This window comes from Halichoeres trimaculatus, unplaced genomic scaffold, assembly GCF_033239565.1.
Source record: "Halichoeres trimaculatus isolate MK-OKI-2021-1 unplaced genomic scaffold, fHalTri1.1 fHalTri1_scaffold_19, whole genome shotgun sequence".
Lineage (NCBI taxonomy): Eukaryota > Metazoa > Chordata > Actinopteri > Labriformes > Labridae > Halichoeres > Halichoeres trimaculatus.
Window position 1 is genome coordinate 5514827 of NW_027437197.1, and position 144179 is coordinate 5659005.

Below are 144179 nucleotides of genomic sequence, written 5' to 3' on the forward strand. Positions count from 1 at the left end.
TGGTGAATGTTTTGATGTCAGTTCCTGCTGTGTCCTGAAGGGGGCAGCACCTTCTCATGATAGGCAGTGATGAGCCACAGCTCCATGTCCAGGTGACTTCCTCTCCTCTCTGCTCCAATAAAGTGCAGCAGGTTCTCATGTCTCATCCCAACCATGTTAAAAATCTCATACTCGGTCTGCCACGATTGTTTGTCCTGAATACAAACACACACACAAACACACACTTGAGTATTTTTGATGTTTCACACACAGATGCTCAGATTTCAGCTGATGTGGTGCATTCAAGGAGGCCCGGACAAACCTGAATGGGGAAGATTTTGACAGCAACGTATTGGTCGAGCAGCTGAGCCTTCCACACGCAGCCGAAGCGCCCCCTGGATTTGATCTCCAGTAACTGCAGTGGCTTCTGTCCCAGGATGGGGGAGGGAGGAAGGGGCCCAGGGTCCTGCAGAGAGTGACAGAGTGAGGCACAGAGAGGTTTTGGTGTTGTCAGTCACAGAGACGCTTAGTTTGGATCATGAGTGACACCTGCTGGCTAACATGGGTACACACAGCGAGCCACAGCTCATCTCAGTGTGAGGTCAGAGACAGCTGGACTCCAAGGAAACTGATGGTTTCATGCTGATGATGTGCTACTTCACAGAAAAACACACCTGACAGGTGCAAACATAGATGATGACATGTTTCCTGTTGGTCTGGTTAACCAGGTTCAGTCTGAATATTTATAAAACACGCAGCAACCTCCGGCTGTAAGAAATGAAACCAGTAGGCCTGTCACGATAACAAATTTTGCTAGATGATAATTGTCCAAAATATCATTGCCGAAAAAACGATATTATTGTCAATATTATTTTGATTTTTTTTTCATTTTTTCATTGATGTAATTATGATAAATGGGATAATAAAATGAGTACACCATATCAAAAGCAAGAAACGTTAATTTCTTAAGAGTATTTAACTGTAATTAAAAGGTCAGGATCTTTTAAATAAATTAAATTAAACAAAAAATATAATAAATTTAACAAACAAGAAAGAGAAAAAAATACAATGAAAATGAAATGGACTCTCTTTTAGAAAAAAATACATGTCAATGAAAATAATTAATACTAATCAAAAACAATAAAACATAGACCCTGTCGCTAAAGAAAAAACAAAACTCCCCCCAAAAAAATCAACAATAAAAACTATAGCCTAAATAGAAGGGAGTTTATACAGTTCCTGAATTGTTTGTAACATGTACTTTTTCCCAGTCAATCCGTACTGTCTGTCAAACTTACCGAGGACGTTTTAATTCATCGTTCCATTAATTGATTTATTGATTATCGTGACAGGCCTAGAAACCGGTATGAAAGAGCTAAAACCTGCAGTTCCTTGAATGTCCACTTGAGGCTGGCTCTGGAAGTAGTGGAAACGACATCCACAACCATTCTAAAAAGCTGAACTTTGACGAAAAGCTGACTCAGCCCATCAGATTTTCAGTTTTGCATAATCACAGGTGTAGTTGACTTAACTGACAGGTGTAGCTTTTAGTGAGGAGGCTGAACTGAAAGTTGAGTCAGCATTTTTTAAATGGCACCCGGGGATGATAGGCTTCAAAACTCTGCATCAGGAATCGATGGATGACATCAACATGCACTCACTGATCACACACCTGTCGATCAGCGCACACCAACATCAACAGCATTCACGTAAACAAGAAAACACAAACACACACACAAATGAATGAATGAACAAAGTCAAAAATGATGAAACTAAAGAGTCGGTGTGGACACAGGCGTCGAGCTGGAGGAGGACAAAGACATGAACTGAAACCTCAGAACATGAACTAAAGAGTGTGTGATCACAGAGAGCGTCTCTTACCTCGATCATGATGTGAAAGGCGTGCTGAGAGAGAAACAGCTCAGAGTCAGAGACCACACACACACACACATACACACACACCACCGTCTGACTGTTAGCATCAAACACCTGACTCTCAGAATCTGTCGGGCTGCAGGTTTATGTTTCTGAGATTTCATATGCTAACGTGTGTCTCACCTGTGTGGGCACCAGCACAGGTGGGTAGGCCAGTTTGTGGTGGCGGTACATCCAGAAGGACAGGAGCAGGATGGCGGTGAGGGCCATGATGGGGAGCAGAGAGTACAGCATCGTACTGAGCACCGGAGGCCTCCACGTCACTGGTTTGTTGGTCGCTTTTCAAACAGAGAGAAAACACCAGTTACAGAAACATCCTTCAGGAGCTGCTTCCTGTCTGTTCCAGCAGTCTGTGCCTTTAAGAAGAAAGCCCGGTAGGTAAACAGGTGATCTTACTTGGTATCTGTGGCAGGTTGCTGTCCGGCCGGTAGAAGAACTTTGTGTTACACAAACTTCCTTCACAGCAGCAGAAGAAGACTTCAGGAGCATCCTTCCTCTCCACACACTCATCCCTGTCAACAACAGTTGAAGAAGTCAGGTGCCTGATCCTAAAGTTACCTGTCCTTACACCAACGGGTGGCGGAACTGCAGTTACCTGTCATAACAGCTGACATCATCCAGCCAGCAGCCCTGTTTGACCACCTGGATCACACCTGACACATTCTTCCAGGTGGCAAAGCAGTGAAGTCTTTTGTCCTTCTCTCCTGAGCAGGTGACCACTTTGCTCAGGTTCCCCTGAATGTCCGACCCTGACGATGAGGAAGCTGATGAAGGGCTGTAGTTGTAGTGGATACACTCCTGAGTGTCTGCGCGTCCCAGGATCGCACCTGAGGGGACAATGAAGGACGTGTCAACAAAACAAAGATACAGTTGAGGGGCCCTGGGCACATGTAATAAACAGAAATAGGCCTGTCACGATAACCAATAAATCAATTAACCGAACGATAAATAAAAACGTCCTCGGTAAGTTTGCCAGCCTTGATAAACTGACACGTGCATGCATGTTTGTTTTCCTCCTCTCTTTCGACCAAAGAGGCTGAATGAGAAAATGGCTCACTACGTCTATCTTTCCTAACATCGGGGTGCATAGGTTCTATTGCGGATTTAGCGGATTTATAGCTGAGTGAGCATCTGTCAAAAATGTGATCTTTGGAGTGAAGACGGGGCTGCTCGCGTGTACACACAGAGAGAGCTGAAGCAAGCGTCCTGAGGGGTAAGGAGGAAACACACGCTAATATGAGTGATGGCACCAAAGATACGGTTCTTAAGCCGCCTGCCACAGTCCCAGCGTGGGAATATTTTGTTTTTTATCAGAATGAACAAAGTGTGAGCTCATGAACACCAACGAGCTGATATGTTGCATTTGTTTGAAAATAGTGGCGACGAAGAAGAAGAAGGGGAGGTGCAGCGGAGCTTTGTTCTTTGACAATCCGCTCTTACTGAGGCTTTTGGTCGGCAAAGTAAATAGAAATAAAAGCGCCAAATGGTGGCGCTCAAAGACAGATACATTGCCAAAGAAATGCAGCCCTTCAGTACGGTTGAAAGCCAGAAATGTTAAAAATATTTGACAGACAGTACGGATTGACTGGAAAAAAGTACATGTTACAAACAATTCAGGAACTGTATAAACTCCCTTTTATTTAGGCTATAGTTTTTATTGTTGTTGTTTTTTTTTTTTTGGAGTTTCATTTTTTCTTTAGAGACAGGGTCTATGTTGTATTGTTTTTGATTAGTATTAATTATTTTCATTGACATGTATTTTTTTCTAAAAGAGAGTCCATTTCATTTCATTGTATTTTTTTCTCTTTCTTGTTTGTTAAATTTATTATATTTTTTGTTTATTTTATTTAAAAGATCCTGACCTTTTAATTACAGTTAAATACTCTTAAGAAATTAAAGTTTCTTGCTTTTGATATGGTGTACTCACTTTATTATCCCATTTATCATAATTACATCAATGAAAAAATGGAAAAAAAACTCCAAACAATATTGACAAAAATATCGTTTATCTGCAATAATATTTTGGAAAATTATTGTCTAGCAAAATTTGTTATCATGACAGGCCTAAACAGAAACATTCACTTGAGGGGACAATCGAGGAAAGAATCCTGCGAGTGTGTGCTTGATACTATGCAATACAGTGCGATTCAGTACGCCAATCAATACACATGATACATTAGGAAATGATGCGATATGATGTGATGCAACTCAATTAAATGCAACATGATGAGAGCCAATGGTGTAATATAACTCATTGATGCATGTGCATACAATACGAAAAGATGGGATACGATGCAATCGGTCAATACGCAAAGACCAGGTGTCGGGACCAGAAAAGTTGGATTGATGCATCCCTAGATACGAAAATTGCAATACAATGTGAGGTGGTGCGATACAGAGTGATGCGATACATAATAAAATAATGATTTCATCATGACACGGAGTGAATCTTTTAGCTTTAACCTGAAGAGACATTAGGATTAAAGGGTTCTGCCTGTGTGCATACAATGGATGCTTTGCAGTGCAATACAATACCACTGGCTTCAGTATTCAAATCCCTCCCTCTGAAAACACCAACATTTTCAACAATTCAACTGATAATAATTCAAGATTAGATTAAAGACCAGGTCTATTAGTTGTAGATATGTAATTATTACTAGGGATGGGTACCTTTCACATTTGAAACGATATGGTACCGATGCTCGGTACCTGGCAATCGGTACCGGTACTAAACGATACAGAGTTTTGGTACTTTTTTGTGTTTATGTGGTAAAATATATCAATTTGTTTAATAATGAAATATAAAGAAAATTCAATTTAACAAATGTATTCTTCAATATATAACCTTGCAATGCTGTGTTCATGTCCAGCATGGAAAATCACCTATTCTTCCACTCCCTCACAGTCACAAGGATGCATTTATGTACCTAAACATGGTACCTTTTGGTTTTAAATGAATCCATACCCGGTACTTTTGACAGAATTCGGTCCGTACCTATAAAAGTACCTAATTCAGTACCCATCCTAATTATTATCATATGATATGATATTACCAGCGGCTTCAACCTCAACATTTTTGGTTGACAGATCACACAGATGATAGGTTGCATCTCCATATGCTTACTTTATGTGTTGGTAATGTGTTAGCTTTACATTAACAAGTAAATCAAAACAAAAGGCAGAAAAGCTTTTCTTTACTGTCAACTGAAGTAGAGCTTTGCCTATTTTTGAGATTATTAAACACCTGCCAAGATCCTGCTGCAGCACAACTGATGAAAGCAACCCCTCATTTTAAGAGATACTGTGTGCATTTATACAAAACACATCACACAGCAGGCCCAGGTTCAGTCAGTCAATCTGTCAGTGCAGGATCAGTCATTTCACAGTATGCAAAAGCAGCCAAAGAGCGTCCATTTTATAGTGAGGATATTTTTAAAGAGGACTTAGATTTGGACTGGACACATGCAAATCAAATACAACGGTGTATAAGTGGTGGTAATTTGCATGTGGAGTGTTTTGTGTGGGTTTTCAGCGTATGCAGTGTGTGCAGACTGTTTGGGGTGTTTGAAGTTTTCGTACAGTGCGTGCAGTCTGTTGACAGTGTGTTCAGTGTGTACAGTGTGTTCTGCATGTAATCTCACCTGAGCAGCATGAGATGAGGAACACACTGAAGGCCGCTTTGATGGCTGATCCCATGGTGGATCCAGAGTCAGAGTTCTTGATTTTCAGATTAATCCTGCACAGAGACAGTCGGGATTATCGTCCCTTTAAACCAGCTGAGCTTCATGCAGCATGGCCTGGTCCAAACAGCTGACCAGCCCCGGTGTGCACGGTTAAATCTGAATAACAGCAGCTGAATGATGAGCTCAGTGCAGTCCGTGTGTGTGTGTGAAAGCTGAGGCCCAGGCACGGATCTGCAGGAGCGGGGGGAAACAAGCTGAGAGCCCGGGTCTGAGCTCTTTTCTCCGGATCACAGACAGCTGCACAGCTTGGTTCCCATCGATGTCTTTAACGCTGGAAAACAGTGTCCTGCTCAGGCATCAAATAGACATTTGATCCATGAACCCGGATTATGTGTTTCAGAGCGGGATTAAACTGTCTCCATATTCAAACCTACCGCTTCTCCTCCAGCTCACATTAGGGGAAAGTTAAACCGAGTGTTCACACCATGATACCGTTTAATATAAACGCAAATCCGGTCTATGGCCCGGGTATGAGTCGTGTGCAGTCGATGCCGAGGAAGGTTGAAGCTTCAGCCTGGAATTGGCGACCGCAGCTCGGTCAACGAACAGCAGGCTGGCCGGGTTAGCCGTTAGCTTAGCTCGGAAGCTATGAGTCCTGCGGGTTTCCTGAGTGAAACCGCGTAGGCAAACCACAACCCGCAAACACAACCGCACAGATCCCCGCAGTGTAGGGGTGGGTCCGCCGTGTAAACTGTCCCGGAGTGATCACAAATAATCATCCGAGCTTCAAAGCTCCCCGCCGGGCTTCTCTCCGTCCTCTCTCCCACTCTCTCCCTGCTTAATCCAGTAGAGCCAAGATGGCTGCCACACTCAGATTATGTTTGGTTTGTGTTTTTTTCCACCTTCTTCCATAGACATCTGTCACCGTGCCGAAAATAAAGCGAGTGACAGTGGCAGTGACCAATGGCAGGTGCGGAGAGGGATCATGCTGAACACTTCCACCAATCAGATTCCGCGTTGTGATGTAGGACGCTGCAATGTTAAAGAAGCCCCGCCCCTTATCAGAGAGACTGGCGGGCCATCAGAGCGCAAAGAAATGGACCAGAGCTACACTGTAAAAAGGGATTCTAGGGTGAATTAGATATTAAACATTTTGAGGGAGTTATAATATATTCAGTATAGCCATTTTCATGATTTTGTGGCCAATATTTATGTGAATTTTAATCAAACTTGTTTTGAAAAAAACAAAAACTACCTTTTCGACCTACTTACACAAACAGCCTTGTGATTATAAATCTGAATAATTTTGAGTCAATTAAATTCATGATTCCTAAAACAAAAATATTAAATTTTGCAACGTTTTTGCTGTTGGCATGGCAAAACACATTGATAAAGCAGGTTTTTGTTTATTTGTTTGTTTGATTGATTGATTGGTTGTACAATCTTTGGTAGTTATGGGAGTTTTTTTTTTTTTTTTTTTTTTTTTAAATCTGCTAGCACATGCTCCAACCAAGCCATAAAGAAGCTCCGCTGCCAACCATGCTCTGTACTTCAACACTGATTTTGTGTTGCAGAGTGTTATCTCACTTTGCATTTCTGTGCTGCAAAAGCTCAGGCAGCATGATTAGAGGTCAGAGGTTACAGACGGATTGATCTGTTGCAGAATTGCATCAAAATTTGAACAGAAATACAAAAACCTTCTGTTTAATGCTGACCTGCAGGGTGCAACGTCTCATCGGCAGTAGAGAGACATGTTCAAATGTTGAACTTGACAGCAGAATAAAATGTGTTTACAGTTCTGCTCTTTGCACAGGCTTGATTTAAGGAGTGTGAAGGTGTTGGGTGCGCAGGAGTTTGATGCAGTGTTGTTAAAATAACTCCTGCTCCATCATGCTCTGGAAAAACTTGGGCGATAAAACTTGACATCATGAATTTAAAGGAATCTCTCTGATCGATGTGTGTGAATGAGTGTGTGTGTGTGAGTGTGTGAGCTGATCTGCAGCTGATCTCTGCAGACATGAAACCTCAGCCCTTAGGATAAGAGAGCGCATACTCCCCCATCACCCCCCATCCTCCATCCCATACCCATCAGCTGGTCACGCTACTCCAATGAGACCATCCCCCATCACACGCACACATTCATACACATGTACTCACACAGGATCACACATTCATACACACAGTACTATCTGTAAGATCCGTTTCTTTGTTTTTATAGTGCTGATTCACGTTTTTAATGATGACTTACTGTTTAGATTTATTTCAGAGGGCTTACAGAGAAAGAGAGAGATCACTGAAGATTTTGTTTATTTTTTGGTGCAGTTCAAAGTTTGTCCAGCAGATGGTGACAGTCAATCACACAGCTGAGATTTCTTTTTAGTGAAGGAATTCAGAGGCTGTTCTGCACAGGCTAGATAGGAGTCCATGAATGTGTCTCCGCTCATCCCTGGGAAGTCTCATCTGTCCTCAGTCCTTGGTCAAACAGGAAGTAGTTACTGACCAGTCATACTAGGGGGAGTATAAAAGCTCTGAATTCTTTTAAAAGGACAGAGGTTGGAGGAGAGAGGAGGAAATTCAGAGAGGATGTACCCATGAGCTGTTTTTATGAAAGGGGGAGTTCTGAATGTTATAGTCCTGTAGTTGACAATAAGCCACTGACCACATCAGAGTCATGTGATCAGTTGGATCCCCACTGTCCTTCCCTGGCAGCATCGGCCCCATACATGATACCTAACCCTTACCCTAACAACAACAACGTGGGGGCGCTGCATCAGCATTTCAACATAATTAATGTAATATTTGTTTGTGTGAGTTTGTGTGTGTTCTGTCCAGAGTTTCCGGAGCTTTCCTCCATCTTTAAGGTGTTGTTGCTAGGTGACTATGGTGCAGCTCTGTGTGCGTCTCCTCCCCGCTGACGGCTTCACTCTGCAGCCAACAGTAAAACAAACGCACCCTGAGGACCATGTAGACAGAGAGGGTTTCCTGGTCCCGGGTGTGGACCGCAGGGGCTCTTGGGTCAGCTTTCAGCGGGTCAGAGTGTCCTCTTTGTCTCACAGCGACAGCAGGAAGAAAGCTGACCTGCAGCCTGTCTCTGAGCTGGCAGCCCACGGGCACCATGTGGGGTTTTTATCCCTGCACGTCGACTCTCAGGCTGCTGTTAAAGATGAGGGCCGAGACTCACGCTGAGACCACACAAACGGACTCTTTACCCACCGCTTTCTGTGTGTCACATGACTCACTGACACTTTCACTTCCTGTTGCTTTGTTTGTTTTAGGCCTGAAACAGTCGACACAAAAGATCTGTCAGCGCTGCTAACCAGCTCAGACTGCACCAAAAACCCTTTACTCACCACGATCAGGATGATTATTTAACATATTCATTATAATTACTATTTCTTTGGTCTATTCTTCATTTAAAACAAGCAGCAGAGAAGAATCAGTGCAGCTGAAACGTCTGATTTTTTGTTACAGTCTGATTAAAGTTTTCCTAAAATGAGATAAAGTTTAAACACGATGAGTTGCTCTCTCAGACTCGAGGATCAGAGTCATCTGAAGGACTTGTTTTGTCTCAAGGCGTCTCGATGATGAGCTGCAGCCACTCATCACCTTATCGATGACCTTTGACCTTTGACTGTGTATCAGCCCTCAACATCATCCCCCTCATTAACTCAAAGTGATGAAGATCCAAGTCCGAGTGCACTTATAACGAGGTCATTGTGCTCTCAGCCAATCAGAGGCCGTGCTCCCAGCGGACAATAGAGACAAAGATCAAAGATTAGAGCTGTCAAAGAGGGAGAGGGCTCAACCAATGGGAGCGGCTGTAACTATTCTCTGCTCTGATTGGTCCACCTCTTCCTGAAGTCTGAGTCTACACAGGGATGTACACACTTACCCTTCTTCATCACTTCTTCCTCATTCCCCATTTTTCATCATCTCCATCCCTTCTTTTTGGGGTATAGGGATCTGAAACCTTTACGATCAAAGGAGCCATTTTGCCTTTTCTCGCCTGGATTAAAGTCATTAAGGAGCCACAAAATCTAGTTTACCTTCACAATAAAGACAATTCAGTGCATTAAATACTATTCAAAGTTAAAAAATATTAAATAATTATCCAAACAAGGAGCTTTTTTAATTTAAGAAATTGTGGAACGGATGCATAGAAAATTAATGGGCGGTGGCAGGTTTTATTACACGATGTGATCATGGGTGGATTAATGCACAGGTTCACCTAGGCTGCAGCCTAGGGGCCCCACGTGTGAAGGGGCCCTCTGATTGGTCCGACTATTTTTGGAAATTTAAACATGCTACCTATCCAATCAACAGATGCCCATGTGACCACACTTAACAATTTGTTTACTTGTGTTGGTGTTGTCACCATAGTTGCAAAGTCCATTTATTATAAGTGATTTTGAGCTTGTTTTTCTGTAAAATGCAAATCTTGTCAGTCACTGGCTGTGGGGTTTCTGACTTGATTTCTAAAGTGTGGTTGCTGAAAAATTATATCATTTAAAGTTTTTATATGGATTGTTTTGTTATTTATGCATAATGGGCATGTATATTCTTTTAATCAAAGTTTAAAAAGTAAGTTATTCAATGTTTTTATGTTGACTGTGGTCATGGCTGCCTGCAGCTCTCTCTTTTTTGTTCGTTTTATTGTTGATTTTTCGTCTCTTTTTGTCATCTTTGTATTTGGATTGGATCATTACATTGAATGGCTCGTTTGTTGGTCATAGACACCAAACTTTTTGTGTATTCAATGATATTTTTACTACTTTTTCTCCTGTGTTTGTCTGGAGATCCTACATGTAGCTGCATTGTTTACATATGAAATCAGCTACTTGCAGCCTGTAGCATGTCAATGCTAACTGGTGCAAGGCCAGATGTTTCCCCACAAGGTGAGTAGAAGGAGGTGAGGACGATGTGCTGGTTCTCAGGTGTGAGCTAAGAAGTGACTACATGGACCTGTCCTTCCATCCATCGTAATTGGGAACATAAGATCTATCTCCAATAAGATGGACGAGCTAGCTGTACTAACCCAGCAACAGAGGGAATACCAGAAGGCAGAGTAGCATCATGTAATTCACAGACATGGCTAACGGAGCTAACACCAGACACCAAGGCCACATTGGAAGAGCTTCACCTGCTGTGAGCAGACAGGATCCAGGAGACAGAGACTGAACAGACTGCTGAAGAAGCTCAGTCCTGGACCCTGTGGAGGTGGAGGCTGGCTGACTGGACAATGATGGACAAGCTGTCAGCATCTATTTTCTTATGGACCTTTTTGCAGTTTCTATAAACTTTCAAGACGGGGGGGATGACTACCTTAATCCTCCTCTAGATGTGATGCATATTTAGTTTAACAAAACTTTAAACCGTGATTTTATTCTTTGTAAAAATATTCTTTATTTCAATAATATTTTATTAAAGCTACAAGGAGCCACTACAAAGGAGTCAAAGTGCTGCAGGTTGAAAACTCCTGGTCTGGATTTTACCTTTTTTCACCTCTTTTCTCCTTATCACCATCAATTTATAACTTTGTCTTCATCTCATCCACTCCTCTACATCACTTCCTCTTCACCACGTCTTTATCACCTTCTGTTAATCTTCTCTTCTCCTCTCCTCTTTCTGATCACTTTTTCTCCATCGCTTCTTTCACCAACTGATGTTTCAGATCACACAGAGAGACGTGAACCTGTCTGTGTTTTATGGTCTGATCCATTTTATCTGTGGAGCAGCGTAACCTCTCCGACCCCCCACCCCGCGGCAAAGTGCGGCCTAAACACCAACAATGTTGTGCTCCACACAGTCCTCAGTTATCAGCTCTAAATGTTTTTATTCCTATAATCTGACCCTTTTATCAGATTAACACAGATTACCTCTCCTCTCTCACTTCTGCTTTAACATGCGACTCATTCTCAGTGCGACCCCCCCCACCACCACCACCACCAGGTTAATGGCATCATGGGAAAATAAACGGCTCAATCTTCTGCCTGTTTTTATGGATTATGGAGCTGAGGGTTTACAGGAAATCCCTCCAACACGCAGGTACACACTCACACACAGACGCACACACACACTCACAGGGATAATCTGCAGGTAAAACAACACATCAGGGGCATGACACACGAACAGAGAATAAAGATAAATCCTCCTGATCAGAGAGGATCAGAAACAGGTATAAAACATACATATACCATACAAGTGACATACATCAAGGTGTTTGTAGGTGGTTTTGCAGGTGTCTAACCAGTCAGTCAGTCTCTCAGTGATATTAATAAGGATGATTTTAATTAAAAAACTCTCAGATTAAAAAAAAAAAATGTTCAGAGCTAGTCTGTTTATACAGATAATGTTAACGAAAAAGTTGAGCTTGAAGCTCTTCTTTAATATACGATGTGTTTCAGGATGAGCAAACTATGTGTGTGTGTGTGGTGTATTTGATGTAGTGTTCAGTTTGTCCTGCAGGGGGAGCTCTTATCCTCTGTGTTTAAGCAGTGAGCAGCTCTTGCTCTTGGTGTTGTCTTTGGTGCAAGGAGCAGATTCTTCAAGATTTTTCAACATGTACCAACATCTGATGTCATTAGTGCAAAAAATTATATCATATTTGAACAATCGATCCATTTAGAAGATTGTTTGAATGATCTTAATACTAAAATTGTTAAACGTTTGATTGAGGTTTACACAGAAATCAGATTTACAAAAAAAAACAAACATTTTTTTATCAACATTAAATAACTAGAAAAGCACTCAGAGAGCGCAGACCCCCACCAAGCATATTGTGATTGTCACCAACACTGTAGTCCGACTTTAATGTTATACTCACTTTCAGCAGACTGTCTGCTACAATTTGGTGTTATGATAATTTTCTTCTCGACAGTGTTGAAAATTATGATGACTCAGTACAAATTTCATATTCCAGATCTTAGTATCCAGAATATTGCCAGGATCTGGATCGTACTTTTACATCTGTCAGAAATTATGTTGACCGTGTCTTGTATTGTTTTGCAAAGCAATCCGACCATTTATGGTGGAGTTATATACACATATGGTGAAAACGGCTCTATCTCACAATGATAAAGAATCTTTTAAAAAAAAATCCTGGATCCAAACGGTGATCTGGATCACCTCCAAAATTTAATCACTTCTTCCTTGTCCCATTTTAAACATTTCCTGAAAATTTCATCAAGATTGGTTTGTAACTTTTTGAGTTATGTTGTTTGAAAACAGACAAACTCTACCAAAAACATAACCTCCTTGGCGGTGGTAATTATCATTTTTCCATCCAATTGAAGGTAGTACCCCAGGCCTGTAGAGGGTGCTCATCGAAATAGCTTTCTCGCTTCTTTGCTAGATGCCAGAGCAACAGCCAGGCATACGACAGGAAGTCAGGCACAGCATCTACATAAAAACATTTGGGTGACTTTCAAAATAAATAACTGTACGGACAAACAGTTCGATTGAAAAGTTTGAGCCATGTCTTGTTTATTTACATGGAGGAGGCCAGTCACCAGGGGGAGCTCTAAAACTTTTGGTGTCAGTAATTCTTATGGCATTAACTTAAAGGTAAAATCCAGTCAGATCCAAAACTGATAAATATCGTAAACAGAATTAAAAATTGTCGAAGTCATCGTGCCGCGCAATGCCGGGCGCCCTCAGGTCCAAACATGTCTGAACAAGTCCCTACCTGACTGCAGCCTGAAGACAGTCCTCCTCAGTCCTCCCTCCCCCTCCTTCCCCCACCAAAGACCGTCACAGGCAGTGCATTGTGGGTATTCAGAGAGGGGACAGTGTTGGTCACAGCTGCGTGGACAGTGACGCTGCTGTCCGTCTGAAGAAGACCTCAGTGTGCCTGGACTCTTCATCGGAGACGAACAATCAGAGAAGAGGAGTCAGGGTGTGTGTTGGTTAGATTTGGTCGGGTGGTGAGGTCGTCAGGTGTGAATATTTGTCGAGTTAATTTGATTTTCTTTAATGATGTGGTTGAAAATGAAAAACACTCCTCCAGCAGCAGCAGCACGGTGAGGTTACATCAGATCAGTGTGTCTCTGTCAGAAGGAGCCTCATCACACACTCTAACCTGATGTTTGATTTCATGTTTTTATCTGATGGAAATCACTCATTGTGTTCATGGATCTGCAGCAGCAGCAGATTATCTCCCCGCACAAAGACCTGTACGTGTGTGTGTTTGTGTATGTGTGTGTTTTTGGTGTGGGTGAGGAGGCCTCGGGGCTCCTCAGTCAGCGGAGGAGGAGGAGGAGGAGCAGGAGGAGTAGAAACAAAAAGGCAGACGTTACATAAGCACTTATGTGCATGAATATTCCTGAAATACCTGCATTAGAGGAGCCTAATCTGCTTACACACACATTACAGGATGCACTCACTCTGCTGCTGTGACAGGTGCCTCTGCATCAGGACCAAGATTACAGAGCTCACATGCTGCACTCATCTTCATCACTAAGGGGGGGTGGGGTAATCCACATCTGAGATTTAAAAAGATACACCGAGCAGGAGTACTAAAAATCAGCACACATTACTTTACATAATGACATGATACGCTACACACGAGCAGGTTTATTTCTCTGTGTCCAGTCAGGTCTGTTCTGATAGAGCACAAACACACACACAAAGCTAATGATACTTTTAATAATGTAACTGTTATAATTGATGCTACTTTTATTGTGAAAAGTCTCCTGATAAACTTTTTAGTGATTGAATTAGTGAGTCTGATATCACTGCCCTGCCAGACCTGCTGCCCCCCCAACCTGACCCTTCCCGTACTGAGGTGGACTCAGGGCCCTCAGTGTGTGGAGCTAACACGGCTAACAGGGCGTCATTGATGGACTGAGCCTGAACGCAGCACATCTGGAGCCCAACAAGCAGCTCTGTGTGCTTTATGAAATCACACACACATTCAGGACTGTCCCCGATTCTCCTTTCAGTCCAAATCTCCTCCCCGGGGACGATGGTGATCAAATCTGTATCTGTTCACCGCTGAAAAACACATTTGTTTGTCTCCTCCTGAAGGCACAGGGCCACAACGAAGACGCTGTGTGAGCAGCAGGAGAGTGCGCAGCCATCGACTCTGTGTCCACACCCGCACAGAGAGCATCCACACACACACACACTCACACACACACAGAGGACATCCAGGCAACATCAGGAACAAAACAGTGTGAAGACTGAAAGTGTGTGTGTGTGGTTTCTGGTCATCATCCTCATCACTATCATCAGCATCCTCTTCATCCTCCTGTGATACCTGAGCTCAGTCTGCCGGCTGCAGCTCAAGCTCTCAGCATATTTTATTCCAGTTGTAAGAGGATTTTATTTTTACACTGATATCCGATTAAAAGGTAAAAAAAAAAAAAAAACAATCTGCTGCCAGCGTTCACCTGATGATGTCATCAGGGGGTCAGACACACTGAGGCATGATGGGAAAACCTGTTTATCTGATGGACGGATGAGATTTACTGACCATCAAACATGATTACAGATGTTAGAAAGGTATGATGCTCGGATAACGTTTCATTTCATAACTTTTATAACAACACAGCTGGCTGGGATCTGTCATGCTACCTGAGTGGTTTAAAAACCTGAAGTGAATTAAAATGCTCCGCATAAACACCTAAGTAAGATGATGTTCAGCCGCCTTTCTCCGCAGACATGAACGCCCCCTTTAGATGGCCCCTGGTGAGCAGGTCTGATGAATATTCAGACTAATAATTCGGATGTGAATGTCTGGCTGAGTTTATTAATGTGCACAGGAATAAAAATGAAGGAAATCTGCATCTGTGTTGTAGTCTGACTGATCCAGAGTCAGCAAAACAGCTTTAAACAGCTGAATGTGTCCAAGTGGAAGTTAGAGTAATGATTTTCTGACAGAAGTGCATCTTTTGATCATCCTTTCAACACCTGCCTTAGTGCTTGTGGAAAGCTTTATGTTTAATTTACTGTTTAAACAATGATGTTCTAATATCGTTAATGTGTTCGCCTGATTTTTTTCATTACATTTTAGCGTTTTTGGATGGATGTTTCCTCTTGCAGCAGCTCTCTCTTCTGTGTCCGTTTCTTGTATTTTTTTTTTTCGTCCCTTTTCCGTAATCTTTGTATTTAGGAGTGGATCATTACTTTGTATGGTTCATTTGTTGGTCATGGACACCAAACTGTTTGTGTCCTCAGTGATAATTTTAGTATTTTTTTCTCCTGTGTTTGTCTGGAGATCCTACATGTAACCATGGCTGCATTGTTTACATGTGAAATCAGCTGTTGGCAGCCTCTAGCATGTCAATGCTAACTGGTGCAAGGCCGGATGTTTCCCCACAAGGTGTGGAGAAGGAGGTGAGGACGACGTGCTGGTTCTCAGGTGTGAGCTAAGAAGTGACGACATCGATCTGTCCTTCCATCCATTGTTATTAGGAACGTAAGATCTATCTCCAAGCAACAGAGGGAACACCAGGAGGCAGAGAAGCGTCATGCTATTCACAGACATGGCTAACAGAGCTAACACCAGACACCAACGCCACATTGGAAGAGCTTCACCTGCTGTGAGCAGACAGGATCCAGGAGACAGAGACTGAACAGACTTCTGAAGAAGCTCAGTCCTGGACCCTGTGGAGGTGGAGGCTGGCTGACTGGACAATGATGGACAAACTGTCAGCATCTATTTTCTTATGGACCTTTTTGCACTTTCTATACACTTTTTAACTTTTGCTTTCTTGATTACTATTCTATCTAAACAGGGCCTCAGTCTAGTCTTGAAAGCAGGGGCGCAGCTACCAGGGTTACAAGGGCTGATACCAGCCACCCCTGAAATCTGGTTGGTCACCCTGCCTGCCTTTCTGGCAAAAAAAAAAACAAAAACATTCCTTCACACAATGTTTACAGTCTAAAAAAGTCAAACTGTAGTGTGCCACACGAAAAAAAAAATCCCCTGCTTGAGAGTTTGGGGATTATGACATTTCAGAGGCACTGCTGTGAGAGCAGCATAAGGAGCTACATGACCATCTCGTATAGTGAAAAGTGGAGAAACATCTTGTCCTGCAATCCGGGCAGCAGCAGCAGAGCATTAGTCCTGATATCACAATGAAGAGCACACTGCTCTGCTCTGTTTCAGTGAGAGTAATCTCAGTCTGATGTAATCTGTATTCAGACGCTGACTCTTCTGTCTGCAGCTTGTTTTAACAAACAGCATGAATGTGCTGTTCAGATCACTTTCTGACTGTTTGTGATGCTAAGCTAACGTGCAGAGTAACAGAAATGTAAATCAGAGTCAGTGGACTGAAACAGCTCTAATTGGGTATTTGAATGTTTGTTGGTGTGTCTGCACTTTCCCACTGTGCTCAGTTTCACTGTCCACCTGGAACAAACACACCCAGAATGTTAAATGTGAAGCATTCACTATCATCCAGTCTGTGAGCTATGTGCGTGTTTAAAACAAGTGTTCATTATATGATTTTGGTTCAATACATCCTGTTTCAGCAGACACACCTTTACCTGAGAGAGCTGCAGGTGGAATTAACTCAACACAAGCCTTAAGTGTTTTTGTTTGGGGTCAAGGGTTCGAGGGGTTGGAGTTTTGTTAGAGTTTTGATCAGTTATTCAGGTCAGGGGTAAGGGGTTAGGTTTGAGGGTTGAGGGGTTAGGGGCTAGGGTTTTACTCATTAGTTGGGGTTAGGGTCAAAGTGAAGGGTAAGGGTTTAAGGGTTGCGGTTACAGGGTTAGGATTTAGATAAGGGATGAAATATCATAATATGGTTGGATGGTTCAGGTTAGGATTAAGGTTTAGGGGTTATGACTTTACTGTTGAATTATTAGGGTGTGTGTTAAGGGTTTAGGGTTAAGAAAAGAATAGAATAAAATAAACTAGAAAATACTTGATCTATCCCCGAGGAGAAATTCAGGAGGAGTCACTGCAGTAATCAGGAAAACAAAAGTAAAAAAGTGTATAGAAAGTGCATAACACTCCATAAGACAATAGATGCTGACAGCTTGTCCATCATTGTCCAGTCAGCCAGCCTCCACCTCCACAGGGTCCAGGACTGAGCTTCTTCAGCAGTCTGTTCAGTCTCTGTCTCCTGGATCCTGTCTGCTCACAGCAGGTGAAGCTCTTCCAATGTGGCCTTGGTGTCTGCTGTTAGCTCTGTTAGCCATGTCTGTGAATAGCATGATGCTACTCACACGTCGTCCTCGCCTCCTTCTCCTCACCTTGTGGGGAAACATCCGGCCTTGCACCAGTTAGCATTGACATGCTACAGGCTGCTAACAGCTGATTTCACAAGTAAACAATGCAGCCATGGTTACATGTAGGATCTCCAGACAAACACAGGAGCAAAAATAGTAAAATAAAAAGTCAATTCAGTGTATAAAATTCAATAAAATTCAAATTCAATAAAAGGAGGGCTGGTGGTTAAGAGTTTCGGGTTTAGGGTTTGGATACAGGTTTAAGTTTTAGGAGTTATGGTTAGATGGTTAGGGATTATAAGCTTGGAAAAGGGGTTATGGCTAGGATTAAGGTTTAGGGTTTCACTGATGACTTATTAGATCCAATCAATCATGATCTGGACTCTCAGAGCGTGCGCAAACCTCAGTGTCCTCATGAAATCTTGGAGTTTGTGCTGAGTGAGGGGATCTGTCGGCAGTGCAGTGTGAAGTAAAGAGCATCATACACAGTTTCCTGCTGTATGAAGATGAATGGGTGGATGCTTGAATAAATAGATGGATGAACGGACGGGTAGATGGATGGAGGAGTGATAGTTCTGGCTCGTCAAACACTCGTTTCTTGTTGTGTTGGTGAGAAAGTCCTGCAGGGGACAGGCGTGTTGTTGTGTCCCTCAGTGGGACACTTCCTGTCTCTTCACAAACATCAACACAAACTCAAATCTAACGAGCGCTCGCCCTCTGATCACAAACAATGACGGCTGCTGTGTCAACGCTTCGACGCCATGGCAACCACTCAGACAGGAAGTTTGTTTTCTCAGGCCTTCAGGAATATTAATAACCACAAGACACTGCCAAGACCGTCTGGACCCTGTTCAAACCCAGAGGCAGCCTCCCGCAGAGAAATATGAAGCTGAGACTGAAGTCCAAGAAACTGCAGTTCCCAGAGCGTCCACTTGAGGCTGTCTCCTGCAGTGGGTCACTCCCCCATTGCGACCCATGCAGCAGAATTGAACAGCCTTTATAAAAACATAATTGAATTTATATTCAACTCACCTGTTTTTGGCAGATTAAGGTTTAAAGGGAGGTAGATTTAGGGGGCGTGACTTCTTTGACTGACTTCAGATGTCTGTATCTAAAAGTCCCAGCTTTAATCTCACTCTGCAGGTTTTAATTTGAAAAGGATGGAGGTGGGGCTTCCTGCTGAGGGAGGTGTTTTATTAGGAAAAGCAGTAATTACGTTAATTTAACGAGGTTTCCGCTCGTTAAGAGCAGCTCGCTCAGGTGCAACGCAGACGCTTTTACTCCAGAGAGGAAACACTCAAACCCACATTATAAGTACACTTAGACACACTTAGACACACACCGAGAGAGTCTCAACACACAGGTCCTCTAACGTGTGTTCAGCTTTAGAGAAACACATCAATAACTTCTTTAAAATAATGAAAGACAGACAGTGAAATGAGACAGGTCTGACAGAGAAGAAGAAGAAGAGTTGATGGTGTTTATGACGGCGTCAGACTGACAGAGAGTGGAGTGTAAAAGAGCCGACACATGTTGACATTTCAGTCCCATAATCCTGTGTTTTCATCTGTCCAGCTCGTAATCCTCATAAAAGCCCTCCTGAACGGGGGAGGGGTCGACGGGTGAGGGGGGGACGTCTTCTGGAGAGTAACACTATAAAAAGATCAGCTGTTCGTACAGGCTCAGGAAGATTCAGACACGGATAAAAGTCCTAATATCATCAATAATGACGTTTTCCTGTTACCTGCTGAGTGTCAAAGAGCAGAGATAGATTCCATGTTACTGAAGCTAGAATAGAAATAGAATAGAATAGAAAAATACTTTATTTGGGGAAATTCAGGAGTCACAGCAGCAATCAAGAAAGGAAAAGTAAGAAAGTGAATAGAAAGTGCAAAAAGGTCCACAAGAAAATAGATGCTGACAGCTTGTCCATCATTGTCCAGTCAGCCAGCCTCCACCTCCACAGGGTCCAGGACTGAGCTTCTTCATCAGTCTGTTCAGTCTCTGTCTCCTGGATCCTGTCTGCTCACAGCAGGTGAAGCTCTTCCAATGTGGCGTTGGTGTCTGGTGTTAGCTCCGTTAGCCATGTCTGTGAATAGCATGATGCTACTCTGCCTCCTGGTATTCCCTCTGTTTCTGGATTTGCACAGCTAGCTCGTCCATCTTATTGGAGATAGATCTTATGTTCCCAATAACGATGGAAGGAAGGACAGGTCCATGTCGTCACTTCTTAGCTCACACCTGAGAACCAGCACATCGTCCTCACCTCCTTCTCCTCACCTTGTGGGAAACATCCGGCCTTGCACCAGCTAGCATTGACATGCTACAGGCTGCTAACAGCTGAGTTCACATGTAAACAATGCAGCCATGGTTACATGTAGGATCTCCAGACAAACACAGGAGAAAAGCAGCAAAAATATCGCTGAAGCCACAAAAAGTTTGGTGTCCATGACCAACAAATGAGCCATACAAAGTGATGATCCGCTTCTAATACAAAAATGACGAAAAAGAGATGAAAAAAAACTACAAGAAACGGACAAAGAAGCGAGAGCTGCTGCAACAGGCAGCTACTTGGGCAGCGCCTAGCAACAAAAGAGCTTAGGGACGAAGCAACAACAAAAAAAAATATTTCCACCCTTTCTAAAAGGATGAGAGAGGTTACAGTAAAGTTTTCTTTAACTGTCTTGAATCATCATGTGCTACCTTCATCAGTTTTTATTAATAAATGCAGACTCTCATTGAGGAGAATCATTGAGAATTAAACTGCCAAAGTTTATGTTTTGGTTTACTCACCTCACAAAACGCTCTTTATTGAGATTCACACTGAACTTATTATCAGGGATGAGGAAAACTACCCCACAGGGCTGAAAAATCATCTCAACCACACACACACACACTCACAGCTCAAACTCTTACTGTGTTTTGTAACTCGGTTTTATTTTGGCGGGCTGCAGGGCTTCCTGTGCCAGTGATGGAGGCAGAGGTGGAGATGTCCTGCAGAAGATGGAGACGGATCAGGTCGGAGAGAGGAGGAACCAGAGAGGAAATCTAATAAAACAGGCCACAGACGGAGAGACGCCGCTGCCTGTTCCCATCATGCACTGAGGCAGGGAGTCAGATGCTCCCGTCATGCATCACGGTGGAGAAAGGTGAATGTTTCGACTGTGCGTCAGAGCATTGAGGATGATGTATAGTGAGCAGGTGGTTGTGTGAATGCATGAAGAAGACGAGTTGTTGATTCCTCCTCGCTTCACATAACAACCATTCACACAGGTTAACCTCGGCCTCCTCTCAGGGTTCTCCTCTGGGTGGTCTCTCCTTCTCTGTCATGTTTAGAGTAAACAAGTAGTTTTATGACTCAGGCAGCGGATCCTGTTTAATGTGATTATTTCAGAAAAATGAAGCACAGCAGCTTCTGTCCATGATTTAATCAAAGCTAACAGAGTTTATTAAAATGATCTGATCGGCTCCATGCAGGCGACTCAGTCCCTGACAGACTGACTTATAAACCCACTGACAGACAGACTGATGGATAACCTGACGGCTGGCGTGACTGCAACAGGAAGTAGTTTCACTGACTTCCTGTTGCAGTCACGCCTGGGGAATCTCAGCCTGAGCAAATTTTCAGGTCGACCTGAGTTTGGAGTTAAACAGAAATCCCCTCTGTTGTCATGACTTGTGTTAAGTAGGGTTAATGACAGCTACCCTCTCCCTTTGATGCCTGAAACACTCTGAAATAAACATCACATGGTGACATTGTTTCTGTCTCTACGAGGGGAAAATACACATTTCTGATTTTTATTGAAGTTTGGCTTCAGACGGGGATTTTCCTACCTGATCACATCAGACTCAACAGGAAAACATCTTCACAGAAAAATGATGATATTAGGATGGAAGAGAGCTCTCAAACTTTGTACTCGGCTGAAATTTTACTAGAGTAGAGAAAGTTTGAATGAACGTGCAAAAAGATTATTTCGTCTTCACAGTCAGCAAAGAAAACTACTGAGTCTCAGGGTGTATTCAGACCTGGACTGTTTGGTCCACTTTAAACGGACCAGGGTTCGTTTCCCACGCTGGTCCGGACTTTCCATGCAGGTGTCAATAGACACAAACGAACCCTGGTGCAGACCAAACAACCAGACCAAGACCCACTTTTTGAGGTGGTCTCGGTCCGCTTCCAAATGAACTCTGGTGCGGGTCGTGGCTCTCCAGTGCAGGTCTAAATACAAACCAAGGTCCATCCAAACTAACTACAGGATACATGCGCCTTTTGGGCCTATAAAGCCACCGTAACCTAACCGTCTTTGGTTCATACCTGATCCTCCTCTTCTGTTTAGCCACGCTGTTGCTAGGACACGCAGAGCATAGCGTCTCCTTGCTGCGCGCATTCGTCTTCGCCGTTCCAAAATTGTAAACGGTGTTGTTAAGCTGCTTTGAAGGAGCTGCTCTTGAAACTGAAAATGATTGAGCAGCTCTAATAAGAGCACCTTTGTCAGTGCTGTCCAATGAGAGAACCGATCGTCACACACGTGGATGTGTTTACAGAATATAGTCCACTTGCAAAAAGTACAATCTGAATACGAACCGCACCAAATGAAAAAAATAAAGTCCGCTTTTGGTCCGGACCAAACAAGTGGACCAAAGGACTTTTCTGGTCTAAATACAGCCTCAGTCTCTCTTCAGAAGAGAGTTGGATGCCCAGAGACACACTGCAGACAACGAACAGACCGCCTCTTTACGTAAGACTCCAATATGAGGTCACGTAGGTTGGCAACAGCAACAACACATCAGATCATACATGTTGGACACCTGATGCAAATGGTCTGAGTGTAACCTCACGCTAACACTGGCTTCATGCACTGACGGCTCCTCCAAGGTCTCACTCCAAGATTCCTCATCTGAAAACATCCACAGCAGTGTGTGTGTGTGTGTGTGTGTGTGTGTGTGTGAGGACCAGATTCCTGTGGGGTCAGAGGGTCCCCTCTCCTCCTTCATGTAGAGCTGTCCTCTGTTCTGTCCTCTCCATGTGTGTGTGTGTGTGTGTCTCATTCATGCAGCCTGACCTGAGGCGTCTGCTCGATTAGCCGTGCTGTTCAGAGGGACAGACGCCGTCAGAACAGCAGGTCCCCGAGGCCAGGCTGGTCCCGGTCCTGGTCCACATAAAGACGGGTCTGTTGTGGCGTCGGCCTGTGCAGAAAGGCCGCGGGCGCTCGCTGTAGTACTCCTCTCCATTAGCATATCAGCTCGGCTTCGGGGGATTTTGTGAATCTGTAAACAAAGTTTCCAACAGGACGGCGAGTGGAGTGAAATAAAGACACTTCTGTGCCACGAACACGAAACAACGACCAACTGCACGAAGGAATTTATGACGGGCTGAGTCCACAATAGGCCTCTCTTTCCTGGACGTATTTATATCTGAACACTGTGTTTTATAGGACGACACGGTCATGTGACCACCTGAGAGGACAACACGCCAGCTTTATGTTCACAACTTTTCTTTTTTGAATTTTTTTTATGTTTATTCACTCGTCACATGGCGCTTTGTAACACAGAGGAGACGTTTTTTGGAACGGTTTGAACTCTTTGACCTCAGTCTGGTTTTGAGTCTGTGTGCAGACTGAGACTGTTTTAATGTTTACTGATTTATTAAAGAAAACAAAAACTCACAGTGTTTTATTTACGAGTGAAACTTAGCGTGGAATTAGCTGTTAGCACAAGTCGCATGTGGAAACAAACACGTGGAGTTCTGTTGATGCTGAAGCAAAAATGTCAACACGATGATAACAAAGATGCGTTAGCTGTTTTTTTTTTAGATGCTACACACAACCTGCAGCTAAGGACTTGTATCGGACATACGTGGACAACTTCCTGAGCTGGAATTTTTAGGTGGAAAGACGACTCAACTCACAGAAGGAAAGAGCGGAGAACCTTCAAACTTCCTCGTCAGCCTCTGTAGAGAAAAAAAAAGACACGAGCTTTAATGAAATACATCCACAATCTTTTATTCAATGATTGAATTAGACTTAATAAAGACAACAGATGAGGAATCAGGATCAAGGTAGGCTCTTTCCCATCAGGACAGAGTGTACCGTTAGCAAAGTCTAAACTTGTGACTCACACAGGAAGTTCCTCTGATACACAAACACAGGGGCATTATCATCCTTCATCGTTTTGTCGCACACCATGAAACAGTCACTCTGTTTTTTATGTCATAATGTGTAATTCTCTCATAAATCCCATGTCATATGAGTGATCCTGTGACTTTCCTCTGATATCTGCTGCTCGTATCACAGTCAGGCTTGTTGCTGCGCTTCAGAGGAGGCATGCAGCGCCGGAGGGGAGAGGGCGGGGACACACAAAGATCTGCTATTTGTAATGCTGCTGCTGCTGTTGATGCTGTTGTTGTTTGGTTGTGATTTCTCCCTGATACCTGCTGCCACCGTCACATTCAAGCTCATTCCTGCACATTTAAAAGAGGCGTGAATCATCTGATCAGCCTGATATCATCACCCTTCAAGGGTAACTTTAGTTTTTGCTGAGGTGGTAACTGATGCTGAACACCTGATCAAATGCTTTCAGGTTATTGACCTTTTAGACTCCAGATGAAATACAAGTTCTCATGCTGTCACAAACGCCACAAGATAAAATCAGAGTTACAGTCAGTACTGCAAAAACTGAAATCTTTTCAAGTGTTTTTGTCTTATTTTCAGTAGAAAATGTCTTTCTAGACTTAACATGAGCCAAATTCACCAGACCTGTCCGGAAAAATGTCTTATTGCAGGTTATTTAAAGACAAAAATTAGGTCTAAATTGCTTGCAAAAAGCAAAAAACCTGCCAATTGAACAAGAGTTTAAAGGGGCTGTGAGGGGTTTGAAAGTGATCTTGAATCTTGATCATATATCTTCTAGATATCTGCCTGATCCTAATCCACACTTTAAAATGAGATTATCAGCACCAATATAGCTGTTACAGGCTATTTCAAATTGGTACTAGTTAGCTTCCAGTCTGGGCCTGTACTACGAAGCTGGATTAGCGCTTAGAGAAATAACTTCCAGGATAAGTTTCGGGTTTTCCGTACTAAGAATGTGGATCTCTTTTTATCCAGACACGTTGCCGCGGTAACTGATGCTGAACGCCAAACCTGGTCCGGAGCAGGTTAAGTTCCAGGGTAAGAGCTAACGGGGTGTGACAGACCGCTCGCTGACCAATCGGTTCTCTCGGGCGGGCATGAAAAACCTCTTAGTCACCAGTTTGCTCAGCCGGAGTGAAGTCCTCCGGTGCGGGACCACCCCCTGTCTTTTTGGACCAACATTTTTTCTTATGGGCTGTGAATAAACGATATCTTACTGATCATCGTAACTGAGACATTGTCAGGGAAAAGCAGAAATGTGTGCAAATGGCATCTTTCACACTGACCACTTTGAAGGATGTTTTTATATTTATTTTTATTTGCTCCCACGTCCTTTTTTCCCTACTGCTATTGCATCTGCAATAAAAATTGCCTGTAATGAGCGTTTTCCTTGGGATTTGTAGGAAAGTGGACTCTTTCTAATTATGATGTTGGATATGATGCTGATCACACACACAGTGACTGACAACATGAATAAATAAGGACCTAACTGCCCGTGTCGTTACATGATGAGTTAGGTCTATTGATATCAGCATTTAGGAAATTTATGTGTTCACAGAGTCGGCGATTTTTTGCCAGCAATCCCTCCGGCTTCTCGCGGCCGCGGTCGTGCGGTACTCCTCGTACTTTTGCAGTATTATTTGCTGCTCCTCCACTGTAAAGTAGGCTGCTCTCTTCTCCATTGTGGACAATGCTCCGGGGCCGCTAACCACACCCATTTTATGTGTGCGCGCACATCCCAGCTGGATTCACTTATCGAGTTGATAACGAGCTTCGTAGTACAGCAGATCTGGTTCCGGAGATCCCGTGAAGTTCAGCGAGTTGTCGCAGAGTTATCCTGGATGACTTAATCCAGCTTCGTAGTACAGGCCCCTGGTAAATACCGTACCTCTGCGCGTTGTATCCAGTAAAAAAAATGTCTTGAACCAAGAAATTTTTTTTTGAACCAATCTCCATTTAATTCCAAAACAAACACACCTCACTAAAAATAATTTGCAACAGTTTGCGGAGACTCCAGGCCACAAGAGGGCGACGGAGTGCAATCAAAACAGATCCTCCTCATTCAGCAAATTTTTAACCAAATTTATCTTGTTTCATAAGCAGTTTTTTTTACCTGTTACAGACAATTCAGATCTTAATTTTGTCTTTAAATAACTTGAAACAAGATATTTTTCTGGACTGGTCAGTTGAATGTTGCTCATATTAAGTATAACAAGACACTTTTTACTTTAAATGAGACAAAAACACTTGATAAGATTTCATTTTTTGCAGTGTGATCTTTCTGCACTGATGATGAAGAGTGGTTAAATGAGCTGTCACTCTCACACACTGGTTGATCAGATGCTTGTAACTCTGCTGCGAAACTTCTCTTATTTTTTGTGTTGGTTACACATTAAATCAGCTCAGCAGAGGATAAATACATACAGTACAGACCTCCCCCTGCTCCCCCATCCTGCCCTGTAGGTGACTCCCCCCCTCCTGGTTAATGATGGCGGCCTGGGGCAGGTCAGTGACTGCAGCAGAATAAAGAGCCAGTGGTCGGGATGTCGTTGTTGGATGGGGGATGGCGTGGCGGAGTGGGGGTAAATGTCCCAGAATTCCTCTCTGTGCTGCGGACGATGAAGCCCAACATTGTGCAGCATCCACAATGGACACACTGTCGACACGATGCGTCTAATTCAATTAGTCAAGAGACGGTGCATAAATTCCCCCAGAATTCCTCTGATGAATCACTGTTAGCCCCTAGTTGGGGGTTGGGGACGCACTGAGCACGCTCAGTAACCTGCCGCGCACAATGAGGGGTCAGTCTGTCAGATGACCATCAGACCTGAGCTTCATGGTGCAGGGTCAGGGTCGAAGGTCACAGAGCTTTATTCTTAAATGTTAAGATGTTTTATGGTAAGGAGGTGATGTCTCACTCTGATGATTTATCAAAGACGCATTTAACAAATTATCAAAGCTTATGAACTGACACCTCAGAGACTGTGTTCAGTTAAATCTTTGAAACATTTTAAAGTTTCTTTACTTTTAGTTTTGTTCTTCCAAACTGAAACAGAAAAACTTCAGTTTGAAATGAAAATGATAGAGACATGCAGAACTGAGCGTGCTCAGTGAAAACACCAGAAATCCTGTCAGTCAGAGCGAAAAACTAAAAAGGAGACTGAGAGACAGACTGAGGAGGAGGAGGAGTGTTAGGAAGACAGAATGAGGAGGAGGAGGAGGTTTGACTGTGTCCGGCAGCTACACAGAGCGGAGAGTGGAAGTCTGAGGTTGAAGGCCTCCTGTGTGAGTCATCGTCTGTTGGGGATTTCACAGCAGAAAATACCCCGAAGGGAGTTTTCCAGACCATCAGAGATTCTTCAGCAGGCGTCCTCCATGACAGAACAACAAATCTGATTTATAAACAATGAAGATCATTCAGGTTATTAATCCATGTTTAACTTTTAAAATCACAGGATACACACTCGGATTCACAAGGCTGCCTCCTCTGGAGTCTTGATCCTCTGAAGTCCAGGTCCTCCAGATTCTGGGTCCTGTGACATCAGACATTTCAACAGGTAACCCGACTTGATTACTGACACCTTCTTGGTTTCCTGTGATGTCGTCACCTTTAACCTCATATTACACATTAACTCCACACAGCGAACTCTGCTTCTCCACACGGACAGTTTACCTGTGTAACAGTCACCTGTGAGTGAGACGTTCAGGTTCCTCTCACACTGTGGGACATTTCCACTTTGCAGGCGGAAAACTGGTTTGTCTTTCCTTAAAAGACCGAGGCTGTGTCTCAATTCAGGGGCTGCAGCCTCCGTAGGCTGTAGCCTTCGGAGGACCCAGACTTCGTAGCCTGTGTAGACCGCAAAGGCCGAACTGAATTGAGACGGTCTGGTCTATGCAGCATTTCATGTTTGCCACCCTCAACATCACACAGCGCTGCCTTCACCTTTCAGGCTTACATTACTCTTAAACACACGTAAACTAAAACCTCACATTTAAAACAGGATGATTTTTACTGTTATTTTTTTTAACTGCTTCATTTTTATTATTATTATTATTATTATTATTATTATTATTATTGTTTTTTTGTTATTGTTATAATTAATATTATTATTATTGTTATTATTATTGTTATTGTTTTGTTTTTTTATTGATAGAGTAAAGAATCACCATTTACATGAGAGCAATGAAAAGATTTATAAAGAACCGTTTTTCCTCAGTATATTACTTAAAAAGAGCCCAAACAACACATTTTACACAGTATAACAAAATATTCTTTGATGTTTTAGAAATAAAATCACTTAGTTGTTCAGGCCGTCCGCGGGGTCTTAAAAAGTATTAAAAGTTGATAGATCAGTTATGGGAAAATTAAGGCCCTTAAAAAGTATTAAAAAATCTTAATCCTAATGTTATGAGGTATTAAATTTTATTGGTATTCAAGCTTTGACTCCAAAAGTAACCGTGAATATTTATTTTCCTCCTTGCGTCTGTGACAAATTAACCTGACACCCCACACAGACAGTTCCATCTATCCACCACAGAAACAGTCCATCTGGTTGGAAAATGTTTTCAGGTTCTGAACCTTCAAAAATAACCTCACCTGGTGATTGGACGATCATTCTGCTCGTCACACTCATCACAGACCAACGTGAGGATCTAGAAAAAGCTTTAGCATCTCAAAATATTTCTTTCTAGATCACAAGAGTTTCTCAGGCCTCTTTAGAAAAATTTCTCAGACTTTTGACGACCTGGGATCTTGGATTCTTACAATTTAGAGAAAGCTACCCCCAGCTTCCCCTGATCTCAGTAGTTTTGGAACAAATTTTCTTTGATCAAATCATCTTTTTACTGGATACAGCTCGATGAAATAAGGGATTCATCAATGCAGTTCCATGACAACAAGCAAAGTTGTAGTTTTGTGAGGCATGGGTTATCTGTAGCGCTAGCAGCCCAACATATCTGTAGGCTAATGTGACAAACTCAGTTTATACAGTAGTTTAGTAGCCGTCCGTATGTAACGCTGATAGAAAGCACATAACACAATCTGAAGCACATGTCCTAAATTTTGACAATGATGAAATAAAATTCTTGTTTTTTTTCTTCAAGTTGGCCTTGAATAACTGTTACTTGTTGCAGGAATGGGAATGTCAATTAACCTGCCTTCAGTTTCATTTATTCTTTTAAGCTTAATTCCTTTTCAGTTTACCCAATTTATGTTAAAATGCAAATTACAACTATCAAAGATCGTTTGCTAACAACAGCTTAAAGTCGCAATAAGGTCTTAAGACTTTTTGAAAGGTTTTTTAAAAAGTCTTAAAAAGGTGTTGAATTTAACCTCAGGATTTCAGCATATACCCTGTTGCTGCCAGAAATCCTTCACATCTTGGATCTTGGGATACGTGAGGCTGCGAAGGATTCACCGAACCCGTCTTTCGTGATCCCCCAAAAGGAGGCCGGATTCGTTGGCGGCATTTGGAGGCACCTTTGAAATGGGACAGCCTTCGATGCACCGCTGACATAATCAGTCTTCAAATTCAGCTATCTTAGGCTGCAGCCCCTGAATTGGGACACAGCCCAAGTGTGTCTTAGCGTGTGTGTTGTCGTGTGTGTTGGTGTGTGAATGAGACAGAGTTGGGGCAAGTTGTGGTGTGCAGTGGTGATGAAATGCAGAAAATAGTTCCTCGTTTACAAACCTCACCTGTGAGAACCTAACACACACACACACACAAACAGAGGTGGTGATGGTGGAGGTGGTCAATATGCTTCAAACAGTTCATAACAGAATCCAGAACAGGTGGCCTCTCTCTGTCAGTGTGTGTGAGTGTGTGTGAGTGTGTGTGAGTGTGTGTTAGCAGAGCTCTGACTCCAGGCGGCTCACAGATGGTTGAGTCCTTCTCTTAATCTGCTGCCTTCAAAGGTTGTGTTAGCGTTAGCTTTAGTGTTAGCGTCAGAGGCACCGTATGTGTGGCGCTGCAGAGCCTGGATCAGGCCAAAGAGCGCTGCTGTTACACCCCGCACCACCTTCTGCTGCGAGTTGCTCTGTTTAAACACACAAACACACACACACTCCTCTCAGGATGAGTGTGTGTGAGGTTTTCTCGCAGCATCACGAAGACAGAGGAAGCTTCTCGACTGCAGGACTCTGATCTTGTGTATCTGGCCTGTGTGTCAGCGTCTCCTGCTGCTCCTCAGCCATCATTATCAGAGGCAGACGAGGCTCCGCCCACATGTCATCGCAGCACAAATGACATCATTACCTCCTGCCGTGACATCATGATCAGAGGCGGTTTCACAGAGTCCAAATCCAGAGAAACAGACCTGAGTCCAAACACAACACGGATCACCAGGTCTTGTTTCTGCACCAGCAGCAGGGGATTGTGGGTCGTCTATGCTGTAAAAACCTGATCTGTTTGTCTCCAGTGATGTTTACATAAGAAACTGAACCTTACAGAGCTGCTATGTTGGCACGGCGAGGGCTTGGAGTGACAATTAAAGGGTCTGTCAGCGGCTTTTAGCTTCTTATTAACAACGTTTTTCACATTAGCTGCAGAACGATGATGTTTCCGTGAGTTTTCAGGGACCAAACACCTTCCCAAAGCCTGAAGGAGAAGGTCGGACTCTGTCGTGTTGCTGTGCTCTGAAAAATCTCTGTTGGATGTTTTGTTTGCTTCGTCTCAGCCTCCTGACAGTCAGCCTCAGTCTATGAACTGATGTGACTGTATAATCACTGCAGACGCTGTGTGTCAGTCTTTGTCCTGGACCTGAATCTGATCGATTGTTTCTGCCGTTTTAATCCTGATTCTTTGTGTCTCTCAGTGTGGACACAACAACAGTGTCCTGACCGTCTCTTCCCACACACAGATTACAGCAGAGACGACACACAGGAGGACAGACCCTCCTCTTCCTCCTTCTTTAAACAAACTCTTCTGTAACTCAGCCTCACACAGAGCTCGTCACTCTTTTATTCTTCATCGTGTGACAGCTCTCACAGCGTGTAGGACGTCCTCTTTGTCTTCATCAGACGCTGCTCTTCATCATGTGGGAGGAAGACTTTCAGCAGAGACAGAATCACTGCGGGCGACGCTCCCAAACAACACGCAGCTTTACAAGTTTCTCGAAGCGACTGTAAGATCAGATATCAGCCGAGTGTCTCACAGAGTGTCTCTCAGAGTCCATCCAGACCTCTAACACAACATGAGGGGGATCCTGACCCAGGTCCGGTTCCTGCACAAACACAGAGAGGCTAAAAACTGCCTGGCCTCAGACTGGGACAGAGCACGGCTGATCTCAGATCTATTTACTGCAGAGACATGAAAGACACACATACTGTACGTCTCCTGATGTCTCAAAGAAAACTGTGACCTGATCATTTCAGGCGGCTGGAGGAGTAAACTGGGTAACACACCTCATCAGACAGACAGAGTCTCATGAGTCCTTCAGGGGGGCGCTTTAACTGAGACACGTCAGAGTCTGGACCCTGAGCTTTAACTGCAGTAACGGTGAAAAAGGCAAAGTGAACGACTGAAACAATGAGTGTGACTGAGAGTTTCTCTGAGGCTGTTAAAGGATTGAACTCCCACTCAGACTGCTGTTCCCAAATCAGCCCTAATCTGGCTCTGGAGGAACACCTGAACCGCTGATAAGACTTTAATCTGAGACCTGAACCTCCTACGACGCCTGAACCCCCTGAAAACAAGCAGAGAGACTGCTGATCCACCGTCACCTTCAGACGCCTGACTTTACCTGCAGAACAGGAAGAGAGTTATCATCGCTCTGCAGGTGTGTGTGGTTACAGATCAGAGGGGTGCTCGAAGGCGTGCATCAGTCAGGGGTCAGAAAACAACGCACAAAGTATAACTGCAGTAACGTAGAGGTCACTCTGACTTTAGTCTCCGTATGAAACAGTAAGAGAAGCACATGGATGGGAAAGAAGGTCTGTTAAAGCAAACAAAATCATCATATTCTTTCTGTCTCTTATGTATTTATCATTACTACAACAATCGGGCGTGAGAAACATTTCTACGAGGTGTATTAATTTTTTAAAGTTTGACCACAGCCCATCTGGAATGACTGGAAAGCCAGATTTTTTAACCTATACCGCAGCCAGCCACCAGGGGGAGCAGTTTTTGTAGAGATCTCACTTCAAGCAAGCGGACGTCCATTTTTTTTTACAGTCAATGATCGTATCCTAATGTATCTTATCACATTGTATTGTATAATATCATGACATATATTAAATTGTATCATTGTTGCATCAAAATTGTATTATATTATATCCCAACCTAATGTATCATTACATATTATTGATTCTATTCCATTGTATTGTATTGTATCCTATCAATATGTTATTGTATCTTTTTATTATTTATGTCATATGTATATATTGTAGCGTTTCATATCATAATGTGTTGTATTACATCCTGTTGTATCAAAATGCATCAATATCAGATTGTGTTTTATCAAATTGAGTTGTATTATACTGTATGTTATCACATTAAACTGTTACATACCGCATTGTATCATATAACATTATTTTGTATTGCACAATATTTGTTTTCTATCCTTTGTTCTTATGTTACTGTATACTATCATGTTGCTTCATATCGTAGTTTAATGTCTTATATTTCATAATTTGTCACAGTTTATCATTTTCAATTGAATCATGTTGTGCATATTACTTTTTGCATAGCATGTTGTATTGTTTCCAGTATTTTTGTGTCATATTGTATTACATCTAGGGAAGAGCAGGTGATTTTCCATGCTGGACATGAACACAGCATTGCAGGGTTATATAAGGAAGTATAAATATGTTAAATTGAAAAACTTCAAGATTTCATCATTAAACAAATTTATATTTATTACCACATAAGCATACACAAAAGTACCGTAATTTGGGTTGAGTGCCGATACTGATTGCCAAGTACCGGGCATTGTCACCATATCGTTTCAAATGTGAAAGGTACCCACCCCTAATTACATCTTATTATAAGGTACAGAAGTTTATCTTAATGGTAGAGTTTTCTGTGCTGCCTTTGTTCAAAATGATTTGTCAATAATAATCAAAACTTTATGTACCAAAAGTACCAGAGGCCGGCCTGTGACAAAGGCAGTATAGGCAAATGCTAGGGGCGCCGGCAATCATGAGTTAAGGTTATCTTTTTTGTATAAAAGAATTTACAGGCTTCAATTCAGTAATGTTACAAAAGAATCCAGCAAAACATGACAATAACCTGAAAAAAGTCGTATTTTCCTGCACTCGGCTTGACCCTGAAGGCCGCACGATCACAACGTCAACACCGCTCCTCCTCACCTGCTCGTTTGTGGAGGAGATGGGCAGGCAGTTTATGCTGCTTAAATAAAACTGACCGACAGTACACTAAATAAAAGGTGTCATGTCAAAAAAAGCCAAAGCCTTCAGGAGCCCAGGGGCGAAAGAGAAGAAGAGAGGAGGAGGAGAAACGCCAAAAAGACAGAGGTGCGTTATGCTATTTAGTAGTTTTACCCCCAGTTATGCTAGCTTGCTGTCAGTTGGTAGTTACGTTTGACTGTATAAGTCCAAACTTCTCATAAAGTTAACGTCAGCGATTTTCACTACTTTTTAACCAGGCAAACAAACATTTTTAAACATGCAGAAAAAATAACTAGGTGTAGAATTACAGTTTACACCATTGTGCACTTAGTAAGCTAGCATTCAGCTAATTTCAGATACAAATATTGTAATAAATAGTTTGAAGCACACTTGCCCTGCTGCTCTGATGAAGAGAAAACAAACATAGGAATTTCTAGAATTAAGTTTTTCAAATGTTTGCTTTATTGTCAATAAATATGCACTACTACTAATTTGGTTGATAAATGTGACCAACTTGATTTCTTATTTATTGTATTTTGTTAAGGGGTCCTGTGATTTACATATTTTCAAATCTTCAATTTATTATTTATAGATCTTTGTATTTCTTTTTTTAGTTATTTTGGATTTATTTAAATATGATTAAAGTGTTGTTGTTTTTTCATTTAAGTAAAGTCACTAAAACGTAGCGCTGTATGATAGTTTTACTCTTACTGTTATCAGTTTGAAAAAAAGTGGTATCAAACATCCCTAACATTAACATTGTACAGCAACAAATCTCGTTGGGGTTTTTTTTTCCCTATCACACCTCATCATATTGTATCCTGTTAGGTCATAATCGTAGACTGTAAAAAAAATGGACGTCCGCTTGCTCGGCTTGAAGTGAGGTCACCACAAAAACTGCTCCCTCTGGTGGTTGGCTGCAGTATAGGTCAAAAAATCCAGCTTTCCAATCATTCCAGATGGGCTGTGGTCAAACTTTAAAAAATAAATTCTCCTCGTAGAAATGTTTCCCACGTCCGATTGTTGTGTTGATTTAAAGATATCATTTGGCTGTCTTGTATTCAAGTCCTCTTTTTTTCTAAAAAGTTTCATTTTCATTAGTTATACAAGGTTAAAAACAAGGCTTTACGTAACGTTTAACATGATTGACAGCTGCCATTCTCGTGTATTTTTTCGAGGATTGTAAAATATGTCGGAAGGTGGAGTCAAGAAGTGATTAGACTCTCGAAAGAATACAAATAATTATTATTTTTGACACCCAGCTCCACTCAGATTCTCCCAGAATCCCTCACAGTCTCTACTGAGCAGACTCTGGCTGCTACAATGGCTGCGCCTGTGACGGAGGAATTTTGGCTTCAAAACCGTACAATGATAAATGGTGGAGCCACGCTGTCCACTCTATATATAGCCTGTGGTCATGATGTACTGTACCATATGGTAAGGTATGGTGTCGCATTGTATGTCACTGATATCGTGCCATATTGGATTGTTTCTTAACCCATTGTGCTGTATTGTCGCATTGTTTCTTTAGCTTTACTATCATAGCATCGTCATTAGCCACCTGTAGCCTCTGTTAGCTTTCTTTCTTGTACTCTGAAAACTGTGTTGTGCACATTGAACCTGCTGAGACGATGTCTGTAAATATCGTTATCAGACAAAGTGTGTGTTCCGTCGTTCTGTTTGATGCTATTGTCGTCCTGGTCGTTGTAATCGTGTCTCACAGAGCGCTAACGTCCTGTCCTCGTCCTGTCCTCATCCTGTGGTCCTGGTGATCTGAGTGACAGCCCGTCACTTATATTTAACCCTGTGGTGGCTCCTGCAGGCTGATGTGATGCGTTCAGGAGGTCTGATAAAGACTACCAGCATCCTGTGGTGAGAGATGGAGCGGAAAAAGGCCTCGTGCAAATATAGAAACACGTTTGTTTTTTTAGGAGGCTCTCTTAAACCAGAACCAGGCTCAGAGAAGGAGACCTGGACTTGGTCGTAGGAGATGTTTGATTGATGAACAGACGTTTCTTTCTTCTCACTCATCACTCTGCCTCCTCCTTCTCCTTCAGTGTGAGTCCAGAAGGAGCAGGAAGTGGTGAGGAGATACCTGAGGAGGAAGCAGGAGGATCAGGAGTGTCAGTGTGTGGGAGGAGGCGGGGTTTGTTATCTGACAGCAGGAAGTGAGTGTTCCTCCTGATAGCTGGAGGCATGAGGACAGAGCTGACGGCTCTTCTGTCAGGAGAGGTGGGACGACAGGCCTGAAATAACCGCTGTCATTCATCTACAGCCGCGCGTGTGTGTATGTGTGTGTGTGTGTGATGTCTGGCTGAAGAGGGACGTGTTCTCAGGAGTTTCAACCTGTGGACTGACGCTGCTTACACTCAAACTTTGACTACAGTGAACATCCGCTCCTTCACGTGGCTTTGGACCCAACATACCTGCACAAACTGGGAGCTTTGCTGGCTGTAGGTTAGCAGAAGTGGAAGCATTGCATCATATGTGTGTGTGTGTGTGTGTGTGTGTGTTGGGGTGTGTGTGTGTGAACAGCTACAGATGTTTAATTAAAAAGAAGAAAGCATCAGGAGGATGTGCGGTGAAAGCAGCAGATGTCTGCACGCTGAAAGAAGACGCTCAGTAAACCTGCAGACTTACACACACACACACACACACACACACACACACACACACACACACTGTTCACATGCCAGATCATCCTCCTACCTGACTGACAGCAAACACTGTTAATCCCACACACACACGGGCACACACACAAACGCACACACACAGACTATAGGTCTACAGGAGCTCATGCTGGACCCTCATGTCCACTCTGTGACCTCCGTCCCCATCCTGAGTGAGGAAGATACCGTCACAAAGAAAAAATGAAATAAAGTGTGTTAGTGTGTGTGTGTGTGTGTGAGTGAGTGTGTGTGTGTGTGTTTGGGGGATTAGTGTGTACCTGTGAAAAGACTGTCAGGTAGATTGAGCAGGAAACTGTGATGAGAGGAAGAAGAGTGGGAGGAAGAGGAGGATGAGAGGCTTATTCCTCCTCTTTAATCCAGCCTGCAGAGGTACGGGTGTGTGTGTGCGTGTGTGTGTGTGTGTGTGTGTGTGTGTGTGTGTGTGTGTGTATCAGCAGCTTCTGCTTGATCCAGAATCGGGTCCAAGACCCTCTGAGCACGCTGCTGGTCTGACCTGGTCCTGGGTCTTCTCTCATGTCAGGGCTTTTATTTTGTAAACGAACACGTCGACTCCAGCAGACGTGATGTTCAATTGAAGAGATTTATTTTATAAGTGAGGGGGGGGTCATAATCGTATAATGTCACATTAACCGGTCCACCCCCCACCCCAGACCTCATAATCCCCCCTTCTGATTCCCCCCAACCTGCATTTCCAGCTTGTTGGGGTTCGGACAGATGTGCCCCCCCTCCCTCTCATGTAAGCCTAATGGGACACTTATACTGTGATTAGTGTAATACCCCTTTAAACCCCCCCAACTCCCCATATTACCCCGCCCCCCAACACCCACTAACCCAAAACACAGATTAAGGTAATCCAAATGTCTCCATCTCAGATTATCATCCACCTGCGAGTGAGGCGGCGGAGTCACATGACCAAGGAGTCACGTGAGCGACACCTTACAGGTGTGGAGGGGTAAAAAGAAGAAAAAGTTAAACATTCAGACTCCTCCTCTGTTCAGCGAAAGTTTAGAAAAAGGATCCAAAAATTATAAAATATAGTTTTGGATTTTAACTTTATTTTTTTAATAATCTTAATTTTTACTCAAACTGGTCTTGGATCATACAACAAATGCTTTCAGGCTTCATTTATCACTGTTTGGCCAGGTTAGTCTTTATGTTCCAACACCTCTCTAACACACCTGACTGTAGAGGTCAAAGGTCACCTTACCAAACGTCCACCTTTCTTGTTTACTCTCTAAATTCCTGTGTGTGGTTACATGTTGAAATGAAACTCACACAGGTTTCTTCTGCTTCTTCTTTTCTCCTCCGAATTACCGAGGACTCTTATTCTGAAGTCTTAGCACATCTCTGAGGCCTCTATGACAGGAAGAACTTTTATTTTGTTAAAACAGCCCAAAGCATTCCTGATTGGCCTTTAATTTGAAGGATTTATTTGGAACAGGAAATCAACAACAAAGTTTAATCTTGAATTCAGATATGGTAGTCACATGATCAGAGCCTGTCATGAGGTCACATGACCTACCTGAACTCTAAGTGAAGAAATCAGTTTTTATATTTATTGCTTTTTAAACATAAAACTTTATTTATAACACATTGTGACTCAAGCTACTCCATCCTAAACGTATTTGAATTGATTGTTGTTTTAATTTAACTCTAAGTGACGCATTTGTAAACATAACAGTTTTTTTAATTTTGTGGAACAGTTTGAATTATTCATTGCTCCTTAAATTATCGTCATTTGTTTTTTTTTTCTTTTTTTCGTGACATTTTTTTAATATTTCTAGAAAAAAAATGTGTGAAATGTGAAAATAATTTATTTATTTGCACTTATACCATTTTGAATCCAAATAATTTAATTTGTTTATACTTCTACTTTTCACTAATTTAGGTTAGCTGATTCATTTGTTTATATTTGTGAAGACCGGAAGTGTCATTATTTGGAGGGAACAGTTGCTGCACAGCTCCACTTTGTCCTCAGGGGCTCCCTGCTAACCTCTTGTGTGGAGGCCATACCTGCTCAGGTGATCTACCTGTGTGGGCCAATCAAGTGCTGCGTGTGCTCCTGTGTGAGTGGCACGAGGGGCCGCGTGGGCGCCATGAACCAGCACGAGTTCTGATTTAACCCCCACATCAAAGAAACAGAGAGTGATCCGGATCAAGGAGGAGGGGGGTTCTCAATTATCCCTCCGCGTGCAGATAGGTGGCGCGTGCTGGCAGCGGGTGTCACGCCTGTTTTTGACAGGATAAAAAAAAAGGAAAAGAAAAACGGTGACGGTCTCCGGTGTGACACTCACGGTCCAGTCAGACCTGCCAACAGGACCCCCGACTCCCCCTCAACCTTCCAAAGTCACCGGAACCAGTTTTATTTTTTTGATCAGAGGGAGGGGGGCACGCGCTGCAGCAGCACTTTTTTCTCCTCGTGCCATTTCTTCATCTGCTCGTTCAGCGGCGGGAGGCACGAGGCTCTCCGGTAGGTACCTGCTCCTCTTCTCTACCCCTCCCCCCTCCTCCTCCTCGCGCACCTGTCTGCTCTCACCTGTCTGCAGCTACCTGCGCAGGTAGAGGTGACAGGTGTGCGCGCGCCCGCTCGCTGCTGCCGCTCCAGGTGTAGAGGATGCAGAGGTGAGGGAGGGAGGGGGTGGTTTAACGGTGGCTGGACCGAGGCAGTGAGCCTCAGCGGGAGGAGAGGGGACGGCAGGCCGGGGAGGAGGAGGTCTGTCCCCGCATGCTGCTGCTGCCGCTCCCCGCTAACATCCGGACCGAGGACAAAACTGGATCAACAGCGAGTCTGGATCTGAAACCGCGAGATTCTGCACTAAATACAGAAACACACGAAGATGCAACATAGGAGGGGACTGCAAATTTAGAAATAATAAAATTAACGCTTTTAGATCATTATCGAAAAGGGACTGAGTGTGAGACACACACACACTCAAACACACACACTGCATTTAAGAATGTGTGTTTTGTTGAAGTGCTGCGGCCTGACTCTTTTCTCTTTTCTGTGTTTGTTAACCGCATAGTCCCGCACCCTGTAGCTCTGGTGTTTCCTCCCAAACAGTTTCAGATGAATGATCGGTTTTTAATGACTGGATCAACTTTGGGGCAGTTTTCTTACGCGGAGACACGCGCGTATTTCCGCAAAGTGTGTAAACAGACGCATCAAAAAGAGAAAATCAACAAGTTTGATGTTGTTTAATTATTTTATTAGGCTACACACACTGCTCTGTGTGTGTGTGTGTGTGTGTGTGTGTGTGTGTGTGTGTGTGTGTGTGTGTGTGTGTGTGTGTGTGTGTGTGTGTGTGTGTGTGTGTGTGTGTGTGTGTGTGTGTGTGTGTCTCCTCCTCTCTGTCACAGTCCTCCTCTCATCACAGACCGGGCGGACGGGGACGCGGGGCGGCAGTGCGCGCGGGGCACGCTCTCCAACCAAACAAACAAAGTCAAAGAAAGAAAGTGTGGAGAGTTTTAATTCCTCCTAAAGTTCGCTGAAGTGGTCGCAGGGGGGTCCAGGCGGGTCTCTGATTCTGGGATTTACTGTGTGTTGGTGTTCAGGAGGGAGCAGCGGGTCCGGATCTTTGGCTCCATGCGGACCGGACTGACTCATCCATGAAGCAGGAGATCATGGCGGAGGGTCCCCGCTGCAAGAGGCGAAAACAGGCCAACCCCCGCAGGAAGCACGGTAAGAACACAAACACTCACAGAAACACACGCCAGCACACATACCGACACACACCGGACCCTGTCCCGCAACAAACTCCCGCAGAACCTGTCCGTCCACGCCCGGCTGGAGCTTGTCACCCGCGTGTCCCCGGACTCAGAAAAGTTATTTCACGGGGACTTTGTGGAGGTTTGGGGTTCGGGGGTCTCTGCGTGGGGGCTTCAGGAGTCGGTGTATGCGGATTCTGCTCTGGAGGGAGAGGTCTGGGTGAAGTCTAAGAGCAGGAAAAACCGTTATTCAGTCCGCGTGATGACCTGTGGATCCGCGCGCCGCGTCCAGACTCTCCGGTGTAACTCAGTCCCATTCCTGCTGGTCTGCGGGTTCATGTCTGACCCGGATTGGAACTTTATCTTTTTTTTTAATATTGGAGACATTGATATAAGTGTGAGTGTGTGTGAGCGTGTGTGTGTTCAATGAAATATTCCTAAACACAAACACCAGTTGTTGTTTTTTTTTTTTTGTTTGTTTTTTTTTTACAAACAGCTTGAATCAAAGTGAAATCTTAAAATTGCAGATACAATTTCATTTTTTCAAAATCTTTTTTTAAATTATTATTTCCTGTTTATTTGTGTTGACTGATCCCCCCCAAACAAACAAACAAACAAACAAACAAAGAGAAGAATGATCTTTTCATTCAGAGTAAAAAAAAAAGGAGACATTAATTTCAAGATAAAATCATCTTTAATTTTTATTTTCCAGTCAGACTTTTTTGTCCTTTTGTGTTTTAATAATCATACAGATTGATTTTCATGCTTTTATGTTTTAAATTATTATTATTATTATTATTATTTCTTGTTTAAATTCTGCTTTAAACAGAGGGAATCAAAGCGCACACATTTAGTAAAAAGGCTGCTAAAGCCTCATGAACTCTCAGCTGCTCTAAAGGTTTAGTCCGTCATTTATTCAGAGTCAGAGTAAAAGGATTTAGCGTGCAAGGTTTTTATTATCTGTACACCTTAAATGTTGTGAACCGACTTTTAAAACCTGGAGGATAAATTAAAACACTTCCTCTAAAACTCCTTAAATCGATCCCATTCCTCCGTCTTGAGGAGCAGTTTCCTCCCGTCATGGAGCTTCACTCCGTTGTGGTTTTCCTTCTTCTGGGGATTCGGCTCCGTCTCCTCCTCTTGTGGTCTTGGGGGGGTTGTTGATGGGGGTGAGGACACAGGGGTGGGGTGGAGGGGGGGCAGATTAGGGCCTGGTGTAACAGGATCCGTGCAGACTGATCGGCCTGCTCCGTCTCTGAGTGTGTGCGTCCGTCACATCCAGCTGTGAGGCTGCAGCTGTTTGAGTCGCTGAAACTCTGAAAGACAGAGACCGTGCAAGCCTGAGACCCTGAAACAGAGACCCTGAGACCCTGAGACCACCAGTCCTCTGGCTGCAGTTTGGTCTGATCTGCTTTGATCAATGTACGAACTATCAGTCTGATTTAGATTCTCTCTTAAACTCTGTGTGAGTGTGTGTGAGTGTGTTTGTGAGTGTGTGTGAAGGGGGGCTTCCCTGTAAACTGTTTAATCTGAGCAGTAATGATGGAGGGTGTTGCATGGTGAGCACGTTATACGCATCAGAGCGCGCTCAGTAATTCTGCTCCCCATAAATCACACTCACCCTGGAGTTCACGTTAAGAAAGTTGTAAAGAAAATTAAATCTGAGCATCAGTTTTTGATTTAAAATTAAGAAATGATGAAACCAGACGAGGACGGTCACGGAGGTGGTGTCAGAGTTTCAGTTTGATAAAAACTAAAACCAGTCTGATGTTGACCGAGTGATCCGTGTTGACTTTAGATTGTGACACACACAGATCCTTCTCTAAAGGAGAGACCAGGGCCGCTGCAGAGACCACTATCAGGTTTTCCTGTTTATGCTGCGTTCACTGTCCTCGGTGCGTTCACTGTCCTCCGGTGTCAGGCTGCCTGCTGCACCATTCATGCCACATGTCTCACAGCCGTGTCATTGTACCCGACACCCTGCTGCTGTTTACTGTCTCCATGTTTACAACCTGCACACACACACACTCACACACACAGTCACACAGTCTGAAGGCCTACTGTGTGTGTGTGTATTTAAATCTTTAGAGATCCCTGTGTTGTAAAAATAAAATCTGTGTGTGTGGAAATTCTCTTTTTTATTTTAGGAGGTGTTACAGTGTTGGATAATAACACACTTGGTTTCGGTACTAATCAGTGTGTGTGCGTACATGCGCATGTGTGTGTTTTTTGAACACTTTTAAACAGAAGTGTGAGAGATTCAGGATTCAGACCCAGGATGTTGGATTGCTTGATCAGGCATCTTGGGGCCTTGGGGTCAGGATCTGGATGGAGGGTTTTTGTCACCTGGTTCAGGTGGTCTCAGACTCCGGGGCTCGGAGTTGAATCGTTTATCAATCAGTGTGTTTTTATGAGTTTTTGGGGTCACGTGATTCAGACAGGATCAGGTTTTAACTGGACCTGGTTCAGCAAAGTATTTTTTTTGAGTCTTCAATGTGTCGTGTTTTGTTGTTGGTCTTAGATTTGTAAGGAGTGCTGCGTTCAGGGACACCTCAGATGTCAGTTAAACCCAGATAAACTGATTTTAATCACTGTGAGTTTAACAAAACTTATGTTTTATTTTAATTTATGAAAATAAAAATTTAACAAACGTCAGAACTTATCCTACTTCAACATGTTTGCAGTTTTCCTCACAGATGTCTGTCTGAAATCCTTTAAAAGCTTCAGACATGATTTCATACAGAATAACTTAATTATGGAAAAGAATAACGAGCTTTAATCACTGACGTCAACAGGAAACCAAGAAGATTAGATTTTATTCATCAGGTGTCTCACTCTGACTTCCTTTAAACTTTAATGCTAACGTTTTTTAAAGCTTTGGAGGCCATGATGTCTGACGCTGGACCCTCACCTCTACAAGATGTGTGTGTGTGTTAGTGTGTGTGTGTGTCCCTCTAATGTGTGTATAAATCAGGTTTAACGTCCCTGTAACCCATAAACACAAACACACTGATATGCTCCTGATGCCTTTTATCTCTTGCTCTCACTCCGTCTCTCCATCTGTCTCTCCTTCTCTCACACTGACCTAAATGTCTTGTATACCCCCCCTCCCCTCCTCAGTAAACACCTCCCTCAGGGCAGAAAAAAGAAAAGCTGCTCCTCTCTCCTCCTTCTTAATCACAATTCAGACCCTCGCTCCGCCGCCGGGGCCGCTCAGCTCGGCGACGTCCCCGATGAAAAGAAGCTGGAGAAAAAAGGAAGAGATGGAGGAGAGGAGAAGAAAAGATGGAGGGGAGGGGGGGAGGTTTATGAGGAGAGGAAGAGGATGTTAGGTGGAGTGAAGGTGTTTGTGCCCTAAATAGACCCCCACCTCGTCAATTTGGACAGAATCACTGCGTAACGAGTGACTGACTGGGACGAAGATGAAACTTTCTGCTGGTGCAGTTCCTCACCCTGCCTGTAGGGGGCCGCTCGGGGCCCCCTCGCTGCAGGTCACGAATCAGGTTTAAAATGCAGCATGTGATATGAATTCTTAATTTGTCTCGTCCTCCGCCTCCCCGAGACGTTTTATTGTGAAGAAAAGCAGATTATCTTCACCCTCAACCCCCCCCTCGGGATTTAGTCAGATTTCTTCTCAGACACCTCAGGTCCTGTGGTCGGACGGCAGAGGAGGAGCAGGGCCGGGGACCTTTTGTTTGGGAGGAGGGGGGGCCCGGTTTATTAACAACAGGAAGTCTACTTAATGCGTCCTCCGCCAAAATAAAACACATCAGGAACAAGAGCGACCTCGGCTCCTCACGGTTAATTATTATTTTAACATAATAGATTATTATATGATATATAATGTGTGTGTGTGAGTGTGTGTGTGTGATTTAGATCTGATAAAGACCCCCGATCTTGAGACTCTTTACATTGACCCCCCTAAACACACACACACCTGTCCTCTTCAGCTGTACCCCTCTCAGAATCTGTCACCTGTCACTGTGTGTGCATGTGTGTGTGTGTGTGTATATGTGTGTGTGGGTGTCTTCTTCTACTGTTACACAGCACATATCTGTGCATCCTCTACGTCCCCCATGATGCATTGCACCATCTCAGCTTCACAGGAGCTGAACAGGTGTGACTTGGACTCCTCACATAAACATCTAGTCCCCGCGCTCAGCCTCATCCTCGTAGGCCCCGCCCTCCCAGTAACAGTTTGTTTGATAGGCCTAGCTCCTGCGGCAAGGTCACACACACTCACACACACTCACACACACACACACAGAGGGAACGATCAATAACGGATGGCTGGTTAAGGTGTCAGGACATCTGTGTGTGCAGACCACCGCTGCACGCCTCAGTGACTCCGCCCCCCTCTTCGTCCCCCTTCACCTCTGTCATTCAGCTGCAGGCTCCGCCCACCTCAGCGTGTCTGTTATCGATATGTCACACTTTGTTGCGAGCGCTGTTCTCTCCCAGCTGTCCCTGAACCTCTCAGCAGCAGGTGTGAACAGGTGACAGAAACACTCACAGAGACGTTCAGGGGCTGATGTGAAAGTTTGTTTTATTTACATCAAAGTTCCCACTGCACTCGAATGCACCACGGTGTCACTCGGTAACTCGCCCCCTTTAGAGTTCACTGACTTCACCTCGAGTGTTCAGGAGGATCGTGCTCTCGCCGCTCTCACTGAAACCTCCTCGGGCCAGATCACATCAGATCAGCCTGCTGTGACACCGCTCCACTTCCTGGTCACAGATCCACCAATTAGAGTAATGAGTGTTAGGAGCGCGCTCAGTGCGAGCCCCAGGGGAGTCCTGCTGAACTGACCCCTGAGTGAGAGGTATCTGAGCTGACATCCTGTCAGAGCCCGTCCTCACTGACCGGTCTGAGGGAAAGTTCTCCACCTTGGAGTCCAGTGTGAGGTTGTTAGGCTGCAGCGTGACCATCCAGTTACAGGATCAGGACTAGACATCGAGGTTAGAGACTGACCACGTCCCAACTCTGCTGGAGTCTGCAAGATCTGAAAGTTCAAACATGGATGATCTCATCTGAACACCTCCTCTGATTGGTTGTTTTTCAGAGTGTTTTACTCAAACACACTTAATTGTTTGTATGAGATGGTCAGATCGTCTTCACGCGCTCCGGTTTGACTGACAGCTGCAGACGGACAGCGGTTACGGCTCTCGGTCGTCTTTTCTGAGCCAAACAGGCGTGACTGCAGCGTTTTGTTTGATCAGGAACAATACTGTTTATGCAAGTGTTGGTGTGAGTGTGTTGTCACTTTTAAAACTCAAGGTCGTCACTAAAGTCTTGGTTTATGAAAAAAATCTCATGATATAAAAGATGAGAGAGGAGATGTGGCGCTATTTAAAGACGTGACTGAAAGTTTTCGTCTGAACATGTCGTCCCTGCAGAGGTGCGTCTTATTTCTGCACCCCAGATTTAGTTTTCAGGTTTTGTTTCTCTTTTGTGACCTGCTCAGGGTGTCCGGTCTACCCCGCCCCCTCTCTGATCCGGCTTTCTGCACCTTTAGATCCGCACCATCCTTCCCATTGGACCAATCCCATAATGCATTTGTTGGTTCCCACGGTGACGGGCCCACCTTTCATTGAAGCGGCTGTGAGAAGTCTCGTGCATGGCCTCTGTGCTGCACCACCATGTTTGCTGTGGGATTACCAGACTTTGGTTTTTGGGAAAGGGGGGGTGTAAAGGTAGCCATGGGGAGGACCCCCTGTGGGCCAGGAATGCCGGTCAGGTCAGGAGGGGGAGAGCTGGGGAGGCAGGGGGGACACTCGGGGATGGGGCAGGTGCTTTTGTGAGTCCTGTCAGCCATCAAAGAAACAGGCTGAGCTGAAAAGGTTAGCAAAGGAGAATAATCCCCCCTCCCATCCTAAAGCAGCCCCCCCCTCAGAAATCCTCCCCGCCTCCAGCCTGCACCGACAGACGCTCCATTCTGCTGCTTTTGTCCGTCGTGATTTATTACAGCTGAACACTGAGATGTGTTCACACAGATGTGTCACAATGCACCATAGACTCATAAAAACACTGAAGTTAGTCGAAGGTGAAGAAAAACTAAAAATGCACCAATAAAAGTGAGATAATGATTAAACACTGCACAGTCATCCTTTACAAACAAACTAAAGTTTTTAATTGTCAAAAAATTACTTTCATCCTTTAACTAAAAAATGCACCGAGCATTACTTTCTGAACAAACTTTTAAAAGTTTATCATCTGCACAGAAAAGTTTTTTTACTATTACAGTAAAGTTTATTAGCAAATAAAACATCTTGAAATGCACTAATGTAGTTTGAAAACAGAAAGGAAGCCATAAAAAAGTGCTTATCTCCACTGTCTTAAAATAGTATGTCTCGGTTTCAAACTTGCACCATGATGTTTGTTTCTGCACCCTTATCTGCAAAGAAAGTTACATAAGTTTGTCGACAAGTTTTCCCTCTCAGAAAAGAAAACGTTCACCTAAAAGTTTTGTGTAAAGTTTTAATTGTTCCACCCTTTTGTGGAAAGCAAAATGAAAAATCATATAAAATTGCACCGTCATGGTTTGAAACACTTCCTGTGCCAAAACTCTGAATGATCGTTTTTTATGTTTGATACCTAACCAGGATGAAACAGGAATCCTCTCCTGACTTGATTCTTCACTCTTAAACCAACCACAGGTCAGCTGACGAGTCATCATGGCGACATGCAAACGAGCAAACACTTCGCTGACTCATCACAGAGTTTCAGTTTTGGACCCACGTCTGGAAAGTTTTGAGCTGATCTGAAAATGCGTATTTTGATCAGCAGAACTTTCTGACTCTGTGAAATCAAAGATCCTAAACGCAGAGGCTCCACTCTGTTTTTTTTTATATTTTAACTTCCAAAGAGGGGCTCTTACACTGAAAGGCAGGATAAATGTAAAGTATAATCCCTCTTCCTGTCCGGTCTGGAGCTCCTGTGTTGGGGTTACTGGGGGCTGCCTCTGTGGGATGGAGGTAGGTTGGGTGGATGATGGGGGGTGTACAGGTTGCGTCATGGGACCCGAGGTGTCCCCTTTTGTGCGGCCTGTCAAACGTGGTTAACATGCGGCCATTTATCTCCTGAACCCCCCGGGCGCACAATGGTCTGGGTGAGCCGAGGCTGACGGCGGGAGAGGAAGGGGGGACGAGGGTGAATCAGGGGCTTTAGTTGTTCCCCCCTCCCTCCTCTCTTTCTCTCTTTCTCCCACTCTCTCTTTCTCTCCCTCCATCTTGTTGTCTCTGAGCCCTCTGCCCTCCTCCCTCCTCCCCCCTCCTCCCCTTTGAGGGGGGAGGATGGTCCTGTCATTGTTGGCCTCTTTATTCCCCCCAGGCCGCTCCTCGCTGTGGTGCGGCGTTTATCCGACAAGGTGCTTCAGAATGTCGGCCACCGCTGCCAGACACGTTGGACCTTGTGAATGTGTCACACTGAGCGTGCCCAGGAGCGTCACCGCGGGAACAATGAGGTTGATTGTTGGTTCCCACAGACCCCCCCTCGCTGTGCAGCCTCCATCAGTAACAGTCGTACCTGATAACTCGTCCTTAGATTATCAGGAAACTCAAAAACAGTCATTTAACTATAACTTTATCGATAACCGTCCGGTTTACAGTAACTCTGTTATGATCGGATCAAACATGGCCGCCCTAGATGTGGATCTGATGCTCTGTTGCTCTGTTGCTGTGTGGTTTCTGTGTTTGTTGTTGTGTCTAATCTGCGGTTTGAGTTTTCCGTGTTTGGATTCTTTATTTTACTTCATTTAACAATAAAGTTATTGTTGTCATTTATGAGCCTGTGTTGATATTTTACCGCTCCGTGACAGGGTACAGCCTTGTTGCATAGATAAAAACTAATTTCAGTCATGTTCATCCTGTTTTGATTCTGTTTCTCAAATTTAATTTTCCTGAATCAAAGTCAGTTTTGTGCTTTGAGGTTTCTGCCTCTGATTTTTCTCCTGAGTGGTTTCCGTCTACAGTCAGCCGCTCTTTGGTCGCACATGAGATTTTTTTATCAAGTATTTTCTGGCTGCAGCTTGTTGTGATTCTGTTGAGAAAAAGTCTCAACAAAGGAAAAAGAAAGTTTTTCGAGTTATTCGACATTTAACAGATTACCCATGAAAATAATCATCAGATTTATCATCGGCTCAAACTCTGCTGCCGGGGTGTCTGATGGTGTCAGAGCCGGTCTTGGAGGAGGAGGATGGAGATAAAGCTCTCTTTGATTTCTGGATGAAATAAATAAATCCTCCTCTGGCTCTGAATCTGCAGCGAGACGTGCTCAGGTTTTGTTCTGAGCGCTTTCACTCTGAATACTGTTTCATTGTGTCGGCTGAGACTGCGAGCGGCTCAGCGGCTTGTACTCGCTGGTTCTAACGTGGCAGATAAACCCCCCCAGCTTTGATATCAGCTGCCCCCCCCTCAGCCTGCCAGCACCTGCCAACAGGGAGGTATGCATGCCCCCCCTAACAGGATTATAGTGCTCTGTAATTGATTCATTTGCAGTGAGGGGAGGTGACAGAGCTTTGCAGAGAACAGTTTAGGTAACAAGCGGCCCAGAATCAGCCGACTCCATGTGTCAATTTTATTACATCAGTCCAGATGAACCTGAAAGAACGGCTTTGTGTCCGCCTCTGAATGGAGGTCACTGTGTGTGTGTGTGTGTGTCTGTGTGTGTGTGTGTGAGATCGATGTGAAACAGATGAAGCCTGTTCACACATGGATGATGGCAGCGATGATGATGATGATGATGTGACAGGAGAGCAGGACGAATCAGGTCGGTCGATACCTCGCTCTGGATCCAGTCAGCCAGGGTCAAACATGGAGGTTAAACATGTTCATATGTTTCTGACATGCTACGCGTGGCTAGCATGAGCACAGCTGGTTTAAAACCCAGATCATCCCAAATAATCCAGTTTACAGTCGCTCATCGCTGCAGCGGTCAGAGCGAACATGTTAGGGTTGTTATTGTTATTGTAAACCCTGATGCTAAGCTAAGCTACGCATCTGCCCCTTTAAGAGTCTTTCCAGTCCACCTGAAGCACCCCCCCCCTGCCCCCCTTAACTCCAGACTTCTTAATGACCATGGGAAAAGGAAGCCTGGAGCAACACGAGGTGACCTGGTGGACGCAGCCTGCCCTGAGGTGATCGTGGCGTTTGTGGGGTGTCTCAGGACGTCCCGGTCTGTGCGATAACTACAGCAGACTGAGACAGTAAAGTGACGCTTTCAGCCATGTTTACTGATGAAGATGAAAGAGTGAGGAAGACGAGGAGAAGATGGCTTCCTGTCCTGGTTTCAGTGGCGTCACAATCCTCCTCGGTCCTCAAATCTGGGTTAAATGCAAATTGATCCACGCGATGGCAGACAATAATTACCATCCGACTTCTGTGTACGTGCAGCAGACCAGAAGAGAATCCAATGAGACCTGGATCTGTCTGCTGGGGGGGGCAACAACACAAACAAAGGATGGGAGGGGGTGGGGGGCCTTGAGCCATGTGACAGGTGGAGAAACTCATCACAACAAACTGACCGACTGTATCTGCAGAGGATTAAAATGAATCTGTAATATATCCAGAAAGGCTCCGTTAGACGTCTGTTAGAGGTCTGCTAAAGGTTGAAGGTGTGTTTACGATCTGTGAGGAGGCTGCTATAGGTGTGTTAAAGGTGTGTTTCACCCGTTATGCGTCTCAAGTCTTTAATACGTCTGTTATGTTTCTGTTTACCATCTCAGACTAACTGAGCAGGAGACGCAGTGTTCCTCTGATGGACTTTCAAACTGTTCAAACATGAATTATTGATTATTGATGTCAGCGTACACACACACACACACACACACACACACACACACACACACTGTCTCTGCTGTTTTAGAGCAGATCAGACTCTCAGTTTGTTGATGCTCTCAATCAAACACTCGCCTCTCATGGGAGGAGCCAGAGGTGGCGATGCCCGTCCCCCGAAGTTTGACTAAAGCCCTGTTTCCACCAAGTGTTTAGTGTTAGAAATACCGTAGTCCGTTGATTGCCAGGTTGGTCAATTGCAATATTTTGGGAACAACTTGGCTATTTCAATTTAGCATTCGAATTTTCGATAGGATGTTTATCTTCTGCATTTTTTACTTAACACTAACAATAAGGCCCCGTTTACACGACAGCGTTTAATCTGAAAACACTAAAACGCAGTGAAAACGCTGTAGTAAGCATGCCAGGCCTGTAGGTGGTGCTATAACTGTCTTGTCCAGAAGCCCCTTTTGGTAGATCTCCGCCGAAGTAGTGTTGAGCTGATCATCTGGTGTGTTGGGGAATACTAAGTTAAAAAGTGGAGCAACAGATGCTCATTTTGTTGAAAGACAGTCAGCAGATTCAGCAGATTGAGCAGCACAGGCTCAACACGGTAGCTCACGACGATCGTAACAACGGTACTATTGTCCTGTTGTCCTGTTGTATGCATGAAGCTTGAAGCGGAGTGTGACGTCAGCTTTTCCACTGAAAACGCCAGCTCCCACTCTGGAGGCTGATTTTCAAAAGTTGGCGTTTTAGGTCGGCTGAAACGCCGTTTCCATGAAAACACGAAGCTGAAGCGCAACAAAACGTTTGCGTTTCACCCTAAAACCGTTGTCTTGTTAGCGGCCCCTAAATCATTGCATAGTATCACTAACACGACAAAGGATACTGTCAACATATAAACAAGTCTTTCCTGTAGGCCAGGCCTACACGATATGATGAAATGAGACAAACTGATGCATGAATTGCTATTTTTAACTATGACTATTACAAAAACAGAATATTGAGTAGTTGATTTAATGCATTTTGCTAGAAAAACTAGCATATTGACTTTTGCTGGTTTGACCTGGAAGTTTGAGTACAAGTGACTATATCCCTTCCAGGTCTGCGTGAATGAAACTTTTTCTGCCTTTGCCATTTGAGGTTTCGATTCGATTAATTGTTTAGCCTTAGCTTACACACCGCCTACCAAGAGGGGGCACAATTGGCTGCAAATACGCAAACAGAATCAGGCTTTACCGATCCGAGCATACCAAACTGTGCTGATCCATACTGGACTGCTGAAAAACGGGGCTTCAGACTGAGCTCAAGGCATTTCAAACCCAGATTTGTCAGTGTTTTCCAGACGTGAAACCCATGCCAGCCAATCAGAATGAGCCCCTGTGACGTTTGACAACCAGAAACTCAATTTTTTGGCATCTGATCAAAACCATGACACTGGAATTTTTAAGATTTTCACTTTGGCAGGAGTTTTCAGAAAACATCATTTTTAGCGTATAAAAATTTGTGTGGTCATGGCGTAAGACGGCCTGTGTTGTAAGCGGCTGTTTTATCTCAGACAGAAAAGGTAAATAAATGAAAATCCTTGATGTATCCAAGTATGTTTTATGTAAAAGTCAATGGCCTACTTCATCTACCTCAGTCAGAAAACTTTGGCTCCGCCCCCTCAGACCCGCCCTCTCAAGCTTCCAGTATGAGGAAGTGTTTCTCATAAATCATTTCCATTTCTTATTTTTATAGAATCAAGCAAATAAAGAGATAAACTATCTTTAAATTTGTAGAAAGAAGCGCTAAATTAGTCACTGTGAGTTTCTGAGGCTACTTTTAAGTCATGCACGTGGTCCAACCTGCAAACACCTACACACCTGTGGTATAACTGAAGCCTGTGAGGTCTTTTCTGATTATTTTTCTGTTGTTCATTCTTTTGCACTTATTCTCTTTTTTTCTCCTCTCCTCCCTCGGTCTCCGTCGTGTCTCTGCGCCGGCTCCTTCGTCCTGGCTCCGTCTAAAAGCAGGTAAGAGAGCAGACGAGATAAAAACAAGCAGCTTCCTCTTTTTTGTGTTGACACTGAAGTGTTCTTCAGTCTGAGTCAGTTCCCTCTGCTGTAATCTGCTGACACCAGGTTTCACCCCAACACCTCACACACACACACATATACACACATACACACACACTCACATCTTCCCGTCATGCCCTCTTTTATTTCTTCTTTCACACTTCCCTCTTCTCTAACGTTGCCTCCGTCTTCTGGGGTCTGAAGGTTTATAAGTGGAAACTTTAATCAGGTTTGAGGTTCCCAGTAACTGAGCTTTTATTTTGAAAGAGCCTTTTTGGTCCTGATGAAGTGTTGTAGTTTCTTGTTGTCTCGGAGCCTCTGCAGCTGTGGTCAGGAGGATCATTTTACACAGAGAGAGTTTGATGTTATATAAATCACTTAAAGACGGTTAGACGGAGCAGGAAATGTTTTGTTTTTTTTAACCGTTTGTTTATGAGACGTTGATGTCAGCTGTTTGGTGTTCAGAGCAGAAAAACAGATCATCATCATGAGACGCTGAATCACAACCTCAGGTGTAACAGGTGTTCAGACACCTACACACTCAGGCTGCAGCTCCTGTTGAGTGTGTGTGAGTGTGTGTGTGTAAGCACAGTACACAATAGATTTTCTTCTTCTCCTTCTTCTCCTCTCTGTCTCAGTTCCTCATCTCTCCATCATCCTCTCATCCAGCTGACGACTCTTTCCTCTGCTTTCCTTCAGAGCTCGATGTTTTCAAAGTGTGTGACTGTTTTTAATCCATGTTTTCGCTCCACAAGAAGAAAAATAGAGATTATAAAAAGAGAAGGAAACACGTTAAATAAATGAAAAATAAAAATAACATCAAGAGAAAAATACAAAATGTCTATGAAATGTAAAGCTCCTTTGATGGTTTAAGAAGTAAAGGAGAACCAGGGTTGATCCCTGAGGAACACCACGGATTATACTTGAAGATTATCAATCCTAAGAGAAAAATCTGAGATTATATCAATTTATAGTCTTAATACAAAGCAAGATTATCAGTCCTAATTTACATTTTAACCATAATCTGAGATTATTTCAGATGATTAATCCTAATTTACAGTAAAAGTATAATCTTAAAATTTTTAAGATTAAAAAAAAATCTTGATTCTGAGATTATTCCAGATTATAAATGACAATTTACTGATTTTTTTTTAACCTTGATTTACAATAAAAAATCAATAAAAAAAACTATAAACCAAAAATATTTTGGATTTTTATTCGTGATTAACTCTTGAACTGTAGCCTGAGATTAATCCAAAATTTTAATCCTAATTTTTACTAAAAGAACATCATTAGAAACTAGTTTTAATGAACTTAAAATACACTTTTTATCTTCTTTGCTTCTTTCCTTCTCCTTCTTTTCATTCTGAGAGTAGGGATGGGAACCTTTCACATTTGAAACAATATGGTACCCGATGCCCGATTGGTACTTTTTTGGTTTTATGTGGTAAAAAATATCAATTTGTTTAACAATATATATTTTTTTAATTTAACATATTTATTCCTCAATTTATAATCTTGCAATTCTGTGTTCATGTCTAGCATGGAAAATCCCCTACTCTTCCACTCCCTCACAGTCACAAGGATGCATTCAGGTACCTAAACATGGTACCTTTTGATTTAACATGATTTGGTACCTGTTACTTTTGACAGAATTTGGTCGATACCCTAAAAAGTACCTAATTCAGTACCCATCCCTACCTTAGAGGGTGTTTGATGAAGGGCTTTTATTTTGAAGGAAAGTAAAAAGGGACTTCTAGTCTGCTCCTCTGGGCGTTTGACTGACAGATGTACCGATGATTTGAACCCCTCCACTCTTATCAATGTAACAAAAGAAAAGAGCATTGGTCATCAGCAATATTTTACTAATTAATGAATCAACAACAGAATGACTTAGTCCGACGCTGCAACTACAACTTGATTTGTCAATAACTCCTCATTATTTTGTTTGTAAATGTCATAAAATTGTCGTAATATGTCTGTTCTGTTTTGTACATTGGGCCCTGTAGCTGCAGTATCATTGTTTCCTTCTACCCAGCAGCACACTCGTCATTTTTACACCCAGCGCCCATGTTGTGTAAAGAGAGAGTGAACTTTCTGGTGCCCATGGGTGTGTCGGTCTTAAAATAAGGTGTGGTCAGGCGCTGCTATCTTGAGGACATAGAAAACATCTGTGTCTGAGACCAACAAAAACCTGGTGTAACGAAATAAATAGAGCTGTGCTTTCCTGATATTTAGAGGACATATTGTGCAGCTCATCTGCTCATTTGTAAGCAGAAAGTATAAACACTAACACACCTGTCTGTTGGATCACCTGGCTCTTTAAGGGAGTGAGAGCAGATGACCCACATCATGTCGTTGAATTAATGAGGGGCTTAATCCAGCCTCTTTGGGCCCTGCACATAGCGCCTAGATTGTACGACGCTTAGCAAGAGACGTGACAAGATTTCATTAATTCATAAAATATTTAAATTTGATTTGTTTACAAACAATCAATCTGAGCATTCAATAAATAAAACATAACTATCAGCACACACATTAACACACACACACACACTCAGCCTTACCCACATAGCTGAGTGACCTCGTGGTAACATTCCTGCAGGTTTCTAAAGGGAGGAGCACAGTGTGTGTGTGAGTGTGTGTGTGTTACAGTGTGTTACAGTGTGTTTGGGTGTGAAGACTAAACCAGGGATGGCAGCATGAGTCAGGAATGAACGACGACAGAGGCTTTCTATTTCAGGACATCTGACACACACACCTCTAATAACACACACAAACACACTCTAATGCAATAATGCATAATCACGCATACAGACACACACCTGACACAGCTGCTGTGAGTCTCAGACGTGCCCACAAACAGGGATGAAGAGGAGGGTCAGTAGAGAAGAGTAAACTAAAACTAACGCCACATTAATAACACAAAACACACTTTTTATGAAGCTCATAAAACCTGACACGGTCAAACAATCGAGTCCTGTGTGTGTGAAGGAAACAGGTTCAGATCCTCACCGCTCCAGGACGGCTGAGGAGGATGGAGTAAAGAGTGTACGGGGTGAATAGAAGAATGAGTGAATGAATGAATGAATGAATGAATGTCCAGCCGCCTGTCACTGTAAAGTCTTTAAACTCAGCATGCTGTAGCTTCAGTCTCTTTGTCATTGCTCACGCTCACTGTGTCAACACAAAAGGACCAGCCTTTATGACCCAGGCCTGCTGGGCTGAAGGAAGCCCTCACCGCGGCCCCCCTCGCCTGCAGGTTCAGCCTCATAAAAACAGAAGTGTTTATTATTGGTCAGGTAATAAAGGCAGTTATTGAGTAATTTCAGGAAGTAGACCATCCCTCCTCCTCCTCCTCTCTGCTGCTCACTGACATGTGAGCGTGGAACAGAACACATGACCACCGTGGCTCAACGACCTGAGGGGTGAAAAACATCATCCTGTTGAGGGATTGTTGCTAAGGTAGAGAGTAAACTTTAATCCTACAGAAACAAACATGAAATCCGTCTGAACTCAGAACAAAAGTTTCCATCATCGAATGATGTGTTTGGAACGCTACAATGAGACGGTGTTGAAGATGATGATGATGATTATGGTGAGAATGGTGATGATCATAATGATGTTAGTTATCATTGTGATGTTGGTGCTGATAATAAGAATAAGGGTGAAAATAATGATGAAGAGAATCATTGGAATGATGATGATGATAATGAAAATGAGATTAAGGATGAAGATGATAATGATATGACGATGATGATAGCAGTAATGATGATGATGATGATAAGAATAAGAATATGGATGAAGATGATAATGATATGACGATGATGATAACAGTGATGTTGATGATGATGATGATAATGAAAATGAGATTAAGGATGAAGATGATAATGATATGACGATGATGATAGCAGTAATGATGATGATGATGATAAGAATGAGAATATGGATGAAGATGATAATGATATGACGATGATGATAGCAGTGATGATGATGAACATGGGAATAAGGATGAAGATGATAATGATGAGGATAATAAAGATGATGACGATGATGAGAATGGGAGTAAGGATGAAGATGATAATGATATGACAGTGATGATAACAGTAATGATGATGAGAATGAGAATAAGAATGAAGATGATCAGAAGGATGTTGATTAGCATTTTGATGTTGATTCTGATGACAAGAATAGGGATGATGATGATGATGATGATGAAGACAGTCATTGAGATGAGGATGATGGAAAAGGGAACAAGGATGAAGATGGTAACAATGGAGAATGATGATGATGATGATGATGATGATGATGATGATAATAATGATGATGATAAAGATGATGATAATAATGAGAATGATAATGTCGAAGATGGTGATCATTATTATCTTATTTTGATGTTATGATGGTAGGTGGTAAAAGTTTGAATGATGATATGATAAACTGAGATGATAATGATGATGATGAAGATGATGATGATGATGATCATATGATAATGATAATGATGATGATAGTGAAGATAATTGCGATGATAATCATAAAGATGATTATGATTTTGATGGTAATGTTAAGGTCGATGATAATTACTATAATAGGAATAAACTGAAGATGCTGCTGCTGATGGTGATGATAATGATGATGATGATCATGAAGAATGTTGTGATTAAAATGATGTTATTAATTAAGATAATGATGATATGATCAAAATGATGTAATTAATTGAGATAATGATGATATGATGATGATGACGATGATAATAATGAGTATGATAATCTACATTCAGATGAAGATGATAGTGATGATAATGAGGACAATGAGGATTATTATGGTAATGGTGATGAAGACCATAATAATGATCATAACAAAACTGCAAATAACTAAGAAGAATGTAGTGGCTATATGTAGATATAAATAAAATTGATGAAGATTTTGACGATATGATGATGATTATTATGGTAACGAGGATGATGATGATGATGATGTACATCAAGATGAAGGTGAGGATGCTGATGCTGGCGCTGAATATGGTTCCAGGTTGAGCTGTCTGCGGTCTCCACTTCCTGTTATGTTAACCTTTAATGTGTTGTTGAGCTCTGATTGGCTCTGGTGGTTTCTTTCTTCTTCTGTGGTTGTTAAGCGTGTGGTCAGTAGGGAGCAGGAAGCAGCTGAAGAGTTTACTGGCAGAGAGAGCAGAGGGAGCGATCCCGACCTCAGGTCTGTCCTCAGTGATGGTTTATTTCATGAGACGCCATCACAGACCTGAACACGACGATTTGAACGTTACTTTTTTAAACTGGTCGATCAATGAGTTGACGCTTCAGCTGTTTAAGTCTTTATTTGTGTAGCGCCAAATCATAACCAACGTTATCTCAAGTTTTTAAAATCTACTCAAATATCCAAAAGGACACTCTTTTTTTCTCTTTTGTAGGTTGTTTCAGGTTATGTTGTTTTCAAGAGGTTGTCGTAGGTGATGCGTGTTGTTGTTGGTTGTTGCGGGGTTGTTTAAGGATGTTGAAGGCTGTTGTAGGCTGTTGCCATGGCGTGGTTATTAGGTGGTTTCTTTGTGAATGTCTTAACATATGGTGATTCAGGTCTGCAGCTGAACTTCTGCTTTTTTAGAGTGTCATAGCTGTTAAAACAAACTAACATCTTTACATGATGGAAGATTAGACATCTTTAGTAGATCAGACTGTGAATGTGTGCAACGGGGCAGGTTTGGATGCATCTGCAACGTGAGAAGGCCCAGACTGTTCGAATACGTTTTTGGATGTCTGATAAACTTAATATAAATCTGAAATCACCTCTTCAAAACCAACAGTTTCTTTTGTGCTAAAGCTAGCTCTGCCTGCTACATCTTGATCTCTTCATTGTACCGTAGATGTGAAGGTCACTTTCAAGGTGACTCAGAGATTTCAAACTTGAGGACTTGTTTCCTCCTCTCTAAAAAAAAATCATTATTTAAATGATTAGATAATAAAAAATCCCATATTCTTCATCCTTGTTTATTGCAGCTTGAATAACTGTTGTATAAAAATGATATGAAAGTAAGATCTGTGTGGTTTTAGCGCTAAATGTCAGCATGCTAACTGAGGTGTTTCTGATAACTGTTTACTGCTCGATATAAAAAAAGCTCCAAAAGTTTTACTTTCCGTAAACTGACGGTTAATGTGTGAGAGTAAAAACTGATGACAGCTGCTTTTCCTCTTCTCCTCCTGTTTTCCGGTGTGTGTGTGTATGTGTGTGTGTGTGTGTGTCCGGCTGCAGGTTGTGGACACACTCTGGTCTTGTGAGTCAAAGTTAAAGTTTGTCCATCAGCAGTTTCACTTCTTCATCTGTTCCAGGAACGGATCCATGTTACCTCTAATGTGAGGCAATACCTGACTGTGTGTGTGTGTGTGTGTGTGTGTGTGTGTGTGTGTGTGTGTGTGTGTGTGTGTGTGTGTGTGTGTGTGTGTGTGTGTGTGTGTGTGTTAATTAGCGCGGTTTAGCTGTGGGAGGGCCCTGTTGCCAATCAGGAGCCAGCTGTGGGCGTGGCTTTTTAACTTGTTTTATATTTAACGAGTCGGTCAGCTGTTGTCATGACAACCACATGGTGCTGTCAGTAAAGTTGGCGCCAAGTACTGGGTTGTCTTCTGTGTCTGGTCCTTAGTGGGTCTACAGGGTTGGGATTGTGTGCTGAAGCAGGAGCAGATCCAGACTCACCTGGACCAGGACTAATGTGGTCAGACAGAAGAACGGACAGAAAATTTTAAGCTTCAATCTGACACTCAGAGATGAGACAATCACATGTTTTGTGACAGTTTAGACTGTATTTTTGATTACAAAACGTTTCTAAATATTTTATTTTATTTTATTTGTATGTTATTTTTTTTATTTTTTTTGCTAGTTAACGCCAGACAATGGGAATTTTTTATTTTTTTCCCCCCCATTTTCTTTTATTATTATTTTTGTTTCAAAGCTTTACAGGTGTATTTCATCCAGTGAGTTCGTTAGGAAACAGAACCATTTCATTAAAGTAATTGCAATGCATAAGTGTAATAATATTTAGAAAATAATGTTTTAAAATATTTTTAAAAAGTTTGAGATTTATATATATATTTTTTAATTTATGAAAGATGTGTTAATAGTTTAAAAAGATGCTTTTAATTTTATTAATTATTCTAAAGATTTTAAAAGTTTTAAGAGTTTCAAAAATGTGTGAAATAGTTTTACACTTTTACAGTTTTATAAGAAAGATTTTTTAGAGTTTATAAATTCCAAAAGGATTCAAAGTTACTGAATGTTTTAAAGTTGGTAAATTATTTTAAAGATTTTAAAACATTCAAGAATTTTGAAAATATGTTCTACGGATTTTAAAACATTTTTAAGTTTTTTAAGTATTTATAGAGGCATCTAGAGTTATAAAGGTTTTAAAGATATTTATATATTTTACAAAATGTTTAAAAGATGTTTTAAAGATTTCATAATGTTGTAGAGTTAACAATTTGTTTTTAAGGTTATCAAGAAGTTTTAAAGACATCCATATATTTCAAGTTTACAAAATGTTACATTACTTTATTAGAAATGATTTTTTTTATAAATGAGAAAATGTCTAAAATTCCTCTAAAAATGTTATAATTTCTAAAGTTTGATCAGTTGAAGTCTGATCACCTGCAGACATGAATAATTGTGAAGTTTTTCTTCATCATTTCACAGATTTAACATCTCCTCTTCTCCTCCTGTGTAAAAATTCAAATTCTCCCACCTGGGAACATGAATAATTCAAACTCTCTGGATCTGCCCCCCAGAGAGGCTGCTGGGTTTAAAACTCAAACTGTGTGTGAATCCATTATTCACACCTACAGTCTGACTCTGACTTCAGGCAGCCTACTTTTATATAAAGGACAGCCTAACACACACACACACACACACACACATACACACACACTGAGGATGATGATGATTAATTGAGGTGTTACAAGGAAAGAATAAGTTTGAAGAGCTTCAAAATGCATGTAGAACAAGATCCAGAGCTTTATTTTTTAATTCTGCACCTTCAACGTCTGCAGGATAATCCTTTATTAATACACACACTCTTTCACACACATACACACAGACACATGAACAGTTGAACTGACTTTTTGTGTTGTGAAACAAAAAGACAAGAAAAGTCACGAGTTGTTCACACCTCTGACCTCCTCTGACACATCCAGTGTGTGTGTGTGTGTTTGTAAGAGTGTGTGTGTGTCAGGTCTTATCAGGGCACAGCAGCCATGTTTCACGTACTTTTCTTTCTGTAATCAGAGGTGGAGGTGAGAGATCGGGGCTCTAACCGTCACCCTGCTGCTGATAGGGTTAACGTCTCAGGTCTGCAGCAGAAGCAGCTTCACACTCAGACTCAGAGATCTCCTCTTCCTCCTCTCTGCTAATCAAATGGAGCTGCTGATTAGGAGCTGTGAAAACACTGAGGTGAACTGATGAAACCTTTGTTGCGCTCAGGCCTCGGGTGTGTGTGTGAGTGTGTGTGTGTGTGTGTGTGATTCTCTGCAAACTTCACATCCAGATAAGTGAGTTCTTTCATCCTGACGGTCAGTGGATGTGACAGGCGCTCAGGAAACAGTCTGTTTTACACATGAGTGACTCAGCTGTGATCACATGGGAGCTCTTTGTTTCAACGCCAAAACATTTAGAGCTCCCCCTACTGACTGTCTGCAGAATCGCTCCTTTATGTTAACAAGTGGGGCATGGGTCAAACTGACTCATTTCATTCCTATGAGTTATTTAATGCCATAAAAAGAGGGTTATGTGCAGGGCTGCAACTCAGATTATTTTTGATGTCGACTAATCTATCGGTGATTTGTTTGATTGGTTGATTAATCACGATTATTTTGTGTTTCAACTTAATTTGGCCTTTAAAATGTGCAGACCTTCAAAATTCAACCTGTGTGTTGCATTTTCACTGCATTTACCCTTAGGTAGGTTCTCTCCTCTGATTGGTCAGGCCTGTGTCATGTGAGCAGGGAACAGAGAAATTAAGTTGTTGTTCCCAGCAGGGACGGAGCCAGAATTTCAATTTTGGGTGGGCCAAACCAATTATGGGTGGGCCTTAAATTACAAAAGTTAGTAAATAACTATTACTATCCTTTAATATTTGATAAAATGTTCGTGCACCAGACTGCACCGCCTCAACTTTCCATGTATTAACAGCTGTTGGAGCAGCAACATTAACCACAGTTAAAGAAAAGACAAAAATCCACAGTCTTTATCAAAATCATTCTTATGTACTACCAGTATAACATGAGGCTAAATGATTCATTGTTTTTTTTTACCAGCAGGCTAAAAATTGTCAAACTTGGCTCATTTCATAAAGGCAGGGCATCTAACAATAACAAACCGAGCGTAAAGTGAGATGATTTTATGATATTCCTCTTCAAAACTGTTTTTTTTTTAAAACAAATGAAGAAAAAAAAATTCAAAGAAAAGTTTGAGGTGGGCCTGGGACAGTTGGGCCCACCCGTAGACTGTAAAAAAAATGGACGTCCGCTTGCTCGGCTCGAAGTGAGGTCGCCACAAAAACTGCTCCCCCTGGTGGCTGGCTGTAGTATAGGTTAAAAAATCCATCTTCCCAGCCATTTCAGATGGGCTGTGGTCAAACTTTAAAAAATTAATACACTTTGTAGAAATGTTTCTCACGTCCGATTGTTGTGGTGATTTCAAGATATAATTTGGCTGTCTTGTATTCAAGTCCTCTTTTTTGGAAAAGTAACGTTTTCATTAGTTACAAGAGGTTAAAAACGAGGCTTTGTGTGACATTTAACGATGATTGACAGCTGCTGTTCTTGCGTATTTTTTTCGGGGATTGTAAAATATGTCGGGAGGTAGAGTCAAGAAGTGATTAGACTCTTGAAAGAAAAAAAAAATATTATTTTTGTCACCCAGCTCCACTCAGATTCTCCCAGAATCCCTCATCGTCTGTACTGCACAGACTCTGGCTGCACAACCGCTACAATGGTGACTGCTTATTAGTGACTTTGGGCTTGTTTTCCAATGTTTAGTTGCTCATTGAGGCTTGCTTTGCTTTCTGTATGATCCCACCTGACTCTTTTCCATAGTCAACGTAGTCAGTTATGTTGACTAATGGTTGCAGCTCTGATTGACAGCTCTGTTGACCAATGAGGATGCACCAATATGAATATTTAGGCCAATACCGATATCGGATACTATTATTGCTAATCTGTCCGATAATGGATATTTAACAATATCAATATTGGAAAAAAAATAAAAAATAAAAAACAATCTGAGATGATGTGTTGATGTAGCTCAGAGAGAAAGAGCAAAGTGATAGTGAGAAAAGACGACCATGGAGAAGATTAAAAAAAAAAGTATGTTTTGTCTGTTTTTTGGATCAAAACAGGAAGAGAAACATAAAAGAAGAGAGTGCACTCTTCTTAGGTAGTTTTGGTGTTTACACAGTTAGAGAAAACAAGATTATTTGGGTCTGGAAAGATCATTCTCTGAAAATGGCCGGCAGCTAATGAGTAAACATCGGCTGATACCGATTTATTGTGTATTCTTACTTTTCATGGCACACACCTGTGTTACAACCAGCTAAAATATTTGTGAAGTTTGGCAGGGATCTCTGAGGTTATCTGCTGCAATGTCATGCTTGGAGGGGTGTGTGTATGTGTGTGTGTGTGTGTGTGTGTGTGCGCAGCAGTAAAGGTGGACGTCCGCTTGACACTTTCAAAGAGGAACCAATACTCGCCTGTCTTTTTTTAATTGTCACACCGTCAACAGATAATACACACACACACACACTCTCCGGGGAATGTTTGAGAGACTGACAAACAGTTTTTTCTAGTTTATTTTGAGATCTCTTGTTTTGTCTCCTTGTCTCCTTCACATAATTGCATCCTACCTTCCTTGTTTCGGCTCGCCTGTGTATGTTTTTGTGTTTCTTTGTTTGTGTCGAGTTGTTCTGTTAATCCCTCCGAGGGCGAGTCACACCGCAGATCTCTTCCCCTCCCGACTCTGTTGCTGTCGCTCGCGCGCTCTGTGCAGCAGCTGGATGCGGAGCCTGTAATTACACATCAGCCTGCCAACAGGTCGCCCATGGAAACTCTCCCTGCCTCTCCTCCCCCCCCTGTCGTTGAGGGATCCTCTCCGTTCTTAGACGGTCTCTGCATTCCTCAGTAAACATCAGTTTGGGCTGCCAGAGCCTCGCTGTGATCCCAGACCTCTCCGCTTCACTTTCTCTTCATGTTTCCTTGAGTTGTTTCGTATTTTAGATTTTACAGCTTGAATTCTTTTCACATTTTTATAGAGCTTTTCATGATCCTCAACGGTGAGGTCAAAATGAGGTCAAGGGTGAAGGTCAGAGAGGATTAATTTAGAGTTTTAAGGTGAAAATTCTCTGACTCTGCTGATTGGTTTCCGTCAAGTCAGGATAAACTCTCGTTAGGAAAGGACAGAAGGATACAGGAAAGGAAGGATGACAGTGTGACTCACTTTGAAGTAAAATAAGAACCAATAATGGTTTAACAGACGGAGCGTCCATAAATAAAAGGCCACATTTATAGTCCGTCTGTATAAATCAGGAGTGTGTGTATGCATGTGTGTGTGCATGTGTGTGTGATTCACTTCCAGTTCTGAGCCGCTAGGCAGCGTCCTCATTTCCTCTGCAGCTCCTGTCTCACCTACTCTCCTCCCCTCCTCCCTCTGTTGTTCGCTCAGGTGATCTGCTCTCAGGCGAGACACAGGCACACACACTCACACACACACACACACACACACACATACAGACAGAGCAGGTTTGATCTCTCAGTGTGTGTTAGCGAGCTGCAGGAGGAGGACGCAGCACCTGAACCTGGACAGATCTGACGGATTATTTTAAACCTAATCTGGATTATAATCGATGATTTCTACCTGTAAAAGGAGCTGGATTATCACCTCTTACTGTGCACACCTGGATAATATTTAAACCTTTATGAACATAGAGGTTAAGCTCCTAAGCTCCGCCTCCTTTGATCTGGATCTGTGGAATTTTTCAAACGGAGAGCTGTGATTGGCTGCTGAACCCTGACCCTCACGTTAAGGTTTGAGTTAATTTGATATTTTTTGATCTGTGATGGAATAAAAAATAATCTGTGATCAAGCAGAAGAGAAAGTCTTTTCTGCGTCTTCTGTATTTTAGCGTTGCACCTGCTCGGGCATCTGAAGTCTGTCTACATGCTGGGTTTTAGACTCTGTGGTCCTCAGCATGAGGGCGCAGACCCCTCAGGGGACACAGCATCCATCAGAGCTGAGATTTATTGGACTAGTTGGTGTGTTAAGGTGCAGAGGCATCTTTTTTGTGTCATTTAAAGGTGAAACTGCAGCATTAATAAGCAAAACTCAGGAGTGAAAAAACCTGGGAGCACATGTGCATCAAACACCTAGTGGTGTGTGTGTGTGTGTGTGATGGAGGGAGGGATTAATGTGTCTTTGTAACACACTCTGTTAGAGGAGGAGGGTGGGGGGGGGGTGGCTCTGTCGCGCTCGGACATAAAGAGGAAACATCATCAGGCCGACATCGAGCTGATCGCTGCACACACTCATCAATAACAGGATATAAAATGTGTGTGTGTGCCGGTGTGTGTGTGAACAAAATGGTGGACATGTTTTCATATGGGCGGCTGAGTTGCCCCCAGTGACATCTGCCTCTCTGCGGTCATGTGACCTCGGCAGGCAAACAGCCTGAATGGCTTTTGTTTTGTTGTGAGGGTGGGGGGGGGGGCTGTATGTCCGCCTGCTGCTCATCGGCCAATCAGAGAGAAGATACACTCCAATAACCCCCTGCTTTAAACTCTTGGACCACCTTAAAGTTTTAAGGAAGACTGGTTAATTGTTGCAGAAACACTTAATATCAAGACGACATGAAGTGACCCAATCAGGTGTGTGACGTGTTGGAGGGTTGAGATCTGTTTGGTAGAAATTCAGCATCATGTGAAGGTTTGACCGACACGTTTTGGATGCTACTGAAGCTGTGTGTTCGTAAAGTGTCACAGCTTTGATTTCAGAGTCACACTCTGTGGTAATCATTGTTTCGGTTCGTTTTGTGTCGTCCAACCTGATTTTCGGCTTTATTTGAAGCGTTTCCTCCTCAGACCCTGAAAACAGAAACACACAGCCATGTGAGTTTTGTAGTTTTTGTTACCAGTCAAGTTTGTAGTCCTGGATGTTCTTCTTCTGTGTTTTTTTTTTTTTTTAAACGTGTGAATCTGAAGGAAGTAAACATTTCTCTTGCTGCTGATGAGGTCACACACTCTTTCAGCCAAAAGGCAAACAGCACAATGACTGCAGGGGACAGGGGTGTGTGTGTGTGTGAGTGTGTGTGTGTGTGTGTGTGTGGAGGGAGGAAGGGGGGGGTCAGGGTGTTATTAGGGCGGTGGTAAAGTCCCTGAGTGAGATCATATTATACTCCAACATATACCTTAGACCACACAGCGAGCACTCACATCTCACTTTCAGCTCTTTCTTTTCCTCCTCTTTTCTTCTTTGTGTGTTTTTGATCACACAGGGCATTACCACCACCACCCCCCACCCCCTCTTCCCTAAATCCCCTCGTCACACCTCTTATTAAAGCCCGTTTTGTCCCACGCCCTCCTCCCCCGCCCCGGCTCTTGGTATTCAGCCCAGGTCAGCAGATTTCGGCCCGGCCCACCGTGGCTCCCCTTTTTAATTTGCACCTGTTGCGCAGTTGTCGGGGGTGGGGGAGGAGAGGAGGGGAGGGAAGGGGGCTGCAGACAAAGATCATATTATGAGACAGATATGCAGATAATCTGTGCGAGGACGGGAGAAAGACAAGCTGAGGCGCTTATTTCAACACTCTGAAAACATGGGAAGGTTTAGAGGAGACGAAACAGAAACGCAGAGACAGACGACAGAAAGACAGAAACATTCAAGATAGAGAGTTGGAGACGGATCACGTTGGCCCAAACAGACCCATGAAATATCTTTTTATGTGGACACGCAGCTGAATAAAACAGGCTGAACATCCTTCTATCTGATTCCCATGATGTCATCCTGCTGTTGGTTTAAACTCCGCCCCCAAAATCATAATATGGCAACAACAACTGAAAAGGCTCACCACAGACCTGCAGCTGGAGCACACACACACCTCACACACACTGTAATCACTCTGTACACAAAGTCCTTACATGTGAGTTTTTTATGGTGTTCAGAGCACAGTGGTTAGTGGTTGGTGTCCATGTGGGCGGAGCCACTGTCAGCGCCAAACTGCTGATATTCTGTTATGAAATTGAAAAATTGATCAGAAAAGATCCACGATGGAAAACAGGATTCAAAGCTCGACTGCAGCTAACGTTTACCTTCGTGATAACTCAGTGACTCCTTCTTCATCTTTTATTTTAAAACAGGAAGTGAAACTTTGGCGTCTCGAATTCCAGTTATAAGAGTGTTTACTTTTAGAAAAGAAAAACCCAGATTAGCATCGTTGGTTTGTTTTTATCAGAGGGACTTCCTCATGCTTCCTCTTTTCTTTCTATTTCCAGACAGTTTTTGACCCCTGCTGTGTTTCTGTTTCAGTGTTAAACTACGAGAATGTGGTGGAGACGGGGTCAGAGACCGACGAGGAGGACAAGACTCTGGTCTCTGAAGACGGCAGCCTCACTAATGGAGGAGGAGGAGGAGGTGGAGGAGGTGTTGGGGATGAGGAAGAGGCGAGCAGTCCGGTTGGAGTTCCAGCTCTGGAGGTGTCGCCCCGGGTCGCTCATGCCCTACTGTCCTACCAAGAGTCCTCTGAGGGCCAGGACCAGAACCAGAATCACTGCTGGAGGCTGGGAGACATGGACACACACCTGAACAGCTCAGGTGAGTCACATGACTGCAAATGTAAGAAAAGTCTGAAGAGGAAGAGGAGGATGAAGAACTGATGTGTCTTCTCTGTCTCTCAGATGACAGGAAAGAGGACTATGAACCTTTGGGTCTGGAGGCAAACGGAACAGGTGAGATCTTCTGATACGGCAGAATTATTCAGTCAGTGAAGGCGTCCCTCAGGGCTGCGTTCAGGGTCCTCTGTGTTTTCTTTCTAGAAAAGGAAACACAGAGGCACTGAATGCTGATTTCTCCCATAATCCTCCTGTCCCTGAACTAAGGTTATAATAGTTTTGGATTTGTCATTATAGTTTAGTTTTAGTTAGTTTTGACATTTTATTTTCCATTACAGTTAAGTTTTAATTAGTTTTAGAGCAGGCATTCTAGTTTTTATTTAGTTTTGAATTTTGCAACAAGGCTTAGTTTTATTTTAGTTTTATTTTAGTTTTAGTTTAGTTTTAGTTTAGTTTTAGTTTTCATACCTTATTAACCAGCTGCAGGATTCAAAAAGGTCAGAGTAAATATTTTGTGATACTGTTTATTTTCAAGTCCAACATAGTGCTCACTGCTCAGTCAATGCTGATACTAAACTGTTGGCTGCTGCCTCAAACACAAGAAAATAATATAAACTTAATATAAAAATATCAACATAAACTATATAAAAATAATGGTAACATAAACTACATAAAAATAATAAAAACATAAACTATATAAAACAATATAATATGAGCTTTTATAATTAGAAACTTGGACTCTGTAACAATAAAGTCAGAATCACATGCAGTTAAACTATTACAGATGCTCTGATTCTTTCCTCTTTTATGTTTTGTCGCAGCACAGCGCACAGCCAGTCAGTGCAGTAAACAAGCACGTCCCAGTACGTCGCTGTGATGGTGCTGTGCGGCACTGACAACTACCGAAAACTGTCGTAAAATTGGTTGGGAAAATGTGTCCGATTAATTTAAATCCTAAAGGCTATTAATATTTTCAAAAACTATAACTAAGGGAATTTTTCTATAATTTTAGTTAGTTTCAGTTAGTATTGTGAACACAGGATACAGTTTTAGTTTACTTATCGTTTTTGTTTTTTTTTATAGTTTTTATTAGTTTGAGTTAACTGCAAAGTATTTTAAATTTTAGTTTTCCTTTTTAGTTTTGTTTAAGTTAACTAGTATAACCTTGCCCTGAACTCATCATTGGTGTGTTTTCTGTGCCCAGGGAAGCGACTGGAAGGCGTCTGCGAGCTGGACGATTACTTCCTGAAACGGAAACTGGAGGATAGCGAGAGTCACCCGGCAACAATCGCTGAGTACCTGCAGCGCAGCGACACTGCTATAATTTACCCAGAAGCCCCTGAGGAGGTAACACGATTGGGAACGCCTGAGGCCATCGGACAGGATGAGAATGAACACGGTGAGGGGGTGGAGCCACAAAAGGGCGGGGCCAAACGTCTAAGAACACCCGGTCATGGTGTGGAAACAACTTTTTCTTGACTTTCTTTGACCTCTGACCTCTGTCTTCGTCTGCAGACCTGCTTTCTGGTACACCTGATGACTTCGCCCAGCTCCTCACCTGTCCGTACTGTGACCGCGGGTACAAGCGTCTGACATCCCTGAAGGAACACATCAAATATCGCCATGAGAAGAACGAGGAGAGTTTCAGCTGCCCGCTGTGTGCCGACACCTTCAGCCACCGTACACAGCTGGAGCGTCACATGACCACACACAAACCAACCAGAGAGCAGGTACGCACTACTCCCCAGCTTCCCCATCTTTCTTCTCTCTTCTCCTGACATCAGATGAGTAAGCAGATCTCACAACTGTTTCTCCTCTTTAAGAAGAAACAAGATCAGACTCTAAAATCTGATCCAGGCGTTGTCCTTCATCAGTTAACAGCAGCTAACAGAGCTCAGTGTGTGTCTGTTATCTGATAATGTTTCCTGCACACGCCTCAGCATCTGAAACTCACATCACACTCCGCACACCATCATTCAATCATCGACGGCACCCTCCTTATCATTATCATCATCATCATCATCATTATTGTCACCACGTTTCCTGTGCTCGGCCTGCCAGCTCCTTCATACCTGATCCCCCAACACCCCCAGCCCCTCCTAACCAGCAGCAGATGGTCTGAAGAATCATAATCCTCTAATGACTTTAGCGCCTGTTTATTTGTGTACTTCCTCTGAATTAAAGTGTTAAAGAGAGACGAGCAGAGAAAAGAGGAACCAAATCTGTCCTGTCATCACACACACACACACATTCACACACACACAAAGACGGTAGAGCAGAGGAGGTGGACTCCTTCGGTAACTCTCTGTTTGAGGTTTGTTCGTAGAAAGTGATGCAGCTCAGCCTGACACACTGACATTTGGAGGAGTGCATTCAAACAGTTATTCCTCCTTTCTGCTCTTTGAAACTTTTTTCTGAAGCATCCATCTTTGTTTTCGTGTTTTCAGAAAGCAGCTCAGTTTTTAACAAGCTTCAGGGGCTTGAAAATGTCAATGCAATATCTTAAAATAACCTTAAAATTGTTTTGAGCTGGACGACTGATGCTCGTACCAAAGCGCTCTTCCTCTAAATGCTCCCATCACTTCTCCGACTGGACTTTCAGAAACCATCCTTTGCATGTCAATCCAAAGGATAAGATTAACTTTTTACAGTCCATGCATGTGTGAGTGTGTGTAGGTGTGTGTGTTTATGTGTTGATTTGCATTTCAAACAGTGGGAATGTACCTCCACACAGACAGTTACCTCTGCTCAGCCCACACTGTGAAGAATCTGTCAGGCCGTCCTTTCTGAAAACTATTAACTTCCCCCATCAGCTCGTCTTGCTGGCTCTCTAATCTGCTCAGAGACTCCCACTCGTTCTCCATCTCACCATCATCTCTCTGTTTGTTTTCTGTCAGCAGACGCCGCTGCTCGGCGAAGCCGCTGGAAACCGCAAGTTCAAATGCAGCGAGTGTGGAAAAGCCTTCAAATACAAACATCACCTGAAGGAGCATCTTCGAATTCACAGCGGTGAGTCGTCCCTCCCCCGACACGCTGTCTGTCTCATCTCATAACTCATCAGCCCGATCCACACGGTGACTCATGACATTTTATGACGAGTCAGTCGACCTGTTTCTCTTATAAGAGTCAAAACCGAACTGAAACAGAAGAAAACTTTTCTTTGAATACAGAAAGAAAACCAGGCTTTATCTTTCTGAGTAGATCTTCCTGAATGATTCATATCTACACGCTCACGTCAAATCACTCTCCATAATTCACTCCAACACCGCTCTCAAATATTGACTGATAGATTTCACAAACAGCCTGGATAACAACTGAATAAAGCTATTATTATTATTATTATTACACATGTACCACCTTCTGTGTTAGCAGGCTAACATGCTAGCCCTGCATTAGCTCATAAAAGTTCAGCTTTAGGTCGATGTTTGACACTAGTGAATAATCAGGAAAATCAAACTTGCCAAAATAGTTCTAGGCAATGGTCTATAGCCATACTAGCAACATGCTAATATGCTAATGTTTACTTGCCTGTCTTCCTGGTACAGCATGCTAACATAATTGAATTAGCAACACATAAAAGACTCAACAATTTGTGATAGAAATATTTCAGGCTTTGTTCGGAAAAATTGCTCAGAATACCACACAAAGCTAAATTTTTCACACCTGTTGTTTTGTTTCAGGTGAGAAGCCGTACGAGTGCTCAAACTGCAAGAAGCGGTTCTCGCACTCCGGCTCCTACAGCTCTCACATCAGCAGCAAGAAATGCATCGGCCTGATTGCCGTCAATGGACGAATACGCAATGGAAACAACGGTAAACCTGGCTCCTCCCCCAACTCCTCCACCTCATCACCTGGGAGCCCCGCCCTTGCCCAGCTCCGCCACAAACTGGAAAACGGGCGACCCCTCGGCCCTCCAGACCAGCAGGGTCAACTGGACATCAAGGCAGAGCCCATGGACTTTAATGACTACCGACTGCTCATGGCGTCCCAGCATGGGTTTGGAGGACCAGGGGTCTACCTGAACGGCCGAGGAGGAAGCCCACTGGGTATCCACAGCTCCTCCCAGAGTCCCCTTCAACACCTGGGGAGCATGGGACTAGAATTTCCTCTGCTGGGCTATGCAGGGGCTCTGGGGAACAACCTGAGTGAAGTGCAGAAGGTCCTCCAGATTGTAGACAACACTGTGTGCAGGCAGAAAATGGACGGGAGCCCAGAGGAGATCTCCAAGCTCAGGGCATACATGAAGGAGCTGGGAGCCCAGATGGAGGAGCAGAAACTGGTCCAGGCTGGCTTCCAAGTAGTGGGCCATGGCAGCCCCACAAAGAGCATCATTGACTACACACTAGAGAAGGTCAACGAGGCCAAGCACTTGATTGATGACTCCAAAAGGCAAGTGGAGATCAAGAAGGAGAAACCAAACCACTTAGCTGAGTTCAGCAGTGAGGAGAAATCCCACGATGTCCAAAACCAGTTCCTGCCATTTGCCTGCCAGTTCTGCAAAGAGACTTTCCCCGGGCCTATCCCCCTGCATCAACACGAGCGCTACCTGTGCAAGATGAATGAGGAGATCAAAGCAGTCCTTCAGCCAGCTGAGACCAGCCCTGGTGGCCGCAGGGGGGCAATGTCCTCGGAGGTGTCCAGCAGTGACCGGGCCACCAGCCCCATGAACCCCTTTAAAGACCATGTGTCTGTGCTCAAGGCCTACTTTGCCATGAACACTGAACCCAACTCAGAGGAACTGCTCAAGATTTCAATCGCAGTCGGCCTCCCTCAGGAGTTTGTGAAGGAGTGGTTCACTCAGTGGAAGAACCAAAACCACAGGGCCAGGAAAAAGTCACCCCCTCCCGACCACGGTGGACTGGACGTCAACCCAAGAATAAGTCGCTCTCCGATGTTACTTCCTGCTGTAGAGGCACATGGAGGTTTCACTAACGGACTCACTAAGGTCAACCAGTTTACAGCCAACAGGCAGACAACAGGGGACAAACCACTAGACCCCTTGGACCACTTAAGTGACACTCCATCACCTCTCAACCTCTCCTCCACCTCCTCCAAAAACTCTCAGAGTAGCTCTTACACTCCAAACAGCCTGGCGTCAGAGGAGACAAACGGGGACATACCACTGGATCTGTCTCTGCCCAGACACTCAGCGCAGAGACTCGTCTCTCTGGGAGAGAAGCGGCCCCGGCCAAACGGCTTTGTCGTGGAGCGCAATGGTGAAACCCGGGAACAGGCGTCCGGGCCCTTGGATCTGGCCAACATTAAGAAAGAGATGCTGGGATCCGAGGGTGGAGGGAGCTCCGTCCACCCGCTGGAGAAAAGCACCAGTCCAATCTTTGGGATTAACCCCTTCACTGGCGGTCCTGTCTACACGTCTCTGCCACCTCATGGGGCGTTTCCTCCACCAACCTTCATGTCTCCTGCTCAGGCCACCATCCCAGGCCTCAGGTCCTACCCAGGTCTCGACCCTATGAGCTACCTGCCCCACATGGCCTACACCTACGCCACCGGGGCGGCAACATTCGCTGAGCTGCAGCAGAGGAGAAAGTACCAACGGAAACCAGGGTTTCAGGTAAAACTGGACAACAGTCTTGGTATTACCAAGGACTCTTTTAATGTCTTTAAATCAAATTGCGAAATTGAGGTGGAAAACCAGGTGCCAGGAGTCTGCGTGTTTTATCAGCTATTATCAGTCTTGACAACCACAGGGTCTCTGAAAGATTCATGAGTCAGATTAGCGATGAATTGAGACTTCCTCTCGTGTTGTCACGGTCAGGTAGCACTCTGTTTTTGGAGACAAACAAAAACAAGACCCTTATCAGATGATATCTGATAGTGTGATGATTATAGTCACGTGTTTGATGCGGACTCTTAACAAGTGGTTTAAATAACGGATGTAGACTTTTGGTCTCAGGTTTTTACCGTGTCTTTCTCAGCAGATTTGAGCCCAGTTTTTGCAGAGATCTTTTTAGTTTTAGTTGCTTTCCTAACTCACAACTCAGAATTCAGGGCTACATCATAAATGTTGTTTACCTGGTGTAAGTGTTTTTCTCCAGAGACAATCCCAACACTTCATCTAAACCCCAGTCCCCATGCGCCCCCCTTTTTTTTGGGAGTCTCCTGGATGAAAAGGACTTACCCAGGTCGGGCCTTTAAGCCCTGTCCAGACTTGGGATCACGGTGGCGGTGGGGGGTGGGAGCAGAAGGTGTCTCTGAGCGTGAAGTCGACAGGTGTGGGATTACCAGACGTACTGAAGCTGTGTGTGTGTTTGTGTCTCAGGGGGAGCTGCTGGACGGGACGGCGGACTATCTGTCAGGCCTGGACGACCTGACAGACAGCGATTCGCTGCTCTCCAGGAAGAAGATTAAGAAGACTGAAAGTGGTATGTACGCGTGTGACTTGTGCGACAAAACATTCCAGAAGACCAGTTCCCTCCTAAGACACAAATATGAGCACACAGGTATATATAACATTTGGACACTTCTTTTTACCCCGCCCCCGATGCTTCTGCCCTTCCCCCTTTATCTCTCATGTTTCATCCTCTCTGTTCTTCTTTATTTGGTCACGTAGCCCCCCACCCCCCTTTACTTGTAGTTTTTCTCTCTGCGTTCTGTTTTGCTCACTGTAACGTGGCCTTTAACATGTTCCTTTCTTTTCAGCAGGGGGGAGGGGAGGGTTCATACACAGAGGATTACATAAACAGTCAGAACCCCAGATATACCAAACACCCCCATTCATACACAAACCTGAGTGTGTGTGTTAGTGTGTGTGTGTGTGTGTGTGTGTACTCTCACTGTACTGAAGATCAAACAGAAATATTAATCAGAGCACAGAGATGGTTCATTTCTTTCTGTGGAAACAAACAGTGTGTGATGTGAATACATCAGCAAACATCCTGCAGTTCATCTCTCAGTCACACTCACACACTCTGACACACTCAGCACACAACACACAGCCTTTATTTTACTCTGAGCCAGCACGTCTCCTCAAACAAACCAACACTTTATCTTTGTTTCTTCAGCCTGTGCAGGAAACATCTAAACTGAACTTCACAAACCACCTGAGCTCAGCGTGTAAGACAACAAAAAAGGAGATTTTTAAACTGAAACTGGAGGGATGAGCAATAATCAAACTTCTTATTCAAACCAGACGTCCTATTTTGATCAAACAGAAGCAGCTTCATTATATATGCATGTCAAACGCCTGCACACAGTACAGCCACAGTGTGTATTTATACACTTTAATCTCCATCAGATCTTTATTTTCTTTCATCAGAATGAGAAAGGAAAGAAGGGAATGGATCAGCGGTTATTCTGCGTGTAGACGTAACAAAAAAATTTTTTTAGGTCAAATCCTTTTGCATCATCTTTTGGGGAATTTCTTTTCGTGGAAGCGGATCAGACCTAAAAAGAGATCTATGTGATGTAACATTATATGAAACCTGCTGACAAACAAACATGCACTTATTTGAAAACTTAATGTTTTTTTCACCGAGGTTTGGTTCAGACAGGACGGTGATCCCAGCTTTAGAGGTGGTGAACTTTATCCCTTGATCTCTCCTTTTTCAGCAGGTTCATGGAAACGTCGTGAAATTAGGATGAATATTATTTCGCTGCTGTTTTTTCCTCCCTGTCTTTTGTTAGAACCTGTTTTGATCCTTCCAGGAATGTCAGAGCTCAAACATCCTGAATCTCTGAATGAAGTTTGGTGTCAGCAATCGCTGCTTTTCCAGAAAAACAATCATACAGACTTTAAGTTTCTCTGAAGATTTTCTCTCAACCTCAAACACAGAACGGCAGCTTATTTGGTGATGTTGTGTTTTTTTCTTTGTGTCACTGAAGCTTTGTTCCAAACATCCAAACAGAAACCATTCATTTCCGACTAAAATATGCGTTTTTTTCAATGAGGTTTGGTGCAGAGCAGGCGACGCGTTTCACCTGAGCACCCTCCTGTTTCAGAGCTCTGACCTGCTCTACCTTCATCTCTTTCACTCTGTTGCATCATTCCAACTCCCCCAACACACACACACACACACACACACACTGACACACACACACACACACACACACACTAAGTGCAGGAATCCAACGTCTCAGTTATTTTTGCCACACTGTGTGTGTGTGCGTGTGAGTGTGTGCATGTGTGTGTGTGTTACAGTAAACTATGCCAGCTATGGTTGATGTTTCAGGCGTTCCAGGTCTATTTGTGGCCACGATCTGCCTGCATGTGTGTCCCTGTGTGTCTGTGTGCGCAAGTGTGGTGTTTGACAGTGCAAGTGTGTGCGGGCTTGTCGGGTGAAGTTGTGTGTGTGGTGCATGTGTGTGTGGGACGTGTGTTTGGACGGCGTTCAGCCTGTGTGTTGGCAGCAGAGAGAAGCTTCCTGTTCAGTCAGATGGAAGAAAATTCTGTTCATATGGAGTCATAGTAAACCAACAGAGAGAGAAAGTGTGTGTGTCGTTGTGTGTGTGTGTGTGTGTGTGTGTGTGTTTGTAAGTGGGGGTGTGGGGTGTTACGGCTCCTCGTCATGTTTAAATCCGGCGCTGTGATGTCACTGAATCATGGCAGGTTCACGTTGCTTGCGGCGCCTCCGGAATCTCGTCTCATTTCACCGTCTCTGCAGCAACAGACGGACACAGAAAGTGACCAGGAGTTTTATTTTGGAGCTCACAGGAAGTCCATGAAGGGACAGGCTCAGTCTGGAGACATTTATGGTCGAGAAAGTTAAAAACATTAATGAAGTTTGTTTCCTGGTGTTTATTCTCCAACACCTGTTAAAAGTCCCAAAACTACAGTTCCCTAAGTGTCCACAAGGGGCTGTCTCCAGCAGTGAGTCAGTCCACATAGATTCCTATATTAAATTAAATACGACAGCAACATTAAAAATTTTAACAGTTTTGGAATCTTAGCACATTTTTCATAAACAGGCTGATTTTATACACAACACACCTGTTTAAGGGATAAAGGAGGCAGAATTAGGGGCGTGGCCACTTTGATTGACAGGTGTGTGATAGCTTAGATGAGGCTCTGTAACCACCAATCAAAATAAAGAATAAACTCTCAATATCTTTTAAAGAAATTATGTCCAAGTTTACTTTATAAACTTCAAACTAATTTTACTCTACATTGAAAAAAAAACTACAAATTGAATTAATAAATCTTGTACTGTCTCTTTAAATTACACACATGCCAATAGACTAATCATTGGATGCTAAATCAGACCACGCCCCTCATTGCAGGACAGCTGGATTTGGACTTGTATGTGAATTCATGACGTCAGATTTGTGTTTTGATGGGAACAAACATTCTTGCTGTGTTTGTCTGTGTTGACTCTGAGCGCTGTGCTCGTGTTTGTCTCTAACCCGTCTCTTCCTGTCCCTTGTGTCTCCTCAGGGAAGCGTCCTCACCAGTGTCAGATCTGTAAGAAGGCGTTCAAACACAAACACCACCTGATCGAGCACTCGCGCCTGCACTCCGGAGAGAAACCGTACCAGTGCGACAAGTGCGGGAAGCGCTTCTCTCACTCGGGCTCGTACTCGCAGCACATGAACCACCGATACTCCTACTGCAAGAGGGAGGCGGAGGAGCGCGAGGCTGCTGAGAGGGAGGCCCGTGACAAAGAAGGAGGAGGAGGAGGACCAGAAGCAGGTCTGGAGCCCACTGAGCTGCTGATGAGGAGGGCCTACCTGCAGGGCCTGGGGCCGCTCGGGTACTCAGACCCTGAGGACCAGCAGGAGGACGGTATGATCCTGAGGGACGACAGCGAGGGCGGAGGAGGAGGAGGAGGGGAGAGAGAGTTGGAGGAGGTGACAGACAGACAGGAGGCAAGTTTCAGGGAAAGAGAGAGGGAAGAAGAGGAGGAGGGAGGAGGCGACAGGAGGATGGACTCGACGAGGGACGAGGAGGTCAGAGACATGATGATGGACGAGAGTTCACGAGAAGGGAAGACGGACGTCAGGTCAGACCAGGACGACTGATCAGCTGATCCCAGGTCGAAGCTCTGGGACATTTAACATGCTGGCTGACTCAGACTGAGGGGTCTTTTATTTTGAAGGGACTGTACTCTCATTATCGGGGTGGGGGGGTCACACAGGTGAGCATTCAGATCTACCTGTGAGAATACAAAGAAAGCAAAGAGGTGTGTTTTACCCGTAACAGTGCTGTGAGCTCGAAGATAAATGTGTCAACAACTTTTGACCTTTGACCTTTGATTTATCAGGGTTAACCTGGGAAATATTTTGTCTGATCACAAACACACCCCCCTCCCTGTAATTTTGGTACAGTCTGTAGTTGTAGAGAAACTGGATGGCGGCTGACATCCCGTCATGAAGCTGGGTGGGATTGTTTAAAAATCCACATTATGCAAAAAATGAATTAAAGGAGTAATAATGATTATCATTATAATGAAGCTGTTTTTAATGTACAGTATTATAAAGGCCTAAAAGCTGTGTGGTGCTAAAATGTTCTTAACTTCCTGTGTCTCGTGTGTTTGAAGCCCCACATCAGGAAATTGCACTCTTCCCCGAATCACTACAAAATAAAAAACAATTAAAAAAAGAATAAATAAATAAATAAAGAGGGAAAAGCCTCAAACACTCGCCCCCTACGTCAGTGTTATTGTTGTATTTTTGTCTCCTTTTACTGTGACCTTTTTTATTTTCATCCTGTTTTATGATTTCTGCGAACTAACCACACGACTTTGGGCCTCCTGATGTGACGTTTGACTTCCTGTGAAGGAACATTTGAACCTGTGTGATGTTAAAAATGAAGCATCGATGTGAGTCTTAAAGGAGATGGAGCGAGCGATGAAGGGCTCCACTTTAAAAAGATGAGATAAAAAAAAAAAGGACAGAGCCTTTTTTTGTGTGTTATTTTTTTTTCTCCAGAGAAAGCCTTATATGCAAACCTCTCACCTGTGCGTTTCTGCAAAGTGCCATCCCTGTACAGTGTACACACCTGTCCTCTGCTTCACTCTAAAAAGTAATCCGTCATCTTGTTTTGATCTGTCAGTATTAGCCTAGATAGACGCAGTTTGTTAGTTTACATTTGTTTGTGCAATTTTCTGTATTTTTGTTCCATGACAGTATTTTTTTGTCAGTATTACTTTTCTGTTTGTTGAATTTTCCAACACAAATTTCATTTTTTTTTTGTTCTTAATTGAGAATTTACCATTTTATTTATGTGACTCATTTTATATTTCCTAATTTTATTTATTTCATACTGTAGTGTACAGTATTAGAGTTCCTCACAAATAGATATATTTTAGTAAAATGATTCTGTCATTGACTATTGGAGCAAAACTACGAATAGAGGCGTTGACAGGATTTGGAAAATTCAAGCTTTTTGTTTGTTTTTTGTTTTTTTATTTGAAACCACTGGAACAAAAAATTCTAAATTTGGGGAACTTTTGATACTCTGATTGTTGTGAAACACTGTATTTTTAAAGAATAAAAAAAATCCACTTTATTCATCCCACTGAGGAGAGAGATGAAAGACTGATGTTGATGATAATGATGATGATGATGATGATGTTGTTGAAGATGATGGTGATGGTGAAGGAATTCCTGAAATGTCTGAAGTATTATTGTTGAATTTTTAATTTGTCTTGGAAATGGCCATGCTCGAATAAATGTAGCCAAAATTAAATTTTAATAAAACTGTGTTATTCTTCTTGTAACCTCTTTTTTTTCATTTACATAATGAAGATAATGAAGAATAGTATTTTTAAAACAGCTTTTTTAACTTCAACTACTGAAGATTTAATTGTATTTTTAGCCTTTATTGGTGTTAAAAAGTTGATTTTGAGTGATAGCAGGAAACGCAAGTAAAAAAACTATAAAAGGAGGCATTTGTAAAGATGACAGATAATGACTTCTGAATTTAATCAGAGTTATTGGACTTGAAACTTTTTGATGTCCCTAATTGCATGGGGAAAAACATGCTCAAGGGTAAATAATAACCGTAACTCCAAAGAGTTAAAGAAACATCACATCAAGTCTTTGAGAAACTCAAACTGACCCTAAACTGGATTAATAAACGCAAATGAGATCAGGTGAAAAGTTGACAGCCTTGTTTTATTTTTTTTAAATCAAAGTGGAGAAAATAAGCACATAATTAGTCCTTAGATCACACCACATACTGATATCAGTGAACATGTCCCCGTCCTTTAACTGTGTGGCTGTTGTTATTTTTCCCCTAGGAGAGTGTAACATGTTGTTTACAGTTTGTAGTATTTACTCATAAAAGAGAAACACTTCAATTAAAACTACAATCTATTCATTCTCCTGTGCAAACAAATAAACACTCACACAGCCTGTTGGGGTAACGCACAGCTAAGCTAGTACTGCTCTCAAACAGGCCGTGGAGTTGAAGTGGCATGCAACACTGATGCATTTTATATGACGGCAGACTACTTAAGGTTGTCAAGAGCAGTAATAAACATCCATGTAAAGACTTAAAGCTGAGAGTCATGCCTCTCTTTTGGATTTTAAATCCATTTTTTGGTTTTGGTTTTATAAGGCTCCAATTAGTTTATTTTAAGATTTATTAGTGAGGCTCTTGAAGTGGAGTACAGGGGTTGCCAGGGGCCAATAAGGGAGTTACAGTGAGTCCCAAGAGTGGAATAAATAGTATTTGCCTCAATAATAATGTCATACATAACACACTGAGAGAATATGATATTTTAAGCCAGGGGTCACCAACGCAGTGCCCACTTCAGGAAGGCATGTTCCAAAAAACAGTACTGGTAGCAATGGAGCTACTTGCAGAAATGTTTCCAACCATAACTGTTATGTAAATCATTAATAATAACTTTGATATGACTAACAATGACATGTGAGCAGTCTCTTCACATAGTAATTCTACAACTATTATAATTGTTATTGAAAAGTGATTCATGCAGTTTTGTTCAGGAAGTTTGTATCAGACAAGCAGCCCTCCTTACCACTCATTCCCCTTGAGGCAGGGGTCTGCAAACTTTATTTTCAATAGAGCCATTTTGCCTCAGCTCACCTGGATTAAAGTCATTCGGGAGCCACCAAATCTACTTGATCTTCACAACAAAGACAAAAAAACTGTATATGATTCTATACATAGTTAAAATCTAGTAAATAATTATCTAAACCAGAAGTTTTTTGTGTTAATAATATTGCATGTGTGATGTCTTATTATTTTTTTTTAATCATTTTTGCAAATATTTAGAAAAAAAAAAAAGAAAATTTGTGATATAAATTTTATAAATTTGGTAGACATTTTTTCTTCAGACATTTAAATAAGTAGCAAAAGTTTTTCAAAATAATTTGATATCTCAAAAAATAACTTGATATCTCAAAAATAGAAAAAAAATTGAAAGTGTGCAAAAAAAAAATCCTGAAATTTTAAACTTTTGAAAAAAATATGGAATATTATAGATTTGCAAAAGTAAAAATGAAATTTGCAGGTTTAAATATTTGCTTTATTTAAAAAGCAGTAAAAAGTATAAAGATCTTAAAATCTGAATAATTTGCAAAATTGATTAGAAATTTTTTAAAAATGTAAAAAATTCAAAAAATGTAAAAAAATTTTTTTTTTATTTATTCTTTTTTCACAAATTTGAAAAACTATCAAAAAACTTAGAATCAAAAATGCAAAAATTCAAAACAATTGAAAGCTTTATTGCAAGATGTGATGCATTTTTAGTTCAACAAAATTGTAAATCGTGATTTTATTTAATGTCAATGTCTTTAACCATCAATACCTTCTGTAAGAAAAATATATATTTTTTATTTTAATAGTTTTTTTCTAAAGCTAGGAGCCACTGCAAAGGAGTCAAAGAGCCGCACGTTGAGGTAACCCTCTGTCTCAAAAAGGTTGGTGACTCCTGCTTTAAGCCATGTTTTCTTTCCCTTTTATTAAGAAATTTTCTAAAATGTTAATTAATTTTAAACTTTATGATAATACAGTTTTTTGTAAAACTATAGAGCACTCGTGAATTTCTTGTTTATACTTGTTTTATACAGTCAATGGTCTATCCACTACATCCACTCATTGGATCCACACTGCACGAATGCACTGCAGGAGGCGGGACAAGGACGCCCGAACGTGATGACGTAGTTGCACGAGCGTCAGATGTGGATTGGCGCCGGTAGGATGCAGTCAGAGGTGAGTGTCCAACAGCGTGGATTGAACCGTCTCTGCGGCGGAACCCGGGCCACTGCTTGTCCCCCACAGTGGGCACAGTTTACCGGGTTGTCACCGGGAACAGCCGGGTTACCTCTCCGGTGTTTGTGGAGTCTGTAACCGGCTTAGTTCGCCTGACAGAAGGAGTAGGAGAGCTAGTTAGCAGTTAGCAGCCGGTGTGTTTGGCTCAAAGAGCTAAAAGAGCTAACCTGACAGCAGCAGAGAGTGAGGCTGCTCAGAGACACGTGCAACTTTTGACTGCATTGAGTTTGAGCTTAGAGTAAAAACATGTCATGAAAACAGTATTTAAATGCTCGAAAGTAAGTTAAACATGCTACATTCTCACTCACACTTCATAAAACTGGATAAATTATAGCTTTTAAACTTCTTTGAGGAAGGACTTATTTGATGGAGAATGAATTTAATTTATCTGTAAAGACTTTTCTGTAAATCTAACACTACTGTTTTGAGGATGTAAATAAAGACGCTACCAAAACATCATTATTAGAAAAAAATCATGCAGGAGTGAATCAAAGAGAGGAGGTACTTAATAATAATAAAAAAAAAATTGATAGTACAAACAGGAAGTTGTCAAATGAATGGTCACATCCAAAAAATTAAGTCCAGATCAGCTTTTTGGCCCCAAGCCTGACCTAATATTTTAATATTCTTATCTTCTTATCACTTGTTTTGCTTATTTAATAAAACTTTGTGTGATTCTTTTTTAGTTGTTTAAAGTAACTTTTGTAACCAGTTTAACTAAAAATGTTCAGCTTTTCCCATTTTCCCATTAAAGCCAAGCCAGCATTGTTGTGAAGCTGTTATAAAATTAAAGTTAAAATTCTAGATAGAGCATTGAGTATTTTACTTCAACTTTAATATTCAGGCACAACAATCAATCACAGATCCACTCAGCATTGTATTCTAATTAAAAGATTTTTTTTTTTTTTTTTAAATAAAAAACTTTAGTCCATTTTAATGAAATAAATTCTGAACATCACATTCCTTTTCAGTTGTTGCAGCAGAGCTTGACTAATGAAAATATCTCTTTTCTGTATCAGCTTAACAGTAAATCCTAAATATCAGAATATAGGCACTCTCAGAAGTACTGTGTGTAATACTGAACAGTTTTACATTCAGACCCAGATCACAGAACATGAGTCGTATTTTAACCTGAAACTTCACTATATGAACCAGATTTTTCTGATTTTTACGACCTAAACGAAACAGTTACAGCTGCTTCTGCTTTCCTTTTCTGATTTTTTTAAAACCTGAATCATAAAGTAACATACACAATAATTATTTTAGTCATGTTTTCAAATATATCAAAGTACTACAGTTCCCATTTTTACTGTTTCGACAAAATATGACACTAAAATTGTCAAGCATTTTAATCATCAGATACTGTTTCTGTCAGTTTTTTAGATGTAATATGAAATACTTCCAGATTGATTTAGTAAACAGGCTCGCATTGACAGTAACCACAGAGAGCAGCAGGGGCTGATGGGATGTTATTGTTCCTCAGCTGTTTGGACTCATTAAAGGAAAAGTTCCTATATTTTTCAGGAGATGTGTAACGTGTGTGTTTTAGTTTCCAGCCTGTCATCTTTTACCTGTGTTAACCCTTCGCTGCCCGTGCTCTCAGGGGGTCCCCCTCCCATCGGGGAAATCATTGACATTAACCCTTTGTGCTCTGACAGCAGCAGCTTCCATGTTAACATCGTGGGCAGGACGGTGTTACAGTGAGATGAGTGTGTGGAATCCCCCAGCGTGGTTTTCACAGGAACTCTGTGTGTCTGTGTGTTTCAGGTGGAATGATTAGTTTCATCTCAATCCATTTACTGACAAACATCCTGTCAGATGTTTTCGAACCAGTTTATCAATCTGATCACTCCAGTGCGTAACTTTCATCCTTTCATTAGTCAGCTTTAATTTTCTGTGCCCACTCTCGAACACATTTCTCCTTAAACGCTACACGTCTCCTGTTTTTTTTCGGATCAAGTTATTTTAGTCAGCGTTTATCGTAATGATTTCGTCATTATTTTTTCCACATTAGATTTCCCCTGAGTCAGGTTTTATTTTCCACGTGTCAGCTTTGAAAATCATATCACCTTTTCTGTTTCCTGTAATTTTTCCCTGATTTTATATCCTTGTTTATTCAGTGCTTCAGTGAAATGCTACATGTTTATCAATTCAATTTAATCTTAAATGTTTTCTTAAATCAATTGATGAATTCTTAACATCCAAAGTTAACTTTTTTTTTCTTGACTGACCTTTTTTTAGTAGCTGGGAAAAATTGAGGTGTTTTTCTGGGTGTGCTAGAGGTGTGTTTGAAATATGTTTAAGCTATGTTTTATTGTTTTTGATTATGTTTGTGTGTATGGCGTATGTTTTCAGGTGTGTTACTTAGGTCTGAGTGTTTGCAAGGTGTATTTTGAAGGGTATAACATACCTGTGTTTAGGTGTGTTAAAGGTGTATCTCAGGTGTGTTTTTTGGGTGTTAAGAGGTGTGTTTTATGTGTGTTGAAGGTGTGTTTTTTGGGTGTTTAGAGGTGTGTTTTGTGTTTCTCCTTTGGTGTTTTTTGGGTGTTTAATTGTGTGTATATCATGTGTGTTTTTTGGGTGTTTAAAGGTGAGTTTTATGTGTATCAGGTGTGTTTTTGGGGTGTTTAAAGGTGTGTTTCAGGTGTGCTTTTGGGTGTTTAGAGGTGTGTTTTATGTGTATCTCAGGTGTGTTTTTTGGGTGTTAAGAGGTGTGTATCTCAGGTGTACTTTTGGGTGTTTAGAGGTGTGTTTTATCTTTATCTCAGGTGTGTTTTTGGGGTGTTCAGAGGTGTGTTTAAAGTGTGTTTTTTGGGTGTTAAGGGGTGTGTCTTAGGTGTGTTTCAGGTGGGTTTTTTTTGGTGTTTAGAGGTGTGTTTTAGGTATAGGTGTGTTTTTTGGGTGTGTAGAGGTGTGTTTTAGGTGTATCTCGGGTGTGTTTTTTGAGTTTGTATAGATATGTCTCAGATGTTTTACAATCTATTTTCTAGGTGTGTTTAAGGTGTGTTTTTTCTATGATTTGTTTACCTGTGGCTACCAGCTTTCAGCAGAGATGGTAAAGATGTGGGATGTCCCACTCTTTAGAAACTCGGGCCTAGAAAACATTGTCGTGTCACTTATTGCAGGATAAACACACCTGAAGACGTGATGAATTATTGGGGGTGCACTGATCACAATTTTTTGCTGATACCAATTTTTATATTTTATTTTTTATAACTGACAGCATATACCTTTAATGTTCCAATCTTGTCTTATTGAAAATCATCTGTGAAACAATAAAATCTTTATGTTTTAACCTAAACGACCAATAAAGTGTCCAGAGTTTCAGGTCTCAGAGCATAAAGCAACAATGACTGGCTGTCAGACCTTCCTGGAGGAATGGATGGGCTGATCACTGATCCCCCAAATTTGAGGCCTATTAATTAATCAGCAACCAATTTTATCCTTTGATTTTTGTTGATCTCTCTTAAGGAGTAAAACCTTTTTCTTCTTTCTTCTTCTTCTTCGTTCTTTGTCTCTGAGCTGAACCTGACCCAGGTGAAGCTACGTGACAGAGACGCAGTGTGATGTCTCAGAGTCCTGACACTGGAGCGATCAGGAGGTCAGAGAGCAGCCGTTAATCTGTCCGTTAATCTGACACGTCCACATTTTCATATTCACATTATTTAGGCGACATTCAGAAATAGATTGGACCTTTTGGACACAATGAGGACATTATATTCTGTCTCCAATCAGATTTTTGACACATTCACCCTCTGCTGGCTGTGTGTGTGTGAGTGTGAGTGTGTGAGAGAGTGAGGGGGAGCTCATTTCCGGCTGCTGATGGGAGCAGATACTGATGATGATGATGGTCTGTGGCCGCTCTGAGTGCTGCTGCTCCCATTGTGGGCGATAAATGGACGGACTGGAATGACTGGGAGGATTCAGAGGAAGAACAGAGTAATGGACTGAGCTGTCTGTCATTGTGCTGCTCACACAAACACATTATTATTTTTTATTATTATTATAACTGTGGTCTGCTGCTGCAAACTTCACTTTCTACTGCTGCAACAATACTTTTCATTCAGGACTCAGATTTTCGAACAGGCCGCTGAACGCTCCACATTCAATCATCTGTTTGTGTTCACACTGAGACGCTTTTATGGGAAACTATTGTGAATAAACGCTGCTCACAAAGGCTGTAAACTCAGGCCCGGGTGAGCAGTATTTAGAGTATCTGCTGAATTATCTGCTGACCCCTCACTTTGTTTGTTTCACCACCGTGCCAGAGGTTAACTTCCCTAGTTTGAGGAAAAAGTGTTCAATTCTGTTCGTGTTAAATCATCGCTGAGGTGTGTGTGTGTTAAGGTGGCTGTTATTTATCCTCACTCTGTGTGTGTGTGTGTCAGAGTTTCTGTTCTGACTTTGAGTCAACTTTATGCTCTACAAACAGGAGCAGCTCACATCTCGGAGGATGACTACAGCCGATTAAAGCTGTGGTTTCTCCTCACTTTAAACTGTTCAAATGATGTGTGAAGCTTTTATTTAAACGCTGATTAAATCTCCTGATGATTATTATACAGTTTGCTGTAAGGGGGAATCCTGGATCTGAGTCTCTGTGTTTTAGCCTGTGATGATATTTATAGACAGTTTTCAGCGCTCAAGTGTTTCAGGTTTAGTCATCCTGACTTTGGCTTTGTTTCAGACACACACAGGAGAAATTCACAAACATAAATAGTCTTTGTGCTGCCTCAAGCATTGATAACTGTTGGTCCAAGTGAAGATGAATCAGGAAAGTTAGAAATATTTATTTCTGTCTGTCTCTGTCAGGGCTGTGATTCCTCCAGCGTCCTATTGGTGGAGCCGTTTTATGGCGGCTCTCACAAACAGCTGATTGACCTCCTGAAGGAGAACATTGCCAGCGTCTCCGTCTTCACGTTGCCCGCCAAGAAGTGGCACTGGAGGGCGAGGACGGCCGCGCTTCACTTCAGTCAGATCATCCCCACCTGTCACTCGTACAGGTGAGAGAACTCACACCTGATGATGTTTTGCTGAAAATTCTTCCATTTATTTGTTTTTGGCTGAAGAGGAAGTCAAAAGTCTAAATGTTGAAACTGAGAATCATGTTTGTTCATGATGCTCTTTCAAAACATCGTCTGATAATGAGTCAGTCCCTCCCAAACACACACACACACTCACACACAACCTTTAATCCTTTAACCTTTAATCTGCAAAGTCTGACTAAAATCGAGCATATGGTGTGTTTGACTGTCAGGTCTAACTCTAGCATCCATCTTGCTGCTCTGCTAGAATGACTTTAACCATCATCTGGTGGCTGGGCCTTTTCTCTGACTTAAAGGTCCCATATTCTGCTCCTTTTCTGCAGTTTAATATGGATCATTGATGTCTTCATGAAATGTTAATAAAATGTTTTGGTCCAAAAAGCCAATAAATCAAGCACAGCAGCATTGTTTCCAGGCTCTCATAGCCCCTCTGTTCAGAATGCTCTGATTTAGTGGGCGTGGCCTTCACATGTAAATGAGCCACCGCTGATACCGCCCCGCTCTTCAGCATCACTGAGAGCGGCGCCATGAGCTCCGAGTGCACAATGTTTAGAAAACAGAGAAGCTCGTTTACCGTAACATTACAGGCTAAAACAACAGGCTAACTGCAGCTAAAGTTAGCATCCTGAAGCTAACACAGAGACAGGGGGGACACTGAGGAAAAGCTCTTACATCTGCTCCACAGCACACAACATTTAAAATACTCACATTTCCAGGGTCCCAGGTTTGTTGGAGGATGGTTGGTAATGCGCCTGGATTCAGGACCAGTCTATTGGCTAGCCCTCTGTTGTACTGTCCAAAGTTGGAAAAGCTGTCGGCCGTGAAGTGACTAGCACACACATGCACAGTTTTACTGAGTGTAGCTGGAACATTTCCTTGATAAATGAACTCTAGACACTTAGTCTTGTCTTCTTCTGGGGAGGGGAAGCTTGAGCATGGAACTATGTGGCTGTTTACAGCCAAAAACAGAGCAGTGATGACTCTTCAATTTTGGCATTCTCCACAGGAAGGGGATGCAGGAGTATCTGCTCCAGTGGACCAATCAGGTCAGACTTGCTCCTGATTGGTCAAAAAGGAAATCACGGACGTCGGCAAATCCCCCAAATCCAAACAGCTTGTTTTAGGTCAGGATTTTACATTCACAAGCTCTACTAAGAACAGGTTTTGTCATTAAATATCACATTTTGTGGGCTGTGAGGAAAGCCAAAGACCCACAAATTTCACTAAAAGACTTAATAAAATGATTTCTGCATAATATGGGACCTTTAAAGAGGGGGTATTCTACTGTCTTGTATTTTAAACAAGAATATGAAGAACAATCCTGGATGTTCAGACTAAACGTGCAGAATTTTAAACCTCTACGTGTTCATATGTTGTAGAAATCCCTGATTCTGTTTGTAAACTGATCACTCTGATCTTAAAATAGCACAGGATTTGCAGAAATGATGAGGTCATTACAAAAGCATGGCCTAATTGGCTCACGATACATTAGGGAGGCGGGCCTCAAACACCAAGGTTCACTCATAACTCTGCTCCTGGCAGGCCTCCAGAGGGCTGGCCAATCAGAGGGAAGGGGCTTTGTTGAGCAGGAAGCTAAAATGAAGCTGAAATAAGGGTTTTCAAAAACACTAGTGCAAAAAAACAGGGATTTTGTATGAACTGTAAATCATGTAAAGGTACTACAGGGTACCAGAGGGACAAAATAAACCCGAAAGAGAAGCAAAATACCCCCTCTTTAATGACGTGTCTTTGTTTTTTTTTTCTTTCAGAGTGTTGTTTAGCAGCTCAGTCCTGAACCTGTGTGAGCTGGTGGCTCTCCGACCTGATCTGGCCCGTCTCAAGAAAGTTCTGTACTTCCACGAGAACCAGCTGGTGTACCCAGTCCGCAAAGACCAGGAGAGAGATTTCCAGTATGGGTACAACCAGGTCCTGTCATGGTAAACTCAGCAGCCCTCCTTCATATTTATTTATATCTGTATCAGCTCCTCAGACGCTGACATTAAAGAGCTGCTGCAGCATTCACTCAGTCATTCATCACCCAGTCATTTCTCTTCATCAGTAGACACTGAGCGAGAGATGACCTGACACATCTAATCTCAAAACGAATACATGGAAATCTAAATTCAGAGCAGCTGACCAGCCTGGAGGTTAGAGAGCTCCCAGGAAACGATTCAGCCACACACACACACACACACACACACACACACACACACACACACACACACACACACACACACGATCTAACACTGTGGGACTCGTTGCTTCTTTGAATGACTCTCCGAAACAGGTCAACGATGTCAGCTGCTGAAACTTCTGTGTCTTTGAGACACGTCCCACCAAACATGACAGCTAATCACTGAACAACAGTCATCACTGGAAACACCCGAATACACCAACAAGAATTTCAACCAGTCATTGGAAAACTACCAACAAAGATCAACAATTCACGCTGCCGTCAGTCACACACACGCACACACACATAACAAGGTCCTCAGTCCTCAGAGCCTGCTGTGGTGGAGACTTAAGTCAGCTGTGCAACCTTTTGCACTGTTACATGTAACTTGTTGTTTCCACATGATAATATGATGTTAAGATCTGCCTTAAAAATCTGTTTAGTCAAAAAATTAATTCGTTTTTCTAACACCAGCAGAAGTTGTGTTGATCAAATAAGATTTCTGGTTTTGGGGATTTAGACTTGTTATTTTACTCAACTTCTTCAGATAGTTAGTTGAAATAATCTATTTCAAGTCAAACTTTTCAAACTTTTGTTTTTGTTGATTTAAGTTATATAAGTTATTTAACTTAACTTCTTAAGGTACACTCAAAATACCCGTTAGATTACCAATACATTTTATGTAAAGTTCACGGGGCATTCCCTTCCACCTTAAAATGAACAGTCCTGTAAATTTGCAGTTTATATCCAATCCACTTTATTTATAAAGCACATTTAAAAAAAAAAATAAGTTTACCAAAGTGCTGCACAGTTAAAATAACATATAAGAACACCAATAAAAGAAATAAAATTGATTAAAAAATAAGGGGTTAAGACCATAAAACACATAAAAGGACACAACTCCCATGCTGAAGTAAAAGTCAAAGAATAAAAGTGAGTGTTTGAAACGCGATTTAGGGTGGGGATGTTTTTATTTTGAGTGGCAGATTAATCCACACTTTGGGAGCAACCGAAAAGGCTCGATCACCTCGGGTCTTACAACGGGTTTTTGGGACCACGAGGTGAAAGTGATCAGCAGACCTCAGAGACGGCAAGGGAGTATAGATATTTAAAAGGTCAGTGATGTACTGAGGTTCTGATCCTTGAAAAGATTTTTTAAAAAATAACTACATTTTAAAATGAATCCTAAAATGAATGAGAAACCAATGGAGGGACTCCAGGATCGGGGTGATGCGGTCATGCTTTCGTGCTCCAGTTAAAAGACGAGTAGCTGTGCAATTTACACCAACTTGGAGAGCATTACAGTCGTCTAGTCGTGTAGAAATAAAAGCATGAATTACCCGCTCAAAGTCGTTAAAAGATAAAACTGATTCAAGACTTCGCAGAAGCAACCGTCCTCCACTTTGCTTTGGATGGTTCACGCCTCCGTGTCGTCCATTAATTTCTGATAATGGATACCTCGTCGGGCATTATCCTGCTTATACCATGGTCACATATGAAAGAATTACATATTTAATCAATATTTAACACGTTAATGTTGTTTTTATACCGTTAAAATCATTCGTTTTAAACAAGAAGCGACTGAGCGGACTATTTAATGTCGCTCGTTGTGACACGTTGCTAAGGTAACCTCCTCTGGCCACAGAACCTGCAGCTCGGTCGGCCGCAGTTGTTGTATTAAGCCTGGCTCACACTACAGGATTTTAAAAATCTTATAAGATTCTGAAATCGGGCTGTATCTCACACATAAGGAGAATCTTCACAGATCATCTTCTCTCGAATCTTAAGCACGCACTAACTACAAGATTTGAAAATACCGACCAGCACACACTACAGGATTTCACCAAGATTATTTGACCAGAGAGAGTGATGCACCACATGTGCTCAGTTGTTTGATCTGAGGTTTTTAGCGCACTGGTGGGACAGGAGGAGAGAGAAGCGGAGCTGTCTGCAGCGGTGCCTTTCATCCATTAGGCGCACGCAGAGGGACAGAGGTGAAACTGTTGCTGTATCAGCCAATAACGGCATGATCTCACGCCGATCACTGATAAAACAACAGTTTGCTACTATATGAAAATGGCATGGTTATGTGTTATTTTTAAAGGCATTATTGAACTGGCTCGAGTGGGCCAGTGGAGCGCGCAGTCAGCTGACCTGGAGCCTTTCAGTTGCACTTTGAGCCTGCGTTTGTTGTCTGTTGTCCGGTCTCTGGGGCTCTTTCTAATTGGTTGTGTCATCCTCAGTAAGAATGAATGTTGTAATCATCCAGATAAATATCAAACATGTTTGAAAATTATCGGGGCGGCTCCGATGAGTCTGTGAGACGATCGTGGGGCTAAAAATTCATCTGTCAACCGCTCACACTAGAAGATAATCTTGCCCGAACGTCGGGGCCTATTTTAGTCCCCGACCAGATTTCTTCCCCAGTTCTCAGGAGGACTGAAACGGGGTTATATCGGGGCTAGAATCCTGTAGTGTGAGCCAGGCTTTAGGCCTAATCAGTGGAGGAAAGTGAGATGATTGCTTGATGTTACGTGAAAAAAGTGTGCTTTCAGAGGGCAAGTGCACCTCTTATTGTTTGTGTACTCAGAGAATGATGCAATTTTTTTTTTTCAAGGAATCAAAGTCAACAGATAGTTTAGCTACTAAATTGTTTTTATTGCAAGAAATATTGCCCACCATTTACTCTGATAGAAAGTAAATTTATCCCACATCGTTTTTATAAATATCCACCATTCTCTCTGATCATTGTTTATTGTGTCGACTGTCTATGAGCCAGGCGATGTTAAGTTTCCGTTGCCACGGTTACCAACTACTGTTTGATCCAGCGCAGTGATTTAGAACCATCAGGCTATTTGACCAGAACTTCTGTTCCAGGTGTCCATTATCACCTTTTAACGGACACCCTGCAGCCAATCAGAATCGAGAATTCACCCAGACCATGGTATAATCTGGGATAAAAGCCTGAGGTGATAAAAACTGGATTTAACAACTGAATTTACTTGTTGATCCAATTTAAAATCACTTTAAACCTTAACACCAAGATTTAAAACTGTGTGTCAGAGTGACCGGTGTTTCACTTTGACTTGTTACCGCATTAACTGGTGACTTTGATCTGATGTGTTTGTGGTTACCGTTGAAACAGCTGCAGAAAACAAAGAGTGCTGTGTGTCTCTGGCTTTAGTTTTTTATCAACAACAGACAGTCTCCAGTTAACAGGGTCACTCATTAAATCAGAACACCCATAGAGTGTGGTCGACTACACGCACATCTCCATCCAGAAGACTCTGAAATCAGTCTTTTGAGATTACTTTTAAATCAATAATATATAAAATGATGGGTTTGTGTAAATTAAGCTGAGAAACAGAGCTCAGAGGAGATACTCTCACTGTGTTTCTTCACCACGTGCGTCATTTTCCTGAGAGGTCAACATGTTCTCCGTGGGTCAGTCAGCAGCTTTTCATTCCTTCATTTATTAAATTATTACTTTAAGAAACACAAAGTTTATGTTGTTTGATTTGTGAAAAAAAATCACTTTCCAGAGGAACTTTTCCATTTTAAAACTCCAGAACATCTGATTAAAATCAAGAACTTTCTGATCCAAGAACGAGTCAGCACGATGAGTTTCTTCTGACGGATTTCAAAGCTCCGGGCTGAAAAGAAGGACGTTCCAGTCTGCGATTAAAAAACACCCTGAGGTTTGATCGCACCCAGACAGAATCCGTCCACTAAATTGTGATTACTATTAAACACAGAGCTTTAACATTTATGTAACACTCAATCATAACACACTTTATTTGGTGTAGCATGTTCCTGCTTGTTGTCTGACCTCGTTACAACCAACATGTTGAAAAGTGATGAAGCGTGAGCCGCTAATGTGACACAATCTCAGCTTTAAATGAGAAATTATCATAAATCACCGTCACATTACTAAACATGTCGGGTTTTATCAACCTGCTCACATAAACAGATCTATCTAACTGAAGTCCAAACACTGACATTCATTTAATATATGTTAATGATGTTTTTATCACACACGTTATCTGTAAGAGCAGAGGAGCTTTCTTTGAAATCATAACACTGTAAAATATCAACATTACGTTCAGACTAGACACAACTGTTTATGCAAAAATAAGAGATTTTTATGTCACAATCACAGGGATCAGCAATTTTTAAAGTACAACATAAACAAAATGCACTCCAGGGAAGGTTAACTTTCTCTTTAGCGTAGTTTTAGTACATAACTCACTGTGGTTAAATGTAGCCACCTCCACATCAATGTGATGTAGTTTCACTTATAAATACAAACAGTGTTCATCAAACTCTCAGTAACGGAAAAACCCTGCACAGGTGTGACTTTCTTTTCATCTGCAAGTTACATTAAACAAAATGTACAAGCTCCTTTTTGACAGTGACAACCAGAGATGTCAAGTAATGAAGTAAATAAACTTTGTTAGAAATTTTTGGTATCTATACTTGACTGGGGTATTATTTTCTAGCTGACTTTTTACTTCTTACCCTTCTAGATATATGCCTGATCTTAATCCACACTTTAAAATGAGATTATCAGCACCAATATTTCTGGTTACAGGTTATTTTAAATTTCTACTTCTTAGCTTCCAGTTCAGGTCGACCAGGACCGGATTGATCTACGGCGTGTCTAGGTCTCTATAGCCGAGTTTCCACCAAGCAGACTGGTTCAGTTCGTTTTGGTACAATGCGCATTTTGTGGTGTTTCCACTGACTTATCCCGGGACAGATCCCCAAATAACCGAGACGAGCCGTCCCACTTTTTAGGACCCTTTCGTATGGGTGCCAAACTGTACTCTGAAACAAAGCTTGATTGCACTTTGTATCAAAGAGCTACATGTCAATCACAGAGAGGACCAAATGCTGCATGTCTTCATCGTTGCTCTTTGTTTACTGTGTCGCGTTTTTCTTCTTTGTTGGATTTAATAGCGGGGTAAACTGTGTCGCGCTGCTACGGCGTCACGCTATTGTTTAACAGCTGCAGCTGTCGGCATCCGGCTTACACGCCGCCTACCACGAGAGGGCACAGTTTTGCTGTGGAAACGCAAACAGGATCAGGCTTAACTGTACCAAACCGTGCCAAACCGTACTGAACTGAACCGGACTGCTTGGTGGAAACGCGGCTTAAGACAACACCCCGCCGGCTGGCAAAGTTTAGTCAAGAGAAGAGAAAATTATGCTAAAAACAATTTCTGTGATTAATTTTGTAGTGATGGTGGACACTGGAGCCTAAATGTCAGGCAGAAAAAGGACAGAAGAGCAGAAGAAAGCTAAACAGGAGAGAGATACAGCCCCATGCTAAAGGCTAATTAGACTCAAAATGAAGACTGAGGTTACGTTAGCTCTGATTGGTAGATGACTGGCAGGACATAACCAGGATTTACTGGCGTTACACATTACAGACATGTCTTGGAGCACAGGGCTGCCAGCTGCGCTAAATATAAACAGCTACTAAACTACTTACAAACTGACAGTGTTTACTTGTTGTCACGTTAGTAGACAGATATATTGGAGCACAGAGCTAACATATAGCCGGCTGCTACAACGTTTGCTTGATGTCACGTTTCAAACCATAGCGCTACGTAACTGTAGTGATAAATACCTTACCTCAGTGCATTGTATCCAGTAAAAAAGTTGTCTTGAACGAATAAAATTTGTTTTGATATCCATTTAATTCCAAAACAAACTAGTAATTTGCGACAGTGTGTGGAGACTCCGGGCCACAAGGTGGCGAGGGAGTGCAATCAAAACAGATTCTCTTCATAGCATCTTAAAAAAAAAAAAAAAGAGATCAAAAGAAACACACACAAAAAATAAAAATCTATCCAGATAAATGAAACATTTTGGCAAGCCTTGATTAGTCTGAAGCGATCCAGCCTGTGTTGAGTAAGACCCTACTGATCAACACCAGCAGCTCCAAACTTTTTAACATTAACATTTCAACAAAACTTAATAGTCACTAGCTTTTGTCCTCAATGACATTTGTTCTCCTTACATTACTCTTACTTTTAAACCTTAAGTAGTTTTGAAACCAGTACTTTTACACTTTTACTGAAGTAAAAAAGTAGAGTTGATACTTTAACTTCCACAAAAGTCTTTTTAAACTCTACTCTCTATACTTCTCCTCGAGTAATGGGTGTGAAAACTTTTGACGCTTCTGCTGACGACAGAAGCACCACATGCAGAGGCTCTGATCAACCCTGACACTTTCAAGTGCCCTTTCCAATCCCTGCAACACCCCACGTCGATGTAACTTCATAACTGCAGTTAAAACCAGAAACTCACCACAAAAAACAGAGTCCTTCTCCAAAACACCACCAAACCATGACGGAGCCTGAGGGTAGGACGCTGTGAGCCTCCTGACCAGACCTCATAACACCCCAGTTAACCAGCAGCTCACACGTCAAGAGTGTGTGTTTTTCCTGAGCTGTGTGTGTGTTTGATGGATCCTGTGTGTGACAGGCAGCAGAAGAGCAAACAGATGGATGCTGATGGTCAGGGCAGCGAGTCGATCACGGCGTGTGCGTGTCTCCGCTAACGTGGTTACAGCAGCTTCAGATAACTGATGATTGGGAGCGTCTGATTGGATCATTGGGAGCGTCTGATTGGATGAGAGCCAGGTGGCTGCACTCAGTGTAATGATGGGTTTATAGGGGAATCACATTAAACACAGAGGAGGTCTGAGATTTAATGCTACACACCTTCATCCAACAGGTGAGACGTTCACCTGCTCAGGGAGGAAGTTTTTACTGTTTACATGAAATCATGTTTTAATTATTTCTCTGTCGCTCTCTCTGCAGCCTGGTGGCGGACGTTGTGGTCTTTAACTCCGCCTTCAACATGGAGTCCTTCCTGTCCTCCATCTCCTCCTTCATGAAGAAGATCCCTGACCACAGACCCAAAGACCTAGACCTGCTGATCCGGCCTAAATGCTCGGTCCTGTACTACCCGGTGCGGTTCCCTGATGTGAGCAGGTCAGTGTGATCTTCAGATTAAACAGATTAAAGTCCATCAGTCTGAGTGTGGGATTAGATTACAGCAGCAGTGTTTAACGAGGATCACGTATAGACCGGTTAAGAGTCCACCTGAGGATTCAGCTTTAATCATTATTTAACCTCGGAAACAAAAAAGAGCGTGTTGGAAACATCTGACGTAAAGGAGCTGAGTTATAAACAGATCCCACATTTAAAAGTTTGAGCAGGAGGAAAACAATCTCAGCTCTTTAGTGGGAATCCAATGACAGGATCATACATCATAATTATTAGCTACATTGTGTGTGTGTGTGTGTGTGTGTGTGTGTGTGTGTGTGTGTGAGTGTGTGTGTTATTGATTGACTAAAATGAATAAACATGTGAAGAGTTTGTTCTCTCAGAGGAGAAGATGAAAGCAGTCATGTGATGTTGGTGTGTTGCAGCTCATTATTTAACCCCCCCACAGACCCCCCCTAAGGACCCACACACACACACATGCACAGACCCCCCTCCACCCTAAGGAGCCCCTCCTCCATCATATAAACTTTACTGTCACGGTCACAGCTGACAGTGTTTCAGTGTGAGGGTTCATCATGTCCCAGTTTTCACTTCAGTCACAGCTACAGCTGATATCAACAGTAATTATAACAAGTTTAGTTACACATTTAGTTTTATTTATAGACTGATGGACTTTTGTAACTAACTGGTGACATAAACTGAGGCTTTGGATCACACAGTCTGTAAAAACCTATCAAAGATACAATCATGGATCAGATTCTGAACTTCCAGTGGGACTGTTTTCTTCTTTCTATCTGTTTTTGACGTTAAACATTGAAGCTGCAGCTGCAAAATCTGAAATCTTATCAAGTGTTTTTGTCTAATTCTAAGTAAAAAATGACTTATTATACTCAATATGAGCCACATTCAACTTTTCGGTTTGGAGAAAATGTCTTCTTTTAAGTTGTTCCAAGACAAAAATGAGGTCTGAATTGCTTATAATATCATAATATAATAAGTATCATTCGTTCATCCCATATCCGCTTTGGGATCCAAAATCGGAAAACGGATTACGACTTGTTATTGGGAAACAAATAACGGCCTATTTTTCTTTGTTTTGATTGTGTTTTTAAATCAAAAATAGAATATGAGAGAATGAAATCATCATGGGATTTTTGATCTATTAATCTTTGGTTTGTTTCATTTTCGATGTGTTGTGACCCAGAAGTTGTTGACTTTTTTTTTTTTCTCAGGAAGGTCTGTCAGTCTCTACCGGGTGTTCAATTTCAAACAATTGCTTAAAAACATCGGTGTATTGTTCTAGTGAGGCCATGGTGGTCGATTTGTATGTCACTCACTGTATATCCTCTCTTCATCTCTGTGAACAGGTTTCAAAATCTGGGCGGTTAAAGACTGGCCTCCCTGAGAGAAAAAAGTCAACAACTTCTGGGTCACAACACATCAAAAATGATACAAACCAAAAACAAATAGAACAAAAACCCCATGATAATTCCATTCTCTCAAATTCTATTTTTAATTTCGAAACAAAATCAAAATAGCAAAAACAGGCCGTTATTTGTTTTCCGATTTTTAATTTGAAAACACGAAATGAAATAACAAGTCATTATCCGTTTTCCAATTTTGGATTCCAAAGCGGATATGGAATGAACGGATGATACACCGATATTATAACAAGTAGGGCTGAACTATTTTGGAAAATAATCAGATTGCGATTTTTTTGGAACAGCATTACAATTTTTTGGGGGGGATGTTTATCCTCTACATTATTCATTTAACACAAGCAATAAACTGTTCTGTAGTATGACCAACACAACAAAGGATGCTGTCAACATATAAACAATTCTTTCCTGTAGGCCAGGGCTATGTGTTATGATGAAATTAGATAAATTGATACATGAATTGATATGAATAACTTAGGAGTGGGTAAAAATATTGATGAATTGATGCATCGAAATATTTCCATGCCCAATTCAATATCGATTCAGCAAGTCCTCTGAATCGATTCATCTCCTGGCAAGTGAGGGGGACTGTTCTTATTTGCATTGTATGGACGAGGACCACCAGAGACCAAACAACAAAAAAATGGCAGCCAAAGCAGCAGCAGCAGCATAAAGACAGATCCTTCAGCTTTAATGTCTGACGTTTGGGTTGTTTTATTGCTCCAAAATGTAAGGTGACATACCACATATGTTCACATGGGGCATGAAAATTGATAATCGAAGCATTTAAATCAACATTGAATCGAATCGATATCGAAACGAATTGAGACCTAAAGAATGGAATCGAAACAAATCAAATCAAATCGTGAGGTTCTCGGCAATACCCAGCCCTAGAGTAACGTATCTTTAACTATAACAATCACAGCAGAATATTGAACGATTGATTGAACTTTAAGCCTTGTAGACATGTAATAAAATTATCATTAATTTCCTGTTTAAAAAAAAAAAAAAACAGGGAAAGAAACAAAGCACTGCAGAACAAGAGGCCAAGTATGAACAACAATCTAAAAAGTAAATATGAATCCTCTCTTCTATGAATCTCATACTAAATAAACTACAGAAATGTGAGTAAGACCAAAATCTCTGAAACACTAAACTTTAATATAAAATGTATAAAAATCTTACTGATCTCTCATCAGTAACAAAACACAAACTCAAGTGCAGAAATGTAAATAGAAACAAAGTCAGTTACTGAAATATGTAAACTTTAGGATTGCACTTTTTAAATGCAACTTTTATTTTTCAAATTGCAGCCTTTGTGATTTGAAAGTTGCATTCTAATAGCCTTTAGCTCGGGCTGTATCATGCTCCAGTTTAACTTTCTTCTGCTCTTCTGTCCTTTTTCTGTCTGACAGTTAGGCTCCAGTGTCCACCATCACTACAAAATTGGTCACAGAAATCCTTTTTAGCATTCTTTTCTCTTCTCTCTACTAAACTTTAAACTTTCAGCCGACGGGGTGTTGTCTTAAGCCGCGTTTCCACCAAGCAGTCCGGGTCGGTTCAGAACAGTCTGGCACGGTTTGGTACCTTTGGTACCTTACCCCGCTAATAAATCCAACGAAGAAAAACGCGACACAATAAACAAAGAACACAGATGGAAGACATGCAGCATTTTGTCCTCTCTGTGATTGGCATGTAGCTCTTTGATACAAGGAACAATCAAGCTTTGTTTCAGAGAAGACGTCTGTGTGCTGCCAGGAGAAATGCAGCCACTGTTGCGGGATAAGTGACGATTCTTTTGACCAATCAACGGTCTGCAGTGTTGTAGCTCCACCTTCCAATAGCGGATCGGTTCGGTCTGGCACCCATACGAAAGGGTCCCAAAAAGTGGGACAGCTCGTCTCGGTTATTTGGGGATCTGTCCCAGGATAAGTCAGTGGAAACGCCACAAAATGAGCACCGTACCGAGACGAACTGAACTGGTCTGCTTGGTGGAAACGTGGCTTTACATTGCAACGTTGGTTTAAATTTGAGTTGTTGTTCAGCCCTAATAACGAGAACGAAAATCTACCAATGGAACAAGAAAAATTTGCTAGAGAATTTCCTTGAAGCTAGAATAATGTCTTGGCAGATTATTTTAAGTTGTTACAAGATATTCAGACCTGACTTTTGTCTTAAAAAAACTTGAAACAAGACAAAATCACTTTGCAAGAGCTCAGTTTTTCACAGTGTGGATTTACTCTGTCTGTGGAGTCAGTATGTTGCGTGTACGTCTCAGTTGGTTTGTTCTCCAGGGACCTTCACAGTTGACTCTAATAAAGACTCCAGTGTTGTTACGCTTTAAACCCAACGTCCTGACACCTGCTCAGTCTGTTACAGCGTCTCTCTGACCTCTGTTGTTCCTGAGTTTGTTCTCAGAAGAAGTCAGCAGATACATGTGTGTGTGTGTGTGTGTGTGTGTATTGGTCCATGTGTATCATCCACAGAGTATTATCCCTGCACAGTGGCTGTGTTAATAATGTGTTGGTATCAGTGGTTGTGAGGATGACTCGGCCTCTCGCCTGCAGTGTTTCTCAGCTCATTTTCAGATGCTAATGTGTGTGTGATCCAAGCTCACAGAGTGTAAGTAAGTGATGATATGCATGGCCGACAATCCCTCCACACGCCCGCGGCCCTCCACCAAACACTGCCAGTGCTGCTCTTTGAAAATATATAAAACGCTCTCAGAAACAAACGGGGCGAGGAGGGGGAGGGGAGAGGAGAGGACGATTCCTCTGCAGAGGTATTTATATGATGTGTTCAGATCGAGGAGGAAGAAACACTACCAGCCCTGAGGGGGGGCTGTGTGAGGAGGACGTCTGCATGTTTGAGCTCTCTGTGATCAGTTCAAATTAATAACTCATCTATAATCTGATTAATCTCATTAATTTAACTCTGTTTTGGTTTCCAGCTATGTTGAATCATTTCTCTTATTATCAGTGATTCGTAATTTATCATTTACAGGAGGAAGAATAAGAATTTAGCACAGTCTCTTTAAAAACTACTTATTTGACCAACAAAAATCAGCTTTCTGTGACATCTTAAGGAGAAAACTGAGTCAGGGAGGATTTCAGAGGACTGAGGAGTAGAAACCATCAAACAGTTACTCTACATCTTCTCCTTTAATACCCGGGGTTTGAAGCTGCAAAAGAAAACTAGAATCAGATTTTTAAAACTGGATATCTCATCTGTCTGACGTCAGTCCGCTCAAACACAAACCCAAAAGGGCTTTTCTTTAATTCACTCGAAAGAAAACATTCAACTTTGTTTTCTGAAGTTCAGCTTCTTATCCTCGACTCTGTGTCTGTTTTCTCTTCAGCCCTTTAACTCGACATGAAAGTTTCGACTGGTTTTGATCAGTATTTTTGGAAACTCAATCATCAGCATGGCAAACTGATCGCTGGTTTTAAACACGGTCACTTGAGCATAAGACGTGTTTGATGTTCCTGGCAGGTTTTGGCTCCCTCCTCCAGATATGTCTGCAAACAATCCCTGCTATGTCTTTGTGTCCCTTAATCAACACTTCAGCTAATTTCTACATTTTGATCCAGAACTTCTCTTCTCCATAAAATGCTTAGACGTTCTGAGCTGAGTTTTTCTCCAGATATCAGTCAGCCTCAGATTTCTAAGATAATTCTTCCTTTTTCAGTTTTCTCTCTGCGTCACATATTACTCTGAGTTGTAGAAACTGGCTCAGGCCCAGGTTTGCAGTGCAGATTATTCAGTGGTGTGAGTCAGATTGAGTTTGATTCATGGTGCAGAATAAACTCTGCCAGCTCAAAAGAAGAAACAAAAACTAAACGTGGTCTTTTGTGGAGGGAGTCTGGTGTGTCTGAAAGGACTCTTTGACTCTTTGTGGTGGCTCAGTGTTTGTGGTTTCCATCTATCAATCAGCCTTTGAGCGGGGGACTTTTCTAATTGAATAGTGATTGACCCGGGCCAGCAGAGACCTGCGGCGGGACACAAAGACATCACATCCATCACAGCCCAGCAGCAGGAGCAGACTTCTCCAAGACCGTCGCCAAATCAGATCAATGAGGACGCCACGTGACCAGCAGGTGTCACAGCCTTTTCTTCTTCCTCTCTGGGTTGTTGTGCGTCTTTGAACAGCTGTTGGGGTTCTGCTGGTGGTCAGGTGTTCTGGTCCTGAGGACGGTCTCATTTAGCTTGATGAAGGTTTTGTTTTGCTGGTATTTCAGTTGACCTAACTACATGCAAAGAGGTGGAGTTGGGGCGGCTTTAATCCCTTTTACAAACAGCTACAGTGTGACCACCTGTCCTTTAAGTTAGCCACGCCCCTTATTATGCATAACTCGACCAAAAGATCTTCAAAACTTACAAGTTACAAAAAAAATTCACCCTATGTGCAAAAATCGTTTTTTGAATCAGGCTGGAAATCTCTTTATTTTTGCTATAAAGATCAATTTTGTTGAATGTGTTTGGATGTGACCTCTGGTACTTCCAGCAAAAGCCTCAAGTGGACAGTCGAGGAACTGCAGCTTTTAAAAAATTCTGTATTAGTGTCATTTCTGAAGCCTGGAGGTACAGATAAAATAGAATAGAATAGAAAAAACGTTATTAGCTCTGTTAGCCATGTCTGAATAGCATGATGCTACTCTGCCTTCTGGTATTCCCTCTGTTGCTGGGTTAGCACGGCTAGCTCGTCCATCTTATTGGAGATAGATCTTACGTTCCCAATAACGATGGATGGAAGGACAGGTCCATGTCGTCACTTCTTAGCTCACACCTGAGAACCAGCATGACATCTTCACCTCATTCTCCTCACTTGTGGGGAAACATCCGGCCTTGCACCAGTTAGCATTCACATGCTACAGGCTGCTAACAGCTGATTTCACATGTAATCAATGCAGCCATGGTTACATGTAGGATCTCCAGACAAACACAGGAGCAAAAATTGTTAAAATATGACTGAAGAAAAAACCAGTTTGGTGTCCATGATGAGAAAATGAGCCACCCAAAGTAATGATTCACTCCAAATTCAAAAATGATGAAAAAGAGATGAAAAAATTACAAGAAATGGACAAGGAGGGGCGGCGCCTAGCAGCAGTATGTACATACAAGTGTAAAATTCATTGTACAAAACATACAAGTGTAACAAAATTTATGACCATGGAGGAAGAAGATGAAGAAAATGAAAATGAAAATGAAGAAGAGGAGGAGGAAGAGACAGAAGAGGCTTCTTGTGTTCCTGGATTTTAATGACTCTGCTATGAACAAGCTGAGATTACTGTTGGAAAACTCTCATTCTGCGACATTATATCACCACTGAGCCGCAGCCAGAGCCTGTGCTACAGTGTGTGTGTGTGTGTTACAGTGTGTGTGTGTGTGTGTGTTTAAGAGTGTGTAACAGTGTGTGGTATCCAGCACAGTCCTGGTTTGATCCTTCATTCATTCCTCTTCATCACAGTCACTTCAAACAAACATATGGAGCCACTTGTGGTCGAGTTTTTTGGCAGCAAGAGCCGAGTTAACAGCAGACCCCAGCCCCCCGCACACACACACACACACACACACACTCAAAATCACACACACACACCAGCACAGAGAGTACTTCTGATGATGATGAAGATGGAAGGGGGGAGATCAGAGTGACGTCAGCTCCTCACCCTCTGGATGAAGGTGTTCAGCAGCTGTTTTCATCCCACAGATTAAACGTGTGATGAGCTGAGTTTTAATCAGAGTTCAGATTAAATCCGTCAGCGCGGCTTAAACCGTTTGTCACCGTGGTGATCAGCTGGTTAGAGAGAGGACTCCGGGGTCATCCAGGGTGACAGAAGAGGTCTCGCTCCTTCTGGTTTCTCAGGAAACTTTCTAAAAGTATCCCAGCATGCATTTCACCCTGCAGTGATGAGCAGGAGGAGTCAGACTTGCAGCCATATCCTCTGTTTGGATCCAGGGCGGTCTGTCCCAGCAGATGATCCAATCAGAGCTCAGCGTGAGGATGAAGAGGACAGTATGTTGGTGTGATGTTTTGGGGATGTCACAGATTTATAACAGATGTGTCATTTTCTCCTCTTCACTGAAATAATCCCTCACTCCTGATGTCACAGGTTTCCCTTCATATGAGTGTTACATCACTTCCTGTTGAGCAGAAAAACTGACCATGATTCTGGGTCAGGGTCCCTCCTGTCATGTGACCCTTGGAGGGCAGATCTTGGACTCAGATTGGTTTTGACCGGCATCTCATCTCATAATGACCGTAATGTGGATCTTAATGTGCTGTAACGACCCGCTGACACTGGCCCCGCCTCTTTACACCACAGCTTTCTGCTCTTAAAGTGACAGAACCTTCGAGCTGTTGACCCCCAGAGCGACCCGGCTGATTCCAGGTCAGAACTGGGCCTCAGGGCTCCCAGCTAGTCAGAGTCTTCAGAGGACAAGTGGACTGATCTGGAGCAACTTTATGTTTACTGCTCTGTCTCCACTACTACCCTTCTTTAAGATTCATCCACTACTGAAAATAGTCAGATATATGAGAAACTTTAACCCTTGGTGGATCTGGTCTGCTAAGGTGTTTTTACCCTCCATGTTGGATCAGTAGGTCTGAGGTGAGGTCATCACACTGATTACTGGAGATCTATCAATAACTCCCTCCATGTTTACAGCCTCAGTCAAACGTCTCATTTGTAAAATGGATTATTGAACCAAGTCGTCCCTGAGAGCAAACTTCAGACTCACACTCGGGCTCCGTTTACCAGCCTAGATTCTTTTTCACAGTTTGGAAAGAAGGAGAATAAGACGCACGATGTCACTAGTTCCTGGAGGAAGTTTCTGCTGTGGAAAAGCACTGTTAGTATCACCTGCTTCACAGTCTGTGTGCTGTTTTGAACCCCTCTGAACGACCTTAAAAACACTTAAATCAACTTAAATCTCCCACTGATTCATCACTGTCTGCAGTCTCATTTTCCAATATAAATAAAAACTAAAAAGTGATTTTATCCTCTGCAACTCTCTCAAGATCCTCAAACAAATCAGGGGTGTGCTGGGTCTCTCTGGAACATCAATTTACACTCCAATCTGCCTGAATCCCTCCTTCAAGCCAGGTCAAATGGACAGTGTATTTTCCCAAGGGTCTGATAAGGGTTTATCAACTGTGAAGGACCTATATTTTAATGGTAGATTTGCAACTTATGCCAAACTGCAGCTGGAGTATAACTTACCATCAGGACATTTTTTCCGTTATCTTCAAAAAAGAAATTTTGTCAGGTCTACCCTTCTTCACCTTGACACAATGCCAAAACTTCTATGAACTTATGAAGAAATCTCCCACCTCAAAACAGTTGATTACATCTTTAGTTAAACTCTTTTCTTGTTATTTTGGGCTGTTCTGATGATTTTTTAACCCTTCCTCCTGCCCTGCAACAATCCTTGAAATTTAGCCTGGTTATAGCTAAAAGAGCAATTCTGCCACTCCTCCCTCTTTTAAAGCCTGGCTGAATGATGTGGTGTCTTGCTTATGCTTGGAGGAGATTTGTTACACTCTGTCCAATTCACACCCAAAGTTCCTAAAAATCTGGGGACCCTTTATTAAATACATAAAAAAGGGGAGGGAACAGTCTATTTACTGACAAAGTATGTATATTTTTTGTTGTACTGTGTGGTTTTGATTAGGGATGGGAATTGATAAGATTTTGTCAAAACCAGTGTCCTGATCGATTCTGCTTATTGATCTGTTTCTTTGTCGATTCCTTTATCAACTCCTGTTGTGAATTTTCTGGGTACAAAAAGTAGCTTTACAGGTTTTCTGTGTCAACAACATTTAACTGAGTTTATACTGTAAGTAATGGTCCCAGAGTCTGGATATTTCTGGGCATAATTAAACAGAAACAGGTAAAAAAATAAGCACACAATGTGTCGTTGATGTACTGTGTTGTAATATATAAATAATTCAGGTAGGCCCTCTAGTGTCTCAAAGTGGTTATAGCAATAATTTAAGTTGTTTGGAACCTTTCTGTAGTTATGAAGTCAGCCATGAGCCTTTCATTAGCCTGTTAGCTTTTGATATTTGAAATTCTCAGTATTTTTTACAAAGAGTTGATGTGATATGTTTCTGTGATGAAAGTTGAAATTCTATTCTGAAGCTAAAGTTATACTGATGTATGCTAACTGCTAGCATATCAACGCAGTTTCCCATATATGTTAGCATCAAGCTTGTGCTGTTTTGTTATTTTGGTAAATAAGATGATTTATACCATTTTGAATGAACTGAATATGAATCTCCTGAGAGAGAGTGATGTACATTTCTTTATGAAGTCAGTTCTTCAGTAAAACTTAAAGCTGAAAATCCTGAATCAGAGTTTTCTTGGGAAACGTTATTTAACTGCTAAGCTAAGATAGCTGCAGCAGACTAGTCGACGTAAGGCCCGGCGGCTCTGACACAATGTGAAGACCTGATCAGGGAATCGTTAAGCACAAAGGCTAACGACATCGATGGATTGAAACATTTCTTATTGATTCTCAACCGGAACCGGTTTTCAATTCCCATCCCTAGTTTTGATAATGTATATAAATGATGGTATCAGTTATACATCCTCGCTCCATGTATCTAAGACAAGGTCTTCCCTTTTGGAATTGATACTCGGATTTGCACTTGGATCTTCAATTTAATCTTGGACTTAAGGATTGTACTGTCATCACCTTTCTATTATTGTTGTACTGTCTATGATAGCGTTCACACTTGTTTGTTCCTTTTTGTTTGTTTTGTTTGTGTTTTTTTGTTGTTGTTTTTTTCTCCTTTCAGTCTCTTGTTTTTCTTGTATTGTTTAACAAAGAAACAAGAAATAGAATTATTGAAAAAACACAAATCAAAATATCTGATTAGTTTTATCAAAGCTTCTTGTTTTTATTTAGTTTTATTGCCTCGTTTATTAATCTATTCCTTTTATTAGTTTTTCATTCCTGCTGTGGAGCACTCTGCCCATGTGTCATAAACTCAGCGTACTTTTAGCATCAATAATAAAACTGTTGTTTGAATGACCTTGAGCCTTTTTGTAAAGCTGGAGGTCTTTGTCTGTGTAACTGTGTGAGCCTGATTGTGTTCACCTCTCATTTCTAAATGTCTTTAATATTTGGATGGTTTGGTTTGTTTCTGTGTAGCCCCGTCTCTCCCCTGTATGACGTGCGTTTACAGTATATGATAATGATGTGAAGCTATTTCCCCTCTGTGCTGTATTAAATCTGTTTCTTGGTTCAGATCCTGAGGCGTCTCCCTGATCTGATAACAGCTGATATAATAGGCTCCTGTATGTGTGTGTTTGTGTGTGAGTGAGTGTGTGTGTGTGTGTTTCCGCCTCAGGTGATGGGAGATTAACATAATGAGCCGTTTATCCCCCTCAGATGAACCTCTGCACACATTAGCCCGCTGAGTTTAGATATTTCTCTGAAGGTGAGGCGTGATAATGCTGCCTGACAGACTGAGAGGAGGGACAACAAACCCACAGAGAGGAGAAAACATCAAACATCATCAGACACACACCTGTTACATGCTGCATAATACAGTCCAGGACCTTTCAGAATAAAAGCCATGAAAGAAATCAGTGCTGTGATTAAATTCAGACGTTACCTGGCCCGATGATGCGTTCACTGACCCTCCTGCTGATGTTTTTTAGGCTACTCCCCGAACACAAACTCCTCCGCAGACTAATGCCGCAGGAGGAGAAGCAAGAGGAGCAGCAGACTCAGGGGTAACAAAAACTCTCATTACCTTGTCTTGGTGTTAAAATCCTAAGAAGTGAAGTCTTAACCTGGTCTCTGTCTCCATCAGCTGTGATCAGGAGGATCCACATCAGTCCGAATCAGACCAGAAACCACATCCTGAGGAGGAATCTCAAGATTTGATGAGACCTTTGCACATCGTCTGGCCGCACAGGTGGTAAGTTCACTTTATCAGTAATATCCCATCAGAGAGTCCAGACTCTAAAGGATCCCGTGCTGAAGTGGACTAAGGTCTGGACTGTCACCTTTAGTCAGGTTTTGATGGTTTGAGTTACTTTTGAGTGAGTATAAAACATCTCTCTATTTTGGCTTCAGGTTTAAGTTGACTTTAGTTTGAATTTAAAGGTTTTTACGCAGGAAAAAAGGCTTTTATTTTGAAGGTTTAAGGGTTAAAGTGCAGGGTCACTGCCACTTCCTGTCACCTCCATCAGTTTAATAAATCTGATCTGTTTTATTTTCAATTTTAGAGTTTTGTAGTACAGGGGGATTATTATCTCCAGTGGTATGTGTGTGTGTGTGTGTGTGTGTGTGTGTGTGTGTGTGTGTGTGTGTGTGTGTGTGTGTGTGTGTGTGTGTGTGTGTGTGTGTGTGTGTGTGTGTGTGTTTTTCACCTTCTCTTGTATCAGTAACAACAGCAGCCGGCGTGTAATCTGCTCTGAACTGAGCAAAAACACAGATGGATTATGGGAGCGAGGATGAGGATTTCTGTTAATCTCTGATGAAGCTGCGTCTGTTTGTTTAATCTGTGTGTGGCCCCGATCCTCAGATTACAGCTCCGTCTTATTGCTGCTGTAGGGGGGGTGAACATCTGTTTCAGGTGAAGATGCTGCAGCACCGGCAGAGAGAGGGAGGGAGGGAGGGATGGGAGGGGGGTTAAATCTGCGTTACAGGATCAGATCAGTCTGATTTTGGAGGCTTTTATTGTGAAGGTCGCAGGCTTTTATTGTGGTAGTCAGGTGAAATGTGTAAACACAGATGTGATAATAAAAAACACTGAGCTGTGTTTGTGAATAAACAGAAGGAAGATCTGAATTTTAAAAAGCTGCTCAGTCCCACATGAAGCAGAATAAGTGATCACATGATCACCATCAATGAGCTCTCAACTGAGCATGCTCAGTACTCCTCACCTCTGCAACTCTGATAGAAACACCTTTTTAAGAAACAGGAAACTAGACACACAGTTTAGAAGGAGGGAAGGAGTGTTTTAACCCTCACTCAGGCCTCAGGTGATATCGCAGTAATTAATACTTATTTTTGAATTACCGGGAGCTTCGTTATCAACCTCTGGTTCAGTCTCAAGGTTTTTTTAAAGGAGGAATAATCTGAGTCCACAGGGAGGAAATAATCTGCCCTCTGAGACGTCTCCTCTGGAAGTACAGCAGAGCTCTGTGACCTTCACAATAAGACTCTGCTCACACGTCAGCTGTTGTTCATCACTGACTTTAGTATCGGATTCTACAAACAAAGAGCAACAAACATTTTTTTAAACAACTTCTACAGACAGAATCAGCTTCATTCTGTGGATTATTGACCCAACATCAGAGTTTGTAATGTTTCTATAATCAGATTATATCAGCTGAGGATCCAAACTGCTCCTGATCTTTCCTATTTTCTCAAAGCTTTAATAAAACTTTAAACCAGTGGTTGATATCAATGCATCTGCGCCCCACACCTCTCCTCTTCAGACTCCTGTCCAGGTGTTGTCCCAGATCACTCCCCTTATAATAATTAATGTTGATAAAATGTTTGCTGTGACTCCTCAGATCAGAACATCTGTTCAGCATCAGAGAGCAGCAGGTTCAGGATCATCAAGTCAACAAGTCCTCCACCTGCTGCTCCTTAACACACCTCCAGAGACCTCCTCCTCCTCTCATACTCCTCTTCTCATCTTTCCCCCCTTAGCTCGGTGTGTAAGGGTTTAAACCACCATCTGTTTATGAACCTGTGTGTGTGTGTGTGTGTGTGTGTGTGTGTGTGTGTATGTGTGTTTCTTCTAAAGGGAGCACGATAAAAACCCTGAGCTGTTCTTCTCCACTCTGATCAAACTGAAGGAGAGAAAACTCGACTTCCATGTGTCAGTGCTCGGGGAGACTTTCACTGATGTGCCAGGTATACACACACACACACACACACACACACACACACACACACACACACACACACACACACACACACACAAATAGAAACAAGAACAATCAGAATGTGATGAAGTGATGAGGATGAGATAATGACAAGCCAAAAAAAGCAACACTGATTAAATTCTGACATTTTTTCTCATTTAGTTTTGTGTTAGTGTTGGTAGCGGACTGTCAGACATTCAGACTTATGACATTTTCTCTAGGGCTGCAACTACCGATTATTTTAGTAATCGATTACTCTGACGATTATATTTACGATTAATCAATTAATCAGAAAAAAAGGATGAAATGCATAAATAGTAATATTAGCAAAACCAAACGTGTTGCTATTATAGTTGATGACTGTTTGCTTAATGATATATACAAAAAAACCCAACAAATTTAAACATAATTGAGCTAAACAGATGCTACATTTATAAAGTAAAACAAATGACATGAATGTATTGTCACTTAAAGAATCAACAGTTTAAGCAAAATAACAGAAAATATATTGTCATGTCATCAGATTAAGAACTTAGTGGGCCAAAAAGGCAAATAAATAAAAATGAGTCCTCAATCTTTTTACCTGCAGTTTAAACAGTTCACCCCCTAGCAGCTAACGCTAATGCTAACATTGGTTTAATGAACTCCTCGTGGCTTTCAAACAGGGTTACGATTAGGGATGGGTACCTTTCACGTTTGAAACGATACAGTACTGATCCCCTGTACCTGGCAAAGGATACCGGTACTCAATGGTACCAATTTTTGGTACTTTTGTGAGTGAATGTGGTAAAAAATATCAATTTGTTTAATTATACAATAAATATTTTTTCGATTTAATAAATTTGTTCTTTAATATATAACTTTGTAATGCTGTGTTCATGTCCAGCATGGAAAATCCCCTACTCTTGCACTCCTTTAAAGTCACAAGGATGCATTTAGGTACCTAAACATGGTACCTTTTGACTTTACATGAATCGGTACCCGGTACTTTCGTCAGAATTCAGTCGGTACCTATAAAAGTGCCTGATTCGGTACCCATCCCTAGTTACAATTCAAAAGAAAAACTAAATGAGTCCTAAAAGACAAACCATGTATTTCACAACATATAAAAGGAGTGTATGTGGGATTTTGTAGCTCCTCACCTCGCTGTTGAGCTCCCAGCTCGTCATCGATGAGCCCAACATGTTTGCGTTTTAAGTGCCGGATCACTGCAGTCGTGCTGCCGTGTTATGTGAGGTCATTTTAGCAAATGTTGCAATTAACACGCTGTGTACTTTTACTCAGCATGAAATACTCCCAAATTCAGGATTTTTTTGGACTGCCATTATTTGAGTGTTTACTTGTTTCCCTCACCTGCCGGCTCGGATTCTCCTTCACCACGCTGATCTATTTACATGTGACACATACACCCCTGCAGCCCAGGTAACTACACTCCAGTCCAGTAGGTGGCGGTAATGCATCTTCAGCTAGTTGCTAACTGCTAATTGATCTGACAAAAAGAAAGAAGACAAATAAACTGGAGAGAAACTAAGACAGTAATGATGCAGCGCAGTGCATCGATAATAGTAAATGTTGATGATTTTATGGATTTGTCGTTGTAGCCCTAATTTTATCCCAACATGTGTGTAACCTGTACTAGCATACCGTGTCAAACGTGGGATTTAAAATCTAAAACACATATTCAGACGAACGGACACTGATTCAACCCTAAAAATGATCACTACACAGTGTTTGTTTTGATGAAGAGGAGCTGCTGCTTCTTCCTCACATTAGTCTGATGAAGTTAAACTTTGTGACTTTTCCTTGACCTCTGCAGACTTCCTGTTTCAGTAATAATCAGTCTGATGTAAGGGTCAAAGGTCAGCGCCGCATTCAGGAGTAGGACACTTTTTAATGATCCGCACAGCGAGTATCATCAGCTGATGATGCTATAATGACTCTGTGTGTGCGCGTTTGTGTGTGTGTGTGGTAGTGTGTGTGCACGTTTGTGTGTGTGTGTGTGTGTGTGTTTTACCCTGATGAACACACTCTGAGATATTAAAATCTAAAGTTTTACGGCAGCACAAACAGCTGACCGTAAATCCAGCGTCATATTCTCTGATTAGCTTTATGAGCGCTGGAAGGCAATCACATTAGGACAAATTTAATCGACTTTGATTTTGTTAATAGGGTCAGAGTATCGATTATTTTCAGCCCTCACCTGTTTGTCTTTCTGCTCATAAACGTCCACATTCATAAACATCAGGCTGTCTGAAAAATATCTCTTAACCTCCTTTATCTAACCCCGCTCAGACAAACAGGACCCCTGACACACACTCACACACACAGCGACACACACACACACACACAGATTTCATCAGATTTACAGTTAGCTCATAATTTCAGCTCTAATCTAATAAGAAACTGTCTTTACATTTAATATGTCTCTTTAATCTGTCTGTGCTTTTCTTTACGATAAAAAACATCTGAAGTTTTAGTTTCTAGTTAATGAAAGCAAACATAGATTTCTTACACACACACTCAGGTAGTGATGAGGACACTCTTCTTTTCTGTGTCAGAGATCTTCGGTGAAGCAAAGCGTCAGCTGGAGGCTCACATCTTGAACTGGGGTTACCTGCCAGGTAAAGAGGATTACCTGAGGGTCCTGTGTGAGGCTGACGTGGTCATCTCCACCGCAAATCACGAGTTCTTTGGAGTCGCCATGTGAGTTCATCCAGATTTATTCCTCATTTTTGTATTATCCTCTAAAGATAACCAGAATCCAAACAAGACGTGGAGATGAGAGAGGTTAGTTTGAGATCTGTGTCAGCTCAGTGATCACACGCGTCGAGAAACTTTATCATCAGGTGTTTCATCACATCAAGGTGTCCTCAGCCATAAACCTGCAGGTGTGTGTCTCTGACTTCAGTCACCTGACCTCTGCGGCCCTCTCTGATCTCAGCATCAGTCAGGTGGATCTGACCTGCAGCCTCAGAATCACCAACCAATCCCGGGCTGTGCTCTCTGAAGCTCAGCCAACCAAAGGGCCGTGTGAGCCTGCAGGTCTGACGTCTGATCTTCACCTGATTCATGTCTGAGTTCTGTTTGTAGCTCGCTCCGAATGTTTGTTTATATCTGAGTTCAACAGTTCTTGCTTCAGAGTCCTGTCACAGCTCACACACGGTGTAAAGGCAGCTCATACAGGAGAGAAGAAAGAGGTTAAGGATTCATTTATTAATTTATTTATTGCACATATAAAAGGTTCATGTTTGCTAGATTGTTAAAGTTAGTTTAAACACACTCACCAGCCACTTTATTAGGTAGGTTGGTCCATATTGACATGATAGCATCACACAGTTGCTGCAGATTTGTCGGCTGAACATCCATGATGAGAATCTCCCGTTCCACCACATCCCAAAGGTGCTCTATTGGATTGAGATCTGGGGACTGTGGAGGCCGTTTGAGTACAGGGAACTCATTGTCATGTTGAAGAAACCAGTCTGAGATGATTCCAGCTTTATGACATGGAGCGTTATCCTGCTGGAAGTAGCCATCAGAAGATGGGTACACTGTGCTCATAAAGGGATGGACATGGTCAGCAACAATACTCAGGTAGGCTGTGGACTTTAAACCATGCTCAGTTGGTACTAAGGGGCCCAAAGTGAGCCAAGAAAATATCCCCCACACCATTACACCAGCAGCAGCAGCCTGAACCGTTGAAACAAGGCAGGATGGATCCATGCTTTCATGTTGTTGAGGCCAAATTCTGACCCTACCATCTGAATGTGGAGCAGAAATCCAGACTCATCAGACCAGGCAACGTTTTTCCAATCTTCTATTGTCCAGTTTTGGTGTTGCTGTGTGAATTGTAGCCTCAGTTTCCTGTTCTTAGCTGACAGGAGGGTCACCCGGTGTGGTCTTCTGCTGCTGTAGCCCATCTGCCTCAAGGTTGGACGTGTTGTGTGTTCAGAGATGCTCTTCTGCAGACCTCGGTTGTAACCAGTGGTTATTTGAGTTACTGTTGCCTTTCTATCAGCTCCAACCAGTCTGTCCATTCTCCTCTGACCTCTGGCATCAACAAGACATTTTGTCCCACAGAACTGCTGCTCACTGGATATTTTCTCTTTTTGGGACCATTCTCTGTAAACCCTAGAGATGGTTGTGGGTTAAAATCCCAGTAGATCAGCAGTTTCTGAAATACTCAGACCAGCAACCATGCCACGTTCAAAGTCCTTTAAATCACCTTTCTTCCCCATTCTGATGCTCGGCCTAGATGCAATGAGTTGCTGCCATGTGATTGGCTGATTAGAAATTTGCTTTAACGAGCAGTTGGACAGGTGTGCCTAATAAAGTGGCCGATGAGTGTATATTTAGTGTAACATCAGCTTCTGTGTTAGCAGAGTTAGCATTAGTGTCCACAAATAAGCTAACAGCAGGCAGGCAGCTCGGTGTGTATACGCTTGTGTGTGTGTGTTATTGGTGTAATGAGTTCAGGCTGTGATAATGAAGTCACAAGCTAATTATGGCTCAGAAAACAGGAAGTGGAGTCCCCTGAGGAGGAAGTGATGTTTGTGTTTGTCTTTGATCCAAACCCAGGAGAGACTGGGACCCTCACCCCCCCTGTGATGCTCTGCTCATACTGTGCTGTGTTTTCACTCACACACACACACACACTCTCAAGGTTTCATGAAATGTGGACTCGAAACGGGTCAGTCTTGGCTCAGGATTCTGAGAATAGTATGTACAATTTACATTTTTATACAAACATGGACAAGATGTCAATCAACCTTGATTTATATAGCGCTGATTCATAACAAACAGGAAGACCAGATTTTAATCTCTTCCTGTCAGATTTATTTACAACCCCCCCTCCAACATCGAGACAGAATCAGATTCAGATGTGAAATAAATGCTTTGAAAGAAATTTATTTCATTAACTACATATTTTTATTTTAGTATCTCAGTATGCTAATGACCTGCTACTATGCTATGCTAACATTCAGCATGGGAAAATCATCATACCAGACATCTCTGATCATTTCCTGTTTGAAAAAAATGTCTGATGTGTTTCAAGAGTAGCAAAGATTTACAAAATAAAAGCCTGAACTCAGATCAACAGAGTAAAAGCTCAGCATTTTTGTGTGTGTGTGGGATGAGTGTGTGTGTGGGATGAGTGTGAAACGCTCCTTCAGAATATAAACAATAGATTTAGCCCGTAGCTGAGTGTGTTGGTGTCAGCTGAGACCCGCATCATCATCATCATCAGTGAAGTTAATCTGATTAATGATGAAGATCATCAGGCGCCTGCAGTCACCATGAAGTCATCCTCTCAAACATCCCATAATAATCACTGCTGGCATTCATCACATGACAAGGCTGAGCCGCTCTGACCTCGATGAGCAATAAATCAATGACCAATAACCCTTTAATCAATAAGTCAGGGATGGAGACCAGAGACCGTCGAGCTCCTCAGAACAGATCAGGATCTTTGGTTTTGATGAAGCCGTGTGAAGCTTAGTCTGATCTGCTCGTTAAATATGAATTAAATCAATAATGCAGCAGTGAAGTCTGAATGTGGGCCAGCTCAGGACAGTTCATGTTAAAAAACAGAGTGGTAACAGAGTGGAGACATCCTGACTTCCTCCAGCGCCACCTTCAGCTTGAGATGTGAAACAGAACATGTGACTGTGAGCATGATGAAGTGATCAGAGCTTCATACACAGATTTTAAACCTGCAGACTATGAAGGATCATGTGTCAGTGCGTCATGTTGTTCCAGGCTGGAGGCGGTTCACTGCGGCTGTTACCCTCTGTGTCCGAAGGCGCTGGTGTATCCTGAAATATTTCCAGGTAATAAAAACATGACGTAAATCTTCCTGATAAAGTTATGTGACATCTTTTTAAGCCTCATCTCTGCTCTGTTACACAGCAGAGTACCTGTACTCCACACCTGAGCAGCTCTGCAAACGTCTGCAGGGACTCTGCAGGAGGCCAGATGTCGCCCGCAGACACAGCGTCAAGGTAACCAACCCGCTTAAAGCTATGGTCTACGATTTGGAGCTAGGTAATTATTATTATTAACAGCGTTTTGAGGCCGTTATGGTCCAATTTACGCAATATAAAAACAAAAAGAACAAAAAAAATCCATTCAGTACAGCAGCTGCAAAACGGCTAAATAATTGACCAATCCGAACCGCCGTTCCCCTCCCCTTTGGGTTTGTGTGTAAGTCCATCCAAACCCCTGTCTCCCTCGCTCCGCACCGTACTGCCCATGGTCCCACCTCGTCCTTCCCCACTTCCCCTCTCACGTCAGCTAGCTGCTCAGCTACCAAAGCGTCATGGAGCCAGAGAAGATCGAAACCAGGAAGCTGTTACTGTTACCCTCCACAGGGAAAGGAAGAAAACTAACGTTTTGAGTAAAGGCTGAAGCAAGGAAGAATTATGAGCGATACAGGTGCCAATAGAGACTAAATATTGGAGAAATGTTCGACCAGTGGGAAAAGCTGCAGAGGGATTTGGGACTGGCGCCTGACGCCGAGACAGCTGAGTTTCTGTTGAACAGGTAATGACTTTGTTTACCACAGTGGGAGATGTCCGCTGAATAAGTCTGGTTAGTCTGAGCCTGTACTGGCTAATGACTGAACACTGCTGGTCGGAACGGGTCGGCTCTGTCAATAGATTTTAGCATAAGTTAGCCACACATCTTTAGCATTGTAAACTGAGCTGGTGAAGATACGCTGAGAAAGGTAAAGCCTCGCCCACAGTCGGCTCTGCTCTGATCAGCTGGGATGGGGGTGAGTGAGGCTGTGTTTTTCAAATGTGTCTCATCAGCCAAACTGGGTTTCAGATCGTAGACCATAGCTTTAAACCAGAACTTTTAAAATCTCAGCAGCATAGGTTGATCTCAGGAGTGGAACTTTGGAGCTAACTAAAATTAAAGTCTAAAGTAATTATAAAATCCACAGTAGCACTGAGCTAAAAGTAGCTAATTTAAAGCTAATTTAATATTTAGCCAACTGAAATTTAATGCTAACCTGAGCTGATTGATGTTATGTTCCTGCATTCAGGTCGACACCTCCTCCTTCTCCTGGTCGACTCTGAAGGTTCGTTTTGAGGCTCTGCTGGCAGCTCCGAGTCCCTGAATGCACCGCAGCCGCCCTGACTTCACTCCATTAGCTCTGGCTGGTTTCTGCCAGGCCGTCGTCATGCCTGACTCGAAGCCATGTCCCGCAGTAAGCAGCGGTCTCAGGCACCTCGGAGCCCCAAATCAAAGCAGGCAGGCGGGCTGGAGACGCCGAGTCTGGACCTGTAAACGTCCCCGTCCTCTAAGGCTGGAGCAGAACTTTCTTTTATGTGTGTGGTTTGGGCGGAGGAGGGGGGATAACGTGTAAAAGCTTTCATGTTTCCACAGGCGGTGCCACCTCATATATCCGCCTGGATCCATTTTTATCCTTTGTGCTGCTGAGTTTCTGTCGCTCACCGCAGCGCCTGAGCGGCAGCCAGCCTGCGGTCTGAGTCTGCTGCTCCACCTGAGCTGCCAGGTTCAAAACCAGAAACCAGACTGAAGTGGATCTGCAGACCTCATACCCACTGAGGCCACATGAGCTCTGAGAGATGTGTAACACAGTCCTCGACGTTTCATTTCATCCAAACCCGAGAGAAGAAAAACAGGTTTTTATGAGACTTTCTGATTAAATTCTAACTCTGATTCATCCTGATGTTACACATATTTCTGTCTTTCTGTGTCTGACGTTTCTATGGGCACTTGTTTCTGCAGAGAAAATAAAACAAAACTTTATTAATAAAAAGAAATGTTCATTTTCTGATCTGTGATGTATGGAGTGAATGAGCGCTGTTACGTTATAGATTAAGGATTAAAGGAAGGTAGAATTAGGGGCGTGGCTTCTTTAAGAGACAGGTGGATGCACTGCAGCTGTTAGCCAGGTGGCTAGGGGACCTCCTCAGCTCTGCATCTTTGTCTGTTTCTAGGTTTAGCAGGAAGTTAGCTGGAGTCAGCGTCTCCATCATGGCTTCCTCCATCTTTGGTCTCCATGACGCCTCTTCAGGAACCAACGAGTGACGACGCAGAAGCTACAGGCAGGTTATGGAAACACTGCTAGCATCTTATGAAACATGAGAAGCTAAGCAGAAGTTTTATTTTGGTGTTATCTTCATGTTTAGTGACTGAAGAATGAGGGGATTGTGTAACTGCAGGTCTCCTCCAATCAGAACAACAGGTCAGTCAGATCACATTAACTGCAGCACACACACACACACACACACACACACACGTCCTCACCTCTCTGTATTTCTGTGTGTGAGATGCTGGAGGTGTTGGAGCTCCAATCTTTGCTTTGCAGTGCTGTCAGGATGAAACCAGCCTCACTCCTGAAGCGTGAAATTACTGTCGCTGTTCTTGGTTGATAATCCAACAGTTTGAGGAAAAAAGCCTCAAAGCAAACTGTTTTTACTCTTTTCTCTGACTGCGGCTCTAATATTAAACTTTGATCTGTTTCAAACCTGAAAACAACGCTTTACCCTCAAATTTCACCTCATTACTTCTTCAAACTGTTAGAGAATCACTCATATAATTACTGTTAATATGACTAATCCTTTTATCATCTTTGCTTCGTTGTGTTTCTTTGACATCTTCAACAGACACTTTCCGTTTTTATAGTCGCTTATGAACGTGTTTCATTAATCCAGTTTTATCAAAGGTTGGCTCGTTAAATCTGTTAACAGGCGTTAAAACAGGTAAACAGATTTGTACCTGCTCTCGTGGGTCTCGATGACATCATTGTTTAGCCGAGGTCACGACCTGATGACATCATAAACCTCCAGAACAACTTCATGCTAATAAAGTTTTACTGCAGAGTTCATAAAACACAGAGGCATTAAAGCTTTTCATTGGCCTGTTAATACATGAGTTTACTGTGCGTGTGTGTGTGTGTGTGTGTGTGTGTGTGTGTGTGTGTGTGTGTGTGTGTGTGTGTGTGTGTGTGTGTGTGTGTGTGTGTGTGTGTGTGTGTGTGTGTGAGTGAGAGAGAGAGAGACAGCCCTCTTTCAGGGACACACTCTGTCTAAAGATTATCAGGCAGAGTCTGTGTTTTCAGGTCAGGTGACGTCTGATGGAGTTTAATGTTTACGTAATGTCCCTTTAAGTCACAGAAGTAAACACTTGTGTTTCTGTGAAACTTGAGGTTCTTTTCAAATTTATTTAGAATTTATTATATTTTAATTTCTAATTCTACAACAACAGTTACATCATTTATTAAAAATAAATTTAGACTTTAGACTTTATTTTTACAGCTGATGGAAAAAAAAACACTTTTGCATAATCCACCTATGTAAATGAGCGTTGTTTTATATTATACTTCATACTAAGTTCCAACAAATGCATTAGAAAGTGATGTAGGTGGTTTGGAAAACAGCCTTCGTGTTCACTTTTCTAGTGTTTGGGCCTGCTCAGTAGCTCTGTGTTAGTGTGTGAGGGCTGTTGTTGGTGTTTTACGATGGTTTTGAGTAGTGAAGGGTATCAAACAGTGGCGATTGCTCTAAGACTGCAAGGGAAGCTCAGCTTCCCATAAAATGTCCCCAAAAAGTGGTGATATGTTCTGCTGTGTGAACATTTCATTGATAAAATCTGAGCTAGAATTCCTTCATCTTTAGTTCAGAATCAGCTCCTATCACAGGTAACTGGCTCCACCTCCTTCTCATTCATCCCCGCAGCGTCTCAGCGCTTTAACACAGTCGGATGCTGGGCATCTTCTGACTTCAACAGGGAAGCGTAGAGAGGATTGTTCCACTGTGGAAACTGGACGGTCATTGGATAAACGCTGGGCTTTGTCCCGCCCATCGGACGCTCAGCGTCTCTGGGGGTCTATGAGGCAGTGGGCTGGCCTGGACGCTGGGCTTCTGCATGATGATTGGATGATCTGTCTGAGGCTGAATCCCTTTTTGATTGACAGTGTAATGAGCCAGTCAGCGATCTTGAAATATAACATCTTCTCAGTTTTTCTGGACTGATCCGGAGGCTTTATCGATCCCCAGTGAGTTTACCTTTCTTAAAAACGACAAGCGTTGAGAGAACACTGGTTAAATCCCTGGAAAAAACACCTGGTTGGTACGACGGGTCACAGCTCATTTTCTTGAAAAGAAACGGAGGGTAGAATTTACGTTTGAATAAACAAATTTATGATGTAGGCCGGAAAAAAATGAGCTTCCCCTCCTTGACTGACCAGCAGCCACTACTGCTTGACACTCTTTTGACCGCACACTCGCGCTAGTAGGAAAAGAAAACAACACTGGCAAATACGTTTATTATTTACATGTACTTCCTATATAAGGGACTTGTTATGTGGCGAAGTCCAAACAAGAACGTAAACCCAGAGTAGGCAGTTTTCCATGCTGGATATGAACACAGCATTGCAAAGTTGTGTTTCGGGAAATAAATATGTTAAATTGAAAAACTTTGAAGTTTTATTATTGAACAAATTCATATTTATTACCAAATACCACCTTTACCACCTCTGTGTTCAGTGGAAGCTGTGGTGAGGAAAGGTGTTATTGTTTCTGTTTGTTGTAATCTGTTTATAAAAGATATCAGGTGAGGTATAGATTACCCATCAGCCCCTTAAGTGTTAGGAGCAAGGAGACGACAGTTAAGTGTGCTAAAGAGTGTTTGAAGTGGAAATGTGAGGGAGTGGGTTTGTTCAGCGTGAATTAAAGTGAGCGTCTGCTTCAAAGTGACTCGACAGTCTGTTTTTATCTCTGAGTTCACTTTAACTCGCCACATAAAAGGACAGCCTCCGCTCTTTCTCTTCCTCCTGGGACATTAGAGCATTAAAGGTGGTGTAATTAGCTCCACGTTAGCTCCTCAGCGCTGCCGTGTGTTAGCTTAGCGTGTTCAAACAATCTGTGTGTCCTGCTCGTCATGTCTTTTCACATGTTTTAACTCGACATGATTCCAAAACCGTCATGTCTGATCTCAGAGAGGCATCAGAAAGTGTCTCTGCATGTACACACACACACGCCTCCTCCTCTGGTGAGATTACCCTGGACCACTGAAGTGGTTTAGGATCCCTCTCTTTCCCATGGTTTCTGGTCCTGCTGCCAAACCGGAGCCATCTGATTGGAGGAATAATAAAACAGAGAAATGGTTTTCCATAATTACAGAGTGCGTTATCTCAGCACCGAGAGAGAGTCGCTGCAGACTTTTTATGGACGATGAAAGTGTTTCTGATTCAAACCTGATGTTCAACTGAACACAGAGAAAAGATTCACCGCACAATGTTCTGATAGCAGCTCTCACTTTAAAATAATCAGTGTGATGATAAAACTTCACCGTTCACCCTGAGGAACACGGACACACTCTCCTGATAAGAATAATAACTCTTTAAGCTACTTCGCTCCTGACCCGTGTCCTGATTTAACATCAGTCTGATCACACACACGCCAAGACGTCTCAATACGTGGACATGACATTTAAAGGCTCAAACTTATCCTTCGTTTTCAGGATAGTGGGATTTATTGTTCAGGAGCGCTGCTCTGCCTGGGTTGGGTCTGGATGTCTTTAATCCTGATGTGATATCAGTTGAAGCCCACACACACACTCAGACAGCTGCTCCACACATGTTTGTTTCATGTCTTCATACATGACGGTGTGTGTTACACCAGAGTGTTTCTGTGTCTGTCTGAAGAAATTAACCTCCTGCACGGTCTGCAGCAGGACGAGCCCCGTCCGTCCTCCTGTTCGGTCTCTGTGTCCCCTGGATGCTTCTGGTCTCCTGATCCCACTCTGGCAGAGCTGCTGTGTTATTTACTGAATCCAGCTTTAGGTTTCTGAGATCCAGGTTCACCCCCCGCCCCCCTTCCCCCAGCCACAGAGGAGCAGCGTTCAGAGGATTTCTAAAAGTGCTGCGGCTCGAGTCTGGCAGGGAGCAGAAACCAGAGCGAGTCTGGCAGAGAACAGGACTCAGAGTCCTGGAGGACTGTGGTTCTGAAGGTGGAACTGAACCCTGCATTTATCTCCGTTTAGAACAATGTGGGTGTTTCCCTCCGTCCTCGAGGACGCTCCGCAGGAAGGTGTGGCGTGGAGCTGAGGCTTGGCTGCAGACCAGAGGGGGGGTTCTGGTCTCTGTGGATCCAGTCCTGGAACAGGATTGAAGCAGTGCGGAGCAGGGCGGCGCTCCAAGCTGTCAGCGAGGGCCTTACAGAACAAAACTGAATCCAGGAGGTTTAATGAAGCAGCCAGGAGAGCTGCAGACCTGATCACATGACCGGTGGTCACATGATCTGTGCAGAGCTGCATCTGAAACATGTTCTGATCCAGCCTGGATCACGCCAAAACCACCATCCTTGATACCAGTCGGATACTGAGATCGTACATAGGAAGTGGGTGCGGCCACAGTGAAGTCGATTGGTTTGTTGATTACAGTTTTAAAGTTTGACTTCTGCCAAATGTAGCCAGAAGTGACCATATATGGGCAAGAGGGTGGAGCCTCAGGGGAGTGGGGGATTAACTGGTGGGTAGTGGATCTGGTGGGTAGTGGATCTGGTCTTTGTTTATTTTTATTGCTAACATCATTAATATCAGTTTCTGTTTGAATGAAGATGCTGTCGCTCCTTCAGCTGAATTAAAGTAAACACGATCAATGACTTTTGACTGATCATCATCAGTTAATGCTCCACTTAAACATGTGATCGATCACACACACACACACACACACACACACACACACACACACACACACACACACACACACACACACACACACACACGAGTTGTGTTCAGTGCTTGTTAGGTTTAGAGCGTCTTTGTGCATAATTACATGAAGATTTAGTAAATAAACTTGATGAGAGGATTTAACCTGTTTAATTAATCAGAGGATCGAAAAACATCAAGTGTTTTTTTTTTCTTTTTTTTGTAACAGGTGTTTACCATCTGCCTCCAGTTAATAAAGAGAGACAAAAATGAGCTATTACTGATTGATAACTGGATTACTTTCCATCATTAACCCTTAAAAGCCTGAGAAATCAAAATTTAGATGGAAAATTCAGATTTTTTGGAACGAAGATGTTTATCAACTTTTTTAACCAAAAAAAAGAAAAAAAAAACTATGCTTAATTATTTTGTTTATGATTTGTTTTTGCATCTTATTCGACAAATTTGGCAACTTTTTTAGTTTTTTTTTTTTTATGGTAACAATGCTTTATTAAGATGCAGATAATATTTATTCATAATTAGCAACTTAGATGTTATAAACTGATATGAATTGATATAAAGTATCAGTGATTTTCATGAAAAAGTGTATGGAAGATTTAATGAGAGTGGTTAAAAATACATCGAATTAGGTAGTTCTGTCAAAAGTACTGATTCATGTAAGATCAAAAGGTACCATGTTTAGGTACCTAAATGCATCCCTGTGACTGTGAGGGAGTTGAAGAGTAGGGGATTTTCCATGCTGGACATGAACGCAGCATTGCAAGGTTATAAATTGAAGAATAAATATGTTTAATTGAAAAAAACTTTATACTTCATACTTAAACAAATTGGTATTTTTTGCCACATTAACACAAAAAAGTACAGAAAATTGGTACTGTTGAGTACTGGTACCAATTGCCAGGTAATAATAATAATAATACATTTTATTTACAAAAGCACTTTCCGAGAGATTCAAAGACACTTTACAATGGATAAAAACAGCATATAAAACAACACACAGTAACAAAACATGAATAAAAAGAAGCAGAGCAGAAAAACAAAGTGCATTCAAAAGACAATACATTAAATTAATGGGACTGTTACGGATGTGAAGTGGTAAAGCATTCCAGAGAGTGGGGGCGGCGACTGAAAAAGCTCGGTCCCTCCAGGTTGGGTGCTTGTACCGGGTATCGTTACCGTATTGTTTCAAATGTGAAAGGTACCCATCCCTAAATATGATAGGTGTGGTAATATAGGGATTAGCATTAAAATGAAACCCAGTGAAAACAGCAGAGCTTTACCTCACAGAGAAATATTTGGCTCTATCTTTAAACCATTTGAATCTTTGTTGTGATCAGGATCAGGATCTGGTCTGCAGAGTCCCCGCTGGGCAGCTGCAGGACTCATGTGATCCCTCGACTCACTGATTTTCTTCACAGGCTGAATCTGACCATGTTAATTAACTAGCATGTGAATTTTTCCTGAGCGCGGCCTGACAGGAAATGTGAGCTGGACCATGATGTGACCCCCTCCCTACTCTTGCCCAGGGGGGCGCTCATTAATTGGGTCAGGATCAGTGACTCCTGCAGGACCGGAGGACAGACCATGGAGAGGAGGCGGAGGAGGAGGAGGAGGAGGAGGAGGATGAAGCTGTGATGAGGAGACAGCGCCCACAGCTGATCATCTCTGAGGTTCAACCCAGTAATCTGTAAGTGTGAGCAGATCTTTAATCTGGACTCAATCAGCCAATCACTGACCAGAAATAGAAATTCAGATCCTACAACATCTCTTCCATAGGTGAAAAGAGAGGGATGTCCGTCACATGACCAGGTCTTGGTGTGCCCCCTTGCCTCCCTCTTCCTGGTCCAGAGGTCAGCTGAGAGTTTGTTTTGTGCTGTCGAAGGTTCGCTCAGACGTGGAGCCTGAAATCTGATCCGTGTGTGTTTGTGGTGAACAGAGGAGGAAGAAATAGAACGTCTAAGTGAAGGTACACTTCACCACAGACTCACAATGCCAGTACACAACACACACACACTCACACACATTGAAGCCAGACCCCCACAGACCAACAGAGCCACAACAAAGACCTGCAGACTTCACAGAGTCCATCACGATCCAGAGCCACAGCCAGGACTGAAATAAACCCAGAACCATAAAAACTCAGAGATGCAGAAAGGGAGAGTCTGCAGAGTCTGAGCTGGGGTTATCTCAACAACCTGAACGGACACCAGACTCACCAATCCTGTCATTTATCACAGGAAGTAACAGCCAATCACAGGGCAGGATCTCAGCATTTTAACCTCGCCATCACTGATGAGAAGTTTTCAACACACAGTGACAGCATCTGCTCATAATGACTCTGAGAGATTCCTTCACAGATTTACAGTAGATTAATGTCCATATATTAAAAATCTGACAACACTGTCATACACAGCATTTCTGGAATGTCCCATCATCCACAGACTTTTGGCAGCGGGCGCAAACCGATCCCACATCAGTGATAAGAGCTGTGGTCATCTGAGATTCATGGAAAACACTTTTTATTTTCAGTTTTATAGCCAGTCCTCCTCCCTCCAGGCTCTGCAGAAATCAGAAATCAGAGGATACAAATAAATAAAACGTCACACATGATCCCCATTTACTGTGGTCTGCTGCACGGTTTCCAACAGGCAGAGACAGCGAACGCAGCACGGACAGAGACGTAAAGACCACATCAGTCCACCCTGGATGTGCTCCCTCAGGGACTCGAGACGTTAGACCGCCGATTATCTGCTCGACGGCTCGGCGGCAGCAGGAAGCTATTTAGTGGGCAGAGGGAGACACACTGACTGGGATAGGATTCGTAGCTTCAACCTCCACACTGAGTGAACATCACAAACACTATGAAACGCCATAACTGTTTACAAAAGAGCTTAAGAAAAACTCAACAGTCAGCTCATTCATAGTCTGAGGAAAAGAGACGCAAGAAATCTTTAGTTTGACTCTAAAACAACAGCTTGGGTTTCTCCTCTTCTTCATCAGGCTCTTTGTATTCCCAGTTTTAGCTGCGACAGAATCTGTAAAAACCAAACATTCCTCTGTGATTCAAGCGAAACAAAAGCTGCAGCCAGGGTGAAACACGAGGAAATGTTTCAGTAAGATCAAATTAAAAACACAAGTTAATTTTCAGTTTGACTTCCCTCAGATAAACTCAGGCTGTCTTCACCTGTTTCACATCCTCCATTAAACAGATTAAAACTTTAATTTCTCTTCTTCTGTCTGACTCTGCCTGACGACTCCCGGAAACAGAGAATTAATCCTCTCGCTGATATTATATTATTTTACAGGATCGATCCGTAGAGTCGACATGCTTACGTAACCTTCATTTTCTCTGTTCCTCATCGTCTGAGAGTTTGAACGTGCCGAGGCTAACAGGCTGTTAACATCCAGGCGGGTTCACTGTTTCCTTTTACTCTGATTAGTTCTTCTGTTTTTCCAAAAAATTACATCGCTTCCCTCTGCTGACTGAACACACACACACACTCAAACACACACATACACACAGAGGGTTTATGGAGGGGAGGATGCAGAGTGGTGATCAGCGGTAAAGTAGTCCAGAGAAAAAGATGAGCTCCTGTTACATCCTCTTTTTTACTCAGGCCTCTTTGACTGACAGTGGTAGACTTTGTTAAAATAATGATAATGATAATGTATTTGGCGTGGATCATTACTTTGTATGGTTCATTTGTTGGTCATGGACACCAAACTGGTTTTGTCTCCAGTGGTATTTTTACTTCTTTTGCTCCTGTGTTTGTCTGGAGATCCTACATGTAACCATGGCTGCATTGTTTACATGTGAAATCAGCTGTTAGCAGCCTGTAGCATGTCAAGGCTAACTGGTGCAAGGCCAGATGTTTACCACAAGGTGAGGAGAAGGAGGTGAGGACAACGTGCTGGTTCTCAGGTGTGAGCTAAGAAGTGACGACATGGACCTGTCCTTCCATCCATTGTTATTGAGAACTTAAGATCTATCTCCAATAAGATGGACGAGCTAGCTGTGCTAACCCAGCAACAGAGGGAATACCAGAAGGCAGAGTAGCATCATGCTATTCACAGACATGGCTAACGGAGCTAACACCAGACACCAACACCACATTGGAAGAGCTTCACCTGCTGTGAGCAGACAGGATCCAGGAGACAGAGACTGAACAGACTGCTGAAGAAGCTCAGTCCTGGACCCTGTGGAGGTGGAGGCTGGCTGACTGGACAATGATGGACAAGCTGTCAGCATCTATTTTCTTATGGAGCTTTTTGCACTGTCTATACAGTTTCTTACTTTTGTTTTCTTGATTGCTGCTGTGACTCCTCCTGAATTTACCCTCAGGGAAAAATAAAGTATTTTCTATTCTATTCTCTTACTGTATCTATAGCAACAGCAGCAGCAGAAACAACAACAGCAGCATGGCAGACTTCCTGTACTCAAAAGACCAAGATTCCTGGGGATGGGGATATCCCAATGGTCGTATACATGGCTAAATATTCAGGCTAGAAAAGGAGTGACCCAGGGGTGATTTTCAGGTATTTCAAAAGGGTTGTTGATGTTTACATGGCCATACGCAACCAAGTTTTTGCTAATATTGTAAACGCAGCCAATGTCAGGAATGTCAGGTGTGGGGAACTGAAGACTCTGGACCCCATGGTGGTCATGGGGGCTGGGGGATTTGGAGGCTGAGGAAGGATGAAGATCTAAGGGTACGGCTGTGTTTGTTTATGAGGAGGAGATCAGTGATGAGTTTCTGGAGGGTTTTGAAGATGAGAAGCAAGATTTTATAGTTGGGTTGTGTTCAGGTTTGATCAGGGGTCCTGGTGGTAATAACAAGTAGGCAACGAGTAGGTGGACCAGGACGGTGGTGCTGTTGGGGGTGAGGGAAGGCCGGAGGGGGTTGATTTTGCACAAATGGAAGGTTGTAGACCGAGTGACATTGGTGATGTGAGTGTGGAAGGACGACCTCCAGACTCTTGACCTGTTTGGAGGGGGGGACAGAGGAGTTGTCAGTGGTGAGAGTGAAATCATCAGCTTTTGAGAGAGATGCTCTCAACTCCTTCCCTTTTTTGCTATTCCTAGATTATCAAAAAGTTAGTTGGAATGAGCAGTTTTCAATATGGCGGTCTCCGTCTTTGGGCTTCATAGCGTCCGTGTAAGAATTTAAAGCTCAGACCTGTGGATGATTGACAGCTATCAGTCTGTTTTCTCTGGATTTGTTTTGTTTAAAGATTCATAACTTTAGCAACAAGCTCAGAAACCTTTTCTGTAAATTTCACAGATTAAAGCGAAGATTTGTTTGTCTCCTCTCTGTGAGATTGTCTCTGTTAGATTAAAAAACAAAAAGTCAGACTCAGAGCTGAGTAAAACCTTAATGACCCCGTGTGAAGCCTCAGATTTCCGCCCAGGACTCGACCTCGGCTTCTTGTTTCTTGTTATTTGTGCGAGCTTTGTGCGGGTGGAACACCTGCTTCCTCCGCTCTGATTGTTTTCCTCGTCCTCCTCCAGCTGAGATAATCTGAGATAAAGTGATGATCAGTTCACGGGAAAGTTTTTCACGACAGCAGAGAGAGACGATCAGGATCTCATCAGACGCTTTCACACTTCATCGCAGAGTGCGACTCTCCAATCTTAAAGCAGCAGATTAGAGAGGAATTACAACATAATCTGAAATAATCCAAACAGCACGGACACTGGAGAGCAGAGTTATTCTGAGGTCTGACAACACTGTCAATCAACACCCGGATTACTGTTAAAATTAGCACGAAAACTTGCTGTTAATTTGTCCTGGAGCGGGCAGAGATGATTAATCTGAGCGCGCTCAGATCAAACTGATTAAACACATAATGGATTTAATATTTTTACACACGCTCGGGCTGCGTTCAAGTGCCTGCACTTCTTTAATTCTGACAGGAAGAGATTAGAAAATAAACTCTTTATATTCACATGTACAGCTCCTCTTATCGCACGGCCTCAGGGTACGGTGGCCATAAGGGGACAGACATAGCAGAGGGGAGAAAGCCCCTGATCTTTGTGTGAAATATAAATGCTGAAGAAGAAGCTGACAAACAATCAGTCACGTCACTCTGCGCTAGATCAGTTTCCACCCGGCGTGTGTGAGATGAAAACATGATGGTACCACTCAAACAGCCGAAATCAGATCTGATGAGATGCAGAGGTGGCTGATGGGAAACAGAGGAGAAGGAGGAGGACAGTGTTTACTCAGCTGCTGTCCTTCATCCTGTCTCCTCTGTATCATCATCCTCAGTGTGCGAGCGTGTGTCACACACTTCACTTCCTCTGTGTGTGTGTGAGTGTGTGTGCGGCTGATCTCGGTGTTTGGAGGTTTTCTGACACCTGAGGGATCGGAGCGGGCGCCGGACGAGGGGATTGAACACAAACAGAAAGAGAAACGGGAGCTGCTGAGGTCAGATCTGGGATCGGGTCAGAGTTTCTGTCAGATGAGTCTCAGGTTCAGATCGAGCTGAGGGCAGAGTGGAAACACACACACAAGACGAGGCTGTGACGCTGCTGCTTGTTTGTTTTATCACACACACGCATGGAAAAGGCTTCAGGAATAAGGAATGAATGTTTAAGCAAAGAGAGAAAAAGGAGTTATATTTGGCTGTGTGGGAGCTCCCCAGGACTTGTTCTGGACCATTCTGGTCAAACCAGCTCGATAACCCGTTAATAAGGAGGCTACAGAGAGACGCACAGCTCAGTCTGTTTATTCTCCAAGCTCTGAGGCGCCGTCTCTCTGGAGGATGATAAAACTTCACTTCTTTGACATTGTTGAAATAATCAAGAGAAGCAGAAGTTTGAATAAGAGCTGATGAATTTTTCATGCACGTCTGAATATCTGAGCGTCTGTCTGGTTTGACTGAGTTAAAAGCAAATAACAGAAACTAGTCCAGACCCCCCTTCCTCCTCCTCCTCCTCCTCCTCCTCCTCCTCTGAAGGAGAAACAGAAGCGGCGTGGTGTTGGTGTCAGAGGCTGTGGGTTCATCAGACATCGGCGTTGCATCCCTCCTTCATCATTAATTGGTTCTCGTGTCGACTCGCCACTCGCCGCTCTTTGCGCCGACAAACAATCTGCAAAAACACAACAAGCGGCGAGAAACAGCGAAACAACCACAACATGATGAAAGCGCCCGAGGGGAGGAAATAATGAGTCCACCACAACGCGATGAGATGCTAACCAGCCACACGTCTCAGACACGCCTCTGTGTCCCAGAGCCCTGCAGAGTCCCGGCCCTCCTCCAGCAGACCTGTTAGGGGTCAAAGGTCAAATGTGGACACAACAGGCAAAAGATCCCCTTCACAGACCTGGAGCTGGTACTATATAGACAAGTTTTTCCTTGAAGTATAAACCATGATCCTCAAGATTCAGCATTCAACTGAGTGTCGAATTCTCCTCTGGAAAGTCTGACTTTCCTGGACCAGCTCTGAAACCAGATTCCAAACTGAGTCTAGATGTTCTACCTGTGACTAGAAGGTTCACTTAGGCTGGATTAGATGTTGCATGTGTCCAAAAGGTCCCTGAGGCGTCTGCTGGAGCTTGGTTGAATGCACCTGAAGACATCTGAAGAGTTTGACTGATCAGGTGTTTTAGGCTGTATTCAGACCATAAAAGTCCTTTGGTCCACTTGTTTGGTCCGGACCAAAAGCGGACTTTGTTTTTTTCGTTTGGTGCGGTTCGTATTCAGATTGGACTTTTTGCAAGTGGACTATATTCTGTAAACACATCCACGTGTGACGATCAGTGCTTTCATTGGACAGCACTGACAAAGGGCGGCACACAGAATACAGACCTGGAAATGGAGATAAACATGTGTTTGTTCTATTATTAGAGCTGCAAAATCATTTTCAGTTTCAAGAGCAGCTCCTTCAAAGTAGGATTAACAACACCGTTTGAAATTTTGGAACAGTGAAGACTAATGCGCGCAGCAAGGAGACGCTATGCTCTGCGTGTCCTAGCAACAGCGTGGCCAAACAGAAGACGGAGGATCAGGTGTGAACCAAAGACGGTTAGGTTACGGTGGCTTTGTAGGCCCAAAAGACGCATGTATCCTGTAGTTAGTTCTGATGGACCTTGGTTTGTATTCAGACCTGCACCGGAGAGCCACGACCCGCACCAGAGTTCATTTGGAAGCGGACCGAGACCACCTCAAAAAGTGTGTCTCAGTCCGGTTGTTTGGTCCGCACCAGGGTTCGTTTGTGTCTATTCACACCTGCATGAAAAGTCCACACCAGCATGGGAAACAAACCCTGGTCCGTTTAAAGTGGACCAAACAGTCCAGGTCTGGTGACTCTAGAGTCCTTCTTGGACCTGGTTCTGAAGCCGAAGGTAACTGGGGTGATGTCTGGATCTGGGTTTTGAGCAGCAAAGGTCGTGAAGGTAGCCAGAGTGCATGTTGGAGCTGGATCAGGACAGTGTGTGTTCTGGGGCTCAGTGAGTCCTGTGTGAACCGTCCTGATCCTGCAGGATGTAATCGTCCAAAGCCTCTGACCTGAGCACTTTAATGAAATCCGTCTTAAGCTAACGGTGCCTGATTACTTCCTGGTGATTACATCGGTGAATCAGAGGAGCTGCGGTCCAAAACCCTCACAGGAGGAAAGAAAAGTTATCAGTGACCCACATAATGACGCGTTCACAGCCTCGTATCCAAACCTTCCTCCTGTCACGTCCTGTTAGAGGACAACCTTTGGGTGTCCTGTCTGTGTCTGCAGTAAAATCTTCCTCCCATCTTCATCATCCTCATGTTGTTACCTTTCTGACATCCAGATGAGCTCAAATCCTCTGAAACAGGAGCTTAATCTGCTGGCAGAGCGGCTGATCTTCAGAAAAGGTATTTTGTGCTTCACTCTTCAAAGCAGCTTAAAGACTCAAACAGAGACGTGAATGAACGCAGGATTTATTGACGGGCATGAGGAAAGGAAACGCCACATTCCTCTCATTACGACAAAAAGAGGAATAAGAGCAAAAGATGGAGGAGATGTACCTGAACGCTCCGTCCTAACATCTCAGCCTTTCCCCTCCTGCTCTGTTTTCCTGCCTGTTCTCTAAGTAAAGCGCGCAGATAAAGATCATAAACATCCTCTCAAATTAAAGTTCCTCTGAGGGCAGACGTGATGAAATTGAGAGAACAACTTTCTCTGTTTTCCCTCCATCTCTGTGAAGCTTCAGCCTGACACGCTCACACGTATTTTGTTGTAAATTGGAAATAATTAACTCGGCCAAAGCAGGATGCTTCAGCGCTGCATTGTTCCTTTATGAAGACGAGTAATTAATGTTTAATTTAAGAGGCCAATGCAGATGTATAAAAGGCACAAATGGCAGCGCGCTCCGCGTAGCTGCCCCGCGTCTTTAAATATTCATGACTTCAGTCAAAATAAGACGCTCCACATCCTCTCTGCGAGCAAAAGTCATTTATTTCTTATTCTTTTTCATTCTGTTAAATAGAGGAGCAGCTCGCTGTGTCTGTTTCACACTTTTTATTTATTCTGCTCTGCAGTCGGTGAAATCTGACTCCAGCAGCCAAAGAATGGACGTTAGGTTCAGGTTTCATCCATTAAATATCATCTGTTTATCCTCATCGTCTCTCCGTCACAGCCTGACATGTTGTTTACAGAGGGACACAAACATATCCTCTGATTCTCAGCGCTGTTAGCCCGACACTGGAGGAAGACACAAATATAATCGACTGAGATGATGTGTATGTGGTTTCTGGTCCTACTGCTACGGTGGCCTGTAAGTGTCAGAAGATTTGCTCACTAAAACAATTTGCAAAAGGCAAAAATAATCGAAAAACATGAAGGTTGAAAGCTCATCAGTTAAGTTGTGGATTATGATCAGGCTTAAAGTCCTCGTAGTCCCTTTAAGCAGAATCTGGACCACAATTTTAAGAGCTTATATGCAACTTTTATACTTTTGATTACTTTTGACACCTATCTATCTATCTATCTATCTATCTATCTATCTATCTATCTATCTATCTATCTATCTATCTATCTATCTATCTATATATGGCGCCCAATATGGCCAGTTTTTGAGGATCGGATAGCGTCATATTTTGTTACATGATCAGGACCAATCCAGTTTTCACGTTTTCAGCACCGTCACGCTTTACGGCTGCTGTAAATCAAACCACTTTGCAAACGGTCTGATGTGTGGGATTCATAAGCTGTGTCCCAATTCAGGGTCTGCAGCCTACGAAAGCTGAATTTGAAGACCGATTACGGCCTCCTTTTCGTAGCCTCACATATCCCAAGATTCATTGCCCGTAAACGCCGAAAAAAGATGATGGACACAGCCGAACTCCAGAAGCAGTCCTGTTTTATCCAAATGAGAAGGATTTCTGGCAACAACTATGTGAATGTGTTTCTAAAACATCAAAGAATATTTTGTTTTACTATGTAAAATTTGTTGTTTGGGTTCTTTTTAGGTAAAATACTGAGCAAAAACAGTTCTACTTTATAGATCTTCTCATTATTAAAAAAAAATGTTAATGAATGTAAATTCTCTGGAGAAAAAAACTTACGTGGTGTTTTTTTTTATGTTTATTTTTTTAAAGGGAATTGAAAAATTACATTAAATCTTTTCAGCAGATTGTATTTTATACATTTTTTTTAATCTACCATCCCCCCTAGTGTCAGATATTAAAAATGTACGTTGTTGCTTAACTCTCATGTAAATGGTGGTCCTATACTCGATCAATAAAGATAATAATAAGGATAATAATGATAATAATAACAATAGAATTAATAATAAAGCAAAGAAAAAAATGTAAGGTTTTGATTTACGTGTGTTTGAAAAGTAATGTAAGCCTGACAGGTGAGGGCAGCGTTGTGTGACGTCAAAGGTGACAAACAGGAAATGTCCCGTAGACCAGACCATCTTTGTGGTCTACACAGGCTATGAAGACCTGGTCCTCCATAGGCTGCAGCCCCTGAATTGAGACACAGCGATAGACTGTATAAAACATGAACGTAGTCTCCCTGATGTCTGTTTCTGAAACAGAAAACGAAGCATATCGGCTATCGCTGCCATATTGGTAGTGGCAAGGGCTTTGCATACAGCTTCAGTGCACCTGTTGGTCACATGACCTGAGCTGTGCCTCTGATTGAGTAAGCTCCGGATCTTTATATTTACATCTTTATAGGTTTATTTCTGCTGTGAAAACAGATTTTTTTTGGCTTGTTGTGTATGTGACTTCTGGTACTTCCAGAGTCAGCCTCAAGTGGACACTCAAGAAACAGCAGATTTTAGCACTTTCACATTGTCTCATATTCTTGGGCTGGAGGTTGCTGCTGTGTAAGACTACTTCTCTTTGGAAAGCAATGAAAAAAACATATGATTCATCTTTTACAACAGACTCACCCATGGAGTATGTGATTTATCAGAGAAAAGTATCAGATCAGAAGTAAAAAAATCTGTAGCAGGACATCTCTACCTGAAACTACACAACACCAAACTGGAAATGTCTCGATGCTGGACTTAATCCAGGACAGTGAAAGCTCATGTGGCCTCAGTCAGACCGCAGTGGGAGAAGACTCCAGCTGTTGGCTTACTGTTTGAAAAGTGTAGCGAATGAAAGCAGGAGCGTCATGTGTGTTATCCTGACACACAGATAACACACTCACATTAATCTCTTCCAGGACATTAAACTCAGTGAAGTGTCCGCACACGGCTCAGAGTGATCGGCTGTCACCGAGTTTTCATTTCTTCATCTTCATGTCCTGAGATCCTCCAGCTGCTAATTAAAAGCCTGCTGGATTAACATCCTGCAGCGTGACACGGACTGTGCCTGTGGTGTTGGCGTGTCGTTTGCGTGTCGTTGGCGTGTTGAACTGTACCTTTGTCCCTGATGGGATTAGGTCATGTGACCTGCGGCTGTAATGTGGCTGCGGGCGGCAAAGAGAGCTTATCTGTGGTTTTCATTAAGTGAGTGAATAAAGGAGCAGAGTGGGACTCCGTCTCGTCTCTAATCTTTAATACATCTTTGATAACAGCGGCTCAGTGATTATGTTTGTGTGACAGCAGCAGAAGAAGAAGCGGCGTGGACTTTAATCATCCACTCAGCTGCTTTCTTTAAGATTTAAGAGGATTTAAAGATGAATCTGAAGTGAACATCCCTGATGTTAGACTGCTCTGACTTCATGTTCCTCTGCTCCGTTGTTCGGCTGATCCCGGGTCAGATCTGAGGCTCAGAGAGTGACATTTTACCACAATAACCCAGCACTATAATCAGCTATCATGTCATTTACAGCTGAATGTGATTGACCTTCACTTTAACCCTGATATGTCTGAAGTTTCTTCTTCTACTGTTTTATTCTGTGTTGACGTTTCTTTAACGCCAGCATCCTAAAAATCTAAGTAATGAAAAAACTCCCATGAGATGATTTAAGGGCCATGAGCTCATTATTCTACATCAGCTGACTGTCTGTGAATGCACCAGCCTAACCTGCCCTCCCAGAATGCATTGGGGGTTCTGACCCGCCTGCAGGAAGACCAAACATTTACATCACAGAGTGTGACAGCGCCGCCGCCAACCGTCCACTGATCTCAGATCAGATCCTGACAGTCAGACTGAGGCCGCAGGCTGCACTGAGGGATTGTGGGTAACCGACTGTGGGACAGGAAGTGGGCAGCTTTTCCCTCAGAGGCCTCGGCCCATTCTGCCGATAAAATCTGCGATTAGTCAAAGGTTTCATGTGACAGGGAGGATCGCAGTCTTCACGCCACATGAAGATGATTTTCAGGGTCCAGAAGAAAGAGGGAAGATCAAAACAACAACAAAACTTTAGATCACCAAGACCAGGATCAGGATCAGAATCAGGATCAGGGCTGTCCTCATGTCCCTGGTATTAATGCAGTCATTCAGGATGATTTTGTTTGATGGTGACAGCCAGAAACACACTTACTGAAGTAAAGTCTGCAGGTTCTCTTAGATAGATGAAAAAATGGATGACGCATCAGCTCCCCAAAGCTGAAGTCAAAATATTTAGAGCTCCTGCTGCTGATTGGCTCCATGTTAACTTATGGGACATGGGTCGAACTCTAAAATTAAAACACGGGTCAAAGAAGTGTTGCTAAAGTTAGCCCCCTAGTCCTTTTAGTTTCCATCTGTTCCTCTGAAAAGTTCCTGGAACCAGCTGATGATGGGCTAACTTAGCGTTGATTATAGCATAGTCTTTGCTGCTCTGTAGGTAGTAGGTTGGCCACACATTGTTTACATTTGAGTGTAAGTTTATAAATTGATGCATCTTTCCTGAGTGAGCACGTTTGGAGCTGTGTAACCTAACATGAACACAACACGAGGCGTTCAGGGTCACATGTTGAGGAGATCAGCTGTGATGTCTCCTCTTGATGTTTTTGGGCACTTTCTGTGTTTCTGTGATAAAGGCCAAAAACTGTTGATTTCAATTATTCATCGGGCGCGACACGAGAGCATGCTAATTAGCATCATGTCAGCGTGTGTCAGGCAGCAATTATGTTAATCCCTGTGAGCACTTCAAGTCCATCCTGTCAGCCTGCGCTCAGGGAGGAAAACACTGCTGCTGCTGAGGAACGCATTAACATCCTCATTACGGAGCACACACACACACACACACACACACACACTCACCAGCAGCTTCTGCCTGTTAGCCTGCAACTGTTAGCCTCTGTCTGTTAGCTTCTGTCTGTTAGAGCTTGTTTATTACTTTGTTCTGGTAGCTTCTCTCCTCTTTCAAACTAAGGATGAGTTTGTTTTGACGCGAAGTCATGAAAGAGGACGTCAACATTAGGGTTCCTCAATTTGTAACGTAAATGCTGTCAAAGTTGTGCAAAGAAATGTAAAAGTTAGGCAGATGCAGCGTTAGCAAAGAATAAAAGCTAATTTAGAGAAACAGAATCTTTAGAAGCTAAAATATCAATTGATCTTCGATTATCGTCAAATACTCAACTTTAAACTAGTTCACATTCCTGAGGACTCTCAGAAACCTTTTCTGACTCACTCGATGTCCTTTGAGTTATTGACCCCGGGGGTCCATCAGGCCCCTGACAGGTGACTGTGGCCCCTGTGAACTGGGTTAAACTCTCTGTGTTCTTATTAAAGCTTTCATTTAAAGAACAACAGATAAATGAAGCTGCTCCTCACCGCGGCTCAGCAGCCAATCAGAGGCCTGGGCTGCTCACAGGGGGAACTAATTTATGAGCTCACGGTTGGAGGAAAAGAACCATTAAAGGGCATATTTAAGCACATTTGCAATCCTTAGAAGAAGGTAACGCTATCTGAATTCACCCGGCTTGAAGGAGAGTCTTTAATGTTGTGTCCACGGGACAAACGCACATCAAAGGCAGAGGACGTCCTGACGCCCTAATGAAATACTTGTGGATTAAGGGGGGGAGGTATGAAGGGGTGGGGGCAGGTGGCCCCCAGACTGTCCTCTCTGGCAGAGCTGCCGGGCACGCCGCCTCGCTGAGCGCGCTCCAACAGCCGCCTCGCCCTGTGCTCTCCTCCCTCCTGATGCAAATTAAATCCAGGCGACGGGGGCCGCTTTGAATCCCTGCAGGAGGGGTGATTCTCCCCCCTCCTCCCCTCTCTGCTGCCTCACTTATCAGCCAGCGCTGGGGGAGACAGAGAAAGAGAAAGTAAAGGCGAGAGAGAAAGTGTATTTGTATACAAAGGTGGCTCACTCAGGGTTGTTTCATATCAAAGCTCTTCTCATTTTTACACCACAGGATGACAAAGAGGGGGTCTGACCTCGGACCAGCTCAGACCAGTTTAGACCAGTTTGGAGCAGCAGATGGATGAGTTTGGAGGAATGAAACCTGTTCACAGATCAGCTGACAGACTCTCTATCAGCAGTAGGGATGGGAATCAAAAACGGGTTCCTGTTGAGAATCGATAAGAAATGTTTCAATCCATCGCTATCGTTAGCCTTTGTGCCTAACGATTCCCTTATCAATTCTTTACATTGTGCTGGAGTCGCCGGGCCTGCAGCTAGCTTAGCTTAGCAGTTGAATAATGTTTTCCAAGAAAACTCTGATTCAGGTTTTTCAGCTTGAAGTTTTACTGAAGAACTGACTTCATAAAGAAACGTACGTCACTCTCTCTCAGGAGATTCATATTCAGTACATTCGAAATGGCATAAATCACCTTATTTGCCAAAATAACAAAATAGCGCAAGCTTGATGCTAAGGTATATGGGAAACTGCATTGATATGCTAGCAGTTAGAGAATTTCAAATGTCAAACGCTAACAAGCTAATGAAAGGCTCATGGCTGACTTCATAACTATGGAAAGGTTCCAAACAAGTTAAACGATTGCTATAACCACTTTAAGACACTAGATGGCCTACTTGAATTATTCATACATTACAACACAGTACATCAACGTCACATTAAGTGCAATTTTTACCTGTTTCTGTATAAATATACCCAGAAATATCCAGACTCTGGGACCAATCACATTTTATCTACTTACAGTATAAACTCAATTAAATGTTGTTTACACAAAAAACCTGTAAAGCTACTTTTTGTTCCTAGAAAATTCACAACAAGAATTGATAAGGGGATCAATAAAATCTTATCAGTTCCCATCCCTAATCAGCAGTGGCCTCCAAGTCTCTGATAAGAGACACTGATGCTTTGAGTAATGTCTCGGCCACACTAATAACCACAATCCTAAAATCTGTATCTGAATTCTGGACAAACTTTGTGTCTTTGTAAGAAGTGGAAAATATAAAATATTAATTAATAAAAGGAAAGATGTGATTGGCTGCTTAAAAAAGGAACAATGTGAAGATTTTTCCTCCTTATGCTGTTTTCTGAGGTGCGTTCACTGACATCCTGTGAAAAACAACCCCCTCTTGAAATGATTTCTGTGGGAAGATTTCAGGCTCAGTTTCCCAGGGTCAGTCCCTACTCTTGTCCTGGGTCTGGTTCAGGTCCAGATCTGATCTGTTTCAGTGTATTTACAGACTCTTTTGGTGTGAGGGCTTACGCTGGTGTTGGAGTGTGATGGAGCTGATAAATGATGATTATTGTCGTGTTTATTGATCCGCGAAGGAAACAAACTGACGACATGTTTCCCACGCCCTCAGTCAACACGCTGCTAATGATCCAGATGTTGTTTTTGCGCTGATCCAGGACCAGATTCTCTCAGTTCTCAGGCATTCACAGCCTCATAAAGACATTTGCAACACTCTTTTGAAATGTTTTATTGTTTAAGAAAAATCTCAGCTCTCTTTTTTTTTCAGGAAGAGTCTGTTAGATGAAGTTTTTTTTTTTCTATCTCTACAAACAACTTTTTAAAAAACGTGAGCTACATTTCTCTTTGTGTGACAGGAGCAGACGGCTGAAACTCTGCTCTGGCTCCTTTACAGACTGAGCTCACAGATTATTTCCCATGGTGCCGTGTGATTCTCTCAGCAGGCTGTTTGGTGTCTTTCTGTTGGGGGTCTTTCTCTGGTCTCAGATCTATTAATCCTGATCATTGCTCCGGGGGGCTCCGGGGTCCGCTGCCTCCACCAGGTAAACATTAGCATAGTAATTAGCCTCTGCTAATTCAGCCAATTAACCGTGTGTTGTTGTTTCCTGGGAGACCTCAGAGGAGCAGCTGATCCTGGGCCCAGGCCAGGAGGGGTCTACGGGGATCTGGTTCATCCAGCTGATGGTTCAGCCTGAGCTCCTCTATCACTCGTCTGTTTCTACTGAAGTGAGGAAGAAGCCTGCTCTCCTCTTCGTCGGAGCCGGAGGTGATCAGGTCTAATCCTGTTTGACCCGGTCCGGCTGAGCCTCCTGGTCTCCCTGCAGACGGAGGAAAGGTTGAGATTTGAAGAAGGAAAGGATGAAGAAGAAAACACCCAGGAGAGCGTGGATGGAGAAACTGTGTTAATGTTAAACCTACTCCGCGGTGCTTTAGCCTGAAGTTAGCCAATCACAGCTCTGTTTTTGACACACATCAAAAGGAGGAAACTTAAGCTTCACTCGGATAACACTGCCTCAGATATCTGTGTCAAACACCGTCAGTGGTGGTATTTTACAACCTCAGTGAGAAGCAAAGACTGAAAAGATATTTGGTGGAGCTGCTGCGGTAGCATTGGTTGTTCTTGGACACATAAGTTTGCAGCTGTCGCACAGGTTTCCTGGAGTCAGAGGTGACATTATTTGGATGAGGGCAGACAATTAGCTTATGCTAATTTATCAAAGCCAAAGAGCCTGTGTCCATCGCTATTTCATGAGCCATGACTGAGCTGGACAACTGTCAGGTTCCCCTCAGAGGGACGTTTTTTTTGTCTTTGCAACTGGCTCACCTGATTCTGACAAGCAGGTGACTGCAAAAGCAACATTATTGTGCCACAATTAAACCTCAGCGACCGCTTTTCGACAGAGCTGGTGCTAATGCTGGAGCCTGATTTAGTCACTAGAGGTGTGAAAAAATATTAATACGGCAATTTATTGGGATACTTTGACCTGGCATAAAATATCGCTATTCCAACTCTTAATATCAATATTTTTGACAATAAAAAATCATATTTTAGGTGAGTTGGAATTACAACACATCTTATGCACCTCCACTGCAGTGGATGGCGCCAAAGAGCTCCTCCGCTGTATGTTGCCCATAAACTGTATTTCTAAGTAAACACAACATTTTATTCCTAAACTTGATGATGTGGGTTTTGAAGTCTCCTACATCAATTTTTTTTAGCTCTATTCTTGGGTCATTTAGTTTAAAACCATTTAAAGTCTAATTTTTACAGTGTAGTAGTCTGATAAAATAATAATCATAGTCTTTTTTTAAGTAATAATAGATTTTTTTAGTAAAGTAACATTGGTAACACCAAGTGACTTTTATCAGTTTCACCAACCGATCACGTCTTTCAACCAGTAATTTCTTTGTAACATCAGTTTAAGGTCACTTCATGACCTTAGTGACAAACTTGATGCACTTTATGTTTTCAAGTTAGTGTGTATGAAACTCTGCATCTGACTTACAATAAAATAGAAAAGTTGTTGAAGCCAAAATACCCCCATTACAGGCGCAGCCATTGAAGCAGTTTGCAGCCAGAGTCTGCGCAGTAGAGATGATGAGAAGCTGAGTGGAGATGGGTGACATAAATAAGTTTTTTGTTTTGTTTTGTTTTGTTTTGTTTTGTTTTCCTGAGGGTCTGATCACTTTTTGATTCTACCTCCCGACATATTTTACAATCCCTGAAAAAAAACACAAGATTGGCAGCTGTTAATCATTTTAAAACGTTACGTAAAGCCTCGTTTTTAACCTCATCTAGCTAATGAAAACAAAATTTTTCAGAAAAAAGAGGATTTGAATACAAGACAGCCAAATGATATCTTCAAATCACCACAACAATCGGATATGAGAAGCATTTATATGAGGAGTGTTAATCTTTTAAAGTTTGACCACAGCCCATCTGGAATGACCGGGGAGATGGATTTTTAACCTTTACCTCAGCCAGCCACCAGGGGGAGCATTGATTGTGGAGACCTCACTTCGAGCCAAGTACGATGACACCCTTTATTTTTTACAGTGTATGAGGTGTATGCATGAGCTTGCAGTCCAGGTAAGATGAACAGTTAGCTGCTGATCACTGTAAACATATAAATGACGGCAGGATTTGAAAGAGTGTAAAAACTGGAGCTCAGACTACATAGAAAATCCTGTCATTTGACAAAAATTTGGGGAAAAATGTCCCAGCAATAGCTTGCACCTGTCACTCAAAGAGGCCCCACCCACAATGTACCAAACTTTAATCCTTAATATAAGCAGGTGATGTCATGAATGCTGCACACATCCGCTCTGCTGCGTTACTCACTGATCAGCCTCCATCTCTGGCTCCTGTGCAGGTCTTATTAAGAGCCATGTTCAAAGCCTGGAGCTGTACCTGGGGGCTTGTTCACAGAGTAAACGTCTGTTAGCAACTGCAGACAGTTTAAAGTGTCAGTTTAACAGACGTCTCCTCCCCTGTTAGCAGCTAATAGTCAGAGGTGGGGACTTTAATGTGATAATAAATATTTACTCTGAAGGGATGTGGGCCAGGTCCTGCAGGTGATTACAGCCTCTTCATCACTTCACAGCGGAGATAATGAGGAGGGGGAGGAGGAGGAGGTGGAGCTCTCTGCAGGAGGATCATTAGAAACAGCTGATCTGTGTCTGATCTAACTGCACCGTAAATAGAGCTCTAATGAGCCCCTCTCTGCCGTAGGTAAGAGGAAGAGGAGGAGATCGACTGGATCAGAGAGGAGTCAGAGGGAGCTGGAGGATGGTTGATGGATGGTTGTTTTCTGAAAGTTGTTGATTGTTTTGTTTTGTTTTTAATGTATCTACAGTGGCTGGATACATGGTTGTGACATAAAAGTGTGTTTTTCTGACTGTTATGTGGTTGTTGGGTGGCTGTGTGTTGGCTGTACAGTGGTAGTTTTGCTGTATGTTATTAGTTCAGTAGTTTAATGGTTGTTGTATGATTGTTGGACGGTTGTGAGCAGCAGCTGTGTTTGCAGGCCCTGATCCTGGCACTGAGCATGCTGACATCTATTATTCATGTGTCCTCAGTATCAGAGGGGATCTGCCACCTGTCTCTCCCTCTTTCACACACACACACACACACACTCACACACACACACACACTCCCCCTCTCAGCACAGTAGTAGAGACGAGGATTCTTACACACCGTTTCTTGTTTCTGTTGACGTGCTGTTCCTTATTTCCTCTCCAGGAACAGATTCCTGCTTTAAAAAGAAAATAAAAGTCCAGAAATGTTTTAATCAGTGTGTAACATTGATTAATATATGATGTTTGAGATGATCGCCGATGTTTATTCATCATTAAACACATCGAGCGTCCTCTCTGTTGATTCAGTCATATTATTTTCCATCTCAGTAATTAGCTCTGTTTTCCCTCGCTGTTTGGTGTCTTGTGTTGCCATGGAGACGCAGTCATGTGACTTTGTAAATGGGGCACGAGGCAAAAAGAGAGAAAGATTGGGACTTTCTGCTCATATTTTATCTCTGAGGGTCATGCGACCCTGAGGAGGAACAAAAACATCCTCCTTCATCATCATCGTCGCGGTGCTGCTGCTCAGACTCTGAAGCTTTCACCTCCCTGTGCCGGCTGCTGGACACAAAGTGAAACAGTTTGAAGTGAAATATGGATGTAAAAAAAGGGATCTGTTAAATTTGAGCTGTGATTGGACCACAGAGTGACAGAGTCAAAGTTTCTGAGCTTTGCTTAAAGACGTCAGGATGAAAACTAACTTGCTGCAGGCTAAACGCAGATGCTAAATGGATCCGTGGAGGATGACCAGGGTCCAGTGATCTTTTAGATTTGAATACATCTCAGTCCTGTTCTGGTTGTGATCAGTCAGACTGAATATTTGTCTCCTTAATGAGCTGTAATTATTTTTGTGTTTTAAACCTTCAGATGTTCGCACACAGAAATAAAAACAGTCATTTATTGTCTCCTGCTGTTTTTAGGTTACAATCCGTCTCTCTGACACCTTTTTTTCAGTCAAACAGGGAATTCAGTTTCTTTTTATAACTCTTTGAAACTCTGTCCTCATTAGCATGCAGCGAGCCGGCCATGCAAATCGTTTGAAATGCAAAAACATCCAGTTTCTATATTTCATCAAGGAGCTTTTCATGTTTAATAAATTACAGGCGCCGTCCTCCAAGACTTTGTTATTCATTAAGCAAAAAGCACACAATTGGGATCCATTTAAAATCTTAATCCCAACCTGCAGGATTATTTGCTTTCTGCTAATATTTGCCTTGACGGGGGGGGTTAGCAGCCTGCAGTGTCTCAGTGTGTTTGTAATGGGATTAGATGTGATTCAGTCAGTGTGTCACTGACACTCTTGCAGATTTCAGACACACACACTCTGCAGGCTCATTCATTCATATAAGACGAGAGAAAACACACACAGTCTGTTCACAGAAACAGTATGAATTATTACTATTGTTAATTATTATTCATTAAGAGGACTGTGGACAGCTCAAACCTGCAGAAGTTTGTACAGTTGGTGCAGGCATGCATGTTTATAATGTGGATCAGGGAGGTGGATCTGACTCAGAGCTGATTTACTGTCACAGCCTGGATCAGGGAAGAAGACTCAAAGATGGTCTTAAGAAAAACATGAAAACAAAGTGGAGCGCTGCTGCAGACCAGTCCTCTACCTGCAGGTGGATTAACTCTCTCCAGTTTAACCCATAGATTGTTTGATAAACGGATAAAGTCTCTGTGACATCAGTCATCTCTTTCTGAAACAGAGTTTTGAAGCAAATCGTCCACAGTAAAGCTATAGGGCACCGGCCTGTCACTCAGCTGAGCTGGGCCTGTGATCGGGGGAAAGAGGGTTCTTAATACCTTCCAAACTGCGAAGTTCATATACTGTAAAAAAGGATGTCATTTTGAAGTAAGGTTGCCACAAAACTGCTCCCCCTGGTGGCTGGCTGCAGTATAGGTCAAAAAATCCATCTCCCCAGTCATTTCAGATGTGCTGTGATCAAACTTCAAAAAATTAACACACCTGGTAGAAATGTTTCTCACATCCTTTTGTTGTGGTGATTTGAAGATATCATTTGGCTGTCTTGTATTCAAGTCCTCTTTTTTCTGAAAAGTTTTGTTTCATTAGTTAGAAGAGGTTAAAACAAGGCTTTATGTCACGTTTGGCGATGATTGACTGCCGTTCTTGTGTATTTTTTTCGGGGATTGTAAAATATGTTGGGAGGTAGAGTCAAGAAGTGATTAGACTCTCAAGAGTAAAGAAAAAATGATTATTTTTGTCACTCGGCTCCTCTCAGATTCTCTCATAGCCTCTTTTGCGCAGACTCTGGCTGCACCCTGTCCACTCTATATACAGTCACTGGTGCCGATATGGAAATAACGATTTAGATTGGAGACATTTTTTTGCACCAGGCTGTCAAAATGTTTATCTCTGCTGTGAAAAACAACTGTTTTTGGCCTGGTGTGTATGTGGTTTGTGGTACTTTGGGAGCCAGCCTCAAGTGGACACTCACTGAATTGCAGATTTTAGCATTTCAACATTGCCTCAAATTTTTAGATAAGGCCATGTGTGTTTCCTTTGTGGATAAGTCTACATAAAGTCCCAGTTCCTGGTAGAACCTTTTAGAGAGGTTCCTTCTGGTGCCCTGTTGGTAGAAAGTAGAGTTGTGTAGATTTCAATGAAATCAAGTAGAGTGGAGTAGATTATGGATTAAGTAGAGTTGAATTTAGATAAGTTAGTTGAGACTATAGACTGTCTATAGAGTGTCAGCATGGCTCAGCCATTTTCAATTGTACAGTTTTGAAGCCAAAATACCCCCGTCACAGGCGCCGCCATTGGCAGACGTGCAGCCAGAGTCTGCGCAGTAGAGACGATGAGGGATTCTGGGAGAATCTGAGTGGAGCTGGGTGACAAAAATAAAAATTAGTTTTTTCTTTTGAGAGTCTAATCAACTTCTTGGCTCTACCTACCAAAATATTTTACAATCCCTGAAAAAGATAGATAAGTACGTGACATCAAACCTTGTTTTTAACCTCTAATAACTAATGAATATTAAACTTTTCAGAAAAAAAGAGGACCTGAATACAAGACAGCCAAATGATATCTTCAAATCATCACATCAATCGGATGCGAGAAACATTTCTTCGAGGTGTATTCGTATTGTAAAGTTTGACCACAGCCCATCTGGAATGACTGGGGAGATGGATTTTTTTTACCTATACTGCAACCAGCCACCAGGGGGCGCAGTTTTTGTGGCGACCTCACTATGAGCCGAGCAAATGACGTCCATTTTTTTTTACAGTCTGTGATTAAGACACATAGAATAGGGATATCTAGAACAGAGTTTAACTAAAACGAAGTAGAGTAGAGAAGGGAAGACGTGTCCTAATGTTACCTGTGTTTCTGCAGCTTTGAGGGTGTGTTTGTTTGTTTGTTTGTTTGTTTGTTTGTTTGGGTTGTGAACGCAGCTCAGTCGGGACTTTTAATGGCCTCCCGTCATCACAGACCATTAATCACTGCAGTCACTAATGCTGCAGCTCCTCACAGCTAATGTTCACTGAAACCTCAGAGGATCATGGTCACATCACCCAAAAACTGAAAAACTTTCTGAAAGATGTGAAATATGTCTAATTTATCCGAATGTTGCTCTTTAGAGCTACAGACCAGCTTCAGTTTGCTGTCATCGTGTGCCGGTCCAGGTGATCCAGATCAGAAAACAGATTTAAAAACTAATCTGTGTCATTGATGGAGAGATTTTTCAGACTTTCAGCAATGTGTGTGTGTGTTTGTGTGTGTGTGTGTTGTTTCATATTAATGATGATGTCTCCTCCATCTGTCTCAATGAGCTGAGGGCGTCCACAATCTG

General features: G+C 42.6%; 3 protein-coding genes across 14 annotated transcripts in view; 2 read left to right on the forward strand and 1 right to left on the reverse strand.

Annotated features, from left to right (window-relative positions):
• Positions 1–6524, reverse strand: part of LOC141808277 (activin receptor type-2A-like) — a 10020-nt gene extending 3496 nt beyond the window's left edge. The window contains exons 1-7 of one of the 2 annotated variants that reach the window (XM_074694792.1): positions 5556–6524; positions 2510–2741; positions 2311–2426; positions 2038–2192; positions 1861–1884; positions 302–445; positions 51–194 (exon numbers count right to left, since the gene is read on the reverse strand). In XM_074694792.1, coding sequence (XP_074550893.1) covers positions 51–194; positions 302–445; positions 1861–1884; positions 2038–2192; positions 2311–2426; positions 2510–2741; positions 5556–5610 — 870 coding nt within the window. In that variant the 5' untranslated portion in view covers positions 5611–6524. The remainder of the gene's footprint in view (positions 1–50; positions 195–301; positions 446–1860; positions 1885–2037; positions 2193–2310; positions 2427–2509; positions 2742–5555) is intronic. The other variant, XM_074694793.1, reaches the window with a different exon arrangement.
• A 31669-nt stretch (positions 6525–38193) lies between these two features.
• Positions 38194–77995, forward strand: zeb2a (zinc finger E-box binding homeobox 2a). Of its 9 annotated transcripts, XM_074694666.1 has the most exons (11): positions 38194–38411; positions 39299–39394; positions 39494–39620; positions 66037–66324; positions 66408–66458; positions 67546–67740; positions 67857–68071; positions 69239–69350; positions 70022–71913; positions 72622–72802; positions 75733–77995. In XM_074694666.1, exons 3-11 carry the CDS (start codon positions 39548–39550, stop codon positions 76314–76316), a joined length of 3591 nt encoding a protein of 1196 aa, XP_074550767.1. In that variant the 5' UTR covers positions 38194–38411; positions 39299–39394; positions 39494–39547; the 3' UTR covers positions 76317–77995. The 9 variants fall into 9 exon arrangements, with proteins under 9 accessions (XP_074550767.1, XP_074550771.1, XP_074550769.1 ...); XM_074694670.1 differs by having other exon boundaries at positions 39299–39620; positions 72622–72724; XM_074694668.1 differs by having other exon boundaries at positions 39299–39620; positions 66040–66324.
• A 2405-nt stretch (positions 77996–80400) lies between these two features.
• gtdc1 (glycosyltransferase-like domain containing 1) lies at positions 80401–115856 on the forward strand. Of its 3 annotated transcripts, none has more exons than XM_074694985.1 (11): positions 80401–80478; positions 85348–85538; positions 87350–87517; positions 94584–94757; positions 105880–105954; positions 106035–106142; positions 107985–108094; positions 110664–110808; positions 113863–113933; positions 114013–114104; positions 115151–115856. In XM_074694985.1, the coding sequence occupies exons 1-11, from the start codon at positions 80446–80448 to the stop codon at positions 115223–115225; spliced, it is 1242 nt and encodes a 413-aa protein (XP_074551086.1). In that variant the 5' UTR covers positions 80401–80445; the 3' UTR covers positions 115226–115856. The 3 variants fall into 3 exon arrangements, with proteins under 3 accessions (XP_074551086.1, XP_074551087.1, XP_074551088.1); XM_074694986.1 differs by having other exon boundaries at positions 114016–114104; XM_074694987.1 differs by lacking the exon at positions 80401–80478 and adding an exon at positions 80746–80816.
• Positions 115857–144179: the final 28323 nt, after the last annotated feature.

Bases quoted from the DNA above. Each gene is read 5' to 3' on its own strand.
- zeb2a (XM_074694666.1), top strand. From the start codon at position 39,548: ATGAAGCAGGAGATCATGGCGGAGGGTCCCCGCTGCAAGAGGCGAAAA. The intron at 67,741-67,856 runs GTGAGGGGGTGG...CTTCGTCTGCAG, and splicing joins ACAGGATGAGAATGAACACG to ACCTGCTTTCTGGTACACCT. The intron at 68,072-69,238 runs GTACGCACTACT...GTTTTCTGTCAG, and splicing joins ACAAACCAACCAGAGAGCAG to CAGACGCCGCTGCTCGGCGA.
- gtdc1 (XM_074694985.1), top strand. From the start codon at position 80,446: ATGTGGATTGGCGCCGGTAGGATGCAGTCAGAG. The intron at 87,518-94,583 runs GTAAACTCAGCA...CTCTCTCTGCAG, and splicing joins TACAACCAGGTCCTGTCATG to CCTGGTGGCGGACGTTGTGG. The intron at 110,809-113,862 runs GTGAGTTCATCC...ATGTTGTTCCAG, and splicing joins GAGTTCTTTGGAGTCGCCAT to GCTGGAGGCGGTTCACTGCG.